The following is a 143,940-nucleotide window of genomic DNA, read 5'->3' as shown; positions in this document are numbered from 1 at the left end:
CAGGCCATAACAGCCCTATAAATTGGATAAAAGAACCTGTGACATTCACCAACAAAGGTGCCAGCCCCATTATCAGTGGTAGCGGTCAGGAACCTTCCTGGAAAACCATTTTAGTGTTGTCTTGCACATCAATTGTAAGCAATTTGGGACAGGGACTGTCTTTCCATCCTGTACACAGCACTTAGCACAGCTCTATCCGGGTCCACAACTAGTACTTTTGAGTCTCTACAATAATATGGATAATAAAACTGGACAAAAGAAATTAATAACTTTTTTTTTCCATTTCCTGGAAAAAGTGTTTTACTTCTCATTGAAAGGTCTCCTGATGTACCACCGCCACAGAAACTCGTCATGCACCCTGAGGGGACTTAGCATGGGACGGGAAAAGCCGTGAGCCCTTGCAGTTGAATGGTGCAGAAGACCCACAAAGGGACAGCTTTCAGTGATATTTCCAAAACTTGGGATTTTTTCAATTAAAATATTTAATTTTTATTTTTTTAATGGAAACAATCAAGTTTTCCATGGGAAAAAAGTGTCACGCTAAGTCATGAACAAGATATACTGCCCTTGCGCTAGTTGTTTTTGTAAAGTGATGTACACATGGACTAAAGCTGCTTGCTGTAGTTATTGATTCCGGTTGTCACAAGCCTACATCTCATGGAATTGATCTTTTTCTCACTTACATGTAAGTGAGAACATAGATCAGGAGCAACACAGCAGGTTCACTGCTAGAGCTGCAGTGGATGTAGGAATCCATACAAAATTGCAGTCCTTAACTGTGAACCAGTGTCATCTAATACAGAAGGGGAAAATTCATGAACACTTACTTAGTTCTGGGACCACAATGACAAAAACAGAACAGTAAGTACCAAGATCCTTCCAGAAGAAGCATAAGAGCACCCGAGCAGTGTTACAGGAGATCAGTAAGCCTCCTCAAATGACAAGTTGTCACCAGGAGCCATCAAGATGTAAATCCATGGCAAAGCGAGCAGATGCTGGTTTAATTTAATTCAAAGATGCCAAAGGTGCAGCATTGAGCAAATAGACACAAGTGAGTACTATTTTAACATAAGTGTGCTGCAATCTGGTGGAACTTAATGTCTTGGATACCAAGGAGGACAAAATTATCAATAGGCTCCTGGGGGGATTACCAAATCGCTGGAGGATAGCTCTACCACTGGCAATGAAATTTGATGTTTGGGCTGTCATCTCTGGCACGGGAGCTCTAGCCTGCTAATTGCTGCAAGCCTGGAGGGTGCAGCAGGGGATGGGCCACTGTACTTGTCATCTTTCTTCCACTGTTTATCTAATCATTCCCTCCTTGCTTCTTGGGGACAGGGTACTGTGGTAGATGGACCTTGGGATGACCAAGTTTTGACATCATTTTCTCCCTGACCCTTTCTTTGGTGCTAGCCAAGAATTTCTCAGGTGTAGTGAGTGCTTTTTTCACATCAGGTCAGTGTCTGTTTGCTTTTTGTCCTTGTTACAACCTCCCCCGGACACTGAGTTATTCCTTCCACTTCTCCCCAAAACTTTGATGTAAAGCCAAGTGTCCTGAGCCTGCTGAAACCCCTGTCCTCTTCTATAGCATTTCAGTTTTCCAGAGCCAGCACTGCTCCTTGAATGAAAAAGCAAGGCCACATGAAATCCTGTGGTACCTGCGTGGAAGTCCACTTACACATGAAATTCTGGACTCCTCAACAAGGAAAGAATCACTCCAAGTGCCTTCTCCTGCCTAAGACCCAGTGCTCAGAAATATCAAATGCAGCTGACTGCACTAATAACACTAGCATGGGCACCTACTCCAGCTAAATAGGACACTTAATTCCCATTAATGCTGAACTAATTAAAGCATGATGAACAACAAAAGAGAAAACACAATCTTTGTATCTGTGTAAAACTGTTCATGATCTTCCATACAAAATATAGGCCATCCTTTCCTTCCTCAAGCTCAAAAGAGGGTGTATATTCATTGACTAGAACAACCAGCAGCAATCCTCAAGATTTCATCTTTCATCTTTTGTTCAGGGATAAATTTATCTACAAAGAAAAATCTGTAGATATTCATGAAAGCAGGCAAAGACAGTCACATTAGTCAAAAAGCCTGCATTGCTAAATACAGTATGTGCACTGAGAGTGACCTAAATATCGGTAAAACTACCCTGTCTAATTTCAAGCAAGAAAAAGCTACCCAGAATTACTTTAATTAGCTTAAAAGGATGCTGTCAGCCACTTTCTCGAAGCAGATTTAATGTTCTATGTTATTCGTTGTACACATAGAATCCTATGGTAGGAAAACAAAACACTTGTCTACTCATCACTGTTAATATTACCATTATTTGTTCTTATCCAGCGCTCCTTAGGAAATGCAGTTTGTGCTCCATGGTGTGCTCCATCTGTTTGGCCCCCAATGTGTTTCAAAGCCACTTGTCAATTCTAAGAAACTGGAGGAGAGCTAGCACTGATTAAATTCCACATTATCTTCCAGAAAAGTCTGGATCCTCTTGACTGCTTAGCACCATGGTGGATTAGACCTCAGCATACCAAGATGTGTTCACTGGAAGCAAGAATCCATGGGCAAAGTTTGGGGTGACTTTCCCAGCATCATTGAGGAAAGCTATGGCAGAGGTAGGGGCAGAATATGCCTCTCCAGCTGAAGAGCTGGTGCTTTACATGTGTTCACAATGTGACGGGGGAAATTCAGGGAAAAAAAATGCGTTGCGGGATATTAAACATAAAGAGCCCTAGGGTTCAGGAAGACCCTAAACAAGTTGTTAGAGGCTGGGAGAGTATCTGGGGAAGCATCACTACCACCTTCCTGTATTTTCACTATTATCCACTGGCAGAGAACGGGCAAAGTGACATTTTAGTCCAGGACAAATGACCATTTTTACGTACTTATTTTCAAACAGTTCCTTTTTCATGTATTAATAACATTGCACTAGGCTAGACCTGGACCTCATTGGGACACCAACCATTTTAGCAAGATGGGCGCCTGGGATCAAATCCAGCATCTCTTCCTCAGAGAAATCCCTCAAGGAGGTGGAAGGTGTTTCAACAGCTCCCAGCCTGTGGTCTGCAGCCACAGCGATCGTGAAGCTCAGTCTTGATAGCTGTGGGCAAACAGGGGGAACCTCAGTACCCAGCTGTGAGGTGTCATCTCTAGTTCAAGGGTGCAACAGCTTAATTAGAAATCTCTTCATTTTTGAGTTCTGGAAGGGATGACATGTCCTGCTTTCCCCTCTGGCTAAGGCAAGGATCAGAGAAATTCCTGAAGTCCATTTGGTGGGGGAGAAGGGATGTCACACTGATCAACAGCAAACTGGAAAAGGCTGGAAAAACAAACCAGCTTCAAAGAGAAACGTAACCTTCAGCACTCCGGAGATTTGGAGCATCCTTCCTATCTTGGGTCTGTTTCCTCAAGTGCAGCAGGGTGACGAAGGCAGGGAAACTGGACTTGGAGCACACGAGGCGGCGGAGAGGCTGAGGAGGTGCAGACGCTGCTGAAAACAACAGAAGTAATCTAGCCAGAACCTCCCTCTTTGTCACCGGAGATGCATTTCAGCCGAGAGAACAAGAGAAACCCAGACCACAGTCTCCACCAACCCGGACAGCCCAGCAGGACGCGGCGGGGGAAGGAGAACTTCATCTTGTTAATCACTCCCAACTGTGACAGACAGGCTAAGGGCAGGCACCTCGCCAAGGCATAGCCGGGTTTCCCAACCTGATCCTCTTCTCCCTGCTCTTTGCTCTCTGCCACCTCCCTCCCGCCTCAGGTTCAGACACAACGATGCCCAAGGTCAGACCTTGTGAATAGGGGCAGATTTTGACCCTCAGGAAAAATCCAAACCAGAGGCTATCCTGGTCAGGACTTGAGATAACATGTCCTTCAAGCTTTCTGAAGATGCTCCCTCGCAATTTAACCTGCCCCAGAGCTGATGTTAGGGGTACACAACCCAGTGAGTGCTGGGGACTCCCAGTCAGGGTGAGGAGATGGAAGTGTGGCTCTAAGTTCACCATGCAATGCACAGATGGGAGAGAAAGAGCCACATGCCTCAATCCTGCCATAAATAAATGAAATACCAGGTTGGCCTGCCCTGTCTGGGAGGGTGAGGGTCTCACATCTCTGAGGGCATTCCAGACTGCTGATTTCCTAGCATAGTTTAGGGACTGGAGTGCAGTTAAATGGGAAATAATCAACTTATGTGGCTAAGGACAATGCTGTAATGCAGAGTGAACTTAAACATTGCATATCCCCATCACCTGTTGAGCCCTGGAGCTGGCTCGGTTCCTCTCCCATTCCCAAAATTTGGCTAATGGCTCAGAAAATGAGAGAGAAGCTGTGAAATGCAAGCAGGACCAGAGCCTCCCCACACCCACAACACCCCTTCACTTCAGGAGTAAACCTGATAAGGGTTCCTTTCAGCAAAATAAGATTAATAAGTAAAAACCCACACTTGCAAACCAAGGCCCCTCACTCACCAAGACCGACATGTGTTTTCCCTCTCACACCTGAGCCCCCAAGCATCCCTTTGACTTTGCAGGAGCATCCGGCAGAGCTGGCACACGAAATGGGTCTGGAGTATTTCACCCCCCTTGTGAAATTGAGTTTGCCATAACTCAGGCACAATGCCTCTCTGAGGAGGGTTTTGGGGAACGACTCAATCCACTGCCAGTACCCCTCACCCTTCGCTTTCCTTGCGATGCTTCCTGCTCCCTCCAGAATTAGGAAACCTTCCCAATGGAAAAGTAAGGAATGTAAATTGATGTCTTCTCTCCACCATGAATTATCTGACTCCTGCGGCTGTCTCTCCAAGATTATTTGAGCTGAACTTGACTGTTGCAATAATTAATTTTCAATCAAGCAAATTTGCGTAAATCTTTCCTTTAGAAATCTGCCTTAAATCAAGGGTTTAGGCACCACATTCCAGCTTGGTTTCATTAAAAATAGATTGCTATTGAAAGCTGCCAGCACTGTAAATACAGGCACCACGCCACCCTGCAGGATGGCTTAGATACACACTTTCCACATAATGAAATCCTGCCTTAAAAGCCATGTCCACAGCAAATGTCCCCTGTAACTGGGGGTTGCTGGGTTCCTATCAGCAGCCCTGACAGTTTTCTCTTGTTGACATATCTAGTCTTACCAGGATGACTTTGAAACAACCAGGATAAGTGGGACGGGGGCTCCAGGAGAAGGAGACAAGGTCTTGCCAACTTGAGAAATCTTCTCAGAGATATTTCTGTGCAACCCACAAGCAGAAGAGCAGTCTCTGCTGCTCTAGAGAAGAAGAGGAATCATAGAATCATAGAATCATTTCGGTTGGAAGGGACCTTTAAAGGTCATCTTGTCCAACCCCCCTGCAATGAAGCAGGGACATCTTCAACTGGATCAGGTTGCTCAGAGCCCCGTCCAGCCTGGCCTTGAATGTTTCCAGGGATGGGGCATCCACCACCTCTCTGGGCAACCTGAGCCAGTGTTTCACACCCTCATTGTAAAAAATTTCTTCCTTATATCTAGTCTGAATCTCCCCTCTTTTAGTTTGAAAAAAAAACATTACCCCTTGTCCTATCGCTACAGGCCCTACTAAAACGTCCGTCCCCCTCTGTAGGACATGAACGGCATCGTGGAGGCCAAGCGATTAAATACATTGCAAGCAATGACAGAGGCTGAGAGAGGAGAGACAGAACAGTAAAGCTACAGCCCTCCAAAGCAGTGTGATTTGCAGAGGGTAAGGAGTCATGGCTGCCCAGCGTTGGGACGAAACGGGTGGAAACCACCGCTCCTGGGACCTATGTTGAGCTTGCAGCAGCCTCCATCTCAAGAGGGTGCAGGTGGGGAATGCCATGCCCTTGGAAAGGGATGGGTGGAAGCTTTCTCTTTCCTCCCCATGCCTTACCCTTCCTGTCCCAAATGCCCAGCTTTACCTCTATGTCTTTCTCTTGCAAGAAGTAACTCCACAGAGGGGAAGGTGCCACTGATGAGCTCTGGTGCTTTTAAAGGACTGTGGCATTCATGTGACATAAAACTGTCCTAGCAATGTGAAGAGTCCATCTTAGCCATCTCTGGAGACTGAGGCTTGACTCATTAAAAGATCAATCACGTGATGCCAAGCAAGTCAAGCTCCTTTTAGGAGTGCTGAACCCTTCATAGGACCAGGCTGTGTTACACAGAAATTCGTTCTCTTATTGCTGTCCAAGTCTTCACCCAAGTTTTAGAGATGAGGTCTTCTCCTTCACGCAAGTGCTCCAGCCAACACTGAGGTCTTCATCTCTGATTTGTGTCCAACCAGCTCTGAAGTCCTTAGGGGGGTTGTTGTCTCTGACTGGTGGTGGTGCTTTTTCAAAGGAAGAGATTGCTGCAGGAAAGGAGCAGGAAGATTTGGAGCTGGGCAGAAGAATATCTAGTAATTCTGATTTCCAACTTCCTCAGCCACCAAAACCGCAGGGAGGAATGAAAACTTGACAGTACAAGCCTGCCCGGTGGTTGAAGCATGCAGTGTATTCTGGGCCTGTGAATGAATGAGAAATCTCCCAGAGAAACTGGTGTCTCAACATGCTGTTCTGAGACCTACCACCGGTGTTTTGTTAAGGGAAAGAATCTGTCATCTTTTATCAGCAGCAGGATACAGGAGAGGAACTAGCTTGTTTCTGGCGGGGCCTTTTTTTCTTCTTTTTTTTTTTTTTGAGATCTTATGCACAGCTTTTCTTTTACTACTTTTTTTTTTTTTTTATGAATCATTCGGTTGCTTCTGTTTTAAAAAAAGGGAAAAAATAAATCAGATATGCCTGTTCTGCACCCCTTGCTCACCACAGTCTCCCACCCTTCTCAGACCCCCAGAGGCAGGAGACAAAAAGGCAACTCCTTTCTGCTGTTGTGAGATGCTGATTTCAGCAATGGGTCAAGACACTGAATATATTCCAAATGCATTGGGCTTTGGGGCCAGTATTGCTTCAGTGCCCCAAACGAAACACTCAGAGGAGTCTTATTCAGTGGATAGCCGGAAGATTTTATGAAAAGTTCTTGTATTTCCCTTCGCTAATGCTCTACAGTGAGTATGTGTATAATCCAGAATCCACCACTTCAGGCTGCCGGTTTGCTGATCAATATCTTGGATAAAGACTAAGTACTAAGATCAGTATCTTGGATAAGGACCAAGTACATGCCTTCCAGTGTGTTTATGGTCTCCCACTTAGTCCAGAATAAAGCCTAAGGATCTGACTGATGCTGGTATACTCATCCACAGCACAGAGGGTGCTAGGATCAGACTTCAGTCCACCTCCGCTGTGAGTCCAGAGATGCTCCCTGATGTTCCCAGGGCCTGAGAGGAGACAGATGCTCATTTTATCTCTGCCTTTCTCCAGCTCTCTCCTCCTCCTCCACCCCCAGACCAGGACAGAGGTGGTACCTACAAACCAAGACTGATCCTACTCCCCTACAGCCTTGTGCAGGTGGTTCCCTCTTCCGCTCCTGCACTGCCATCAGCTGATGGTGTGAACTGGTTCCTGATGGAGGAAAGCAGGTCACCCCTTCTTCAGACTAGGTGTCTGTGAGAGCTTTCAGCTATGTCTAATGCCTTCGTATTCATCACAGCCTGAAATTGGGCAGACAGAGGAGATGATAGATAGTACTTCAGCTGAACTGAGTCTTAGTGGGAGACATTGAAGCCTTTTATCTCTAAAGTGTATTTACCATTGACAAAAGCTGTTGTCTTGAGAAGCATGGCAGAACCACTGTGGGGCAATTGCAATGTCACCTCAGTCTGTTATGACCCCACATACCATGGTGGGAGGCAGCAAACCCAGTGAGGAACAGCATCTCTGGATGTGGGATACTGAAGCCATACGTAGCTTCCTTGCCCAAAGAAATGACACAGAGAGGTGTCACTTGATCAAGGAGAAACAGAACAGCAGTGGCAGAGCAGAGGACAGAGCCCAGCTCCCCTGACTCTTTGTTCAGCAAGGTCTGGTAGAGATGTTCCTCTTCTCCATTGCAATTGAGGCATGAAGACCTCACCTGGGGAGAAGTCTGGGCAAGCATGGACTGATTGCACACCAGGCAAGGGCTAAGTTATGGAGCTGTGAAGTTATGTTTTGCCCTGTCACAGAGAGGACAGTTTATGCTCTCCATTCACCACAGCATTTCTGCTCAGGCTGCTGAGAGAGGGGAATGGAGGAGAAGCCAGGGAGAAAGCATCAGGAAAGCAAAGGGGGCCCTGGGGAGTTCGTTTTCCCAAAACCATTCACCACAATCAACACTTCCCCTGAAGCAGCATTGCTCCTAAGAGCTATTTAAATCACTGCACTGAGAACTGGGACTTCTCCTCTGCCATGTGCTGCTCTAAACCCACTGTCAATAAATAATGGAGATGTATACTGAAGACATTCCTGCACTAGCAAACCCACATCCCCAGTAAGTGCATTGATAGCACATCTACAATCCAATTTCTGTTTCAAGATACTTTAAAAAAATCAAACTATAAGGTTTCCTATTTTTCTGGCTTCTGCCTGACTGGCTGGGTTAGGGGATGCTTAAGAGACCACTGCAAAATTACTTTCCTCAGCCACTGTTCAGTTGGTCTCAGAATCTATTTTCCAGACTCCAAAGCAAAATTACAGTCATGCAATATTAAAGTATTTGTGGAGCGCCATTAAGCAGGGGTGCTGCTGTATTATTTACCATGGCAACTCAGGATGCTAATTTATCTATTCCCTAAATGTGGAAGAGCCAAGACATTTGGAAATACTCTGTCCTTAATGTGACAAAATGCATTTGTGTTGCATAAAGCATTTTACCTAACCAGAGAAGCCTCCCTGTCACGCTGGGACAGGCAGAGCTGGGGATGGAAAGGGTGTTTGTCCACTGATTAGATGACACAGGATTGCCTGAAGGAATCAGGCCATTTCGTTCATTATCTTACCTCTAGGACTGGATGGAGAGGCCTCCAGGAGGATCTGGTTATCTTCTGCAGACTAACATGGGTCTCTTCTGCAGGGAACTTCTCCCTGGATTTTGCTTCAAACTGGGTCATTCTGAGTATTTTGCAGTGGGTGTTTTCATACCCATGATGTTTTTATGAGTTCTCCTCAGCTCGGGTATGTCCTGAAACAACATGCTCCAATGACTAAATTTCCTTTCATTTGATTTAGCTCTGCCGCCTTTCAATTGCATCAAGTGATCCGTTTCTTTCCATGACTGCTGTCATCACTTGTGGTGCACAGCAGTACTTGTACACATAGAAATGCTGACAGTCTTGCTGAAGGAGGCTGTAATGTCCCTGTTCTACTGAGGTGACACAATGTGAAATGATTTATTAAAGTTTGCTTGAGGAAATGGTTGCAGATCCTCTGAGTCCCAGCCTGGTGGGCGAACCAGCCTTGTGTTGTCTAAATATTATTTACCAGTGGCCCATGCATTGTTTTGGACCCAACAAGCTTCCCATTACTTCTTCATCCTAATCAGTCTTAGTATCTCCAGCATCTTCCCATGATGTGCTTTTCCCTACTCTTGTCATTCTGGCTGTCTATGTTACAGGACAGGAGCATGTCCCAGCCATGTCCCAGGCGTCCTTTAGGGTCCTTCCCCTAACAAACCCCACTGGAGGATGAACTGCAGTGCACTGCATCTCATTCCATACCCACACACCAAGATCTCCCTTAGAAACTCATCTGGACAAGGCCCTGTTTTGTGACACAGAGTCAAAGCATGTACTGAGGAGCCTGGGGACTTTCGTGGACCACTGCTGCACCGTAGAGTCAATTCAGTTTCTGTTCACCCCTCCCAAGGAAGGAGGTCGGGACAGCCTGTTCTGTGGGAAAGAAACACATTTTGCAAAAGTGGCATGATAATATGTGATTATTAGCAGAGGACCTGTCCACTCTAAATATTTGGTGTGGTTTGTGTAGTGTTCTCCTTCCCTTGGCCACTGGTGTCTGTGGATTAGGCTGACATGCTATTCTTAGCCTAATTCAACATTTACTTTGGATTTACTTTGTTTGTTCAATGCATAGAGAGACACGTGTCCACAGCCCAACAGTTCATGGCACTGAACCTTGCATATTCCTCTGACAAAGCCTGTGCCCATTTCTCAGCCCTCCCTTGCTGGTTCAGCCCAACATTTTCTGCTGCACTATGATCCAACCACCGCCACCATCTTGCAGCCTTCTGACCAGAAGCAAGACACACAGGAGCTGTCAAATCACATCAACTTCCTCAAATCTTGGACTTTCTCTTCAGCCAGGGCCAGCCACAGACCCCTGACTGAAACGTGGTCCTTTGCCACTCATGCAAAGTCAGTGGAGCTCCCTGTGGCCATGAATACCCTGGGCTCATTACACAACCTTGTGAAACTCATCACCTCTTGTCCATCAACATAAAGCTCAATCTCCTAGGAGTTATTCAACTGGTTCCCTATTACCTGTCATCCAGCATTAACCCAAACACCTTATTCCTTCCCCAATGTCTTCAAAATTCTGAGGTGTGAAAAAAAGGACCCTGGGGTTTACTTGTTCTGGACACACACACGGGGTCTGGAGGGTGGGTGAGGTATGGGTTTGGGCAGGAAAGTGCCAAGCAATTCAAGAGTCCATTGGCATTCTCCTGGCTTTGGAGAAAATCTTCAGGAGAGGGAAAAAGTAGGATTGGTGTGGTAGGAAGGCCTGCTATGCACCAGAGCAACTGCTGTAGGGCCAAGCAGAAAGGACAACCCCTGCCCCAAGGGCGCAGGACTGCTCTCTCCAGCTCTGCAGGAGAGAGAGTATGGAGGCACCATGTCCACTGCATTTCTGCAACATTCAACCCATCCCTTCTCCATATACCCCGTCCCATGCCAGTCATGTCAAAGGCACACCCTTCCCCAGCTCCCTCCTTTTCCCACTTTCCCTTACCACCTCCTGCAACAAACAGCCCTGCCTGTTCCTCATCACTTCTCCTCCAGTCTCCACATTCATCTCTCATCCAGCCTCTCTCCTCTTCTCTGAGGGCCTTTGCCTCATATCCCTTCACCTGCCTCTCTTCTCTTCACTATAACATCTGTCACTTTGATGCCACAGCCTCTCTCAAACCCTTCTCCTCTCGCCCCTCCTCTCATACTCTCTGGATTCTGACTCAGCTCTTCTCACTCGTTCCTCTTCATTTAATAAGCAGCTCTCCTTCTACTCTGCCTTTCACCATTTCACTCAAGAGCTCATCTCCTCTTCCTCTTCAGCCATCTCCATCAGTCCCTCTTGGTCACACCTGGGCACATTAACGACATCTCCCCCACCACACACCTGAGTCCTTGGCTCCTTTGATGTCCTCAAGCATCACAATCCTCTGTTCAACCAGCCCTGGCTCATACTCCGTATCCATCTCTCTGCTATTGCCATCATTCCACCCATATGGCCTTAATCCTGCCACCAGGATGGCTTTCTTCTCAGCAAATCCATCATCTTTCCTCCAGCTCTTCCACCTTCCTCACTAGACTGCTCCACATTCAAAATCTCTTTTTCACAAGTCACACCCCAGCCCCACACTTCTTCTCCAGCCTAAATAGCAACCACCTTTGCTCCTTCTCTGCTGCCTCGTCTGTACTGCGCAGCCACCTCGTCCATGCCCTTTTCAGTCTCAGCTGGAGCGTTCCTGCTGACAAGCAACACAAAGCCCTTTTACATCACTCCATGTGGTGGCCAGGAGGGACTTGCTTGGGAGAAAGGCAACAAAGTCATTCTTTATGGGATCTGCATACACATGGCCCTCACAGCACTGCCAAGCGAGTGATCTGAATGGAGATGCCCCTTGCTGAATTACAACGGCACTACCAACCCCAACCCACAATGTGCAATGTAGTATAAATGTAATCATCTCTGCAGAATGAAAGGCACATTGCCAGGCCGCACACGGCTTGGCCCAGGACAATAAAGACATAATTATGGCTTCAGTGGGTTTGCTTTGCTTTGAGGTTTCCACCAGTGGTGAAATGTTGTTCTATCCTAACCTTAGGGAAGCAGATGATCTCACAAGCTGAAACTGCACAGGCCACGCTTACCAGAGAGCCTATCGAAATGGGAGAGCTGGTAGCTCCAGTCCCCTTCCAGTGGGCTGGAGGAAGGCAGTCTGTGATATGCCTTGACCTCTGGAGGATCCTGCTTAGGCCTGGATTTATTTGCTAAGGTGCAGACTTCTGGCTGTGGTATTTGATTTTCCCCTAACCTGGCAGGTCATGAAAGTCAACTCCCACTCTGCACAGGAGTAAAACCAGTGGACGGTTGCTGTTCACTAGTAGTGTCATTGCAAGATACTGCTTCATCCCTGTGTGCATCCCCATAACATTGGTCCCTTGAGCATGACACCACTGTGTTCCCATCAAACGATGTCTCCATTAAGCAGCAGGTCCATGCTCACGCTGGGCTCAGCACCCAGTTCTTGTCTGTGGTTGCCCAATACAGCTCCCTTCGGGTTTCTGTGCCGAGGTTTCCCTTCTGCAAAATTCAGCACAGAAGGAAAGAAAATACACTCAGGACGCACCAGGACCCAATCTTCAATTTTCACCTCGAATCCTCTGCTCAGCGCTGGGCCCCTCACCCCAAGGAGGCCATGGAGGGGCTGGAGCGTGGCCAGAGCAGGGCAGCGAGGCTGGGGCAGGGGCTGGAGCACAAGGCTGGGGAGGAGCGGCTGGGGGAGCTGGGGGGGCTCAGCCTGGAGAAGAGGAGGCTGAGGGGAGCCCTCATCGCTCTCTGCAACTGCCTGAAAGGAGGCTGGAGCCGGGGGGGGGTCGGTCTCTTCTCCCCAGGAACAAGCAATGGGACGGGAGGAAACAGCCTCAAGCTGCGCCAGGGCAGGTTTGGGTTGGATATTGGGAAAAACTTCTTCCCCGAAAGGGTGGTCAAGCACTGGAACAGGCTGCCCAGGGAAGGGGATGAGTCTCCATCCCTGGAGGTATTTAAAAGACAAGTAGACACGGTGCTTAGGGGCATGGTTTAGTGGTGGACTTGGCAGTGCTGGGTTAACGGTTGGACTCGATGATCTTAAGGGTTTTTTCCAGCCTTAACGATTCTATGGTTCTGTGATTCATCTCCCAGGTTAAACAAAGACTTGCTGCTCAAAATCAAACCCTGCTGACAAGTGTAGGGTGAGGAGCAACACTGCAAAGCTTTTCCCTTTGGAGGGAGCAGGGGAAAACCAGGCGGTAGCCCGGCTGGCATGCATACCTGTGTCCACTTGAGCTCTTTCCAGCCTCCACTCAGATCAGCAGCGTATTCACCACCTCATGGTTGTGGTGTTAAAAAGCCACCTTCTAAACCTCATCCAAAATTTATTCTTCCACAGTTCATACCACAAGTGTTTGTGCAGACAGTCTGTTATCCTCCATAACTCTTCTTCCCTGTTATTCACACCAATCTTACCCTCTCAGTTCAACCAAGCTCTATAAAAACAACATGTTAGGCAGGGCAAAATGTTGATTAGCAAATTAAACGGGGCCAAGGCCTCTTCTCTGGCCCTGAAGACAAGTGGAGCAGCATGGCTTGTGATCACAGTCTTCCCCTTTACTGCAAAATAGGATAGTTTTTTTCCATATTTCCTACCGATGAGAGCCCCTGACTCTTGCTGTCCCCTGCAATGTTTCCAGGCTTTGTTAGGGAGAGCACTAGTTGGCACAGATCAGACCAAAACCTACTGGGGAGATGAAACCATTTGGATGATCATTTGACAGTTTTTTAACCCATTCTCCATCCTATTTTATTATGCCATTATGTCTGCTTAGTGGCACAGCGCACCTTGTAGACCAGCCAGCTGCTGGGATCTCTCTCATGGCTTTCTGTTGGCCAGCAAAGACTCTCGTCTTTTTATTATGTTTTTTGGGGGGTTTGTTTGTTTGTTTAGAATAGGGTCCCTTTAATATCATCCCATTACTTCCTTTCTGTGCCTCTTTCCATTTCAGTTCATCTTCCTTGAATACGGAGAGAAGGAAGAAAAAGGAAGAAACCAAAGTTGATGATGGATCTGTCTAGATGGAATTTCTCCAGGGCCTTGCCAACTACCTGGCTTGGCCTGGTCAGCTATCATTATCACTTATTTGCTGGTAATTATGATGAATTACTACTCTCTGCAGACCTACCAATGTTTCAGTGAGTCTTAACCTTTTTTCCCTGTGCCTCCCCTTAGGTTTGCAAAGGGAGAAGATATGAACCGATGGCTTGGAGAGCTGTGGATTATGCTGTCTGTCTCTGTCATAGCCCAGGCTAAGTTTTGCATTGTCTCAACATGCCATGGGATTCAGCTGAGCTTGACTTCACCATATCACAGACACATTCTGCTTTCTGTCTGCAGCTTCTGTGACCTGCCTGCAGTGGCCTCTTGCTATCCCTGCAGGGAAAATTGGATAAATTAGTTGGATTACACTGCCTGATCTCTACAGTATTGCATGGAGCTGGGGTTTTGAGTCCAGTTTCCTCTGCTGTGTAAGGATCTTGAAAAGCAGGATGGTGAGACATGCTGCATGACAAAAGTCATGGTTTTGTAACCCAGTCCAGGCAACTCCAGTTTGTTTCTACACTCTACATTCATTTTCAACTCTGCCCTAAAAGACATGTTTTGTTGTAAAGCTTTTTTTCTTTATATGACATTCAGGGATTTTAAGACACTACAATTAAACCCAGCTTTTACCAACAACAAACTATTTCCAACAGCACGTTCATATACTCCAGCAAACATTCCCCAGCTCCAGTCCTCCTCTCTGGCTGCTTAAATTTACTCTGAAAACAATGTATTTGTCATGGTAAACCATTCCCAAGCTCTTCCCTTTCCACAGATTTGCGTACTCAAAAAAACCCAAAATAACAGCATTAAAACCCCCAAACACAAAGTGGGCTGAACAGAACATTTTAAGACCATCAGTCTAATGAGTACATTTCATAACAAGAAAATACTTTTTTTTTTTTTTTTCACAAACCCAAACTTCACATCTAAACTACCTAGGTTGGTGAGGAAGAAACCATGGTAACTGCACAATTTAACTGGATGTTTGTTGGCTAGAGAGAATGGGAAAGATTGCATAATTGGTGCTTGGGAGTCTACATAAACGTGACATGGTTTGGAGAGTCAAAGGACTCTGCTGAAGGGGAATGTGATATAGCACATCTGGCACCGGGATGTATCTACTTTATGTAACACAAAATCAGAGGGTGTCAGGAGCTCCATACAGCTCCTGCAAAATAACACTATGCCTGATGAGTCAGCCATCCCTCACCGCTCCATCAGCGGCCAGAACGTGGGACCAGCCTGGGAAACAAAAAGCAGTGGCTTCTCCCAGGTCCTCCCCTCTCCTCTGAGCCCTTCTCACTTCCCAGCAAGGAGGAACTGCACTGGGCAGCCCCAGAACTCAAAGCACAGCTGCTTGGGAGTTGGATCTGAGTGTGGCCAACAGACCTCAAATTTCCCACCTGTGCAAAATGAACCGACAAACTTTGGGCTGGCTTAGTGCTCTGCCCTTGCTTCCTCTAAATTTCTTCTTTTCCCTCTGTTTCCTTCTGTTCAAAATACAGGCTTCAGCCCCTATTTCTCATATCTCCCCACTGAATAATGTCATATTGCCCACTTGGCCAAAATATAGCATTTACCCATCACTGTAACACTTCTGCTACAATTCTTCAGCTTTTTGTACACCACCATCTCATTTGCAGCTCACACCAACAAACAGGGCATTGCCTTCAGCTTGGTCTTCACCTCTAAGTTGTGTCTAAACCTTGTAGATGAACTCTGCATAAAAGATCTTCAAGATTATGACTGCAGTGCTGGTTGGGCCAGAAGTCCCAATGCACTTACTGAGAAGCTGGTAGCTGTCTGTACCACTGCTGGAGTTCTGCACAGAAGACCTCCCAGTCTAAAAGGGCATCTGGGACTTATTTGGGCAGTGAGCAGGGGAAGCCAAGCAATAACAGCTCCTATTACTCATCATCTGGATGCTGTGTCCCTTCTTCCCATAGCTGATAACAAACCCACAAGGAGGAATGAGAGTGCTTCCAAGCAGGGATCTGCTGCTGGAAAAAGCAGCACAGCACGAGTGGCTTTGGCACACCACTCCAAATAACATACAGCAGGAGATGGCAGCATGTGCAGCTTGTAATGGATGAATGTGCTCCATCCAAGCTGACCCTAGATATCCACGTAGATCTCAGAGCTACAGCCTTTCATCTCCACCTTTGCAACTTGAACTGCCATTTGGGCTCTCAGGCTCTTTACTACAACATTTAGGTTGGACAAAAGCAACCTAGTGTTGCCGATAGGCCCAGAAAAGCTAGAGAGAAGGCCAAAATGAAACAAGGGTTACACGAGTCAACAGACATCTCCAGAATCATGAGTGGAACTGAGAAAGGGGAGCTCATCATGCCAAGAAGATGAGCCACAGCACACCCCTGACCTTGACACAAGAGTCAAGCCCGTTCTTGTTGCAGGATATCTCGCAGGTGCTCAACCACCCTTTAACCCACTTGTGACTCTCCCGCAGCGCTTGCTGTGCTCAAGGAGCCATCAGAAACGAGCTGGCGTGCTCATAGCCAAGCCTTGCATGTTTGGGGAGTGAGCAAACCCTGCTAAGTGGAATCTGGCTGTGCTGTTTGTGTTGCTAAAGAGCAGCACATGGGCATGGATTTGCTCGGCTCCACCAGTTGGTGAGGAAAGGCTGGAACCCAGCTGCATTTCGAAACACGAGACGTAAACAATGATTTGCCAACAAGAGTAAAAGTAACTGCCTCTCAGCAGACGCTATAAACAGTTTTTCACATTGTATCCAGAACCGTAGGGCCATTAGCCTTGCTATCGATACCCCAATAATGTGAACTGGGGAGAAATCACTGCCAAATTGCTCTCCTCCATGGCTGTCCTTGTACGTCCTCCTCTTGTAAAGGCTGCTCTTCTCTTCCTTGCCATTGGCATAAACTGCCTTTTTCTGCTTTCTCTGGTGCCTGAGACTGGCTTCTCCAATGCAGTTAAAAACTTATTGCAAGGTCTTATTACATATAAACTGAATCTGAACCAAGCAGAGGCACCCAATATCTGTGTCGGTGGAGGATCTGTCCTATATTGGAGGGGAGAGGGCCAAACCATTCCACAGTACAGCAGATTTTAAGACAAATCCTAGCCTTGCAAGCATGGCCAGGTGTCTCCTGGCTTTCCTGCAGCTCTCGGACTTGAATCCCCACACTGCAGCCTTATTTATTCTTGCACTTGGCTGTACAGGACAGATGGGCTTCCCAAGACTCATCAGTCTGTCCATGAGGGAGACAGCGCAGGAGGGGGTTTCACAATCAGGCATTTGCCTCCCTGCCAAGCCCACGTGCTGGAACTGAGGATGACCCTGGGCTACGGGAGTTGCTGACCAGCCCTGATTCCTGACAGCTCCCCTTTTGTTGGCCTCTCCTCCTCTGTTGAACCCTAGATCTTCCCATCCAAGTGCGGAAGCGTTCTCCCTGCTCCTCACCTCTGCCTCCATGTCAGTCTTTCTGCCTCATTTCATTACTTATCCTTGGCGTCTGGCCCCGTGCTTCAAGGCAGGGTGGGGAGCAAAGAGGCAAGGGCTGCTGACAGGGAAATGTTTGGCTGATGGGAGACCACCAGCATGGTGCACCTCAAGGGATGCTGCTGTCCATCTCCCGCTCAGTCTTCAGCAGGTTCTCCATCAGAGCTGATGCGTTTCCAAGCCTGGCAGAGAGCACACGAAAGCGAGTCCTGCAGATGCATTTAGGAGACAGAGGAGTAAAGACCAAATTTCTAGTAAAGCAACTCAGTACAGAAAGACACACATCAGTAAATCCCAGATCCCTCTGAGCAGCTCTGAAAGGGGTGGGTAAAGCTTGCACAGATTTTCTTATGAGCAAGTATATCCCTTCTTCAGAAAAGTTTGCTTTTAATTCTTTACAGCAGGGCTTCAATTAAAGAAGAAAAAAAAATAAAAAACAAACCAGAAATTGCTGAGGATTATCATTCGAGAAGAGGGAGACCTGCACAAATGTTTCCCATCATTGCAAGATGTAAGGCTCTCTTTTACCTAGCTTAGAGGGCAAAACAGATCACAGAGAAAAGCCACCTGTTTCCCATGAGAGTAAGGTACTTACCACTTGCTGAAATCCCATGGGTTTTGGTTGTCTCCATCCCCTTGTGGCTCCTTTAAAGTCCTGTTTAGCAACAAGACGTTAATGTTGCATCAAGTCTGAAAGCATGGGCTGTGCATTTCTTGGAATTTGTAACTGCAGATGAAGCTAATACAACCATTGCACTCACAACTGATACCCCAGGGAGATGTGGTCTGCCTCTGCATGGATGAAAAGAGTGACCTTGAAGGCTGTTTGTGTGATGAAGATACTTTCTGTCTACATTACCCAGTCTATCCTACAGACCTGACTTGAAACAGCCACATCAGTCCCAGAAAGCTCTTGGGATGCCTGTGGAAGGTGCAGAGAAGTCTGACAGTGAGGGCCACATATATGAGTGGCCTACAGAAATGGTTCTTCACATCTGAGCTTTGTATCTCCTTGCCACAGGATCATGCGGATGCTGGCAGCTTATGTGGGCTCACAGGAAGACCAGACAAATTAACAGAGGAGAAATTAACTGAGTATTGCTAAATGCACAGAGGTGACATTCAGCTCAGCAAGTGTCTGAGACAACATGCCTGGGGGCTGGGAGGATCTTGCTCGGACATGAAGGAGCAGGCTTTGCTCTTCCACCCTTCTCTAGGATCCTGCTTTTGGCCATGGTCAGACACAAGGCATGGGGTTAGATGGATGTCCTGTCTGACCCAGCACTGCCTCTCTTATGCTCCTGTGTTATGTATCATGGAATCATAGAATACCAGGTTGGAAGGGACCTCCAGGATCATCTGGTCCAACCTTTCTAGCACAATCTAGACGAGATGGCCCAGCACCATGTCCAGCTGAGTCTTAAACATGTTCAGCATAACGGAGTCAACCACTTCACTGGGGAGATTATTCCAATGATTGACTGTTCTCATTGTGAAAAATTTACCTGTCGTGTCCAATCGGAATTTCCCTGGGAGTAACTTGTACCCGTTACCCCTTGTCCTCACCATGGGACTCCTTGTAAAAAGGGAGTCACCATCTTCTTTGTAGCTCCCCTTTAAGTACTGGTACATGGTGATGAGATCACCTCTAAGCCTCCTTTTCTCAAGGCTGAACAAAGCCAGCTCTCTCAGCCTATCCTCATCCTATGTAGTCCTGCCCCTGTACAGATGGCTCAGGCAGGATACATGACAGTACAGATCTGCCTGGGCTTTGCTTCTACAAAGGCCTTCAGAGATTATAATGTATATAACGAATAGCAAGACAGACAGAGGGCTTGGAACTGCATTTAGCCAGTAACACAAACACAGCCCCTGGGATTACGGTACTGAGAGGCCTCAGAGACAAAAGGTAATTGCAAACGATCAGTCTTAGGCTGCTAGTCAGGAAGCAATGCATTTGTCAACTCAGTGAAGGCAGGAGCGGGCTCAGGGCAGAGCACTCTTTACCTGACAGATGGTTTGCAGTTAGCAGCAGCTGGGTCCAGGGAAAAGGGTAAAGCAAGAGGTTGCTTTGGAAAACGTTGCAGGCTGCCATCAGAATCCACACCCAAAGAGAATTCAATTCGTTTGTAGGGTTACCTCTGTATCCGCATCACAGGGCACCTCTTGTCTACTCCCTTGCCCAGATCCACGCCTTGCCTCTGCTCTCCCAGCTGTTGTCTCCCAGCAGAGCCACGGTCCTGACTTCGGGCAGTGGGTCTTGGTCTGCAGATCAGGAGGAGAAGCCTTTAAAAAAAATGACAGTGTATCTGAAAATTGCATTTTCAGATCTCCACTTCTTGAAGTGAGGATGACTTAAGTGGCCCTAGGTCACCAACCTGATCCCACTTTCCTACCTCAGCTGCCCCAACTTGCACAAAGCCTTGCCAGCTTTTTTGGTCATAGCATCACATTGGGTACTGGGACTTAACAGGTCAACGCCCAAATCCTTTTCAGTCACTGCTTCCCAGGCAGCATTCCCCACTATACAAGCCTGGCTTACCTGATGTTTTCCTAGATGTCCAACATCACAACTGATGGTGCAGAAATTAACACATTTTGACCATAAGTTTGTGTTTCAGCGGCTTTTCTGAGTTCTCTGAGACCAATCTTCTGCACAAAGTCATGTGCTGCTTTGTAGGACACCAAACTCTTTGTTGAAGAAACTTGTTTCACTCTCTTTGTAGCACGCACCTTCCCAGGCTGGCACAGGAACCTGTTGGGAATAGTAGGACCACTACACAAATGCTATGGAAGTCCAAAATGTCTCATGATTATTATATATTTCTTCTGATTCTTTCCTTCTGGGGTAGAACTGAAGGAGAGGAAACAAGATAGAGATATGCTCTTCAAATGGAAGGATTCGATTAATTAAGGGCTGGTTTAAAAAAAAAAAAAAAACAAAACAAAAAACCCCACACAAATAGCAATTGCTACTTTTATAACTGAGCTCAGATTATCCTCCACACATATAAAGCACGTGCCCATATTTCCTTCCCCTTCCATGTGTTTTCGCGTTGCTCATCCCTTAGCAGATGTACCTCCTGCTCAGCAAGGGACAAGTGAAGGATTTTCAGTCCCCAAAACATGCAGCCAGAAAGAGATTTCCCCAAAACCACGTCTGTTCACAGCAAAGCCCCGTGTCTCTCACTGACAACGGGCTTCTATTGCCAGGCCCTGGGAGATGCTGCCCATTTTCAATGAAACCCACCCTGACCCTTGGGCTGAGCTCATTTCAGTACCCCAGAAGAGTAAAAGGATTGTGCAAGGAATGAGGATCGGGGAAAATCCATTCATTTATTTCTCCATTTGAAGTATTCAAACGCCTGTGGCAGCCAGGGTTGCAGGACCTCACAGGAAAGGGAGAACTTCAAGTTCTACTTGCTGCTGTTCACAGAAAAAAAACGAAAATAAAAAAAATTATTTTCTTGCCAGTGCTCAGCCTGAATAATTGCAACTCTGGTGTATGCACAAGCCTGTCTGTCCTGAGTGGAGGCCATGGGGGCATCTTGCCCTGGATTTTCTTTTTTTTTCATTAGAAATATCCATTGCTTTGTGATATCTGGGAGTAGCAAAAGTGCTCGCCCTGGTGGGGGGTACAGACCCTGGGGACCGCTTGCTCTGCAGCACGGATGTCGCAGAAACTGTCTGTCCTCCACCTCCCGTTGACAGCAGGCGCCCAGGAGAGCACTAACACCCTGCCGACAGTGGCACAAATTCATCAGCGGTCTGTTAATTAACTGACAACCGGCCAAATTCATTCCCTTATCTCACAGCACACAAATGAGGCTGGTGAGGCAATTCTGCCTGGGAGTGGGCTTTGTTAATGCAACGCTGAGAAGCCAGCCCCGGAAGGAAAGCATCCAAGGAAAAAGAAAATATAAATTCTTACCTTGGTGTCTGTATCCTTTCCACCTAGGGTGACAAAATACACCTCAGCCTGTGTCTGAAAGATTTTATACTCAAGAGATTATAGATTTAGGAAAGTTCCTTTGTCCTGGGGACCCTCATAAACATGTCAGCATGGAGAAAATGCCAATTAAAGAAAATTCAGTGCTCTGAAAAATTTAGCAAGTCTTCCCTAACTCTCGTCTCACCTTTAGCAAGGGCTTTCTGACCCTATAAATTGGTTCATTCCCCAGTGAACATTTTACCTGCATTTGTCACACACACATTCAATATTTTCTTCTCTTCCTGGGGCTACAGAGCCTTGTGGAAAAGTTTATCTATCTGGGGCCTTAGTGTAAAAGTCTAGAATTGCAGTGGAAAGACAGAGGCAACATGCAGCTACAAACATTGAAATGCTGTGGGGATGCAGAAAAACATAAAACTACAGTGTACATTTTGTAGCCATTATGCTCATTTATAATGGGCATCAATAAAACCTGCAAGGTTTTTAACTCCCTCATTTGGAGGAGAGACTGGATGAAGAATCTGAAGAATTGGATGATGCAATTAATTCTCCTAACCAATAAAATGGGAATTAGTTCATGTGAAAAAATGCCAAGGTTACAGAGAAGGCTGAATTCGGATAAGGATAGTGACAGTGGATGGGCTGGGCTATGAATTTCTCTGCCTGTAACCTCACAATATTCTTATCTTCGGCTCTTTCAGTTCTACATTTTATTTATTGAGCCCCCAACTTGGGCAAACCAGCCACGGAGTCAACCCTGTGGGCTTGTGTATACCTTACAAGCTGCAGATGCATTGTGCTGGCCACCTCCCATCTCATGTCCTGCCAATACGTAATGACTCGCTGGTCCTTGCACAGTTTGGGGGTTGGGTTTTTTTTTGAGTTATTAAGTCATCTTTAAAATGTTCACATGCCAGGATATTTGCCAAGACTTAGCCCTGAGCAGTTCTTCCCAGCAGCTGCAGCTTTAGTGCTTATGGTGTAGGGGATAGCTTAATCTCTGGCATCGCATCAATAAAATCAGCAAGTGATGCAGTGGGTCCAGACCTGGGCCCTCAAAAACTTTGCTCGTGGTAAGATCTCTGAAAAGACAGATATCCTGCAGCTTGTTGTCAGGTCTGCTGAGGAGGAAGGTAGTTTCTACAAGGGGCTGAGAGATTCACAAGCTAATCACAAGATTAAAGTTTATCATGACATTTCTTCTTTGCATACGGCTCATCAGACCTGCTGCTGCTCACCAGTACCTGCTCTTCCTCCTGAGCACAAGGGATTTGAGGTGGCTATGTTGGATCTTACATCCTCACCGTAGACATCAAAAACCAGGCAGGATGAACCCCAGCTGTGGTAGGAAATCAGTTGTTCACAACAAGCACATGTTACCTGACATCAGGGGCTGCCATGGTATAGGAACACCTCCTTTCCTAATTTGTTGCCAAAAAACAGTGTTTTCCTAGAAAAGTGAAATATGAGCAGTCTTCTGTCAGAGACCGTTACTGATCTATTTGCTGATATTACACCTGGCATCTTATTTATTCAGTAATGTCCTGAAAAAGAGGATTTTTTTGGAATCTGTGAAGATGAATAAGCACCAAGCTGAGGACAGAGTGTAGACATCACCAGGTTTTGATGGGAGAGGAACTAATGGATGGGAATAAAGTTTCTAATGGAGCTGAAAGGTGAGACATTGGGCTCCTTTTTAAAAAAATATATTTTCAGTAATAGTTTTGACTAAAGGAAGAGCAGGGAACTGATGGTTGCTGTGGGTACAGAGAAAAAGACTCTGCAGAGGGAAGAATTGGAAATTATTATAAAAGACAAAATGCCTGAGCATGAGAGCTAAAAAGGGTAGAATTTAATAAGGTATGAGAGTGTGTATTGAGGGGATCAAACAGAAAGTTTGACTAAAAGGGAAAAATTACAGTTTGGAATTAATGGAAGAGGAGAAAATGTGGAGATATGGGATATTTATAACCTCAGTAATTGAGACATCCATGGAAAAACATCATCCTAGGATGTACTGGGCAAGGAGTTTAAATGCTGGTATGGAAACCTTAATGTCATTGTATCAGACACTTGTGAGACCACAACTGAAGCATCCCAAATAGTTCTGATCATACTTATTTTAAAAGGCTGAACCCAAACTGTCATGCTTGGAAGAAAGAGATGCTGGAGTGGTACTGGAGCGAGCAGGAAAAGCTAGGGGACTTGGAGGAGCCTAAACATGTCCTCCCTCCATCCCAGGGTGTCGGGCATCCAGGTACTTGCTGCTGGAAGAGAAGTGAAGTGTACTGACTGGGACAGGCTGCAAAGCTTCAGGCCAGGCTCCCGGCCTGGGTGACCACAGGTCATCCCAAGCCTCCCAAACAAAGACCCAGAAAGGACTGGTTTTTGTCAAAAACCATTCAGGGAAGCAGTTCTGTGTCCGCTAGGGTGAAGGCTTGTTTAGGTGGGGAAGGCAGGAGTGCAGTATGCTAGCAAGATGGGAATCTGCTCAAGGGTAGAATATAGGCAGGAATTTAATTGGCCGGAATTTAATTGGCAGGAATTTAATTGGCAGGAATTTAATTAGGATCTTACACTGAGAGGAGTGAGGATCCTTAGCTGCCTTCCAAGCTCAGTGACTGTGGCATGACCTGAGTTGCTTTCAGCTATGGTATGATCATAGAATCATAGAATGGTTTGGGCTGAAGGGACCTTAAAGATCATCTGGTTCCAACCTCCTGCCATGGGCAGGGACACCTTCCACCAGACCAGGCTGCTCCAAGCCCCATCCAACCTGGCCTTGAACACTGCCAGGGATGGGGCATCCACAGCTTCTCAGGGCAACCTGGTCCAGTGCCTCACCACCCTCATAGTAAAGAACTTCTTCCTAATATCTAATCTAAATCTACCTTCTTTCAGTAGGTAAGATGATGCCTTTAAGTTTTTCCAGCCCATTTATCTATGACAGCAGGGTCTCATCCAGACCTACATAATCCAGTGGTTCCTGTGCCAGGGCACGGATATGGGATTGCTCCCTGCTGCCTTGAATTGCAAAGCTGTAACAGTGGCTTGTCACTGCACCCATTACCTGCCTTGGTCACAGCTCTTCAGGCCAGTAACAGCTTCTTTCCAGGACTTACCTACTCTGCAGATGGTTTTGTGGGGATAGCTCCTGTAACGAGCCTTTGCAATGATGCGTTGCAGAGACCTAGCCTCATTCCCATACAAACAGCACTGTTTCTAGCTGCGTCTGTCTCCACCACCATAAGGCTTTTTCCTCTGTCCCATAAGGGTATAATTTTTGCAAACCAACAAACTGGAACTGCAGCCCACGCCTCGGTGCCTGAACAAGGCACCTATAACAAAGGTTAAGCATTACCAGACTCTGTGGTTTACGGTCCTGGCAGGGCTTTTTTCCAGCACAGGTGTGATCTGCTGAAGAGGATACGTTCCGGGAGAAAGACATCTCGGAGCACGTAACAGCTGCTGAAGGGTCAGCAAGAAGACAGACTGTTGAGAAAGTGGTAATGCTGCACAAGCTGAGCTTTTGCAGGAGAGGAGCTGCCAGATCATCCCAACTCACAAAACAGATAGAAATTGCAGATCAGGATTTTCCCTCGTGAAAGACAAATGCGCAAAAGGGGAACCCTGTAAAAAACCCTGAGAGGAACTGGTCAAAGCTCAAATAATCTGTTTGGGTAGCAGTTCCCACAGGCAGAACCAGAGCAGAGGACTCCACAGGAAAGGCAACAAGATAGTTCCCTAGGAGTGGCAGGCAAGGGAGATTACAGATATTTCCTCTGTTTGTTACTCAAACAATATAAAGAGACTTAGTTTCACCCCTAACAGCAATGCACAACTGCCCTCTATTTATGTGCGATGTGCACCCTGCTGTCCTCAAGTCCCTGGCTGTCCCACGGGGACAACACCGAGCAGGGATGAAGATAACTGTAGTGGTTGCAGGGTGACTTATTGCTGATTCAGCAGAGAGGGACACAGCCCTCTGGTGACAACAGCTACCCCTCAGGCACCAGCACTTGTGGGCTAAGCATCCTACAGCAAAGCTGTCTACGTCTGTCAGACCTGCAGGAGCTGTAAAAAAAAAACACTCAAGGGAGGTAGGAAAACTCCTCACCTCCTACAGGGGAGAGCTCGCCAGTTGGCTTCCCAGCTTCTCCCATAACTTCCAGCCAAGTAAAACATGTCTGTGCTGCTTCCTCCTACCTTTTTTTCACCCAATCTGTAGTGCCAAAAACCCTCTGACCCTCGCGGCCCACATTCCCTGCACAAGCAGGTAGAAACTATCACAGGTTGGAGCAGATCAGAAATCCCTCAAATAATTTTTGTCAGAAAACCTCAACTTGTCCAAAAAAAATTAGCTGAGAAAGTGTGGTGCTGAGTGGAAAGGTGGTCCGGCTGTGGGAGCGTTTCTGATCCGTGCCAAACGCCAACCCTCCCTCTCCCAACTCAACCCGTGACCACCTCTGATGGCTGGAGCAGTCCCTGGACACCAAGGTTCAAGTCCCACCTCCAGAGCAGAGCAGAAGTCCAGGTCCACCTTAGCAAACACACACTTAAATTACAGTTTCAAGACAGTATCTACCTTTTTATGCTGTTTTAGACATTTTCCACAGCTATGTCCCTATAAGGATGGGGTCCTGCTTGTCACCTTAGGGACTGCATGCAAGGTTTGGAGATCCACTGGTGTACCTAATTCAGGAATACCCTTAGAGTCTCCATTCATTTGCTTGCCCATGGGGGATGATGCTGCTTCGTACATAAATTGCTCTTGTTTTTATCGCTGACTATGTTTAAATTAAACTGGGAATTTTTTGGAGTAGGAATTGTCCTCTTTGAGTGTTTAGAAAGCTCATGCTCCATAGCAGGAACTGCAATTCCTATGAGCCAGCAATTAAACACGGATGAAGATTTGGACCAAATCACACCTGACTTGTTTCTTTGTCCATAAAATGGGCAGAAAACAGATTGTCCTGTCCATCTCCTGGGGCTCTGCAGAGGAGCTGCATGTACCTCACTGCAAACGGAGTTTCCCCGTTGGCTGCAGGTTTATCAGGACTGCAGCTGCTCAGGAAAATGAAGTTTGGGTAAGACTGAAATTTTCTCTTGGCAATCAGTCAATTTGCCAGAAAAAAATAAAAGGGGGGCGGGGGGGAAATCACCTAATGGTCTGTCTGGGAAAACGGCTGGGTGCTAACTTCATCTAGGATTTCTCCTGCCTGCCTGCCAGTCCGGCTCCATAGGTTTGTGCTTTTGTTTTAGCCTGCGATCAGTTTTCCACAATATTGAAAGCAGCTACTGCTCTAATGAAACATCTTATCTGCTTGACTGAGGTGTGTCTTGCTGCTGGAAGGGAATTATTTGACATTTTGAATTAGATGGTAAAAGAAGCTGTTTCACTCAATACTAATTACAGTAGCAGCTGGTTTGGGGGGGGGTTTAATAGAACACTAAGAGTAAATCAAAAGAAAAAGAGAGGATGCTCTCTCTTAGAGACAGTTTTCTAAATAGCTGAGAAAGAGGATTTCTGAACTTTTATTTCAGGATTCCTGTTTTCCTAAGAGTCGGTAATTCTGAATCACTGTTTTCCAGAGAATTGGACTTTCCAGCAAAAAGGAATTTCTGAGTTTTGCTTGGTGGTAATTGTAATGCATGGGCACTGCTATTAATTTTCATGTACTCCAGGGATCCTACAGATTACAATGGGGTTTAATGGGTCCGTGGAGATCCATGAAGAATAAGAGTTATGATTACAGTGCTGCTTGTTACACCAGCAACAATAATTAGCCCAATGAAAATAGTCCTGGAGTGTGTATATTGGATCCCTAGCTGATGCCAGCTGGAATCAGTCTATTGCCTATAAGCATGAAGTACACATGTAGTCCTTCTGAAGGGACCAAAACCTCTGGAAAAACTAAGCAGCATCCATGGATCCCCATAAACCCTGTATGACCCAAGAGGAAAAGAACAAGGCACTACAATAAACTGAACCTTATTGTCTGCATGAACAGTAAAAGCACCCCTCTGCTCAGCTTGTTGGCCAGGAGTTCTCTGTCCCAGATCTCCTGGATGCTGATGGGACCATCAGGAGAACATTACTTTGGACACATCTCAGTCCTACACCTCCGTCCCACAATGTCAGCAGTGTGTGTGCTGTCCTCGGTCACCAAACCAGGAGAGGAGCAAGTCTCTGGTTTCAGAGCAAACAACATCCCCAAAACTGCTGAGCAGAACCAGCCAGCCATGGCCTTTGCTCTTCTGCTTTGCCCAGATATAGCACCAGCAAACCACTCGCTGCTAAGAAATTACTCTATTTTCTTGCTCTGTTCCCCAAGAGGGTTTGACTGAGATGATGTTTACATTGAACGTCCCATACTACAGACTGTATCTTTGCCTTATTGCTCTACAACAGAGACAAGACATTTTATTACCCACCTACTCCAGATGGAAGTGAATTTTTGAGCCAAAACAGCCAGTCTGTTTGTGGCGGTGTATCACCCACGCAGATGAAGCCAGCTTGTCTTCTCCCTTCCTACACCTCTCCAATAGATGGCATCCAAGGTCCCTTTTCTGTTATTTTGGGACCACCAGGACACGAAGGAAACTGTAAGTCAACATCACAGTCCAAGCACAGCCAATGCCGGCCGTGTTGACTGTCAAGCTCCTGAGGAAGGTGAACCTCTCCTCGTAACTCTTGGAGAAAGGCTGGCTACTTGTCTCAGAGCTTTATCCTGCCTGGAGGTTGTGCCAGGGACTGGAAGCTGTCCATTTTTTTTGCAAAGTCACCTCTGAGCCCAATCAAGACCTAAAATCCTGGCTTGCTGGTTTTCAAGCACAATCATGCATTAAAAGATTGTTTATTTTCTCCCTCCCTTTCAATCTGCAAGGATAGATCATTTGTTCTTCCCACACACTCCATCCTTGCAAAGCAGGGACAAGTAGAAATAAACAGCAGCAGCACATTTCTGGGAGTGCATCTCTTGTAACAGCCTGCCCTGTCTGCTCTGACTCAGACATGACCCACGGCAGATAATGAAGGAGACAAGAACCAGTGCAAGACCAGAAGACGTGACACAGTGACCATTGCTAGGGCAAGCTGGGAGGTGTATTTATCATTACACACCTGGTGGCATCGTGTGGTCTCTTCTGCTGACAGATTTGCTGGTGGTGGTATGAGCAGTGTTGTTTTGCAGACTGTCACAGCCCAACACCATGTCTGGAAACCTGCTGTGGGGTCCACATGGACCCCATGGACTCTCTACCTTTGGCTGGCAAACAGACCTCAAGGACTCGGAGGTTTGGTCCATAATTTTCCCCACCTTTTACCCGAGACTCACGTTTGGAAATTTTCCCAACACTGAGAGGCTTGCTAGATACCCAGAACATCTCTTATCATTTGGGATACTGTGCAATCATGAAGTCTTTCATGGTGCACCAGTTCCTGACTGGGACCTGCAACCAGAGATGAAGGACAGTCACTATCCCTGGCAGACCTGCAGGCAACCTTAGCACGTCCCTGTGCATCAGCTGAGCCACGAGGACTTTTCACATCACCAGGCAAACGACCACAGCCAAAAACAACCTTACTGCTGCGTGCATTACCAGACTCTCGGGAAATCCCATGGATCATCATGTGCGCTGTACGGTAAGACATACGACAGGGTAGCAAAGCATGGAAATGCACCAGGGACCGCATATGCTCTAATCCTTGGCTGCGCTTCCCCGCTACTCCAGCCTCTTCTAAACAAAAAAGTCACTTAAATTGTTCCTTCACTTTGTCTGCAGCAGCTTGACAGCTTCGGAATGACAATACCAGGCCAGCTCAGTGATGTCAATTAAATACTTGTCCAAGCTTCAAAGATTTTAGTGTCAAATTGGTGCCAGGAGGTGGGCTTCAAAGGGGGACGGCTCTTTGCAGTGTTATTAGGAGCTCATCAAACACATCATTGTCGTTGGGAGATGCCAGCACCGTGAGTTCAGAAAGGCGAATGTGCCCAGACTCTGCAGGATATTTTGTGCTTTTGATCAAAAAAAAAAAAAAAAAAAGAAAAAAAAAAAGAGTTGACTCATTTCTGGTTCAAGTACTCACCTGAAAGAAATAACAAAACAAAACAAAACAAAGAAAAGGAAACTATGACGGAAGGGAACTGTCAAAAGCTCTGTGTTCTTCCTCAGTCTGAAAAATAACTATTCATTAAGAGAAAGCACTTGAAAAAGGTCGTCAAAGACAGTGATGCATAAGATGAAGCAACTTGGTGACAGACGTGTCTGATGCATTATTTCCCATATTATTTCCCATATTGTTCCTTAAAACACACCTTTGCACCACAGCAGCTCCAGCTCCCTGCTGCAGATGGGTGAGCTTTACCAAACAGGAGAGATCAGGGCCCCACATGCCGAGTGGTCAAAGGCACAGGCAGAGAGGGAGCTCACAAGCCCGTGTCCCTGCAAGCATGCAGCGAGAGTGGCTGAAAAACATGGGCATTTTCACCGGTGCTCCTCGTTTAATTAGGAGACACCAAGTCTCTGTGGTTTATCTTACAGCCTCAAATGAGAAAGCAGGAATCCCAGTTTTCAATTTCTTTTTTCCCACCTCCTAATCTCTTATTTTCATGAATACTGTAAAAAACCCTTTAAAATACAGTGTTAGAGAGACCTCTAAATCAGAAGACGTGCTGAAGCATCACCTGTTTGTCTCCTTTTTTGTTTGTTTTTTAAATCTCGTGCTTTCAAAGGCCACCCCAGAAGGCAAATCCTTCCCCACTGGGATAGCTGTAAACTTCTTAGACATGAGCAGCATCACTTAGACACTAACCCCAACCCAGGCAGTGTTGTACAAATGGAACAAGGCGGCCCTGACCCACAAAGTGCACATTTTGGCTGATGGCTTTTGAATCAAGTGGATGGATGGGTAACCGGTGGCTGTCCCTTGTAGCCTGGAAAATGGCAGATTCCAAACAAATCAGGGGGTTTTAGCAGCAAGAACAACACGGTGCTAGTTTCTGAGTGGTTGGGGTGAACTCAGCCCCTCCTGGATGCTTTGATTTGAGTTGGGGGTCCCTCCTGAAAGACATATTACCATTCAAACACACCTCACTGCTGGATTCAAAACCATCTGTGGATTTCCCTGCCTGCTCTGGGCTTAGGATCTGCCAGGCTAGGAAGACTGCTGGCTTCAAAGCCAACCCAGACCTACATTAGGTGAAGGTGCTTGTCTGGAAGATTTTAAAATACTGCCTTTGCTTTATTTCCATGTATTCCTCCCCTCTTTCCAGGGAAATAAGCTGGAAAAGCGGCTCACTGCCAATATCCGAAGAGTGAGCAATTCTCTCTTGTCTCTTAAATTCTGGATTCCTGCTGAGTGCTTTATAAAAAAAAAACCCAAAAAAATAACCCAAAAACCAGCTCCCAGCTTTCGAGCCAAGAGACTCCCTGAGTCTGGAAGGCTTCACAAGTAAAATAAAAGATTACAATGAAAATTACTTTCTCAACCACACTCTGTATGAGAAGGCTGCAGAACTGCTGCCACGATCCGTACGCCTTAGTCAGGAGCCCATGGCCAGTCCCTCTTGGAGGCACCACGCTGGATTCCAGTCCTGCAAATCCCAAGTTGCTCGTGTCTCTGCAGAGATGAAGCAAACAGCATGAGACCAGCCCCAGTTTGAAGACAGATACTTGTCTGTCTGAAATTTCTCCTTGCTCTGCAGTATTAGCAATGCCATGGCTTAGGGATGGGTATGGCCTGGGGGCTGCATCCTACCCAACAGGGCAGTTTTATCTGCTCTCCACCATGCCATGCAACCAAGGTGGGGACAGTACAACTGTATCTATCTTGATCTGATCTGCAAACACCCACCTGCAGCTACAACTGAATATAGAAATTGGCCCTTTCTGCCATACATGGATAATTAGGATCAAATCTGTAGCAGCCTTAGTTGGTGTGGGCAGTTTTTCTTACATAGCTGGAGCCTACATCCCTCCCACTCGGCATTTCAAAGCAATCCCTCCCCTGCCCACCCACAGAGCCCACCAGCACAGGGTTACTGCCACAGCCTCTCAGCTGGGCTCATCTGATGCAAATTTGCCTTCATTGCACATGCAAAATACCTCTCTGCAAGAGTATTTTTAGCTCCTTGCCTTGGTTGGGTCAACTCTTTCTGCATCCTGATTCTCTTTGCACTGTTTCCCCCTGTAGAAGGAGGGAACAAGTGATTTGTCTTTGTTATCTAAAGCCTCTATGCCCCCTCCTGTCTCACCTCCGATCCCAACCCCATCTCGAGGCTCACCTGGTTCATCCTCTACTAGCTGCTGTATCTCCAAGCAAGCAATCTTGTGCTATTTTCCTTGTCTGTCTTCATGCTGAGAAAAGCCTCCAAATACAATCACAGCAACGCCTCATCCCTCTGCTTCAAACCCTCCCTACAAGCTTGCCTTTTCCTGCAGCACTGCAAAAACCCTTTGCCTCCGTTAGACGGTCAATAGAGCTGCCCAGCCACGGCGACTCATATCAGCTCATCACTTTTTGGTGAATCCCTTGGTCTGTCCGGCGTGGGCTTTTTCCTTCTATTTCAATTGCAAAAGCTGTAGTTCACCCTTCAGACACCATCTAACAAAAGAGTCCCACAGCAAGGACAGTGACAACTTGCTGCGTATCAGAGACTAAAGTTCAACCTCACCTTAGTTGTCTCATTGGTGAGCATAGATGAGCCAAATCTGTGTCTGTAGCCAGTGGAAGGATGTGGCCAGCACCCAGGTGAGATATCACTGATTTCCCAGCCTAAAGAACCGGGGTCCCATTGACAGTGGGTGCCACCATGGGCAGACTGCTGTCCATAGGTCTGCCCAGAGGCTTGAACTCGTACCTTGACTCCAAAACTGCATTAGCCAGGGGTGTGTAATGCCTTACAGAACTTTCTGCAGTGTTTCAGTAGGTTTCTGGATTGGGTAGAGACCAGTTCAGGGTCACTAATTGCAAAACAGACCCATTAATGGCCACACGTAACTGGAAACATCTTCGAGCTGTGGGATCTTGTGCTCTCTCCCCAAAGACCCAAGACGTTCCTTTGCCAGCCTCCTGCTGCCAAAACCCACGCGCTGTGAAAATTTCATTTTGAAACCATTTTCTGCGAATTAAGGTCTCGTTGCTGGGACCCAAATGACATGTTGTGCTCTCCAGCAGCCAGGTGTGGTGTCCGCTGCATCCAAAACAGAGCCAGCCCCACACCGAGAGGGGAGCTGGGGAGAACCTGCAGCACCGGGAGTTTCCAAGCCCCAGGTAAAGGGAGCGAGCCTGGGGGGGCTAAGATCTGGGGGGAGTTTAAATGAAATGTTTCTCCTCTTTTCCAAAATAATCTTTTTCTCCTTTTTTTCCTTTCCTCACTTTCAGCCAAAAACTGGGAAAAATTCTTCCAAAAATACATTTCCATTCAGTTGGCAAATATTTTTCCTCCCTAATTATTTCCTGTCTGTTTGATGAAGAAAATTTTCAATGTTTGGAGACAGTTAGGATGACTGAACAGAAACAAGGGATATGATGCCACTTAGTGGAACATAGTTAGATAATAATAAAGAACAACATTCCAACATCCATGTTTCAAATTTTTGGTCACCTCTATGAGACTGTTCTTAATCCTGATGTGCACTGGGGACTTCCCACGGTACCAAGCTAAAGACAAAAACAAAGCAGCCTGTGCTGTGCAAAGCCAGAAAAAAAAGTTCCCCTTCCAATCCTGCAGATGCAGCCCTATGGCACAGGGAATTTTGCAGAAGAGTGGGAAAATCAGGGAGGCAGTAAGTTCAGGGCAGATGCAGATGGTTGCAAAGGTGTTGTGTATTGCTCCATGAGCATCTCACAAGACGTAAATTCTTTCCAAGCAGTGCTAACGAGCAGAAGTGGAGAGAGGACAACCCCCACCAGCTCGCTGGATAACTCTGCTATGGGCATTCCCCAGATCCCTAGCAGGGCAAAGCCAGGATGGTGAAATTCAAAGCACTATAAGAACGCAGTGAAAGGAGACCAGAAAATAAAAAAAAGGCAGGAGCAACCCTGCAGAAACACCCACAGAGACAGGCTGCACTACCTCCCGCAGGCAGCTGCCCTCCCCAGGCAGGGGGGACAGACACGAGCCAGCCGGGCAGAGCCAGCCACTGCTGCCCTGCCAAAGCCTGGCCGCTGATAAGGGAAAGCCTCTTATCTCGCCCCTATCCCTCCTGTAAATACACACTAGCCCCTACGCTCTGTAGAAGTGCCAGACCTGCAGAGGCTTTGGTTGGCAGCAATGTTAGCATGTTTGCCAGCAGCACTTCACAGTATTTTTAGCTCTCCTGACATTAGCAAGGTGCAAAAAAAAAAAAAAAAACAAAACACAAACTGATGGTCCTGATCTGGCACATGTATAAAAGGGATGGAGGGCCCCGAGAGTTGCCTGCCTTTTGCAAACGGTGGGGAGCCACGGCTGTGTCGCGAGCAGGGTGAGTAGGAACAACCCTCTTTTTCAAAGGCTTTGCTGGCTCTGCCATTAGCCCCCGCGCACCCACTGCTCTGGGTCTCTCCAGGGACATCTGCCACTGCACAGATCCACTGGAGATCATTTCCCAGAGTTTTGTCACCCTTCTGCATTTATTCCCTCAGCTCCATCCATTTCCTTGCCTGTACTATAGGAGGACAAAGTGCCACATCCCCACATGGGGTGGCTAGCGTCCAGCGTGGCTCTGCTTTGGTGGCTTCTTTATGACCCCCCCATCTCCTGACCACCTTCCTCACCCCAAACCCTCCACACCCCAACAGCTCTTTTGCACACTCAGTGTTCCCCACAACCTTTCCCTTCCCCTCTCCACCCCCTGCCAGGCTCTTTACCATGGGAGGGATGCTGCAGAGATGTCAGACAGTCTCTCTCTGCTCCTCTTGCAGAGGTTTTCCATTTGACCCATTACACCTCTAAGCTGCCGCTGTTAACACCTCACGGAGGCAAAGCAATTCCCTAGTCCCAACACTGAAACTGCACAGAGCTGCCGGTGATAATGTTGCCTGGGGTACTTTAAAATTGCATTTATTTGCTCTGAGCGTGGTCAGGGCAGACCAAAATGCCTGCCTGGGAATGCGAGTCAAGAGCTGATAGCACAGCCATCCCTGGGAAGGCATGGGGTGCTTCTCCCATTCAAACCCCAGCAGCAGCTAGCCCTTCTCCCACCTCTCCCTGAGCCCTCTGCAACAGCCTCACTGGGCTGAAAAGTCCCCTCTGGAGCTGGTGTTTTGTGGATTAACATGTTATCACCTCCAGGGCACTACAGGACATGGGGAAGGGTCTGGCCACCCTGCGGGTGCAAGCGGAGGTTGCACAGCACTCTCTGAGATCAGTGCTCTCAAAGACCCCTCCTCTCCAACCACAGATGAAATTTGTTGGCGAAAGTTAGAAAGCAGCAGCTCCCCGTTACCTCTTCTCCGAGTGATTTATGGACTTGTGAGCTAGGGGTTGCGTATGAAGCATCATGTTTAAGGCACGGGGAGAGGAAACTGTTTAGACTAATGTCAAAGTGGTGCTTTTGCTTAAATTTCTTTGCCATAAATAGAGAAGTGACATGAAATTGAAATAAAACATTTGATTTGAACCCAAGAAAAAGTGCTCAGATTGAAAAATAAAACTGGGCAAGTGAGGATTTTCACATTTTCAGTCATCTGGAGACAACCTGGTTGTTCCAGTATTTCTGAGATTGTGGCTAAGCATTTTCCACCCCAGTCCCAAGCTACTCACCTCCCAAATGCCATGTGGGAAGGCAGCAGAGACTTGTGCTCAGAAAGTACAGCTGCGGAAAAATTGGACTTAGAGCCCCCCAATCCCTCTGACATGGGCTACACTTCACAGGAACAAGCTCTGCCAAAGCAAGAGGAGAAAGGCTGATGTTCTTGGCATCTGCTGGGATTTTTTTTTTTTTTTTTGTTACCATGCCCCGGTTCATGTCAGGTAACGACCATGAAGGATTCAGAAGCGGCCTCTTGTTGCTCACTTAGAAAGTGGCAGGCAAAATCCCTCTCTGCCTGTGACAGCGGGTGTCTGTGCCTGGGGACAGGAGAACAGCCCAGCAACAACCACAGCTCACACACACAAGGACAAGTCGAATGTGTCAACAGCTGGGCACAAACAATTCGTCTCTTTGGGCTCAGATGTGGTCCGGGAGTAAATAGAGAACGTATGGCCTCAGTGGGCTGTGCAAAAACCCCACGGCAGTGGGGAGATCTGGGCTCCAGTATGGCTGTCCTGCAAAGAAAAACATTGCATGCACTCAGGACCTATCTAGGGGACATTGTCCTGTTGGGGCATCCTCTGGTTATTTGATCACCCAGTGCTGGATTAACTCATTTGTGCTGTTTGCATCCTCTCAATGTTTGCATGTGCATGTATGTGTTAATAAGAAAAAGAATTTGGCAAGCCTGGAGTGGTCACGATCTCTTATCCCTTGTGGACAAGGCTGTCCTACCTCTACAAGCCTCAACCCCAAGCAGGGAGAGAAAAACCAGGGTAGCAGAGAGAAGGATGAGTGACATCCCACTTTCCTGGAAAAGCGAGGCCAGTGTCCCAGTGCAGTTGTTGAAAACCCAGTCTGCCTCCACATGGGAGAGGCTGGATGAATATGGAGAGTGACATTTCTGGGCTACGCTAAGTGGCTCACAGCAGGCTCTGCTATTTGCATTGCACAAATAGTCATTTTATGATTAAAAACAACAACAGCAAATAGAAGCTAAACCAAGATAAAACTAGTGAGCGCTGTGCAGATGTTGAGGGTATGCAAGAGCTGGCTCTGCCCACAGCTTTAACCCAAAAACCTCATCAATCCTGGATTTCACCTTTCCTTCCACTTTTTCACTTATTTTCTCCTGCAAACTTCCCACTCAACACACCTACATTTCAAGTGCAAAGCAATAATACAAAGAATGACATTTTTCTGCAGAACCTGAATGGCAGAAGTAAATCTGAGAAAAACAAAAACATAGTGGGTGGGAGGTGAGAGTCCTCCTAAAGGAAAAATTTTCTGGCAGATGTACCTCTCCGGAGCACCAAAACACTAATTATATTAATTCTTTGTTTTCCTTGATTCCTGGCTCTGGGGGCAAGGAGAAATGCTACGTGATTAGTCCTAGTTTCATGTAGGGAAACTGAGGCACCCACCCATTCCCTGTACCTACTTGCAGACACTTCCAATGCACATTAATATCTCCTTACCATTTCTCTGAGAAAGGAATAATCCCGATTTTTCCATTCCCTTCCAGTGCAGAGATGTAACTGTTAATAACCCACCACTGAATCCCCAACTATCAAAAAAAAATGTATTTGCACTTGGAAACAGGCCAAGGGCTTCTCTGTGGCATTGCCATCCCACCTTACTTCTGGAATTAGGAAAAAAAAATCAGTACTTTTGGCTAAACCCAGCCAACCAAATCCTGATTTGCTGTAATTAACCATACAGACAGGCAGGCTCTGAAATAATCAGTGCAGAGTACATTCTTCTTTTGAAAAAAAAAATCATGTCTTTCCATCCACAGACCTCCGTGGTTTCTTCACCCCCTTACCCACTGCACAGATGAAGACCAGCTATGACAGAGGCAAGTCATCCAAATCCCAGACTATCAAAGCAAATGAGCCGATTCCCTCTCATCGCTCCAGGAATGGCAACCACCATGAAAAACAAACCACCCAAAGCTCATCGAGATGGGCCCATCCCAGGAACCACGGAGAAAACATGATGCCATCCCAGGCAGAAACCATCTTGCCTGGCCGGAGGGAAGCTCAGATGTCAGATGTCTGTAATGGCAACTTTCCCCTGGGACACATTTCTGAAAAAATCAGCTGCAAGACCTCAAAGAAACTCCCACACCGAGTCACCAGTGTGAACAGGAACAAGGAAGGGGTGCTAAAGAAAGTCTCAACTACACAAAAAGTAAGAGATGAGCCTGAGGATTCCCCCTCCAAGGCAGTTTTCATGTTTTGGGCAAAGAAAGTTAACAGCAGCAGCGAAAGGACTACCTCCCAAAAGCCATTGCAGAAGTCATCTGTGACTGTGGGAAGCTGCTCTCCAGTCCTCCTTCCCAAGGAAGGGCTTAGCAGCTTGGAAGAAGAGAAGCAAGCTAAAAATCCCCAGAGAAAGACCAGGAGAGATCTCTTCTCTGACTCGAAGGTTTTCAGCCACATAGACACCCACGTCCTACACGTGAGCCAGCAGGTAGGTCCTGGTGTCCTTCAGCAGGAACACAGATGGTGCCACCAGCAGATCCACATCCTAACATTCAACTTTTCACCATATGCTCTGCTGACAGCATAGAATCATAGAGTCGTTTAGGTTGGAAAAGACCTTTAAGATCATCAAGTCCAACCATTAACCCAGCACTGCCGAGGCCACCACTAAACGATGTCCCTAAGCACCACATCTACACATCTTTTAAATGCCTCCAGGGATGGGGACTCAACAACTTCCCTGGGCAGCCTGTGCCAGTGCTCAACAACCCTTTCAGTGAAGAAATTTTTCCTAATATCCAACCTAAACCTCCCTTGGCACAACTTGAGGCCATTTCCTCTTGTCCTGAAAGAGTGACAAGGTGGTGCTTTACAGCAAAACTAGAGGACCTCACAAGGCCCTGGGCTGTGAATTTGTCCTAACCACAGCCAAAGATCACTGCGCTACCTCTAAAGAGCTGCTGCCCACCCAGGACCCACTGCTGCCTGTTTCCAGCCAGCACCAGTGCGTAGCTGCAATATGCAGCGCTTGCTGCAGCTCATCATGCAAAACTGGGAAGATGGGCTGGTTTCATCATGGGACAGGATTTTTTCAGGGTCCCAAACAGGATTGCAGTGGGGTAGAGGGATCTTGGAAACCCTTCTAGGAATGTTGCAAGGGGGAGAGGAAGGGACTCAGCCCACAGGATGCTCCAAGGCAGAGCAGGCTGTGTTTAGTTAGCCTGGGAGCTGGTTGTGTTCTCATTTCAGGCTGTCTGCTGTTATACGATGCTCCCACTTTCTGGATGCTCGGGAGCCCAGAAGGAGAGTGCTGAATTTTGTAATTCCTTCCTGTTACCTGAACCACGTGCTGCTGGTGTCATTTCTCCCCCAGGGTCAGCATAATTTGCCTAAGCAGCGAATGCTGAACCAATGCAGTGTTTGCAGCTTACACGTCAACTTGTTAGTGAGAGCGAAGAGGCACAAGGAATAATCGTGCTCTCAGTTATTGTTGAAACCTGTCATTTGTACCTAGCCTGAGGCTAACCTCCCTTGGGAATAAGGATGCTTGAGGATTTCAGAGTCTACCTACTCTATTAAAAAGAGAAGAGAGGGGGAGGGAGCTGGAAGATAGGAAAAAGAGGGTAATAAACAACCAAAAATACCTCCAAGGCAGTGGGGAGTCATGGGCACAACTTGTTTCCCTGTTTATTCAAAGCGCTAGCTGCACTAAAACCTGGTGCACTTCATCTTTTCCTCTTAGCTGTGAATTACTGGTGCCAAGAGCAGCAGTAGAGCAGTTTACTGACCACCTACGAGTAGGGTATTGCACCTCTGGTGATGGCTGCTGCTCGGCCAATGGTGCTGTGGGGATACAGGATTGTCCCCTCTCCCCATGCACCAAACCCTGCTGCCAGTCCCCAGGGAGAAGGTGGTTGATGGGGGAGCCCCAGGCAGTGCAGGTACAAAGCTGAACCTGTTTCCTGGCCATTTAGGAGCAGCCTGGGGACTGCTTGCATGCATCTACCTTAATCACATGAAAAAGTCTTGGCAGGATCATTGCCTGGGTGGTTTTGGAGAAAACGGTTCCATCCTTCAACTCCAAACACTCTGGTGGAGCCAGCAGCCACTGCAACACAAGATGCTCTGACCCATTTCTTCAGGGTCCTCAGGCATAGTCGGGACCATGATTACTTGGGAACATTGCGACTCTCCACCTAGGACCTACTTTTTACCATCTCTGACTGAAACAAAGAATAGGATGGACTTGGGCTGAATTTGCAAGATGAACAGGGAAGCAGCTAGCTAGATATTTAATGACTGTTATTTTTTTTTTTCTTGGGAATAATTCATGTTATTTGTTTGCTTAGCAGCTGCACACTCAAAACAACCTCATGACAGAAATGCAAGGGACCAGAAAGAGCACCATCATTTTCAAATAGGTGTTCTCCTGGCTGCATTGTCGTTTTTAAACCTGCATCCCAAGGAAAATCTTTGTCCATTACAAATGCAACATTCCCCACAAGCAAAAAGAAAGAAATTTCCATCTGTGTGAAACTATCTTACAGATGGCTGGGGCAGGAAAGTCATTAAGGAATGAAATAGCAGGGGCAGGAGTTTGGAGAAACGAGTTGGGCTAAATTTAACTCAGTGAAAGAAAAGCCTGCTGCTAAAAATGCTTGTGCTATCACAAAGCAGGGAAGAGCCCAGAAACGTGAATGTGTGAATGGGAGGAAAGGGGCAGAAAGGCTTTTTTTGGGGTCAGGTATGGATTAAAAAGTTAGTGAAATTTGAGTGGTAGGGGCAAAAAAAAATCTTTTTTCCGCCCATTTTGGTGCATGGGTTTGAATGAGGTTTCACAGCCTCAAGAACAGCATCTGAGCCACAAGTCTGCTCCTCTTCTGCATGTATACACTGAGATGTTAACCGGTGCGGGGCTGGCAACCCGCTGTCCCTAGTTAAGTGTTGCAGAGTAGCACCACTGGAGAGACCCACTTCTAGGACAAGACCTTCTGGGCCAGAGGACACGTTGCACTGGACAGAGAGGGCACCAGAGCAATGACACTGTATGTCCCAACCAGATGCTCCAAAGGAATGGGAAATGCCACCTTCATTTCCTCCAGCTTGCAACTCCAGCCCTCAGGCTTTTATAATACCATGCCTAGGAAAATGGGGAAACACCCTGTTCTACCACAAACAGTATTTTTTGCATTTTAAATTCGGGGGGGGGGGGGGGGGGGGCGGAAATGCAGCTTTGGGTTTTTTGTGGTGTACATTTTCTTTCCAGCGAGCCCACCACGTGGAGCAGTCACCCACCCACGCAGCGGTGACACCCAGATTCCCTTTAACTCACCCATCCTCTCCTTTGCAGATGAAATCCATGCACACAGAGCTGTCCATCCAAACCATCGTTCCCCTGATCACTACCAAATCCCAGAGCAAACTGGAGACGGTGCGGGCAATATGGTTCTGGCTCTGCCACAACATTGGTAAGTCTGGTCTCACTGTTTTGCAGAGATGTGAAAAGCCCTTTCTTCATCTGCCACCTCCTGGATTTAGGCTCTTCATGCCCTGCAGAAGAGACTCCATAGTATTCGTATTGCAGTCATGAATTGAAATGCCCCCCTCTTGAATTCAGGAAAGTGCCTGAGGTAGGAACTTGTTCCCACCATGGGACCCTCCATCCTGGAAATGACACCAGCTTCACTTGCACTCAGGTGCCAGACCCCCAGAGACACCGGTAAAGCCCACCTGCCTCCGGTGAACTCATCTTCAATGCATCGGAGGCTGTTTCCCTGATAATACAAATTCGATGAGGCTGAGCTACGCCTGGTAGCAGTCGTCTGGGGACACAGGAATCTCAGCACAATGCAGCCGCTTCGTGCCACTTTACCCTACCACATCCATGCGTGCGAGACAATATGATTGTCACTGTACCTCTCTTGAATGGCGCAACGGCTGTTTACATGCACTGGGAACACAATGCCCTCAAGGCTTTGGCAAGTCTTTGCTCATATGGGGAATTGTCAAACTCTTGAATAATGATAGATAGAAGAGCTGTCATGGCTTCCAGAGTGGGTAGGCAGAGAAATAGGGGTGGGCACGAGAAGAAACGGGATCATTTTGGAAATAACAAGCCCTTATGTTGGCCTGAAATTGCATGGTATTCTCCCTTTCCTAGAATATGACGTGGATGGCTTCTTGGGGCTTTCTCAGAAGATCCACATGCCAGAGCAAGTCCTGCAAACAGGAAGAGCTGTGTGTTCTGGTTATGCCCATTTATGCCAGGAAATGTGCAGGTAAAACTCACCTTGGGCTTTCTTCTCCTGTTCCCTTGAAGATCTGAGGTTGAGACATATATCTGGCATGGGGCTGGCCACACAACCAGCATCATTTACCCACCACATCCCCGGGCACAGCAATTACCCCCCTCCCACTCGACTTGGATGGAGGAGTATATATGGCTTTGACAGATTAACCAGAACCAGAGATATGAGGGATGAGGGCTGGGAGTAGCTGTGGGGAAAGCAGGGGGCTGGATGAAAGCTGAATTTGGCCAACAGCTTGCATGAGTGGGGTCCTGGCTTTAAGAAGGAGGTTGTACTAACCATGCAGGTTGGGTTGCTCTCAAGAAAGCAAGCACAAAGCAGTGTTTGGTCTGCGGTTATCTCCTTTGCTGGTTCTCCCTGGACAGGGAGGCAGGTTTGAGCTGCGTGGAGGTCCCAGGGTTTGGCCGCAGTCTGGGCTCCCGCAGAGGCCAGTGGTGCCAGCAGCAGAAGAGCAGCCACATGTGGAACGCAGTGGAGCTGGAAGGACAGTGGTGCCTCCTGGACGCTTGCTGGGGCGCAGGGACTGTGGATACAGAGAACAGGTTGTTCGTGCCCAGGTGAGACACCCTTTCCCCTGCCATCACTGGAGACATGGTCCCCCACACAAATGGACAAGGCTCGGCCTGGCTTTGGAGACACCCCAGAATGGCCATCCCAACCCTTCCAGTAGAACCCTTAAAGTCTGGGTTCACTAGGCCTTGAGCCCCTATTTCAGGTACAACCCCCCAGAAGCTACGTGCAGAAGGTCCAGAGAGCTATTCTGCTCATCCTCAACTACAGTAGGTGCTCAGGGACATCATGCAAATGTGGACCCACTGTATGTAAACACCTACATTAAGTGCCTTATTCCCTGAGCTGGGGCAGTAGCTTTTCAGATGATAACTTCCCCCTGCAACTTGTTTTTCATCTGCAGCGAGTGTCACTTATGAAGTAACAAATCCTCATTTTCACAGCAACTTTGCTCTTATGTGGTTCCATATGTAATTACTTGAGATTTCTCAGCCCATGCTAAGCAAATAATGACTCTCATGAAAGTTATTTGTACAATTTTATAATTTCCATTAACTGTATTATGGGATTGCATTTTTTTTTCTCTAATAACGCATAATGAAATAATTGTAGAATTTCTAATAGGTAATTATCTTGCCGAGAATACTTTAAAACACCAGTGAGTGTGGGTTGTTTTTAGCTGAGCATAGGGAAAAGAGAAGAAGGAGAATGAAACATCACCTAGAGCAACAGGCAAAGATAACAGCTTCTTGTGGGTCCAACACAGTGGCCTCAAAACCTTCAGGTCAACAGATGCAACAGGGCTTCACAGGATGAATGGTGGGCTTCAATTCTCTTGCAGCCCAGAAGGCCAACTGTATCCTGGGCTGCATCAAAAGAAGTGTGGCCAGCAGGTCAAGGGAGGGGATTCTGCCCCCCTGCCTCACTCTGGGGAGACCCCCCTGGAGCCCTGCATCCAGCTTGGGGGTCCTCAGCAAGGGAAGGACATGGAGCTCTTGGAGCGGGGCCAGAGGAGGCCACAGAAATGATCCGAGGGCTGGAGCACCTCTGCTGTGAGGACAGGCTGAGAGCTGGGGGTGTTCAGCCTGGAGAGGAGGAGGCTGCGGGGAGACCTGATCGTGGCCTTCCAGTACTTAAAGGGGGCCTATAAGAAAGATGGGGACAAACTTTTTAGCAGGGCCAATAGCGACAGGACAAGGGGGAATGGTTTTAAACTAAAAGAGGGTAGATTCAGACTAGATATAAGGAAGAAATTTTTTACAATGAGGGTGGTGAAACCCTGGCCCAGGTTGCCCAGCGAGGCGGTAGATGCCTCATCCCTGGAAACATTCAAGGCCAGGCTGGACGGGGCTCTGAGCAACCTGATCTGGTTGTAGATGTCCCCGCCAATTGCAGGGGGGATGGACTGGGTGGCCTGGAAAGGTCCTTTCAATCCCACAGCATTCTGTGATTATATGATTCTACGATGACCCCAGCACAAGGCTGAGCACACATCTGCAGGTTGACCCACTCAGCAAACACCTAAGCAGGGGTGATGTTTGGAAAGCCAGGCTAGGCACATCCAAATTGAAACCAAGATGCATTTTTTTTTTTTTTTAAATCATACGTAAAATCTTGGAAGAGCTTTAAACCAAGATCAGACGTCATATTGAAATATATTCTCAAGTAACAGGCCTTGGTAGAGGAACCACTCAGTAAAATTATCATCTCCTCTGCAGCTCATAGGGTCATCTTAACTGGTTGCTGGAAGAGGTCTGTTCCAGGGCTGGGAACTGCAGTTTCAGCTCTGGGCATCTCAGTCCAGCAGAGAGACAATAAGGGCAACAAAAAATGAAATGCCAAATGAGAACTTGGCCCTCCCTTATTGAAGCTGGTGCAGCTCTGATGGGGTAGAGGAGCCTCCTTTCCCTTACAGCAGTGCATAGTGACCACTCAGGATGCTAAGGGTTTTCTTGCTCCTTCCATGCTGTCTTCTCCTCTCACCTTGCAGGCATGACGATTTTTTCTTCCTTACTGACCCTGAGCACTTCATTGAGACCCACTGGCCAGAGGACCCCCAATGGCAGCTTCTGCAGCCCCCCATATCGCAGGAAGACTTTGAGCAGAGAGTTTTTAAAACTTCAGAGTTTTTCAGACTTCAGCTCTCCCTCCTTTCTCCAGACACTTCCCTCCTCAAAACAGGTAAATGCAAAGCAAGGGCTAAATCCTAATAATCTAAGAGCTCTCTTGCTTTTAAGAAATAAGTTTGGGTTGAGCAAAACATTTCTCCTTCAAAAATGGCCCATCTGTCTATTTTTAAGCACATGTTTAACATCTAGTAGAGCAGAGGCACATATTTAAGCAATTTCTGGAATCAAGGCCATTGTGTGATACTGTGATTAGTAAACTGGGAATTAGGATTCATAAATTATAGTTAATTGAGCCAAATCACTTAAGCCCTTTTGTGCCTGGCTTTTCCCAACTAAATTCACCAACAGTAGCAAAATAGCTTCAATGTACCTGAGACACAATCCTCATTGTGTTCATAAGCCGGGGAGGGAGACTCCCAGATAAAACATGACCTGAAATGTTCATGTCCTATTTTTTGAAAATGAAGGGAAGAGACTGGAGTTGTTTTTCCTTGATTGTAGTTTTATGACAATTTTTCAGGTTGGGTACAACATGATCTTCTTTTTACCTGGACACTCTTTGTACATCTGTTCCCCCAGATGGTCCCAACAGTATACGGATTTTTCCTGCAATTTATTTTATCAAGACAGCAAACTAGGAGATAAAGCCAGATTGAGAGAAGCTGTCAGGCTTACAGAAAATGAATGTACGACAGACAAGGCACACTGTAAAGCTTTTGACCGAGAGGTTATTACTCACCCAGAAATCGAACTGCTCCAGTATTTCCAGGATGCTGGGGCTTTGCCGAGATGGGCTATCACGCACCTTTTGAGCAGTGAGTGGCCTGTGCAAATCAAATTAAATGGGGAATAGCTGAAAGGTCAGTGCTGCCTTTTATGCAAAGCTCTCCTGGTGCTTCTCCACTGCAGAACCTCAGATCAGGTAGACCTTGTCTACCTCTACCCAGGGTCACACAGCACCTACGTGGCAAATGCAGTAACGGAGACTTGGAGAAAGCCCTTTCAGGTCCAGGTCACCAGGGAAGCTCCAAGGCATAAAACCAAACAACACAATGTCTGCATTCTCAGAGGAAAAACAGATCAATAGTCCAACCAGTCCCTTGATCTGGAAGCCAAAGTGATAAATTGCAAAACATAGGCTCTCACCAATTATCATTAGTGGTGGTACAAAAGCCCAAAGGGAAGAATGAGGAAAAATAAGTATTTCATTATTCTCTCCCCTCCCTCCCCCAGTCTTTGATAGCCAAAAGACATAGGGATGGAGCCCAGAAGCAGCTCAGGGCTTTGGGTCTTCACTGGCCACTAGCTGCCATGAGCCAAAATGGACCTGGGGAGAGATGTTAGGGAAGGAAACCTGCCTGGCACATCCCAGCTACATCACCCCTTTGCAGCCCCTCGGCTGGAGGAACTCCTGTCCCTCAACCACAAAATTCACTGGGTGACCTGGGCTACAGGCATAGTTTTCTTTTTTCTTCCAAAACTGAGATGAAAGGAGATTTTCCCATTAGAACAGGAAAAAAAATGCTAATTTTTTTTTCCCCTTGTGAATTTTTCATCTTGTGGAGGGAATAACTGTATTCCTGGACGTAACCTGAACAGTTTAACCACTGCAATTAAGCCTCAACAGCCAGCCCCGTATCAGAAGTGTGCTTAAAACACCAAATTGCAAACCCAGTTTGTAAACCAAACCAGATGTCTGCTTTTGTCGATGCAAAATTATGGTTATATTGATCTAGGCTGATGGAAGTAAGCCATCACCTTACAGGGTACACTTAAGCATCTAAGGCAATCTCAGTGCAAAATCACTCGAGATCTTCAGTGCAAAATCAGCTTATCTTCCCTCTTTGGTTACTGTGCATCAATTCCTGCTCTATTATATTTGAGCAGCTCTTAGCTGCTTAAAATGCTTAAAAGCTTTCAGCCAAGATTCCTCCCACAAATCACTATCTGATGGGACCTGAAGGTGGGACACCTTGCAAAGGGACCTGATTTTCAGGAAATACCTGGCACCCATCCTCTGAAAACCCAGCCCTTTTAATTGCTAACGTTGCCCGGGCATTAGGGTTGGTAACCGCAGTGACGAAGGGCATTCAGTCCTATGGAATCAAGACTTTATAAGATATTTTTCTTTTTTATAGAAAGGCAGTCATTGGTGGCATACTGTAGATACAATAGCTAGGGCGGCAGAGGGGAAGGGAAGCCTTTTAAACAAGGCTTTGAAGAATTAGAAACATGCCTGTACTTTAATGGTGGGTTTTCCCCCCCCAAACAATTAATGCAACATACGTGGACCTCCTGCAGCACTGGGCGTGCTGACATGGGAACACATCCCCAGCTTCACCTGGCCTCCCTGGAAACCAGGAATCTCTAGCGCATGGCTTGAATTAACTCAATAAAACAAACAAATGTTTGTTTTAAACGTAGCCATTAATTATCTCCTTGGGTCTTCTTCCCAAAGCTAAATGCATTGCTGGCTTCCCTATCTCGTCATCGCTGGCTCCGCTGCATACAATGTTCTGTTCTTTTCTTTCTTCCTAAAGATCCTAATACGATGCAGCCGGCCAGGCCAGCAGCTTCGGAAACTAGCATAGAGCGAATTTAATAACAAGAAAACCTGCAGTTAATAAAGTCTGTCATCAGTAATGTCTCCACTGAACACTTGCCAGGAGAGAATTGTTTGCACTTACTGTGTGAGCCAAGTCACAACTTTAACAGGCAAGGCACAAATAAAACCCAGCCTTCCCATTCTTTTCACATCTCTGTTTCAACCTACCAACAAAAACTGTGGGGTAAACAATGAAAAAATCCAGATTCAAACAGAAAAAAAAAAAAAATGTTGTCCCCCCATTATTCATTAGATTATGAAACACGTTTCATAATCTAATAATTAGCAAGGGACAATTTTTTCAGCATGAATCTGGAGTCTTTTGTCATCTTGTGTTAGCACCCAAAACAAATGAACATTGTGCACAGCGCGGGTGCTGATACCAGCCGTGAGCTCCCGCAGTGCCATTGCTTGGTACTCCCCTCTCTCCAGCAAAAACGTGGTAAGGATGGGATGATGCAGAGCAGCCGCACTCTGGACGTGAGACAAGCCATCCCTAGGCACTTAGGGACCTTGGGTAACGAAGAGCAGGCTTAATTTTCACAGCCCTTGAGGATGGTGGGTTTAAGTACACATCTCAGTATGTCTATGTGCCGGTGCCAGGCTCTGTGAAGCACTCTGGGATCCTTCAAGGGCAAAAGGACTCAAAGTCTTGTTCTTTGTGGCCGTTTTTCTCGTGCTTTCATCTATACCTGGAGAAAAAAAGGTGTAAAATACCATTAAACCAGGGTTTTCTACCCAGGCTGCCCCAGTATCTGTGGCTTCACATGGAATGATGTAGCTCACCACGTGCTGAAAGCAGCCTGCTGTCTGCTGGTTAGACGGTCCCGTCTTCTTCAGGGCCAAGACTTCAGGGTTTGCGAAACCTTGCCTTGTCCCCATTGCAAAATCAACCAACCGCCCCTTCTGCCCTGGAGCAGATGGAGATCCCTTGGGAGGGCTTGCTGCACCGGGAAGTGCCCTCTCTTACTGCGGTATGGGTTTACAAGCAGCAAGACGTGGCACATGGAGGGTGGGGTGAAACCAAGGCCACCGCGACTCTTCTCCTCCGTGGTGACCTCCCTTGGAGGTGCCTCATGTCTGGGTGTGAAGGTGGGCTCAGGTTGGCTTTAAAGCTGCCTGCTGCAGCCTGCCTGGGGGAGCAGGTTGGTTTGCTGCTGGGGAGGTGTTGGGTGGTATGTGGTAGCCCTGAGGAGGAGACTACTTATGTCCACCAAAGAGCAAAAGTCATTGGGAAAGAGCCCCAGCACTTATCCACCAAGCATGATACCACCACCAGCTACCTGTACCAACGCACCTCTCCTTTGGACCTCCTGCTCCCCTCCTCCCCAGTTAGTGCACACTCCAAGCCAGACGCTTGTGGATTTTTGTGATTTGGTGAAGCCAAAATTTAGAAAGAAAATGTTAATAATAATATGGAAAATTAAATTCATTTCTAAAATGTGCCAGTGATGTGGGATCTCCTAGCAGCCAGGCTGGCATATTTTCATCCTCCCAGCTGCTTTGCTGGTTTGACACCACAGTATAGGACCTGCAGCTTAGAGGAATGACTCCAGATCTGGAAGTCACGCAAGAATTACCTCCTTATGGGACATCATTAGCTTAGTTTTGGGTGTCTCAGGGCCCAAAGGATAACTATTTGTACCTGTTCCCTTCATCCCCAGATCTAGTGATATCATCATTTCTCTTTCAGCAAGGAGAGAAAAATGGTAAAAGGTGAGGAAGGGTCTTGCTAAGGCCCTTCAGTAGGTAGAGGCAAAAAGAGAAGGAGAATTAGGCCTTTGCCTCATGCAGATGATTTGGGTCAACATTGCAGAAGTGAATGTGTTACGCTGGTGATGAAAGGGTTATAAAAGGTGTTTTGTTTACCCTTCTGCAGCCCATGGGGAGGTGTCAGTGATGCTGGGGAGTACCCACCCAACAGAGTTCACCTACCAGCTCTCCAGAGTCCAGGGCACCACAACCAGAGACGATGTAGGCGCAGTTCACGGAATGATGACAGTGTCCGAGAACAGCATGACCATCAAGGTGACTCCCCCAACCAAGGGCCTGTTCGACCTCATGATCTTCGCACGCCATGCCGACTGTCAGGACCCATACAACTGGGTGTGCTCCTATCAGATCCAATGTCTGGAGCCACACAGTGGAGAGAAACTGCCTGAAAACCCATTTAATTTCTGGGGCCTTCACCAAAAGGTGAGAGATTTTGGCATCAAGGAGAGCAGCCACAAAGGGGAGCTGCTTGTTGCTCCACAGGGAACTTTGCTCTTGACTCTCCAGACATCCCGACCCTTGCTTGCTACGTACGAGCTGGTTAATAAAGATTTAGATGCTGCTCTAAGCAAGAAATGCTTGGCTGCTCAAGCTGAGGAGGAGAAATTGAGTTGCCACGTGCTCTGCCCTTTCCAGGGTTACTACTGGTTCTCCGTGTTTGTGAAAGATTTAGGAGGCAGCACCTTCAGGAATGCAGCCAATTTCCTCATTCATTGTTTGAGGCCCATCAACCAGAATGAACTCTTCCCCTCGGGGCTGAGCATGAACTGTGGGAGCGGGATCAGCTCCAGTTGCCATGGCCTCTCCAACCCCAGCCACTCTGCTCCCATCATCACCACCAAACTAGGGAAGTGCAACATCACCTTCCACACACCCACCAACATCGAGGTGACTGCCAGCTTGAGTAAGGACAAAGTCACCAGTGCCAAGTACCCCCTGGAGAGGTATGTCCTGGTCACCCACCTGAGGACTAAAGTCAGCGTGTGTGTTGTGCTACCTGAGTCGGGCGTCTACAAAGTGGGGCTTTTTGGGAGAAGCAAGGACCACAAGGACTTTGTCCATATTTGTGACTACGTTATACGCTGCTTCTCCGATCCCAGCTGGCCTCCCTTCCCCAGGGTGTACAGCCCGTGGAGGAGAGGGTGCGTGTTGCTAGAGCCGCGCACGGGGGTGCTCCAAGAGCAGAGCTGGGTCCGGTTCAGGGTCAAGGTGCCGAAAGCCTACCACGCTGTCGTCCTCGGGCAAGAGAAGACGGTGCTGCAGCAGACCCCGAACGCGGTCTGGGAAGGGGACGTGTTCACCGGGGCTGCAGGGATGCAGGTCAAACTGGCAGCCAAGTTCAGCCAGCACTGCTCCTCCCTGGAGGTCATCCTGGTGTTTGAGGTGGAGGGTGGCTCACCTGCCTCCCTGGGGTGTTCGGGGTAAGCCACAGAAGTGCTGGGAACGATTAAAAAAGCCAGGGAAGGAAGCAAACGCTCTCAAAACTGGAGGATGTTGAGGAGACATGGAGAAAACTCCCAGAACTTTATGGCATGTCAGGGGGAGTCTGGGTGTTACCCGCAGAGCTTTTCTTCCCGCAGGATATCCAGATACTTGCTGGGGCCTCCTATCCCACTCAGAGATGTTGCCGCCGTTAAAATCAGCACCAACATATGGAAGGCTCCTAATATTTTGCTTCTGTCAGAGGAAACCATTGTTCAGCTTCTCTACAGGAAGGATGTCTCACTGCTTATTACCAGCTTGAATAATTGTTTGGAATGTTTTATTTGACATTTATTCAAGAACTTGGAAACCCACATAGCTTCTTTCTCTTGAGAGGATAACAACAACAAAAACAAAAAAAAAAAAAAAAAAAAAAGAAAAAAGCCCAAACTGGAGCCAACGACTTCAGATGGTAGCAAGATTTTTAAAATGTAAATATATAGTAAAGCAAGTAAGACCTCCTTGCAGAGAGACTCTGTGCTTGGGCAGAGGAAAGGGGAAAGGAATTAAAGATGCTGTATTTTATCATCTCTGTCTTTAAAATATCTTCCGGGTCTTTATTATCAAGGATGACATGTAGATGCATACTTAAGAGCTCTGAGGGCTTGAAATGAAGAGAGGGAACAGGCAAGGAAGAAGCTCCATAGCCAAAGCATCTAACCGCTGAGCAGAAGGTGCAAGCAGCTCTGCTCTTTCTTAGACTCTGACACATGCTGCAAGGCACCACAAACATCGACTTACTGAAAGCAAACTCGATGTTCATACTTAGGTGGGCTAGAAGATACACAGTGGAAATACTTCTCCATGCCTGCACCGGACTGATGCTTGAAAGGGGGATCCTGGTTGCAATAATGAAGAACAAGAATCATGGGTTATTTTTGGATGCTGCTGGTAGTGGGGGAACACTGTCTGCTTTCTTCAGGTTTGGCAATTTAAATTTGACTTGTAGCAAAAGTTCAAGTAGATTTGAGCTTTTTCTGGGCCTGAAAAATCAGTTCCTGCAGCTAACGTATCAGGATCCACATTTCACACCAAACTTGCTGAACTGTGTTAGAAGATTCCCCTGAAGAACAAAATACAAAGACTACTTTGAACTAAGGGAAGCACTTGCAATGGTAGACATGAGCTAGACTCTTGCCTGTGCTGCTAGGAACAATTTAAGCAGCACAGATCCCTAGATCTTTCTCTTCTGGCTACTCCATATAGGCCATCCACTTGGACACATAAAAGAAAGAGAAGCACAATGTGACTCGGCTCCCTTATGTGTCTTGCAGAATAACCATAGACAATAAAAAAAAATCTGCTCCCTGTGAGGCTGAGCAGACAATCCAGTGCCAGCCTGGAAAGTCAGAGCCCGTAAAGCTGCTGGCAGCCGGTGTTTTTCTGTGGACTCCCCCCATCAGATGAGTACCTTTGCACGCACCTTCCATGACCAACGGTCTTCTGGCCACGCTGCGCTCCCTGAGCAATGGGGATGCTGCTGTGCAACAGACCTCCTCAGTGCTTCCCAACCTGTGCATTGTCCACAGCACCAGGAGTAAAATTATATCTGCAGACCCAGCAGGCTCCCAAAGAGTGCATTTTTGCTTGTGTTTTGTGGAAGCAGTTTGGCTTCCAAAAATGACTGACAAGTGAAATGACTCTCGGTTCCCACTGCCGCCTTCCTCTCCATGTCCTTTTCCTTTCCAGTCCGTTTTGCCGTTAACTTTTCTGACCTGTGCCCCTCTGACCCTGTTGAGCTGCTCTACGTATCTGTGTGTACACACACGTTGTTAGCTGAAACTGTCTCATCTTTGCCCAAACTTAAGCAGGCAGGTCATGATCACATGCCTCCAGAGAAAATCCAGCTTCCAGCTCAGTGATTAATTCCTCTTTATCCATAGTAATGAGGTCCAGATTAGAGTTACCTTGAGTTGGGATCCAAACAACTTGTGTCAGAATATAATTACCTGGAGGTGCTGAGAACTTTAATGATACTTCCACAGGGGATTTTTTACTTCAAGGATCTGAAGTCAGTCTACTCATATTTCCTCTCTGTGCACACTTGGGTATAGCATGTAACCTATTTTAAATGTCATTCTTATTTAGATTTACATACCTCAAAGCCTGCACCCAGAGCTCTAAGAGCCTTCGCAATAAACACGAGCACCAACTCTCCAAAAATAACAGCCCTGGGGCAAGCGTCACTCATGAAAAAATAATTATAGGCAAAAGAACAAACCCATATGTCTCTCCTTCTCTCACCCCCTCTGCCCAGCAGGATTAAATTAGGTAAAGATAGATTACAACACATACCTGCAGCTGTACAACACACCTAGTTCTGAGCAAACTTGGTTCAAAAAGTCATTAGGAGGCCTCCAGGCATGCATGGAGCTGTGGACGGCCAAAAACCAAACAGGAGTCTGGTGGCTTGACCCTGGCTGGGCGCCATGCGTCCACCAAAGCTGCTCTGCCACTGCCCTCCTCAGCTGGACAGGGGAGAGAAAATATAACGAAAGGCTCGTGGGTCGAGAGAAGGGCAGGGAGAGATCACTCGCCAATTACCGTCATGGGCAAAACAGACTTGACTTGGGGAACTTAGTTTAGTTTATTTCCCATCAAATCAGAGCAGGATAATGAGAAATAAAACTAAATCTTAAAACCCCTTCCCCCACCCCTCCCTTCTTCCTGGGCCCAACTTCACTCCCAATTTTCTCTCCTTCCCAGCGGCGCAGGGGGACGGGGATTGGGGGCTGCGGTCAGTTCATCACACGCTGTCTCTGCCTCCTCAGGGGAGGACTCCTCACACTCTGCCCCTGCTCCAGCCTGGGTCCCTCCCACAGCAGACAGTCCTCCGTGAACTGCTCCAGCGTGAGTCCTTCCCGCGGGCTGCAGTTCTTCATGAACTGCTCCAGCGTGGGGCCCTTCCACAGGGTGGAGTCCTTCAGGAGCAGCCTGCTCCAGCGTGGGTCCTCCACGGGGTTACAAGTCCTGCCAGCAAACCTGCTCCAGCCTGGGCTCCTCTCTCCATGGGTCCACAGGCCCTGCCAGGAGCCTGCTCCAGCATGGGCTTCCCATGGGGTCACAGCCTCCTTTGGGCATCCGCCTCCTCTGGTGTGGGGTCCTCCATGGGCTGCAGGAGGAGATCTGCTCCACTGTGGACCTCCCTGGGCTGCAGGGCACAGCCTGCCTCACTGTGGTCTCCACCCCGTGCTGCAGGGGAATCTCTGCTCCAGCACCTGGAGCACCTCTTCCTCTTCCTTCTTCACCGACCTGGGTGTCTGCAGCATCGTTCCTCTCACATATTCTCAATCCTCTCTCTGGCTGAAGCTGCCATTGTGCAGTTTTGTTTCCCCTTCTGAAATACGTTATCCCAAAGGTGCTACCACCATTGCTGATGGGCTCGGCCTTGGCCAGCAGCGGGTCCATCTTGGAGCCGCTGGCATTGGCTCTATCAGACATAGGACAAGTTTCTAGCAGCTTCTCAGAGAAGCCACCCCTGTAGCTCCTCCTGCTACCAAAACCTTGCCATGCAAACCCAATACAAAGAGCCTGCACCCAGCTCTATGAGCCATCTTGGTTGAGAGACTCCCTCACAACCAAAGTCAAAGCAGGTAAGACCTGCAAACCAGGAAGGGTTGAACCAGAAACCTGCATACGAAAAATGCCGGCCTTTCCTAAGTACGGTAAGACAGCAGTCACCAACTGGACTGAGCTTTTATCCTCCTCTATGGACGCATATGTGATGTCCACCAACTGTTGTGCCCAGACTCCTTGGCTTTACACATCTCCCTGTGCTGTGTCTGTGTTTATCTTGTCGTTAGTGTAAATTATGTTAACGCTTGTTTAGATTGAATTTATCCAGTGAGGCTGTACGATTGAGGTGTCTGTAGAAATTGTGTTTTCTTCCATCTTCTTGTGCTTCTTCACCTCAGTGCTATTAAAACCTGAGATAGCCATCCTTTCCAACCTGTATTTAGACTTCACAAAGTGTGGGTGGGAAGTGAGGGTGCTGGAGTTTGCAGAAGCAAACGGAGATGTGTAGTTCGCTGTCAGACTGCAGCAAATAAACAGCAGGACAGTAGGACGTGAGTTAGTCTTGCTGTTGGGATGAATTGTATGTTCAGAGTACAGTCCTGTCCATATGTGTCCACAGGTTTTCTACACCAGGAGGTCATGCCAAGGCTGCAGTACTGCAAGTCGGTCATGAACCAACCTGGTTCAGCTCCAGCGCAAACGTCTTTTTGCATCCCGTGCTGCTCTTACAGCTTAGGTATCGAGGGTATCCCCATCTGTGGGGATGTCTGCACTGGGGTAGGATTCACTGGCTTTGAAAGGCCAGACCAGACTGAATGCCTGCACGTGATCAAATAAATCCCACAATAAGTATGAGAACAGCACAAAAATTGCTGTACTTCAGTCAATCAGGTCAGAGAATATGCCAGGAAAAACAGTCCTTACATTGCCTAAATGTCTTCAAAAATAAGGAAAGATGACAAAAATAATCTACTTCAAGTAAAAAAATCAAGTAGATTTCAAAGTTTTCCTCCTTGGCCTGACAACTGGGATTGCATGGCAAAGATGCAAGAAAGAAATGGGCATAGACAAGAAGAATACAGGTAAGAAGTGTATTTCTCAAAGCAGAGCTAAGCGCTTTCATACAGTCACAGGAGACGGGTAAGTGAGAACAATCTTGTTCAGCAAGTCCCCGGGGATCTGGCTGGGAAGACGAGTGGGAGGGAGGAAGGGTTAAAAATATTTTTTCAGAGAAAGCTTGGCTGCAGCTTGTGTCTCTGCAGGCTGGCATACAAGAGAGACGGGATAAACAGACTTCTGCTGGAGGTACCGTTCCTCCTCTCCAGACTGTCAACATAATGTTGATAATGCAGAGAAGATGAATCTGGAAAATCCCTGAAGAGGAGTACGAGGATATAGCACAAGTGACTCTGGTCGTGGAAGTCTCATTTTCCATAGAAAAAGGGAGGAACTGATGAGCAGGCTTTTCTGCACACAGCAGGAGAGAGACCTTCCAGAGCCAAAGGCTGGTGGGAAAGCCGCAAAGGGCATTTCTATAACAACAGAACCAAGAGATTAGCTCCTGGGCAGGCTAGGCACCGGGCAAACATATCTCCCAAATCCCACATTATTAAGGATTTAAGCTACAAACCCATTTTACGAAGCTATCCGACCATGGACACCTCGTTAGCATTTTCATGACTGCAGCCAAAGATGTTTCATCTCTGGGAGCTGCAAAAACAAATCTCCACGGGACATAAGTTGGGCAAGAACAAAAGAGAGAAGGAACAACTTCCCCTTGTATCAAAGAGCCGACCTCCTTAGGAGAGACTCGCCAAGAGCACTGGAGTGATGAGAAAACTGTCACATCACGTTTACAACATTTTGCTTGCTTTACCAAAGTCTTCCTTGCCCTGGCTCTGCTGTTTTCCATCTGTGGGTACACTGCGTACTCAGTACATACATAAGAAAAGGACTTTTGCTATCAGCCATTGTTTACCACGAATAAAAGCATGGTAACCAAGGCTACTTGGGTTTTGCTCCTGTGATTCTTGTTGCCAGAAAAAGCAATACTCACTCCTTTTGATGGTGCGCTGACAGCAACTCCTCAGATGAAACAGGGCTCCATTGTACTAAACCATGTGTGCAGGAAGATGGGCCCCCCCAGACCTTGCAGCCAAGAAATAAGCAGGTACTCTGGGGTGAGATGCTCCAGGGGCTGGCCGCCTTCACATGGTGACCGTGGAGGCCACTGCCTCCTGGGTAGTTACCTCCAGGACAAGCTAAGCTGTCCCAGTTGTCCCCCAGACCCTGCTGCAACATCTCCAGGAACGGTGTCACAGCCCTGGGAAAGTCCTCTCAACTCGTCCCAGGATCTGCATTTGCAAAGGACACCTGGGCTGTTACAGCCATATTGCCAATTAGCTTTTTGTCTTGGGGGGTTTTGATGCAATAGGTGTCTTGGGTCAGACCAAGGGTTCACCAAGGCCAGGCAGGAGCCAGAACCAGTGCTAGGGGAAAGACTGCAGCCGTACCGTGATGGTCACCTTGCCTTACCCTTCTAGTTTCCAGCCATCTGCTGTCCCCAACCTGGCAGACACCATGTTTAGCTCCCTGTTACTCTGCTTACTGGCTCTCGATGGAACATTTCTTCTACAAATCAGGCTTTCTGGACCTAGTTATACTTTTGGCTTTGCCTCCAGGAAAACATAGCAAACAGTTCCTGAGCTGAACTGCAGATTGCACAAAGGAGAGCCCAAAGAGGATCCTGGTAGCCAAACCCAGCCCTGCTGGGAAATCCTGCATTGCTTCTGCAGGTCAACTGCAGTGAGGTCTTCTGATCTTGAGGCAGTTCCGGCTGCAAGGAATGGTAAGAACTGACGTAGCCCTTGCAGGTAATGATGGATTAATGGCAGTGATGACTATCTGGCTGGAAGAGAGTATGTTGCGTTCTCGTTACTCCGCAGGACAATGAGCTGGGCTAGTAATGGTGCTCGGCTCCGCAGAGCTGAGTACCATCTAGCCAGTAAGGACCAAGCACCTGTGAACCTCATGGGAAGAGGCTGGCAGATCTCAAGCAGCAACAAGGCAGCCAGTGGTGAACAAACCAGGCTGTTTAACCCTGATGGACCCTTCCTAACCTTAAATTCCAAGGACAACCAAGCATATCTCTGGTTTCCCATTTCCAAGATATGAGAGAGGACATGAGGGAACATCCAGCTTCTGCACACAAAGCTTTTATTCACCTCTGCATTATAAACACAGCAGAAAGGATTTTTTTTTTTTTTATCATTGTTGTTAGGCTTTTCTTCTCCTGAAATACTCCTTTCCCTGGAGAACTTGGTCCCCTGTGGTCAAGGTGACATGACAAGGTGGGACAGCCAGGCTTGGGGTCCATTTTCAGGTCATATTATCACAGTCCCAGCTCCTGTGTAATATATAAGTTCAGTTTTTATTTCAGTATCTCTTTGCTAGAAATGTGCTTAATCTGTTCTTTTTTTTTTCCCCTTAAGCCTTCCCCAAAGACAGTCTGAATTGAACATTTCAAGTTTCTGAAAATGGGAACAAAACATAGCTCAGATCCCAAAAATAGCTGCCATCGAAGAGGCAACACAGAAGCCAGGAAACAGCTGTGCACTTTGTTTTCTTTCTCCTACCTTCTTTTTATCTTCGCCTGGGAGGAGAACAGAGTAACCTCTGCTCCCGGCCTTGTAATAGCCTGCTAATTTGGGGGAAGGGCTCCATGCAGGGATCTGCAGCCCCACATGACTTCAGACACATGCTAGGGTCTCTCGAGTGCTTTGAGCTGGATTTATCACGCTGAATCAAGGCTATCCTCCCCCTTACATCATCTGTAGGGTCAACTAGAAAGCAGGAAAGCAGAGGTTTGGTGCTCAGAGTCTTCTTTAGCTGAGCTTTTGCTTCCAAGCCAGAGAGGAGATTCATTTAACATCTTTTTCCCCATTAGTTTGCTTTCTTTCCTGCTTTCCTCCTATGGTCACAGCTCTACAACAGTATTCAGGCTAAGAGCATGTTATTTCTAACACAGCAGAAGTGATCAAAGACATCTCCATGCGGCACGGCTGTCTGAACACATCCACGGAAAGAAGGATGAGTCTTCACGTGCACTGTGGATGGGGGAAAGCAGCGAGGGAAGGATGAAGCCAAAAGGGTGGCAGAGCCATGCGAGCTACGGGTAGCCTTCAGCAGCCCTGGTGCTACCAGGCAAGCCGAGCAAAGCAGGCATGAAACAGCTGGTCGTGAAGCAAACGTGCAAACAACTCAGCATCAGGGTTGTACTTTGAATCAGCAACCATCACTTCCCTGAACCCCAGCCGCTTTTCTTTCTGAACAGGGTTCACCAGCTCCCTTTTCTTCCATTGGAAATGAAAGAGGAAATCTGGCTGCATATGATACCTAATTGAAAGACTCTGACTTACAGAGACAAAAGAAAAAAAAAGATTAAAGAAAGCACATTCAATTAAGTTACAAAAATTAATCATCTGTGGTGTGATGCCCTAGTTGACAGGTTGAGACCAACTTTCTGTGAGTTTAAGTCTTGTACAGCTATCAGTTAACTCTCCAAGAGCTGACTGACAGCCTCAAGCCTTGCTGCAGCGCATTAAGGGATGCCTTCCCCAGGTAAAGCTAAGAGCATCCTTCACGTTTACTGAGCTTCCCCTTCGCCTTCAAGGACGGCGGCTTCCAGCACCCCCATGCTTCATGGCAGGGGACTTTGGGGACAACGGTTAGGAAGGAGAACATGGGTAGAGACAGCATTGCATGGACAACTACACACCCAGAGCAGAAAAACAGGGAATTAAACAATTACAAACCCTCTCAAACGTCCAGATCACAAAAAAAATACTGATTTGCGCCTCACTATCCTGTAAGTAGGATATGAGTGTAGATTGCTAGCCTGGACAGCAAAGGGACAGCTGCCAGGAGAAGACCCAGGCAGAAGACCGTGAGCCCCACAACCAGTGGCTTCATGGCTCAGCCTTTGAAGGCTGTCTGCAACAGTGCACAAATTGTGCTTGAAATGTCAGATAGGCATGACTACTGAAGGCAGAAAAGGGATAAGAGCACCTCCGTGGCAACCAAGAGACACTCGGCCACGGCGGACTTGCTGCAGACAATCAGAAATGTTCACTTACAACAAAGAGGTTGAGCCAGGACAGGGGGAAAATGCCTTCCTGGCCCACTCCAGCCACTGTCTTCCCCCGCGGCAGGCTGTGCCAAAGGAATCCTCCAGGCTGCTTTTTGCACACATTAAACTTTGATTGAAAACGATCGTTATTTTCCTACCCTCACCGGCTGCCAAGAAAGCGGCAGATGGGTGAACTCAGTGCTGTCTGCAAGCCAGCTGAATCAGAAGCTCTCCGAGAAGTGAACTCCTCCGTGCGTCCCAGAGGGACCAGCGAGTTCAGGACAGAGTTTAACGCGTCCTAGATGACGCTGGTGTGTCCATCCTCTGTTACCACGTCCCACAGCATCGGGTAGTGGGCTGCCATGTAGATCTGTAAGGAAGGAAACTTGCAGTTTGAGTCTGGTTGAAGCGGGGAGAAAGAAACCCCATGGCTCTAGCCACATGAAAAACCATTCACCCTGCTTCCCAGTGCCATAATCCCCTCCTAGATATCAACACCCTGGGCTCGCAACGTTTCTGGTTTCCCTTCCTCCTACTGAAGATGAACTCTGCCCTTCACCGCTGCTTTGGGACGTCATGTCCACCCCAACAAGGCACCGCCAAGGGAGGCTCCCACCAGGGTGATGCCACACCATGAAAACACTGGTCCCCCATATCTCACATTACTCCAATGAATCCCAGCAATACCTGACCCACCATGGCCAATCTGCCCCTCTTCACTCCAGGGATGCTGCTCTCAGCTTCTGTCCACTTTTGGCAGACCTGCACCAACCAGGTTCTCACATCTGGAGCGTATTTCCAGTTCGTTACTGAATCAAACAATAGTTTGCTTGTTCGTGCTGAAGTCGGTGGAAAGCAAGAGCATGGTGCTCCTCAGGGTCCCCAGCAAGGACAGCAAAACCTGGCAGACGGCCCCATCACCAGGGGCTCAGATGGATCACACCACCCTTCCCCAACCTACACAGGCGATATTGCCCCAGGGCTGATCTACGGGTGTTTTTCAAGGAGTGGCACGGAGGGTTTGTTATTAGTTCGCAGGAGCTGTGCTGCTGCGTGCGGTGGGAACTCAGAATCAAACTGCTGGGCTGCACCAAAAGACTCCCCTCCTCCTGGGGTCCCCATTCAGCTCTACCATTCGAGGTGAGTCAGACACCAAGAAAAGCCTTTTACAGGGAGGAATAAGCCAATACTCAGTTCAGGTGGAAAAAACTCCACGGCTGGATGTCCTGAGGAGCAGCAGTGACCTTCTCTTGGGGCAATGGGGATAAACAAGATGACTTTTCATAGGTCTTCCCATCCTTCTCTTCATCCCTTCTCCTCTCACTTACATTGCTTTAAACCCTTTGATGACCACTTAGTTGGGAGAAGAGGCTGAAAGGACTCAAGAGCCAAAGCAATGCCCATTGCTGCCTGCAAGATGGGTAAGACGACAGACCGCACAGGGACGGTGGGAAGGAGCGCACCACACCTCTTTACGTGCCCACCCCATCCTCCCATGTTCCCCACAGCGCCCCATCCCAGGACTGGTGCTGCTTTGTTCCTTTGCTTTGACCTCTGCAAGCCATCATGTTCCCAGGAGAGTCTATTATTCGAGCTTGCACCCACCTAACCTAACCAAACAAACAGCGGCTAGCGGAAGGGACACCCTTCCCAAACCAAGCCAAACCTACAAACATTGTGTTTCATTTGCTTTGCAGCTGCAATTTTAATCTGCAGCAGAGACCAAGCAAGCGCAGTCGTCCCTTCCCTGCTTCTCTCTCCCATTTTAGGGAAGGGATTTTACTTATTTCTCCAGTCTTGCAGCCAGAGAGAGAGAAGGCGGCTGTAGGCCTTTGCTTTGAGAAGATAAATCTCTTCTCAGCCCCACTCTGCCATGACCCCATCCCACTGCCAAGGAGGAGGTCCTTGGGCAGGGGGACAACATGGCCTTTTAGCAGATTTATTTTAGGGGGGAAAAAAACAAAAAAAGGCATAATTCAAGGAGCTTTTTAACCCCATCTCGTGAAGGAACAAAGCTGCAGGAAATCACAGAATGGTTTGGGTTGGAAGGGACCTTTAAAGATCATCCAGTCCAACCCCCTGCCATGAGCAGGGACATCTTCAACAAGATCAGGTTGCTCAGAGCCCCGTCCAGCCTGGCCTTGAATGTTTCCAGGGATGGGGCATCCATCACCTCTCTGGGCAACCTGTGCCAGGGTTTCACCACCCTCATTGTAAAAAATTTCTTCCTTAAAGAAAGGGAGGGGTTTGTAGTTTTGCCACTCTCCATTAACACCTTCTGAGCTCCTGGCCACCCTGAACTGGGTCTGAAGGAAGGGCTCAGGGCTCACATAGCTAAGCCGTTTCTGCAGAGGAAAGAGATCTGAGCTGTGCCCAACACTGGGGATGCGTTGCCAAACAGCAGAAAGCTGAAGCCAGCCACCCTTGCATCCCTGCCCCAGGCTGGACCAGCAGCTGAGAGGCGTGGGAGGATGCCAAGATGCTTTGCTGTGAGCAGGGTGGCTGCTGCCTCCTCTTTCTGCTGTATTCAGGACCAGCCAAGTCCAGGAACAGCAAGCAATTTCTTCATTTTTCTTCCTAAAATTTAAAGCAGAAGTATTCTGTTCTCTCTAAGGCAACTTCTAATAGCATCTGTAGTCACTAGTGCATGTGAAGATGTGTGTTAGGTAGATGCGTGTCATCCTGGTGGTCCGTTCAGGATGGAGTATGCTGAATAGGGGCAGGGCACCTCTGACAGCACAAGGCATCTAAGAGGCACCGTAATTTGTAATTCTGTCTTTGTGTTCTTCTTCGTGCCAACAAAGGGAGAAGGGATGTGTCTGCTATACAGGATGAACTTCAGCCCTTATCTCAAGAGGTTCCACAGGGAAATACAACAAAATTCTCTATTGTTGCACAGGAAACACATCTTTCAACAGTCTTCAGCATCAAACCTGCCTCTGGGACCTTCCCCGTCTGCTGGTGACATCCCTTCTGACCCCGAGCAAAGCGCTTCCTCCCCGTGGCGAAGCCTGCAAATAACCTCAGAGCGCCGGGAGGGCAGCGATCCCCAACCCGGCACCACGGCCGGGAGGGTGCGTGAAGCCTCCGCGTCCTACGCTGGGTTTCAGGAAGGAGGAGACTGATGCTCGTTCAGTCCAAGCTCCAGCAGCAGGACACCGCGCACATCCTGCATGCTTGCAACCCTTTGACTTCAGAGACAACCTGGACAAACCCACCCAACTTCTGATTTGATGCACACAAGCCACCTTAGATGTTTCTGCATCTCTCTCCAGAAGATCCTGCAGCTCATCCTTACCTTAGGTCCCCTATAGCCTCCCCTCTTTGCCAGCTCCTCAGTTATTCCTTCTCCAGGGCTTCACAAAGCAAGCAGAGGCACAAGGAAAGCCTGCGGACAAAACCAGCTCTTAGGCTGACAAGATAAAGAGTTAAAGCAGGCAAAGCAAAAGCTTCGGAAGAAAAACGGTTGTGTAATAAATCAGATATTAGAAGGCAGGAAGGTGCGCTATATAGAGGAATCAAAGTCCGGAACAGGATGTATATAAAGCAAATATTGAACTAACTTTGATAACACAGAAAAATAGAAGATTTTTGGTGGGGTTAACCGAAGGCTCAATATTAACTATTACAAATTTCCTGTTTTACTCGTGTCGGGTGGTTTTACAGTGATCTATACAATACATTGTGTGCCTAATGATTTCCTAGCCATGAATGGGTCACTCAGATTTTACTTTCCATGCTTTTTTTTTGTCTGTCCTGGAGCAATAAAGCTATTGAAATCCTACAGGCCTTGCCCATTGGGTGTTTTCTTTCCTACCAAGACATCAAACTACCCTGAAGGTTTATTTTAAGCAAATTCAATAGGAGGGATCACACAAGCACCTTGTTGAAAGTGTACAATAGGAACCGAACCCAGGGCTATTCAATTAACAAGCGCTCCATTTTCATGCAATTCCTGTTGTGAATTCATTACTTTAATTAGGCTAGCAATTTATGAAGCTAACAAGGTACCATTTGTCTGCGGACACGTAGGCAAAGAAATTCCAGATCAGTTCATGTTGGAAGGCAGAGGAGCTCATGAAAAGCTAAGCAGAACTGGAAACCTCTGCAGTTACTACCAGACTCACCAAAATGAGAGAATTGAGAGCAAGGAACAGGACTAAAACCCCGACTCAAGGGATATGTTTGGATTTATCTAGGAAAAACTAACCCATCTCTTTTAGGAAATGAAACTCATATAGTAGGCATCCCCTTTAGCTATTCCCTTTCAAAGCGGTTTAAGCTTTGCATTAGTTGAGGGTTTTGCTCTTCTCCTACTCCTATTAGTACGGGAGCATGATGCTCCCACCGGTCATTTGAGACCTTCCTCCCAGCATCTACTCTGCATTTATCCTTGGCCATTGCATGCCCCCTTTGCTGCCAGGCCAAAGCAAGGCTCATTTCTAGTGTCCCTGGATGAGACAGGATCTCCATCCACCCTGGTCACTCTTCCTTACACATCTTTAGAGTATTTATTTTTCTGAGCACAAGTGACCAGAAAAGCACAAGTTATCCCAGTGATCAACGAGTGTCGAGGTCACCCCCTACCACACTGGAAATATCGGCACCATTCAGATCCCAGAACCTATTTGCATTTTTCAGAGATGCTTTTGCACCAGCCTCACATTCAGCTTTTCTTCCTCGGTTCTTTGAGTGATGTGAGCTCAAATCCCTCTATCAATATCTTCATTATTTGATTTTCAGTGGTACCCTGAGGTCCTCCACTTCGTGCTCCACCATTTCTTGACTCTCCTCTGTCTATAAAAGTCCCCTCTACTTTACATCCTTAGTAAGTTTACTGTATAAAAACCCTTGTGACTAAGATAATTTTCATAGAAGTATTTACTGCGCGTGTTCCTCATGAGCTCTACCACATAACCTTCCCGCAGCCCAATTCTCCTTGCAACACTGACCACTCTCATCGAACCTTCAGCCAATTTCTGACTGACCTTGTCACTCTTCCACCAACCCCCTTGGTCTCCAAATTAGCAGCTTCCCATCTTGAAAACATACCACATATAATGCCCAAGTCCAGGTAGATGAGATATTCCATGTTTGCTTTGCCTGGAAAAGGAGTTATTGAAGGAGAAACTCAAGTTCACAGGGAGCAGACTGAATGATCATAGAATCATAGAATCATTTAGGTTGGAAAAGACCCTTAAGATCATCAAGTCCAGCCAGTAACCCAGCACTGCCAAGGCCACCACTAAACCATGTCCCGAAGCGCCACATCTCCCCGGCTTTTAAATCCCTCCAGGGATGGGGACTCAGCCCCTGCCCTGGGCAGCCTGGGCCAGGGCCTGACAGCCCTTTCGGGGAAGAAAGGTGGTAAGGGGGACAAAACATGGAGGTTGGCCTCACGAGGCTCTTCCCAATCAAGATTTTGCAAGCTCCTAGGACACCCACCCGCGCATCTTTAGCGGTGGACTTGGCAGTGATAGGTTAATGGTTGGACTCTATGATCCTAAGGGCCTTTTCCGACCTTAACGATTCCATGATTCTATCCCTTCCATCCATGCCTGTAGGCTGTAAGAAGTTATTTTGGACTAGGAAAAAAAACAAACTAAATTTTAAGATTTTTAAGGCAGAAAAGATCTTGAGTCTCAGCTTGATCTTGCCTGACCTGCCACAAGAGAGATTTTACCTGTTATGTTCCCCGTGTGAGCACTGAAATGGGGGTGTAAGACACATTAGGTAAACAAACATCCCTCAGCTGGCCAAATCTGGAAGCAGCTGAAGCCCAGGAACCTGGCTGCCAGGTAACCCAAGCTCCACCTTAGCTCTGCCTGCAGATCCCACCAGTTGAGATGACCCATCTGAAAGGGAGAAGGAAAGGAGAGAGGTTGAAGCAGGGAGGTGCACAGCTACGGCCCGAGATCCTCCTCTGACGGGAAGGGGAGGAAAGAAGAAAGTCCTCAAGGTGAGGGGGACTGGAACAAGGATTTGGGGAGGAATGGGACCCATACCTTTGAACGTACACGGCAGTGTGAGAAGAGCAAATATTCATTAGCTGGACCTCTATATTTCGTTCTTTAAAAAAAGGAGACTGCAAAAACTACAAGCCCACGAAAGGGCTCACAGTATTTTAAACCTGTTGCACGCTCCCCCTCTGAAGTTTTGGCTGCTAAAAATAAATCAACATTTCAACAGCCTCAGCCTGAGCTGTAGATTAGGGCCCAATGCGAGAGCAATGGGCAGAGTGGAAACTGCAGCGGGTGAGATACAGCAGTGGGTCGGCACCGCCAGCTTACCCAGAGGATGGCCAAGGGTTTTAAAAATGGGAGCAGATAAAATAATCACACCTTGTGTACTCTCCTGCTCCAAGCTTTTATTGCTCTTTATTTTTTGCTGACGCACAAATGCAAGGATCTTTCCTCTGATCCTGTAACACAGGAATTTTCCCCAAACACTTTTCTTGTAAGATTTGTTGATGTAACTTCATACTTTCACAGACACCTTAAATCCCTTGGGGTTGCAGGAGCTATGTTAGTAAATGTTCGCAAAACCAAGGCCACCAGGAGCAGAATCAAACTTGAGTCTCCACAGAGAAAGCACTGCTGGCCCATCGGGCGATTCAAAGCTTATTCATTATGAGCACCACTTTCGGGAAGTTTTAAGCTAAATATTCTTGGGATGGAGGGAAAAAAAAGATTTTCTCTTATTTTTGCCACGGAAAAATAATCCGATCGGCTGGAGCCCCCCAGGATTACCACGCAGGGGCAAAAGCTGCAGGTAGAAGGGCCCATCTCTGTCACATGGAAGAGTCATAGGAAGAGGAGAAGCGGGGGGATCGGTAGCTAGCAGAGCACGTAAAGAGGCAACACAGCGCTTGCTTTAAAAGCTTCCCCACAACAAATCTTACGGTACGTTACAAGTGTATACGACTAATAAAACTGTAAAGACAAAAACTGGTATCTGCAAAGAAAAAAAAATAAAAATCAACTTACCCTGTATTTGTAGGTGATGTTTCCTCCTTTTAAGCGCTCCAGACAACTCCGTTGCAATGTGCCTTCGTCAAGCCCGGGGCTGATGTCTGCAACACGTGCGTGGAGAGAGGCACGAAAGCGACAGACACGAGCTCTCACCGTGGTTAAGCACCCAGCACAGCTGACGGCTCCTCTAGGGTGCAACCCACAGCGTGCCTAGCGTCACATCGACACAAGAAAGCTGTAATTCATGGTTTGGGGGAGGAGAGCATCCCGAATTCAGCCCATAACGATTGCTTAATACCCGGAGGGGACCAGCCAGTGGTCTCCACCACCAGATGTTCCAGCAAGTCTGGTAAGGGACCTGCCTCTCATCTTGAAAAAAAATCCCAGTACTTCAGTATTGGGATAATTTCTAGAAATTCCCAAATCCCAAATAGCTCATCCCTTGTCACAGAGTTTTTCTCTTTACTCTCAGGCCAGAAGGGCTCCAGGGACGTGCTCCTCCCGGCCAGAGCTCCAAAGAGCGACGCCTACTGAGCCGACAGCCTGATTTCCGTAGCCTTCCTGAAAAAGCATTTCTTTGCAAAGAACATCTCTTGCAACCCTAGTAAGATGAAGGCTTTTACATTTTAATAATCAACCACGAACCGATCTCAGGTTAAATCTTGAAAATCCAAAGTGAATGGAAGATGCAGAAGCCAGGGCAGAAAGGCAGCGAGCAGAGTTACGCACCAAAGAGCAAAATTCTCACTTGAAAGATAATCAAGGCAGGCTGAAAAAAAAAAAAAAAAAAAGATAAAGTTGCTTTTCTTTCATTGACCTTCAGCAACTTAGCTGCATTTGGAGAGCATCTTAAGAATAACGGCATGGTAAGATGGGAATAAAGCCATGGGTCAAGACTCTAGATTTCCCTACTCAAGCACCCAAGGGATGGTGGAAACCCTCCTCGTTACTTGGCCAGCGCTAAGATGGAGCCCAAAGGCTCGTACTGAGAATGCGTGCCCACACCTTAGTGGTAACAGGATCCAAACACTCTTGGCAAAGCTGACATGTGAACGATTTTATGGCTTCTGTAGTCTAACGCTGAAGCGGTAACTGGCTGTTTCTCTCAGACAGTCACGATATGACGACACGAAGCCGTTCGCTGCTGTGCTGACAGCACGTACCACGACGTCGAAGGAAGCTGCACGTACTCAGCAGTTCAAAAGCAGTGGATGCAGCCCAAGTGCATTTACAGGTGGAAGAGTCCACGTTTTCCAAAACTAGCTGCGTAGCAAGGGAAAATTCCTGGATTTCAGTCAAAAGTCCACGCATCAGAAGCTGCTATTTCTTGCGTGCATACCCGGAGTACGCAAAACAGGCTGAATTTTAAACATGCTGGTTTTACATAAACAGTTCATAAAAAACAATCAAGCGCAAAACCTTCCTACGAAAAAAAATATGCAAAAGCATTGTGAAACTGAGGCAGAAATCATTTGCAGATTCAGTTTAATCAGCAAACGGATCTGCCTCCTGCACAGCCTCCCACTCCGCGGCCGAAGCAGAAAAAGGAGGGTAAGGCGGGATTGCCCTCTCAACAGCAGCCTGATCGGCGTTCAGGCGAAGCTGATCTTCAAACTGCATCCTCATTTCTATGAGTAGGAGGAGTCGGATTTAGCTCCTGCATTTGTGTACATGCAACTACCAACTTACGGTTAAGTACAGCTGCTGGAGACAGAGGTGGCAGGTAGAAGACGATTAAAGTCCTTCATCCTACACCTGGTTTTAAGTTTTACTCAATCAGAAGCCCAAGCAAGAAGGTCTAAACCTAAAATAGCAGCTTAAAAAAACCTCAACAATTTCCTTAAATCTTTACCTTTTAGTTTGCAGATAAACTAGGCACCTTTCTGCCAGTTTAGAAAACCAACGGATTTTAAAAGAAAACTTCTTAATGCTTAAACACCCAAGTTTAAGAAACAGTGAGTTTATTAAAGAAGTCAAAGACAGACAGCAGATGGATACTGTTTATTGGTTCTTTCCATCACATCTGAGTTACGGGTGTAAAAGTCACACGAACTGCAGGTATAAACATGTAAAACAATACAAAAATAAATGGAAAGGTAATTTTATATTTACTGAATCAAGTTGTGTAATAAATACAACAGGCTAAAAGCTTCAATCACACAATTCAGTTTAACTGAAGTTACAGTAGTGTTTGTAAATACAAGTTTTTAACTTAAAGTTGCAAATATTAAAGCATTGAGAACTAGTATAAAAGTGAATTTTGGCACATGGTCAAGTGAGAAGTGTTACGTTAGTATCCGACCATCGTGTAAAAATGAAGCAATTTCTCACTAGCTTTCTGAGGTACGTTTTTAAACAATCTAAAATTAGATCAACAATGCGGTTCTAACAACTCACAGTTTACAATTCACTATACTAGTTACAATTTTTCCCTTTTAAGAATACAAAAGTATTCCAGAGCTTAAATCTGTGCAAATTCAGAAAAGTTTCAATTAAAAAATAACAATAAAAAACTTACTAGGGAACTTTTACGTGCAACTTAAATCCTCCCTGCAATCAGTTTTGTTAATTGCAAAGTGTAAAACAGGACTAATACCAAATTGCACAGCTTAATATAAAATACTCCAAGACTGCAGCGCAGTTCAAGTTGCAAAGGTTCCTCTCCTAAGTTTATCACATTTTTCTCCCTATAACTTCAGTAACTTCTGATCACACTCATTCTCGGTGAGGAAAAAAAAAAAAAACACCACCACAAGCTGCTAACATGAAGGTCAGCAAAGCACGTAAACCCCTTGAGGACTCTCAGCACTTCTTCGCAATATCAGAAATGCCTGGACACAAAGTTACTGTTACCAATTTTCAAAATACAGTAAAAGATAAAGGAACAGTGTAATGGCACTTTTTCTGTATCCAAACATTTGTGGTTTAGAAATGGTGCTTTTTTTTTTTTTTTAGTTTTACAGTAGCTAAAAAAATTTTCAAAACTAGATCCTTAGAAGTATCTCAATCCTCACCTCGACTTCAAAAGAGTGAGGAAACCAGATTACCCTACAGACGGGGTTTGATACAGTATAAACATCTCTGACCAGAGTACAAAAGTTACGCTCTTCTCCTAAAAAAAAGTGCTGCTGATTGTTAGAAGTAACTCCAAAATAATCAGCAACTGCTATTAAACTATCAGCAGCATCAGGCATTTACACATTTTAGTCCTCAAAGAGTTTTCTTTTAAACAGTTTAACCATTTGTGCTAATATTCTTCACTAGGTTAATTTTAAGTCCTTTCACCAAAACCGTTTTTCCTTTAAAAAAAAAAGAGGGTGCAAGCAATACAACCCATGACATCCATTTATTTTATGCTTTGTGAATAAATGGTGTCATCTGCAAGGCACTACTAAGTTTAAAGGATACCATTGTCACAGTTTCACTATTTCGGTATTTTTTCTGTTTTAAAGTCACAGTTAAAAACTAAAAAAAATAAAAAAAAAATTGAGGTAATCAAATTATTTCAATACCAAAATATATTAATTGAAATAGTACCAGTATGGTGAAAGGTCTTTATAATACACAGCTATTACCATATAGCATGCAGTACAGTATATAAGTATACTAGGCCTTTGTTCTGAGCTCTTCTGCTTCAGTTTTTAAGGAACAGCTCCATTTGCCCAGCAGCACGCCAATTCTGAACACTTCTTTCCTTTTTGTTCACAGGGCATCTCACTTGTAATTGCAACTCGCTACGCCAACCCCAGCTGAATTGGCCCCGTCAACATTTATTTTTCGAGAGCTGCACAAATTGGAGTTCTTAAAAATGAGTTCAGCAGAGCAAAATAAACTACAGTATCTTCATCTATCGTTCAATCAATTGCACTTAAACCTACTCTGTTACTGACTTGCAAGTTGAGACGAAGCATCAATGAAGTGCCTGCTGTCCCAACCCCTGGTATTTCTTCTGACAGTACACAGTCATACCACTATTCTAGAAATATGGCTTTGCAGATTAGATAACTCGTACTGAAAAGGAGCGCGCCGGGTTTACACTAAGTTTATTGGCAAAGAACTATTCATTTGTTAAGAATTTCCTAATGCCCCTTTTTATTGCAGTGTTACGACCAGAATTTTGTACTCTAATAATCCTGGTCTGATAAATAGTTTCATGCAACCAGCTGTACTTAGTTTGTAAACACCCGCTAGCCCCCCGAATCCACTGCTAGCTACCTTTACTCTACCAGGCACTACAGTATATTAAGACTAAAGTATAGCCATGCATAGATAAACTCACGAGCCTTATCATGATGCTCTATACCTGTAATACGGGTTACCCCAGAAAGCCTAGAAACACAAACTAATCGCTGGCTTTTATTGTACTTCAACAGGATACAAGTAGTTTATAAAGTCTCGTGGTGTGCAAAAAAAAAAAAAAAAATTCTTAAATTCAGACAGCTTTTTAAATCTAGTAGGAAAGCTAGTAACGAAACCTTATCAACGGCTAGATCCCGATCTGCAGCACCTGGAATTCCGCCTCTGCACTGCATAACCCCCACAGCACAGGCACCCAGCCAGGTAGTAGCAACGGGTTCTGAAAGTCTACCTAAAAGGTGTTTCAGTTTTTGACAGGCTTATTGAATTTTCAGCTATTTCAGATTCCAAAGGTAAAAAACCGCATTTCTTAAGGCATGAAACCGTATGTAGCCTTCGGTTCGATGGCAGGAGTTAAATCTCATTTTCCTGCCACGAGGAGAGACTGCGTGGACATGTTAGAAGTAAGTGTACTGTGGGAGATTATTCATTCGATTTCTTACTGCTTTACATACATCTGACCAAAAAGAAAAGCTGCAGTTGTATTAAAAGATTGAGCTGTTCCTAAGGCAAAGGAATATGAAAATAAAGAATTCCTCCCGGACTGTTTTCACTTGACTAAATTCTGAACGCACAGCACGCTGCAATAATCTGCTTATTCAAATACGCTTCAATAATTACCTTTAAGTAGCTGCTGGGGTACCTTATAATCCTTCAGTCAGTGATCTATGAAGCCTCACTTAAAATTGTACTAAATTAAGTTAAAGGACAAGTTGCCAGAATTCCTGTTATGATATCGTTTAGTAACTATAAAGGTTTTGTTGCAAGTACTTAAAACCAGTTTAGTGAAATGTTACGGCGTGCAAATTCTTCTGAAAGCTTCACAAACAAGTTAATTCATATTTCAAGTATATCTTTTGATATTTTTTACCTTTGGAAATAAGTAATTTTCATGAAAAGAAATTCTTTAGCTAAAGGATCTCCCTCTTCTGCTTTGCTTAGTTTTTAGTACTGAAATAAGAAATCCTTCAGAAATAAGCTTTTAAGCAACAGCAAGTTGCAGATGACCGCCATTCATGTCATATTTTCTAGAACACCAATAACAGCACTGGGAAGAAAGCAAGATATCTCCACTTATCTCGTTTCACCCTGAAATGTATAAACATCTTTTCTAAGGAAAAGTCAAAATTTCAACTGCAGATTCAAACTGTGCAAAGGTTATGAGACATGCTGTCCCCTCAGAAAAAAGCAGATGCTTAAGTGTTCCCCATTTCTCGCTTTGGGAACACCCTAACAGCAGTAGCATCAGGTACTCCTCAAGTTTTTTAACTGTTCCCCCATTTCTCGCTTTGGGAACCCCCTAACAGCTGTGGGATTAGGTACTACTCCAAGTTTTTTAATTGTTCCCCCATTTCTCGCTTTGGGAACCCCCTAACAGCTGTGGGATTAGGTACTACTCCAAGTTTTTTAAATTGTTCCCCCATTTCTCGCTTTGGGAACACCCTTGGGATTAGGTACTCCTCAGAGTTTTTTAATTGTTCCCCCATTTCTCGCTTTGGGAACCCCCTAACAGCTGTGGGATTAGGTACTACTCCAAGTTTTTTAAATTGTTCCCCCATTTCTCGCTTTGGGAACACCCTTGGGATTAGGTACTCCTCAGAGTTTTTTAATTGTTCCCCCATTTCTCGGCTTTGGGAACCCCCTAACAGCTGTGGGATTAGGTACTCAGAGTTTTTTAAATGTTCCCCCATTGCTCGCTTTGGGAACACCCTAACAGCTGTGGGATCAGGTACTCCTCCGAGTTTTTTAATCGTTCCCTCATTTCTCGCTTTGGGAACACCCTAACAGCTGTGGGATTAGGTAGTCTTTGGAGATTTTTAAAATGTTCCCCCATTTCTCGCTTTAGGAACACCCCCCAATCCCACAGACTGAAGTACAGCACTGCTCATCAATGCTCCTGTGCCACACGTTTCAAGGGACATCCAGAGATTGAAGTGGTTTGATTATCTGCACAACAGACCAATTCCATGATTACATTCTGACCTACTAGAAAATATAGTTTTGCTTCTTTTCTTCTTCTTTTAAATAAGTTTCCACTACTAGCCAGAGATTCCAGGTGATGCTTTTTACAGTCTGGAATTAAGGTGAAGTGGAAGCAAACCTGACAGTACAAACAGCTAAGCAGTTACCATATTAAAATGCCAACCTTACAGGAATGATCTTTAGTTTTAAAAGGAGTGCTGAAAACTGACATTACTTCACTTAATTTTCTAGTTAACCAGCAAGGACGAGAGCATTTTTGGTTACTGACAGTAGGTGGTTCAGAAATGCACAGAACGCATGTGCTTATGTCTTCTGCTCAAAGAGATCGTGATACTCTTGTTCTTCTAGTTCTCTGTTGTACTTTTCTATTTCCCTGTTGGCTTCTTCCAAGTAATCGTTCATGAATTGGTCCATTACTGATTTTGAAAAACTAAGGAAAACACATTTGTGCAAATAGCGTTCACTAGAAAAGAAAATACAGGTTTGAAGGATATGCCAGTTCAGGGACGCGTACTGAGAGCAGAAAGTCAATATATTACCTTCCGGGAGTCCCGCAGTCAGGCCTAACCACAACTACTCTGTATTACGGGGAAATAAAGAAGTTGCACAATAGACATTTCCCAATCACGAGGAAGAATATAAGAACAGCAAAGCTACAGCAGGTTTGCAGATGTTGACAGCTATTTTGGTTAAGTGGAAGTCTAAAAAGCTCTGCCCAAAATTCAAATCATCCAGAAGTGGTTAACCAGTGCCTGTATCTTTTATTGCCAAACACCAAGATGGTGGTGGTGTAAAGGTCCAGTGAATACTGAAGTCCAAGTTTGCTGTCAGGCTATTTTCTGCCAGTATACGATAACTAGGAGTTTACCCTGCAGACAGAAGTCTGCTGGTTTAAAATTTTAAAGTTGTCCCATAGGGCACAGAAAATAACTGTTCTTATTCCAAAACAGAATCACTTGGATTTTTGTAAAGTTTGTCAAAGTTAAAGTGAAAAGTAAACTGGGAATATAAAACCAAATTTGAAATTTCAGTAATAAAACAAAGACAAAAACAATAGAAAGTTATGGAAACAAGAAAGAAGAACAGGAATACACTGGAACATTAGTATTACTCTAGTGTTTCTCCCAAAGACAAAAATATGATCAGGTTTAAATTAAAGAAAAAAAAATGAAAATAGTTTCTGGAAAGAAGTCCAGCGGACCCTACTTCAGCTGTAGTTCATGTTCTGTAACCGATACCAAACAAGACCAGCAAGGACAGCGCATTTACAGACGTGTATATGCCACAATTTGGTAAGTAAATCACACTGCTTGCTAAGCTGAAGTAGTTTTTACAATAAGGTTTAACTTGCTTAAGTGAGTTTAAAAAGTGATTACAAAAAATGCACCTCCACACCTAATTCTGAACACCCTGTTCATATTACTGCATTGCATCCAGTAAGTTTTTTCTCATACCGAGTTATAAAAAGAGAGCAATCATTTAACGCCAGCTTCACCACAAAGATATGTGGCAGAAAAAAGGATACTGTAGTAAAACCTAAAACAACTCTGTTTTTACTTCAGTGTGTGCATGCATGTGCGTGCACGCAAAATTACATTCATTTGGAAGTTCTATCAGTCATGACCAGGCATTAAGCAATAATACAGCACTATTTGGTTTGAAAAATATTTCTTGGACAAGCTGCGGTCCATAAATTACTCTCTGCGTGAGCTCATGTACAGTTTTGGGATTGTTTTGTTGGTTCTAGTCTGCTGCTTAGATCATAACTCTGAAAAAGTATTTTAATAGTAAGCTTTAAATGGCAAGTAGCCATGCATGGATTTAAGGAACGAAACTTTTCACTTCATATTACTACCTGCGAATCAAAGTGGCTCTTCACCGTGTCATCTGCTTTGACAGTCTGCATTTCAGATGTGCGTAGCCTGTTGCCTACCTAAAACCTTCACCAAAACCCCCGCATTTTAAAGGATACATGGATGGTAATCCATTTTGTCACCAAAGAAATTCACAAATTGAGTCCCGTTGTAAAAATAACCAGCTGGAAGTGGATCCAAGTGGCGTTTCACCTACATCAAGAAAGAACGTACTGTACATTAAACATTTAAAACTCAAAACTTAGAGACAATCCTAACAAACTTCAATAGATAAAAGAAAAATTCCTTCCGCTGAACTTGGCAGCCAGGGAGGACGGTATGGCTCCTGGTTATAAAGGAGCGCTCTGAAAAGATGGTATGACAAATGACATCCGTCTAGACTAGGAGAGTTAGGTACAGCAGCACTGATCATAGCCATGCCAAACTTTTAGGAACCCAACTCCAAAGGCAGCCCTTACAACCTAAAGGTAGTTCATGAGGGCAGGATTAGGCATTTGGGATCCTAATTTGCAAGTGACAACCTGCACAGGACAGAGCAGGGAGGAAAGACAACTACAGTAACCGAAAGCGCACGCCTGTCCAACATCTCACGCTTCCCCCTGCTTTTCAGAGCTCACTTGAATCCCTGAGATAACACCAAGATTTATATCTCAAATCCCTCCTGGACAGTCTCAGTTGTGTTTCGAGTATATAAAAGACTAAGTGCCGCAATAATTTAGCACTCAGCCCACTCGTTATGGCAAGTAGGGGAGGTGCTCTATCATACAAATGGATATTTAAGAAAATCGGCCAGAAGAAGGACTTGCTATTAATTGTTTCTACTTACGTGAATGTTCTTTATTTCCTGAAGGGTTAGCATTCCTCTGGTTTTCAGAGCTTTCCGCTGAGGTTTCTGTATGAAGAATTAGACCCCAGTTATATACCTACTGAGTGACAATGTGGTATTACAGTTCAGTTACATTAAGAAAAGAAACACAGAGAAAAGTAGGTTCTTTCTTGAACACTTGGGGAAAGGCAATGAAATCTACAATCACATGCTAGCTATCATGCTCAAGCCCAGCACAGAAATACTCCTTTTAGAAGCATGTATTTTAAAAATTAATTCTAGACAGAATTATTCAATTATATTAAGGCACTCACAACTACGTTCTCAAAACAAAAGCAAAAATTAAGTGATCTTACATAAGGCATTTCCATTAGAGATGACAAATCTAAAAGGATTTTAAACAATACAATTTTATACAGCTCCACAGCAAGAAAAGAAGAAAAAACTGGCACATGAACAGAAAAACAATCTAGCTTTTAGCCTGAAAAATTTAATAATTCATTTCTTTCATGCAGCATGCAGTAACTCTCAGAACTATCCGAAACCCTTAATTAGCCATGACTAGTGAGACCGTACCAAGACTATTTGTAGCCTTGAACTGCTCGAGGAGGAAGCACTTCACACCTGAGATAGCATTTAAGTTCCAAGTTTTCATAAAATTAAAATAGTATTCCATGGAGTGCTTTCTTACATATCAAAAACATTCGTCTCCATATATTACCCATGTGATATATACATGAGAGATCATCACAGAAAATATATACTTCCCTGAAGTAACACAACCTGCTAGGAGAACAGGGGTGAGAACCTGAAGATCCTTAGAAACAGCTCCAACAACGGTCTGCGGAAAACTTTTCTTTCCTACACAACTTTTTAGAAATCCTATGCAAATCCTAAGCCATAAAGAAGTAACGACGAGTATTTTTAATGAAAAAATGTTCCAAAATGGGCATCACGAAAGGGCACGGTTGGAACTATAGGCTCAGGTTCCAAATAGATATGCAATTTGTATGGTTGAACAGTTTCTGTCCAAGTATATTTTTGTGAACCAAACCTCAAGACTCACTTCCTAAGACCTTAATGTGCAGCCTGGCAAAAGTAATACCTGCTGGTATTACTTAGCTGTGTAGCAGCGAACCATCTTGTCCTGTGCTCCTGGTTAGGTCATGCCAGTCACTGCGTGAAGTTAGCAAGGCACCACAACTGCAAAGCGTGCCTTCTAGGCTCCTTACGATGTGCGTATCCCCTCTTCCCTGCTCCACCTTCTGTTGCATAGGTACGTTAGCCATGCAGACATACATGAAGTCTTACATATCTGCACGCTTGACAAATTAAGCAAGACAAAATGAAAAAAACCGATACCCTCCATTTCAGTGGATTACTTCCAAGGAGGTTTAATTTTGTGAATCAAAACAAGTTTTCAAATTTGCAGTGTTCAGGTACTTGAAGATGATTTATTTCATACTACACTTCAGCTTTTGGCAATCATGTCTCAACTAAATCATCTTGTGTTTACTCTGGACATACTCCATTTGCTCAAGCGTTCAAGAGCAGACCAATCCATGAATATGCTGTAGCAGATACTAAAACAATACACAAATTACAGTACACATTTGCAAACTGTTAGTCCTCTGTCTGAAATAGATTTACACCCTGGAACGCTAACACCTTGGTAGAAGAGAAAGGAGATTAAAAAGAAAGGTTTCAAGACACTCGGATTTCTCCTTTTGTTATTAAGAAACGCCAAAACAGATCACACTGAACAGAAGTAAACATGCCCACGAACCTGTTTTGCAGTTTCTCTGAGCCAGTCTTTTATATCCTCTTCCTTAAGAGAGCAGCCAACGAACACAAGGAAGCACTCCTGTTGACTGCCGCAATCTCTGTTATCGCTTCTTGAATCAGGAGTTGGCCCCTCCTGAACAGGCACGAGGCTTAGTGAATTAGATGATGTGTTGTGACAGACTTCAATTACTTTATCAGAATCTTACAAGGAGAAGACAGAAGAAAGAAATGTCTTGATAAATTGCTAATCTAATTTAACATCAACACATCGGCATAGACAGAATACAGCACATAAAAAAGTTTTCAAATATATATACACGCAGTGCAATCGCAGGACAACACACAAGTAGTAATTTGCCCTTACCTGAAAACTTAACTTTGCCCATGATGTGATAAATGTTTCCAGAAAAAGGACTTGGCTTGAGCAATGACTTAATTGCTGTTTGAAATAGAAGACAAACAGATTATCTCACTTATTTTTCTTCTGCTTGGCGTAGCTTCTGGTCAGACCTATGCTACAGGTCTCTAATCCACATCCTAATGCTTCAGGGGAAAAAGCTGCAGTGTCCCCCGGAGCCCACTACATAACACTTCTAGATGTTCTCATTTCTCTGCTATGGGGTAGGTGGGAAATAACATGTGTTTGGCATAATGAACGCTTACAGTGTGTGTGGAAAGTAAAATGGTGCTCCTTAACACTGTTTTGCTAAGGAAAGAAGGAAAGGCATGATTATATATCTGCTCTAGTAGCCTAACACAGATTTGAGCCTATTTTCTGAGGCTATTTTCTAGTAACTACAAGGAATTATTCGGCATAAAAAGTAGAAGCTGATGCTCACTTATAAACTGTATTTCAACACTACTAAATAAAATTAAACATAAAATAAAAAGCAAACATATAAACATAAGTGTCTCGGCCTCCAGAAACAAAAAATGAAATTAAATTTTCATCTGAACAAAATCATGGGCCAGTTTTCCAGAGCAGACACTAAAGAAGATAGTTTACTGCACTTCAAGGAAGGAAAGCTGAATTTTCAATTAAAAGTTTACTTCAGCAGTAATTAAATAACTGTGCTACGTCAGTGCCTTCCTTCCCCTCTATTCCTCAGTATTTCAAACTTGGATTTAAATCAAGTCAGTCAAAGTTCATTTGTACCTTTACATTTGGTCACAAATCGTGTTTTTTCTAGAGGACGATTAAACCATACACAGATCTGAACCATCGGAGGGAAGACAGACCCAGCTCCATATTTACCTTCATACCTTAAGACAAAAACAAACACGCACCTTCAACATACAGAAGACACACACACTTGGTGCTTTTCATCTAACAAGCTTCTTAAATGGAACATCTATTATTTTACCACAGGTAAGCCTTGCTCATTGGAAGAAAAATACTAAGCTTTCTCCTCTAAGACATCCATGAAAATGTGCTATTAACAGTATTAGGTTGTTCAAAGCGCTCAGGTCTCCTTTTGATGGTCTTCCTGCTGCAAATTTTTTTTTTCTTACCTACTATCTACATACTGTTCTTGCATACGATCATCAAATAGATTAACAGTTGTCCAAAAGCTTTAAATATTTTTCTTTTCCTGCTTTCTCTCTCCCCCTTTGGCTCCATGCAATCCACAAGCAGCTCTGACATCCCAAGCTTTGTACTGGTTTACTTTAGGAGCCCCACTTGCATCCAATTTAGAGCAAGAATTATGAATAAAAGGATATACATACATATAGGACTGGCAAGCTATAGTAAATAAATTATGCTTCCAGCACTATAAACCTAACTAGAAAGCAGTCAGCCAGGAGTTAGAGTGGCTGACAGGTTTACATTTTCTGCCAAATAGGTGCAGCACAGATAACTGCAACAAGATGTGTAAAGAGCCCTGAACCATGAAAAATATCCCTCAGTACTAAATGGAAAGCTTGATACCATGTATTATTGTGCCCTTAGCCTCTGCCAAGACTGTCAATAAGGTTGCTGGTTTTTTATGAATAATTGTTCTGCTAATAGCTAGACTGACATAGCAAGTTCATTCCAGTACGGCTGAATAGCTGTCAAAATGAAATTACTCTAGTCATTATTGACCTCACCCATCCCAATCCTTCCCAGCTTATTCCCAGAGGGTTCGTTTCTATTCTTCTGAAAAGCAACAGCAATCTTGCCATTGATTTAAATGGTGTCCAGAAAGGATCCTTTTCCCCATAAAAGGACAGCAATCGTGTATCTACCAAGAATACTCATCAGCTCTCTTTTAAATGATTTACAAAGCTATTGCCTGTTCCAAATGAGTAGTTTTGAAAAAAAATATAAATTAAAGTTAGCGAGACTTTTTAATCTTCAAGTTAATTAGAAAAATAGTTTTAATATTTCTCAGTCTAGATACTTGCCAGCCAGGATACATTAAATATCGAGCTCTCATCATCTGAGGATTTGAAAAACTGCTTTCTGAGAGAATTAATTCAATGTCCTCATTCCTATAAAGAGATAAAGATGAAGATTTTTAATTTTTAAAGTTCAATAAAATGGCCACTATCTGTATGCTACTTACATAACACAGAATGTGTTAAGTCACAGTAAAATTAAGAGTATTTTTCCCTTAGTATGGCAGTAACAGTAACATAAGTCATACTCTGCAAACAAAACCATACATTTCCTAATCGCTATATTCATATGACCATAAATGTAAAGGGAAGATGCCTTTTGCATGAGAAGCAATTAAGAAAAATCTCCTTTGTATAAGTTACCAGAGTAAAACAAGAGAACACAAGTTTCTAAGTGCATGCGTCTCATCTGCCTGAAGTGACAAACACTGGACAGTGATCAACATTACCTAGTTACAACTCCATTTTCTGCCAAGATGAACGCAACAGCAGGATTTGCCGCTCGGATAAGGCTCTGCAGTTGCATAAGGAGTGGATGCTTCTGCTCTGTAGCATGACTTGTGAAAATCACGTTACTCACTAGTCCTGTGTAAGGAAATCAGAAGATGGTTTACAGAAGTCAGGTATGCAACAGTGACTAATAAACAATTAAGTAATATAACAGCTGGTCTTCTCTTATTTTCCTTCCATCTCACTACATTAACATTATTAAGAGAAAAAAAAAAACAACAAAACCAAACAAGCAAGGAACCTTTTATCTCTTGCCTGCCCACCAAAAACCCAGAAGCCCATCTAACTTCACACACGAATACTGTGGAATAACCAAGCACAGAATTATCGTTAACTATTTATTTTGCAACTGAGGAAGAGGGCAGCCAGCTCAGAAGCCCATGCTGTCACAACCCGGAGACACGCAGGAATGGTACCTCCTGAAGGAGACAACCCTTTTCAGTCACTGGAATGACTCAAGGGGAAAGAGGCAGGGATGTTGTAATCTGTGGGTTCTTACGATTCAGTGAAAACAATCTTACCAAAAAAAAAAAAAATTAAAAACATGAGCCTACCAGTACAGCACCAGTCGCTGAAGATGACTTGACTGGTAAGGGCAGCCTGCTTTGCCAAAACACAGCTATACCAGGTCAAGACATTTTTCTTACAATTAGACAGTCAGTGTAACAGAAGCAATTTAGACTCAATTAATCAAAATAATTAATTAAAAAAATAAATTCATATGAGACTCAATTTGAGAAGGACTAGTTTAATAAAAAACACTAACATTTAAAGCCTCTTGGCAAATTCAATGTGTAGAAATATAGGCTAAACAGCTAAAAATCAGTATTTTGGACTGTGACAGCTGCCACTTCCAAACACAAGAGAAGGGTTTGGTTGGGTTTTTTTTTTTTGTCTCTATTTTTAAAGACAGACCCCGAAACAGTATTCAGACAGCAAGTGTGAACCCACAAGGCATCAAAAAAGATAACAGAGAAAAACAATAGGATAACTATTTGTCCCCAGCCCCAATTTCCCAAAAAAACTCAGCTGTGTCACCAGAAAAGCAATTCCTTTTTCAGCCTTAGCAGTATCCCTTCACCTTGCACCTAGTGCCACCGATTTCACTGAAGAAACAGTTACTTTTCTTAAGCAAAAACTTGCCAAGATTTGAAGATGGCAGCACAGTCTTCATTTATACCTGCTGTCTTGCCAGGTATAAGACAAATTTCATGTTAAATGAGAAGCAACTGCTGCTACTGCAGATGCCTCTGAAGGCAATCAGAAATAACACACCAACGATCACAGCTGTCAAGCCTTGGGCACAGGAAGGGATCTCATTAAGGAAAAAATGCAAGATGTCATATCGCACATCATCCGACCGATTTCAGTGTTATAGGATCTCTGCTTTCCAATTATAGCAAGGCGGCGTTACATCAGAACGAATTTCAGCCCAGTTCCTCAAGGAGATTGCAGTGCCAACTCTTTGGGACTCCCTAGGATGTCAATATTGTCCAGAACGTGTAAGGAATGCTATTTCTTTATTTCTCAAGATGTACAGCTCATTTCAGACACTTTCCTGTAACTACTGGTACAGTGTAAGACGGAACAGTAAACTCCTGACTATCCACGAATGATTGAACCAGGATGCATCTCCCCTGCTCCCAACTCATCACTACTTAAAGCAGAATATGTAATGAAGGTCACACCGTGAACTGCTGCCCACAGTTATTCCCGATCTTTACAGAAGTCTTTAAAGTACATTAATCCTTGCAGAGGCTTCCTTACGCAGACATTGCTATACCAAATGTTTCTGGGCTACTTACATGATACCATATGCTCCCAGTCACTGTTACTTGCATCACTGACCCTTTCAAGTCAGAATTTTTATAATAGCCCAAGCAAATTTCCATCATTGGTATTTCTCTTTCTTTTAATCCCCCACAGAAGTTTCCACTCCAATTTCAGAAACATCTAAGTTTTCTCCAACACACAGTTGTTCTTGATAGAGACGAGGGGGCGGGAAGAACAGCAAGCACGCTTCGAAATTTAAGTCACACGCATGCTTGAAATTATTATGTAGATCACGCCATTAAGACGAACAGTATGAATAAGCTAATCAACAACCACCACATTATTGTGCTACGCGCAGTGGGTTTTTTTTCTTTAATATCCCCAAACTTGATATTGATTTAAAAGTCAAGTTTAATTAAAAACATGGTTATACTTTCTGTGAAGCTGGCACAGAACAATAAAAAGGCTGTATAACATAAACACTACAAAGCATATATTACAGTTAGAAGCACTATGCCTTGGAGAGAGTAGGTAATTGTCGAGACCTAAGCTGGCAATGCTTAAAGTTAAGAAGAAAAAGATTTAAGGCATAAAATACCTAGCAAATCAGAAGCCTATGCATCTTGTCTCACCCATACTCTTTCCCCATCACTTCATTTGCGCTTGTCTACGGGGAACGGCTCTCGGGCACTAGCTGTCATTCTTGCTTGCCAACTCCCACGCAACCTTGGAAGTGGCAGAAGACTGCTCAGAGGCTGGGGAACCTGCAAGCTGTGGCTCTGCCCACACCTATGCATAAATCTTGTAGGTGCCGCTATCCCATAAAAATTGGCCCTGGGTTAGCAGGCAACAGTCCATGATACCGAACTGGCCGACAGGTAGTGTAACTCGGAAGAAAAAATAGCTTGCTGAGAACTGGAAAGTGCCTGCGTAGCTTAAGTAACAAACAATTTTGACCTTTTCTGTTTAAATTGTCACTACCATCTCTATTTTTACTGCATTTTGAAGACCACCCAGTTTTGTTTAATTCCTTATTTATACACTCATCTAAAGAAAAAAAAAAATCTTTGCAGCCTGGGGAATAGCATGTTCAATAGAAGCAGTAAAGAAACAGGAGGGATAGATTAAAAATATGCATGCTTGACAAAAAAAAAAGGATCCTCTTTGCTCCCAAGCGTACAATGGGCATAATTAACAATGGTGATGTCTTCATCTGTAAAACAACCTCATATACAACACAAGAGATACCAATGGGCCTTTAGACTAGTGAGGTGTCATCTTACAGCTTCTGTGCAAGAAATAAAAATAAAAAAGAAAAAGGCATATTTGGAAGGAGTGAGACAAAAGGAAATTACAGCACACAGAGTGGCAAGATTTTTATTTTTTTTTTTAAAGATTAAATGAGCATGCAAGGGAGAGACAAAACAAAACTGCTAATGTTGCTCACTCTGCTCAAGGCTTTATCAGTTCTCCCTGATCTTCATCTTTTCGTTAGTCTTGTGGCTTTCCAAGCAGAAAAGTGTCATGTCATGTTGTCAAATGATGTCATGTTGCTAATACGCATAGGTACCCTTTCAGAAAGCCACAGAACAGAAGGAACCTGGAAAGCAGCAGCAAAAGGCTAACCCTACTCACTCCCAAAATTCACAAGATAGTTAAGTGGACAAGGTAACCACCCAGAAGTCTAATTAATTCCTACTTGCCTATACCCATACTTGTCTTGTGTTACACCTGCATTGCGAGTTTCTGGTTTCAGATTTGTACAATGCCCAGTACGACACTGTCTTGGCCCACTGATGCCACGGTAACACAAACAATAATATCGGGGTGCATGACACAAAAAAAAGTAGAACAAATATCTCTCAAAGCCAATGTCTCATGAGATATTGCTATTGTTGCACCAGAAATGAATTCTCAATTATGCAGAAGTAAATTATCTACTATACATGCGATACAATTCTGCATTTGTCTGGAAAGTTTAAGAGTGTACCACATCTCAGACCAAAGCATACTTTTTCTCCTAAAACTTTTTACACAAAAAATGCCCCTATTCATGGGAAACAATTTGCTTTACACGAATAGACCTCTAGGCTATCTAATGTCACATTTTGTGTCTGAAAACTAAATGACAAAACCTTGCAACACACAGAAGTAATTCACTGCCAGAAGAACATTCTTCTAACCTCCGGTATTTTTCCTTCTTTCAGTGTTTGGACCACAGGCAAATTAGCTATACATGTCCTAAGCATTTTCTAGTTCCTCCTTGAACAATGACAAATTCTCACCCAGTCAGGTCTGTACAACTGCATTTTAAAAAAAGATAGAAGATAGCGTTGAGTATTTTTTTTTATTCTGTCATAAAGCAAGAAGGCATGCTTGCACTCTTAACTTCTCAGTAGTTATTGATACTTCATTATATTCTTAACTGTTGACATTCTCCTGCTCTCTTCAATTTCACTCATGGCTATAATCATGATATTTATCTACTGGTCAGTCCCCCAATTTGTAGCAGCAACATTTTTCTCCAAGTAAGAATAAAATACTGATTTATATAATAGCACCTATATACTTTCCAGCTTGTTCTGCATTTCATTCTCTTGAGTTCTTTTGGTTTTCATTCATTTGGGCTCCCTTCACACAGGAATAGGAGGTGGCACAATTCTGGCAGCAAAACAGAGCCCTACAGAGTCTAAATAGCCACAAGAAGAGCGCAGCATCCTACTCTGACAACTGCATTTAAATACAAACACAAAAATTACAGTCCTGCAGTTCACTTGGGAAGACATGAGCGTAAGATCAGAAAATCACGCTGCAGTAACTGCAGTCCAACAACGACTTAAAAAAAAAATCTCAACTGTCATTGGTCTACCCAATTTCAGGTTGAGCTTATAGTCTGCCTAAAATAAAGATTATGAGAACAGATCTCTCCAGTCAGATATATACACGCACCACGTGTACTCGTCTTCACGTTGTGAGTCAGCTATACAACTGTTAAAAACAACGGTAAAGGTGCTATAGCCGAATTTGCTTCTGTGCTCTTGAAAATTAAAGAGCTTTTTGATGGTAGGTCAGGAAGGATGGTATCCCATTTACACCAACAGCTGCTCTAAGTTCCAAGCCTGACAAGGAGGACGATGCATTTCAGAGTCAGGATATAAAACTGACCATACAGGTAAGAAACAATTCTTTTGCAAGTGAGCTTTTTTGCTGCAATGTCAAATGAACCCTGCAAGGATCCTCCACGCTGCATTAAGAGGAGGATATGGGGAACAAGGTAACCAGCTCATTTTTCCCTTTCTAAAACAGCAGAAAGGAGAGCTTCATTTCCTCACGCCTCCCCAAAAGAGGACAGAACTCAAATCCAATCCATTTTGCTCCTAGATTAACACCACAGCACGAGTTACAGTTCAAGGTAAGCAGCTGAACTCATGGTCTTAGGAAACCCATCCTCCAGACGAGGACAACCAGAATGCATCATACTCCATATTCTTACATCTTCTCCAGTGTTTAATTATGTAGGCCGAGAGAGATTGTCTGTTCTGCACAGATGGTTCTTACCTCCAAGAATTTATCATGATCCTTTGACTACATGCATTTACAGTGTATTTATTTGGCCATATGGCTCAGCTACTTGTTCTGTATAGCACAAAGTCAAGAAAAGTGACACATACCTTGTGAACACTGGTCCAGGAACTTGGGAAAAAGAAGCCTAAAAAAAAACAGAAGTTTGTATATCAAGAATGGATATTATTACTTAAGTAAAGCATTTACATTCAGTTGGACACTGACAGCTAGAGTCTTACTATCCAACCCATTTTCATGTTTCCTTTCCTCAATCCATATAACGAACATCCCCACGGGTTATGTCTTTTGGGAGTTCTTCCCCAAAAATTAGGTTTGTAGATGGTTTTAATTCTTTAAGGGATTTAAGAGCTAATTCCAACCATGCAAACTATTCTGTATTCTAGGAAGTCAGAAAGGCTTCAACATTACTTTAATTCCTATTTAAACAATAGGAATTTTAAGCTTGCCCTAACGAATTGTGCCTTCCAAACATGGTAGGAACTCTTCATGGAAAGACTATGTACATAATGCTTTCTGTACACATCGTACCCATTTCTGGTACTGTGTCAGACAAGCGACAATTATTTTTATGAGCTTTATCATGCACACAAAAGCTCCAGAGAGAGTACTTTATCTGTCCCCCTTCAACTACCTCTCCCCTGCCCTGGCTTGCTATTCAACATGGGGAAGAGCTTCATCCTAGGCTCACGAAAGAGCTAGATCTCTACGGTAATGAACTTTCTGAGATAAGAAATGGTTTTGATTTTCTTGATTGCAAAAGTTTCAAGTCAGACATTAAAATCACTCTTCTCCAGTCTCACAGTGAAATCACCAAAGCTTCCCAACTGAAAGATTTGGCACTGGTAGCACGTGGTTACTTGGTAAGTTCTTATCAGAAGAAACTTCAAAGCGAGACACAAATAGTCTACAGCATAGGCTAAGCCTCTTCCTTCAATTGCTACTGCACGTCAGGAGACAAACAATGTTAGTCAAAGACTGCAGGCGACTGCTGCTATAAATACTACTCAGTACCATGACCAGTAACATGTTAGTAAGTTAAAAAAGAAAACCTAGGAATGGATCTTGTCTTTCCTATAATTATGGAAAGAACAAGTTGAAACAGCGCTTCAGCATCAATTCAACAATAGTTTATGTCTTTATATTGCCTTTATTATTTATTTAAAATCTTTGTCACAGAGACAAAAGAAGCACTAAGGTAACGTCTCTTTACTGACTAGCGTAAAGCACAAGCAGCATGTTGGTTAGTGTTTTAAAAATAGCTAGGAAGTTTAAGGAATGCACTTTTATAAAACGATTGGACAGTTCACCTCTAAGCTATGATGCACAGAGTTTTATCACAAATAGCAGCAATGCTAAGAACTCTGAAAATGGTAACTGCTTTAACTTACTTCGATCAAATCAGCTGCAAGGCATAACTGCATAATTGCAAAATTTAAGTATAATTTTACAGATAGGTCGATGAAATTAGTTGCATGTTTGTTGAAGTCTGGAGCACATACATCTACTATGAAACAGCAACCATACCGCGCTATTTTAAAATGTCAGTGACTTGGCTTTGCTACCGTTTCCTCCCCACCCTGCCCCTGCAGTAACCCAGGATATCAGATTTTAATACTTGCAATGCTTTTGCTTCCGTGCTTTGTCATTCTCTTCCACTAAATTTGGGACTGCTGCCCATAAGTTCCATATTTTAAATCTATAAAGTCTTCATTTAATATCCAAAAGTATTGACACAATCAATAATCCAAACTGAGATGCACATCTCAATTTTTAGTCATGCTTACAAAAAGATCGTAAGAAAAAGAATGATGTGGATAGGCCAGATTTTACAAAGTCCTCAGCCAGAGTATACGTATTTAAGCAGTATGCTAATGACAATCTTTGTTTATTCTTCCACAAGCTGAAGTTTCATTAATATTACATATAATTATATACTTAGTGGAAACCAAGTATCATCCTTATAAACTAAACAGTACTTCAAAGTTCATCCAAGATGGACTACCTAGCAGCTTTACGAGATTTAAGACAGTTCAATAGCCTTTAACCATCATATATCTCTAATTATTACAAAAGTGATCTCAAACTTACATATCTATTTTCAAACTAGTAAAAATGTTTTAAAAGTATACCTATGTTCCATATAGCAACTCAGTGGCTCTACACAAGTATTAACTGCTCCAATGATGAAAGACGACTTCACATCTGGGTCAGGATGAGTTTGCAGCGCCTGTACAACATCAATCACATCAGTATATCTGTAAGAAAACAAAATGAAATATGGTTTCAGAGAAACAGAATGACACATTTCAACACCTAGTAAGAAATCAATTGCTTGCAAGAAGGTTAGATTTCTAGAGAAGCCTACCAAAACAGTTATAAAGCAGTTCAAAACTTGGCAAATCCAGACAAATTACGCAGACTGCAATTAACGTTAGAAATAAATTACTGACCACTACAGAGAAAAGCAGTATAAACTTTGCGCTGAACAACTGAAAAGTCTGGCTTTCAGGGAGCACAAAAGGCAGAATGTGAACGCAAGCATGTTGTGCCTACTGTGAAGCATATTAAGCACTAAGTATGATTCAAGTAAAACATGAAATTAAAAAGCAACACCTCTCACTTCTCAGCATTCCAGTTTAAACTAGCTTCTATAATTAACAGGTCCATCATTTATCACTACTCCAGACACTGCTGTATTACACTTCTGTACGATAGCAAAGTTTAGGTGAACCTGAGTTTTAATCCCAGATGTTTATTTCTTCTCAGCCAGTCACTACCTTCTCTCAGAACTGTATTGTCAGTTATCGGATTATTTAGAGAACTCCAGCTTCTTTAAAGCTGTCTATACCAACACTCAACTACTCCGAAAAGAATGGAAAACCTATAATTAACCATTCTTGAAGGCAGTGCTGCTACCAGAATATCAGTTACTTCATCACTAGACTTTATACCACTCCTACTAACTTTAAGAAAAAAAAAAAATCTCACTCTAACACGGAAATAATTATGCTTTTTAGTGCTTTTTAGCACTATCAGAATGGACCATAATGAAGAAAATGCTAAGCTCCGTATGTATGGCCTTAGTGAAAGAAATGAACACTCGGTAGCCTGGGAACCAAAAGCACTCCAGCCAGATTAGGGTAGTACTTCCCTCAAGCTAGTCTGCGTTACTGCTAATGACCCAAACACAGTGGGCAAACTTACTGGAGACGATGCTAGTTCAAGTGCTACACGTGAGATGGAAATGTCAAACAGATGGCTCAGAGTCTTCACCTTTATACCACAAACAAAGTGGCATTTATCCGAAACATGTTAATCAGTCTTATTTCAATATCTCCTGCTGGAACGAGCGAATAGTGTATTTTTGACAGCCTGCTTTCTGCCAGTAGTTTAAGAGGTCATAATCCTTACAGAGCCGTTCATTCTGAAGTACAGAGGCCCAAAACATACCAAATGAGAAGTGCTGTGCAAAAATTGCACAAACATTTACTTGGATAACAACTCGGATGCAATACCGCCTCTCTTTCTTCATATCTTTCATCAACTGGAACTTTGAAAGTTTGTGTCACATTTTTTTTAGCTAATACTGCCGAAGAATCAAAGCAAGGACTACCAGAAATGCAAAGACAAAGCATCGATGACAAAGATGCTAAATACTTGGAAAAAAGCAAAGATTGATTCTTACGCTTACTGTAGCGCACTCATGCTCTGTTTAAAAAAATTCAGTAAGAGTCACAGTAGCTTAGGCTTTTAAGTTTCTATTTGGAGCAAAAAATATTGCAGACTGAATGGACCATTTCATTCTGCAAACTATGAATTTATTTATTAAGGATTCTCTAGCAGTCACTGATCTTGCAAAAGTTTAAGGTACTGTAAGCACTTGAGAGATATTAATTATAATTTTTATGTCATACCATATCACACTTCCTAAAATTAATTTATATTCTGAAGCAACTCAAATTAAAATTTACCAAAACGCGCTCAGTCACCTAGTGCCTTAAAGACAACAGATTTTCCTCTGAAAGAAATAGGGAGGTGCTCCACCCCCAGTTTTCATCAAAACAATGTCAGCGTTTTAGCAAACCTTCAAAGAAAATCATACATGAAAGGCAGGGCGAGAACTCAGCTAACAGTTTTCTGCACTCTGTAAAAAGTTGAGTGTTTATTCCATGGTTTTTTGTTTGGTTATCAATCAGCAAAATACAGGTCTGTTGGGAAAAAGGAGTAATAATTGATTTGTGTACTAACAGGGACTACAACACACAACACTCCCTCTAAATATTAAGACAACACTATAGGAGGTAATATTTGGTACTATTCAGCTGCAGCTCTGGCGTCCAACTTGCAAAAGAGTCTCAAGCTATTTCTGCTTTATTGCTCTCATCCAAATCTATGGCTTTAAAGACAGACAACCAGTACCCCAGCAGTCTTTAAAGACAGCTAACCAGCATGAAGAACTCTCACCAGCCTCTGAAGGGCAAATATCTCTCTATCTAGGCCCTCTGGGGAGGGCAAAAAACCAAAAACCAAAAACCAAAACCAAACCACACTCAGCTGCACCAATATGTAAAGTGCCATTTAATCACAGTCTAAGATGCAGCTGGAAAGGGCAAGAAAACTTCCTTTGAGAAGCCAAAAACCACAGTCAATCTCCTAAATAGGGAAGAACCACCAAATGCAGTCCTTCCTTCCTTATGATTGAAGGAAGACTACGAACGCCTTTTTTCCAATGGAGTAACAAGCAATAAAATTAACAGGTGGCACAGAAAGGCTGAGTTTAGTACATACATAAAACAGAATTCATGGAGTACCACACTTCAGCACAGAAATCTGCCTGCTTCAAAATGATGGGAAAGTTTAAAAATGCCTTGGAAGTGGAAGGGAACAGAAAATCCCTTATTTTGTGCAACAGTTGAAACAGTTTCAAACATTTACCCTTGCAAGACCACTAAGAGACGCTTGTTCTTTTTAGCATAAGTGGACTGACGGACGCTGTGGTTTTGCTGAGCCTCCAGGACACTGGAGAGGTAACGCTGGAAGTGGGTGGCACTGAAACATTCTGGACTATCCATAATTTGCCGATAAACTATCCACCTAAACAACAGAAAACAAGGAAAGAAGTTAACATTCTATGATATAATATTTCTGTTTTCTTTTTATTTTGAACCAACAGACCAAAAATAAATTTGACAAGCTCTAAGATTCCACATCTCTCATACCACATGGGAAAGAGGAATTTACTTGGCTTTCTATCATTTCCAGCATAAGCACATTCTTTACATTACTGCCAAAAGGTTTTGTGTTTTTTTGTTGTTGTTTTTTAACAAAACAATGTTCAACAGCTTCTTCAAAGCAGCACATCATATGATTAATTCTGATCTTTGTTAGTGATGCAGTAAACAAAAGTTACATGGATCCAATTCAAAAGACTCTGGGCATGAAAATATTTCACTGCAAAAATAAAAAATAATGATGACATTTGCAGGAAAACGTGACGAAACGTATTATCACAGAACACGCAAAAGTCACCTTACATGTTTGCCCTAAAAACAGAACCACAAAACTGTTCTGAATCAACTTGCTAATATCAAGACACTGAGTTAAAGGTAACACAAAAAAAAGTCCAGAACACCACTAAGATTAAATGCTAAGGTGTTTGGCTGTAAGATTTAAAAGGATAAGAATTTCTTTTTTTGATTTGCCAGAAGCTATATCAACACACAGAATGGCAAATTCCTATTAAGATTTATCTTATTGCCATACAATAGATGTCCTGAATATATCTCCTGCTATTGTGGAATAGAAACCAGGTCAGATTAAAAACAATGCTGTAGTAAGGACTGTTGGTATAGTCTTTTCTCCAAGAAAAATGCATTTGACTCGCTGCCACAGGTCAATAAATGGAAGCTCTTCACCCGTTTCCTCCAAATTGTGACGACTTCCATACTTGCTTAAGGCCGGATTCATTTGGCCCTTCTGAGATTATTCTTAACCGTCTGTAGCATCAGTGATAGTTCCAGACACACATCATGGATCTACAGTGATACCTGCGCTGTTCTTCATATGGAATATCAACAAAGAAATCTCCTCTGCTATTTTTCTCGTCTGAACGTCTAAAATCTAAGGGCAAATCTACCTGGCATAACACAGTTAAATGAGATACCTGAAGTAATATACCCTACCCTACAGTGTGCTATGTAGAACTAGTTAAGGTACCTCATAATAGTTACTGAATTTATTCTTATAACACATCTGCTTACAGATTAGAAACTGGGATATATAAAAAAATAAAATAAATTAAGTGAAACATTGATAGTTTCATTTCCTTCATGCTGAGCAGTTCTTTGGTCATTAGTATGACCACTGCTTTAGACCGTAAAACCAGAACTGTACAAACCTGCCATGCTCCTTGTTAAAAGTTACAAGGAAAGCGCACAGATCACTGCAACGACATCCTGGAAGACCAGTTATAATGGTGATAACCACCTGAAACACAGGGAACGGATAAGAAGGGGGGCAACTTGAAGACTAGAAATGAGCTACAACAATTGCACACACGTAAGGCTCTCTATCTTAATAGAATCTTAAGTCTAAACACACAAAATTACGTGACACTAACCACAGAAACAGCAAGATAGTGTAGAACTAAAATTGTGTTTACGCAATTACTCAGATATGCATGATTTTAGAAAGATGCGTTTTCTCTTGGTTTTCACACCTTAAATGCAGTGAAAGGACAATTAACAAATACAGCAAGCCGTATTATCAAAACCTTTACATTAAAATCTAGTCTGCAGTCTAAGTATTAATGCAAATGTCAGACAAAACACTGCAAGAGGCACCAGACAGGTTATGTATCCTATGATGAAAAGGGTACATTCAAATACATAGAACAGTATTTGAGCAAAATGGGTCAAAAAGTGATGGTGTATGTCAGTCCTGTCAAACACAGAGAGCAACTGTAGGTTTCTGATACTGAACCGAGCGTGCTATACACAAAATTTATTCCAGCAAAGCTGCATTTTGAGTAGGATGGGTAAGAGGCTGCACAATAACAGCTCTAACATACCAACAGCTTTTCTGCATAAAGCACCTCTGTTTCCATTACGTGTATTTCTTGTGGTATTTAGAGAGGGATCATAGCAAAGAGACACTGATAAGAAGTCAGAGAATATCCCCAAAGTATATAGATATAGTTCTACACCATATACTGGACTGGGCTACAGAAGTAAGCAAACGAGTTCTGCAGAAAACACGACTAAAACAGCTCTGTGCTGCAGTGAACTTCAGAAATTATGTCGCTGGTAATCAGCCATCACACTGCATATCATCCTGTTATTAACCGACAGATTACCTCTTCCAGTTTCTACGGGCTATTTGAAGACAGCTGTCTGCAGACTATTTGTATCCTATCCTCAAAACCACTTTTGGATGCTCACAGAAAGCGAGTATTCATGATAAGAGATATAGAGAAGTGACTCAGAAAAATCAGAGGTACTAAGTTCGCGTGTTTCATAGAATTTGGTATGAACATTATAAGAAGATTTTTCTTTTTTTTTTTAAACATACACAAAACCACTTAAACTAACCTTAAAATCAGATTTTAAAACATGAATAAATGTCTATTAATTAATACTTAATTTAAGCATCAGTATGGTCTCTGAACTAGACCCCAGGACATAAGGCTGCCACCATACTGCAATATTCAAAGAGAAAGACTCTATTCCTGCTGCTTTGACCTTCTGGCTTACAGCAGATTTCAAATGCTGGAAAGTTACAAGGAACTATTTTCTCTGAAAATGCTCTTTAAAGCACTCCTTAAGTTTGACAATTGTTACTGCCCCTATAGAGAACTGAGTGTTCTACAGATAATATCAGCAAATGTTAAATATCATGTGCTACCTCTATGCTATTTAAAGGACTTTTATGTTCCAGAGAACAATTCAGTTAAATTATTCAGCAATTCATAAAAACAAGCTACTGCTTTAGGGCTAACTCTCTCTGGACATGAGAGAAAACTGTTCACTTGAAGATCTACGCCTCATTTTCTGCCTCTATTTTATCAGGCTGAAGGGCCATAAGCACTTCCAAAGGATTGTTTAAATGAAAAATAAAATTAAGTAATGTAATCAGGAAAACAGAGCAGAGCAATTTATTCTAAGAAACAGACTTGAAGCAAGTCCAGCGTGAACTGGTGGTATCGGAGAAGGAGGAAGAGAGCATGGTTAAACACACATCAGTACTTTACTGCATTGCCTGCAACAGAACTAATGACAGACTGAATATTTGCTAAATATTCTGTACTGGGGTAGGAACTATTGTTGGGTTGCTTCCTTACCTTATCACTTTCTGCTTTGCTATCAGGAATGACTTCTGACTGTTGCAATAAAATAGGAAGATGCGCTCTCATTATTGGCTCATGACTCACGCTGCTGACAGTAAAATGTTGCACAAACCTTTCAAAAAAAATAAAAGTTTTATTTTCTTACAATCAAGACCAAAAGACTTCATTCATATAAATAGTTGGGAAATTACTAAAATAAGATTGTTAAAAGGTCGAACAGAGGCTTCCTAGAGAGGAAATAATTCATCTCAGAATAAAAATATCTAGCGCGAAGACAGAGTTATTAAATAAGCAATTTTTAGACAAGTATTACATATACCAGAATACTGTTGTATTATTTCTGACAAAACTGATCCCTTGAAAACACAAACAATTTCTCACCTCTCTAATTCTGGAAGGGCAGCAGATATTTTAAGCTCCCTGCATCTTTCCCCAGAAGGAAACGACAAGGCATTAAACAGCTTCTGAACACCGGAATGCCTAAAACAAACAAAATCAATTAATTGATTAGTTAAAAAAGAAACCTAGAAATTTATCTTCTTTAAACCAGACTGCTACATATTAACTAGTACAAAAAGATTAAGCGAGTGTTGCACTAAGAACGCAACAATTCCTTTTTGAACCACTATCAACATCTTCAATGAGTGACAGCATTTTTTTGATTGTAGCACACAGTTAATGCAGAATTAAACTGGAGTAAGCGGCATGAACTTACAGTCTCTTTTGTTCCACAGACAGAAATTCTTCCTGGACAACCCTTAACGATAATCCTGAGTGTGTCTGGTTTTGCCACGCAGAGAAAACCTGGAACAAACCAGACCTATGCATAAGCATCATTATTTTGCAAAATTTGTTTTGAATTTGTTTAGGAATTGTTTTTGTTCACCTAAAAAAATACATGCATTTTAGCTAGCCATTAAATGTTTCACAATACTGGTTTTGCTGCAAGAATTCAAAATATGGAAGAAGTCTCCACAAACCAGATTTTGTAAGCTTCTCTTTGGCTAGACTGGAACTGCTTTAAGAAGTAACTTTACTGAAATGGTCTCGTTTTCCCCAATCTTCACAGCTGGGGAAAAAATCCTAGGAAAAAAATTTACCCACCAAAGTAACAGTAACATTCACATGTATCTTTTAGTTATAGTATACGCTAGGTATTTATAGTTCAACAGCAGTACAGCAGGAACTGAATTAATGTGTCTCCTTTAAGTAGTATTGTAATTTTCATGAGGTAAGATTGCAGCAATCATTTCTAGAAATTTAAGAAAAGCCCTGTTCCTTCGCAAAAGAAAAGGGAGCCCTTCGTTTCCCTAGGGAACAGTGTTTTGGCTCGCATTCTATTGCTCTAGCCAAGTCACATTAATATGAATGGCACTCCGAACCTAGAAATCAGATTCAGATGAATCACACAGTCATTTAAGCGTTCAGTATTTCCCTTCTTTTAATAAGTAAAGGCAACAGCCATTGTCATTTTTCACAATGATTTGCTGCAAGACAAAACAACTTGGGGGGGGACGGGGGGACGACGACTGCTTTCCATTAACAAATCGGCATCCTAAACACAAGGGTACTGAGATAAATAAACATCAAATAAACTAAACTTTTGATATTAACAAAGACAATATTGCTTGTGTAGAAGGATCCATGCAACCAAACAAATAACCACTTCAAAACATGTATAAGAGACTAAGGAAAATGCCTACAAGGGATGAAAAGAAGAACTGGTCAACAGAAAATTGTATCCTTTAGAAGATAAAGGGCTAGGGATAAAGTGAAAATGCAGGTCAGTCTGAGATAGAACTCAAAGGAAATAAAACGGTCCTTTTTGTATAACTTAACGAACATTTTAAAAAAGAGCTGCTATGGCATTAGAGAAGGTGAAGAAAACCAGGGAAATCAATACATCCCAAAGCCTAACCAAATTTTCCTCCACTACCAATTAGAGCGAGGACATGAAAGGTACTGTCCTGTCTTTGCAGGATCTGCAAACCAGATTCCAGTTCTGTGTGCTCAAAATCTTGCAACCATCTCAGTTACAAGGAATTTAATACACTCACATCTGAAGGAACGGGTAATTGCCATTCCCTGTTTCAAGGAGGCTTGGAATAACTAAAGCATAGATCCAGTAAGCGAGGTATCAAGCCATTTGATGGTAGAAGAGTAAAACTAGTACCTACATTTTAGTGAACCTTTGTAACTACAGGTCTGTAGAATGACCACTATGTCTGTGCGACTTCAATGGCATGCAGACTTTTTGAAAAAAATTTGGAGGAAATCAATAAATACCTGAAGGTAAACAATAACAAAATACAATAATATGTTTCCATGGTTTACACAATCAGGTACACTTGATCTTATGAACAGCTCTTCATGAGATAACATCTTGAAGACAAAAGACATGTTTCATCTACTTGAACTTGAGCAAAGCAACTGGTTTGGTGCCAGAGGAGAAACTGTTAAACTGCAGAAACTGAAACTCAGTATAGAACTGTTTGGCAAAAAGCTAACTCAAAGGAGGACCGGAATAAATAGCACCAAAAACAAGCAGCAGAAAGCTGGGGACATTCACCGGCGGAGTTGCTTAGGGAACGCCCCACGACACCCTTTGCAATGAATTCGGCAGAGACTGAAGTGAATTGACAGCATTTTGGGGAACTAAGTTGGGAGACAGTTTACACAGCACTGAGATGCTTCATAGCAAAATGGATTTAACTGTAAGGATGGAAGAAACAGAAAGAAAAATAGGAGGAAGGTAAGTATGAAAGCAAGAATGAGCACACAAACACTTCTAGAATCAGCTGGAGTGTCAGCGGGTAGCAAAAGAGAAAGGACCTGAAGGAGTTTCTCAAAAGATGAGCACAATCTATTAATTCAAGGCAGCAGTGAAAAGTAAAGGCAAACCAAAGGTACCCCTGAACATTTTCAGAAGAGAGCACTATTATTGCCTCTGTACAAGAAACAAATACCCTCATCTCAACTACTACACACAGTCCAGAAATCTAGAGCCAAAAAACAGATCAAAAGAAAAGTATTACAATGATCAGAGGAAAAGAGAACTTTTTATAAGCATGGATTAAAAAGGATCTGGTTTTATTTTATCAGGCCAAAGAAGCCAGAAATTTCTGAATACCTCAAGGATGTCTGCTGGTAGAGCAAAAGAAAAAAAAAAAAAAAAAAAACAGATATAAAAGTAGACCTAGTAAAATAGGCTGAAAATTCCAAACCAAACAAACAAAATATTCCCAACCACTCACACAGTGGAACAGTGGAAGGAATCGAAACACTTAAGAAAAAAGGAGGAGAAATTTTATGGTAACATTAACACTACCAGTGGGGACTGTACTCACTGAGCTAGGTGGTCTTTTCCAATCCAGTGTTATGATCGCATACTAAAACCCTTGTGAAGTCCTAAAATCTCCAGGCTCATTTCCTCAAAAGTGCTATTGTTACAAAGTTTTGTTTATTAAAAGCCTCTGCATTATAACGCATGAAGCCAATCTACTTAGAGAATAATACAATACCATACGGGATACTTAAAGACTTTAGCAAAACTTCCCTAAGGATCACGATCCAAATGTGTCTAACCACAAAAAAACACAATAGAACCTCTGCCACTACACACAATTGCTGTAGCCAATTATACACCAGTGCTACATTTAAAATGCAACTACTAGAAAACAAGCTTTTAGAGCACTCACTGGCTTCAGAAGACAAAATGAAAGCACATGGTGGGCATTAAACTTAACGAGCAACACAATCACTAGAAATGCATACATAAGTTAAAGTTTCTCACACATGCAAGGTCCTAAGATCAGGAGCAATCACACTCCTGGGAAGGGCTAGGAAGGTCTACATGGCAGGGCAGTCTGCGACAATCTCAAGTCTGCAAGGTTGATGCCATCGGTCACAGAGAAAAATCAGAGTTTCTGGTTGGAAGAGAGCCTCTGGAGGTCTCCAGACCCACCTCCTGCTCCAAGCAGGACTACTGCTGGCAGTACAGATCGGCTCAGCCATCACTTCATCCAGCCAAGTTTTCAAAAATCTTCAAAGGGGGAGATTCGCTGTCTGGGTGACCTGTTCCACTCACTGCACCAACCTCCTCCTAACATTCAGTCTGAATCTTCAAAGCTGCGATCTATGGTTACTGCCCCTTGTATGTTATCTGTAACAGTCCTTCCTACTGCAACATCCTGATTTTATATAAAAGGTAAGCAGCCTCAAAATCACATCAGCCATCTCTCAATACCCTGCACGAATCCCATCCAGCTTCACAGAGAAGGTTTTCAATGTATTTCCTAACTTGTTGCTCCCTCAGTATTAACTGCCCCATCTCTCTAAACTGTGCTTGTTCACTGAGATATACGAAAAGGTTTTGCTTGTGAAGACTGATGCAAGAAAGACCTTGAACTTTTCCTTTCCTGCATTTACTTACCAGGTGACAAGCTTTAGTGCCTCAACTAACATGAAAAATAAACCCCTTCTTCTTTCCAAATTTAGTTAAGACAGACATCAACAAATTCACCCTTGCCTCTCATCTGAAACACAAAGAATAGTTGTGTGGTTTTCCCCCCACCCAAACCAATCTTTTTTTACTTTACCTGTGAATAAAAAGCTTTATAAATCTTTGTTTTGGGGAAAAGTGCAATCATCAAAAAGTTGTCTTGGCTATGGAATTCAATTGGTAGATGAGCAAGCAAGGAACTTTTGACATCTATGAAGAGAGCAGCAACAATACAGGTTGAATCCTAGAAAAGGAAGAAACAGGACAAATAATGATTAACAGTTATTGAAGGTGGAAAAAAAAAAGGCTTAATACATTAAACAGCAGAGATCAGAAGAGAACTACTACAGTCCTAGCTAGGCATGCATAAAGATCTGAACATTCATTAGGGTGTACAGCACAGGTACGGAGCAAAAGATCAACTGCAGCCACTTAGAGTACTCCTCAGTTTCTGCTTTGCAGCTATTGGAGATGATATAAGCTTCAAAGAAAACATCTGAGATTGTTCTAAGCACCTAAGCTTTGTCTTATCTTGAAAAGAAAAGCTTGCATTTTAATATCTACTCTTTTCCCTCCATCAAAAACTAGACCTTTAGCCCTTTCCTCTGCTGATGCTTCACAACAAAGCCACCTTCGTCTATACCCACACATCTCCCCTGACGCAGATAGCCTGGAAGAATGAATTAAATGTCAGCTAAAAAGATTAGAAGGATGGCATAGTGCTATTGCAATCTTTTTTTTTATACCATGCTCTTGAGTTTCTGACCTGAAAGGCACCACGCTGCAACGAGACACAACTATCAGGCCTGCAATTTAAAGCGTAAGTCGCTTGCATCTTGCAAGTGTCCTGTGCTTGTTAAAGAATCCGAGAGAAACAAGTTCTACTAAATCTATTGCTTCTTCACCTGAATTGTGTCTTCACCAACAGGAAGCTGAAGCCCTCAAGACTGGTCTCCCTCAGAAGCACTGAACTCAGGTTGTCCAATTTTTGTTCTAATAAAAGAACCTTTGGTTTTCTGGACTTCAAGATAGGCGTTTATGTACAACGTTGCAGGATGCTGAAGTGTTTATGCTCAAGCTTTGACTTGTAACTCTTTTCACACCAAAGTATTAGAAAAACAGTACAATTCAGCAGCATGAAATATCCCTGGAAAACAGGGATTCCATTACTTCGGGTTCAAATCAGAAACTGAGTAGCATCCATCTCCCTTTCAACAGAAGAAGTGGGCAAAGAGCTCTACTTACTAATTTTCGAGAAGAAAAAGCTCAAGTTGGGGAACACTTACGTAAGAATCGGTATCAATTCAGAGACATTTGCAAACAGAATCTCTACCCTTTGCTGACTGAGGGATTAATTATAAAAGTAATCCTCTCAAAGTCATTGAGGTTACCGAAGAACACACAAAAATGTTCTCCTAAGAAAGAACAACGTCTCTTAAGAGAAAATGGCTTTTGGAACATGGTCCACAGATCCTGGATTCTGCAGGATAGCTTACAGAATTCATGAGAAGTGACTAAAAGGCCAACTCATACAGGCTGCAGACTGCATGTGAAGTGTCCAACAGAATGTGCTCCTCCTCCTGGAAAATGTTTAGGGTTCCACAAATTGAGAAAAGCTGAAAAGAAGCAGCAATAATTCCCACGGGCATTAGGTTAGAAGAATCCATTTCAAAGTTTTACAAGGTGTTAACGTCGTAGTGAAATCTAAGTATTACTTAGTAATATTTGCTCACTTGATTAATGGCCAAAATGAATGCTGGATTCAGGTACTTACAAGCTGAAATACTTGGTCTTAAATAAGACCTGAAAACATAGCACATAGCACCTTAAGCTCTATACAGTAAAGATACCTTGATACAGTTCACTGAGACACTGAACAGCTACAGAAGAAAAAGAAAGAAACCTGGGAGTTTGGAGACTGGGTGGCAGTGTAGCCTGTCGGGTTTTCATTTACTCCCAGGATGGCGGGTACTAAGCTAGAATGCTGCTGCCTTACGAGATGGGAGATCTGTGTTTGATTCTGCTAAGATTGGGATGGTTTCTGCTTTAGACCGTCATGGTACAGTGTTGTGAGGAATCTACCCTGTCCTCCAAGCACTCGATGTCTATGAGCCTCAAGGACTTCAGGAGCTTGGGTGGCAGCTAGGTGGCCGGCTTCTCGGAACAGAGAAACCTGCAGCACGTGTTGGAAGCAGAAGTGCAGACATTTTCAAGTTAAAGAGAGAAGCATCTAGCAGGCATGGTGATAGAGCTGCGAAGAAACCGTACTTTGCATCACAAAAGTCTTTGTATCTTTTATTTTAATCCTAGCATTAAACTATCCTTTCTTTTCCATCAATATTGTTGTTGCAATAACTGTCGGAAAAAGCATACTAACAATTACCCTTCTTCTCCTGTCACTTCTTAACAGTCTAAGCTCTCCACCCTTGCACTATGCCAAGTCAGTCGAACAATAAAATGCTCTCTGTCAAGGTTTAGCTTTACACAAAAATCTGGCATCAGTTCAAGAATTATAGCCAGGTCCCATAAATAGCTAGTTTTATGAAAGTGAGTGTCTTGAATCAAACAATAGAAGGAAGGTCAGTGTTAAAATAGCTTCTTAAACTACCAAGAGGCAATCAATATGATACACAAGAAAAGGCAGCTAAGGTAAGATTCTCTTCACTGTTGTGTTTTCATCTCAATTGAATCACATACTTTTATTGTACTTTACTGGTTTCCTCCATTATATGATGAAATCATAGCAACACAATGCTTTCTGGAGGTCACTAAACAAATGTCTAATACTGTACCTGAAGAAAATAGAAACCACAGGAAACACAGATTTTTATTTTTTTCTCCAGTGCTTAGGAAACAATAACCAACCAAAATAATCTCTTTTCCATTCTGAAAAAGTGATAGTTAACCCAGCGTGTCTGCCTTGAAGAGGTATATATAAAAAAAAAGCTGAGTTGCCATCACTAACCTAACTCTCAATTCCCACTAAGCCAGGAGACCAAACTATGAGCATGGCAAGTTGGCCAAGTGAAGTGATGTAGGTTGATCACAGGAATAGCTAAAGTCTATGCCTAACATTGTGTCTTTTACTGTAATTACTCAGAATATGTGTAATTACGTGCAACATGCCTTTCCTTCTCACTCCTCAGCTTGGGAAACAGTCATTCATAGAATCATAGAAATGTCAAGGTTGGAAAAGAGCCTTAAGATCATCGAGTCCAACCGTTAATCTAACACTGCCAAGTCCATCTATACCATGTCCTCGAGCACCACATCTATCCGCTCTTTAAATACCTCCAGGGATGGAGACTCAACCACTTCCCTGGGCAGCCTGTTCCAATGCTTGACCACCCTTTCGGTGAAGAAGTTTTTCCTAATATCCAACCCAAACCTGCCCTGGCGCAGCTTGAGGCCGTTTCCTCTCGTCCTATCACTCGTTACTAGGAAGAAGAGACCGACCCCCACCTCCCTTCAACCTGTCAGTTACACAACGCTCTACGACAGTAGACAGACACTGCTCGTGACCTCTCCAGAGATAAGTAGTACACTGCCACAAACAATCGACTGAAGGTTAAATACATTTTGAATAGAAGGCAGCATTTCACCTTCTAATACACCGTATGACTTCACAGTGCCTTGAACTTTCCTCTATCCATCACTTAAAACTCCTAGATGTTTTACAAATGCTATGTTCTGTAATTTTTCTTTTAATAAAAAGCAGTTTTCCACACTATTAAGACCACATTGATAACTCAGTCTAATACAAAATTCTCTCCTCCCTACAGTTTAGCTAATCAGTAGTTGGTTAAGCTAACCAATACCAGAAGTGTAGAGACTTGCATCAGTTATTAATTTTACACACACGCTTGTAAAACTGCAACTGAAATCAAAACTTTGTACTAGTACCCTACAGAAGTACTGTTAAAAATCGATAAAAAGTTTATGACCGTAGGAACAAACAAAATACTCACCCCATCATAGAGAGAAATGGAACTCATGTGGTTCTTTGAAATGGAAATGCTGCCATGGTGGGGATCAGAAAAGAGAATGCCATCTGAAAAGAAGTACAATTTGCCTAGAATTTGAAAGAAAAAAAAATTGTATTAGGTATAGGTCAGTATTTCAGCATCATGTGACAAATGCCTCTTCTTTCTGAGGAAGAAATCTATGTTCTTGCAGAATTTTGTCCTATTTAACATGCAGTGCAGTACATCTGAGTAAAGATTTGGGGTAGTATCTAGACAGAATTCAGAGAGCACAACCATTCGATCTTTACTGGATCTCACTATCAAGGGCAGGAATCATGAGTATGACTGCATTTGACTTAATCTTATCCCCTGGAGCCCACTTATTGTAAATATTCTGTGGCTTTTTTTCTTTTAAAGCCAAAAAGTTTCAGAGCAAGTAGAATGGAGACAAAGTCACACATAATTACATAGATGTGGAGGTTTAATAGTTTACATCGACAATATGTTCATTGCTGATGCTTCCAGCGCTCACAAAAGCCAAACCACAGGACAGATATGTGCCTTCTATTGAGTGGCTGAGGAAAAAAAAAAATTGCAAAATACAACACTTCAATTACACTTCTGTCAAATCTCACAGAATATCACACTTCACAGAGAATGCGTCAATGGGGAAAGAAAGGAAATCAAAGATGTTAATTCTTTCGTAACAGAAAAACAAGCCAAAAAGAGTATTAATCCAAACTAAACTGGCTTCTGTTAACATGGAAGTCAGTGAATTATATCAAGAACAATTTGATACACTACTTGTATATTTTCCACAAGTAATTAATCACAGAAAGAGTTTAATTAGCAAGACTGATTGACTCGGGTAAGTTCATCCTACAAAAATCCATAACACAGCGCCTGTATTAGCATGCTAAGGAAAAGGCTGAATTTTTTTGATGCATTTTAGTCATGAATGCATACCTTATTTCAGTAAGAGATAAGTGACAGAGGGGGAAGAACGAGCACCTATGTGACAGCACCGTTTTTAATCTAATCTTGCCAGACTACATAGCTGCAACCTCAGCAGAGCCCAAATTAGAGTGCAGCAAACTGTCTTGCGGCGTACGTGAAAGGGAACGAGATCAAGTTCATTTTCACTTGACACCTAAGGAAATATCTCGCTCGTTGAAGTGTTACATAATAGTCCTTATACCACCTACTTAAAACTCTCCATCCCAAGAGTTACTAAAACATTCAACTTTACTTTTTCCCTTTTTTGGGGAGATTTGTGAATTGCCCCGTTGGGGCAGACACAGCCAGTTTTCACAAAGCCAAAAAAAAAAAAAAAATTCACCATTCTTTTCCTTAGTTATTTACTGAGTGAACCTGTGCCCACAGCACTGTATTGCAAAATAGCTAAATATGTTATTCTGCATTAACCTTCTTTCTTTAAAATCTGTTCAATTAGAGCAAAAGCAAATTCGGCTACATGAAAGTCACTAGTTAATTGCCCTGTACATCATTATTTATCCTCAATATTCTCTTTGCATAGCTACAAAACCAATAAAGCTAAAGATTTCCCCCTAAAGATCGTCAGCTTATACTAACCACTTAGATGTCAGATGTTAGTTCTCGTGTTGTACATCCATACTGTGACAACAGTACCTTGGCTGGACAGCAGAACATAAATATTGTGCCTTAAGAAATATGTTTTGATTCAACAACTTCTGTTTATTTTTGAGAGTTTTCTCAAGGCAAAGCAAGGCACATTAACGCAAGGCTGTGGAGTGAGGGAAACCCCTTCCAACAGTCCTCCCAAATTGTCTTTAGTTGTATTATTGGGATATTCATGTTACTTAAGTTCTCGAAGAAAAAGGCACCAAAAGAAGAGGAATTGTCTAAGATTGTTGCTAGTAATCTTGTGTCAGAAAGCAGTAACTTGATTGAATCTGAAGAGGACCAAGATCGAGCACCTTTCTGTCATACAATGAGCACCTGTGCTAATAAACACTGAAGTTCCTGAGTGAAAATGACAATGGAAAAAAACTGGAACAGCATCTCAGCTCCAGAAGGAGCCTCCAGTAGGAGCAAAGAACACAAGGCTGTAAATAAATTTAGAAGCAAATGATTCCAGTCCCCTCCTACATCACAGACAGCATATCACGTTGCCCAAAAGGTACATATTTGCCTTCACTTCTTGAGCTGAGAGCCCATGGCATACTGTCACTACTGTAATTCCCAATCTTTCCAACCTAATGTTCATATAGGTACAGAAAAAGCAGAAAATATGGCACACCATCCGGTAAGGATAGAAGCAGCCGTTTTGTGCATGCTTTTGAACTTCAACTATGGGAGAAAGCCATCTTCCAGGTCTTCAAAGACTCGCTCTCAATCACGTGAGGTGAGTTTTGTGTGCCTCAAAAGCAACCCCATGGCTCTGACAGGAATCCCTCTTCTAGGACTAGAAGTTTCGAGCAGAGGTTAGGGACAAAAAAGTAAAACATGGAGTTTAACAAGAGAAAGCTGCAAAGGCAAATGGAAAGAAACCTTAAGACGATGGCATAAGTATGCTCACCAGATGTTTAAATCCCAGAAACTGTGCAACAATCTGTTTAAAAAAAAGTGGACCAAGTCTAAGTAACTGAAAAAACACATCTCACCTTCTGCAGGTATGGCCTGTGGATTGCTAGAATAAATATACGCTCCATCACCTCCAGCGAGTAAAGTGCCCAGAAAAGATTTGTCTTCCTGAACAGGAAAAACAAACGGTAATATCACAGACTGCATCAAGGACTCTGATCCAGGCAAGAATATTTTCTCATGCTTTTGCTTCAAGAAAAAAAGGTTTTTTTAAACAGCATCTGTCAGAACTTGTACAAGAGTTATAAACTGCACTGACACAGAAGAACTAGTGAAAGACAGCATGTCAAGAGTGTAATTTTTAAAAGCACTTCCCCCCACTTTTGCCAGCAGCTATTAAGTTACAAGTTATTGTCACAACCACAAGGCATAGCTTTTTGTTTTTAGATTGTCAATCTACTGAACTAAAAGTATACTACAGGAAAATAAATCTATTTGTAATGAAGATTTCTGGTAACCACAAATTAAACCACAAATGTGAAACTCATGTGGTTTGAGATGTTCCCATATCCCAAATTCTTTTCTTTTTCGTAGTGCTTAAAGTGTTTTCCTTTAGACATGTAACATGCTAATTAAGTTAGAAGAAAGTTGCATGTAGAGTTGCATTGAGTTTTGGGGGTTTTTTTGAAACACATGAGCTCCGTGGGTAATACTTAGTGAGACTTCCACGAAATCATAGCTTTATTAGAACTCTCTTTTTGCTCTTGGGTTTTGTCATTCTTTGAAATAAAGAAAACCTCAAATTTTTACACACAATGTTTTTTTTTTGTAGGTCAAAGTTTGAAAGAGACAGGGTAGAACAGGCAAGTCTTTTGTAGAAGAGAAATAACAACCGTCATAAAAGCCAGTTTTACTAGCAGCTAAGAGTTTTTGAAAGTGTAACTTACATAGTTTAATAAAAATGTTTAATTTTACCTTCAAAATATGCTGTGCCTTTTCAGACAGTTTCACATCACTATCTTCAACCTGTAGCCAGAAACAGTTTCCGTTTGTACTGTTAGTAGATAAAGCAAGTCTAACATTAAATAAAAAGCATTAAAGAAGATTCAAGGCAAACCAGAACCTTAGGGACCACAGACAGACACAGCCCGGAGACCACAGTGCTTCAAAGACAGCTTTGTGCTCTTCAATATGGTATTACCACAGGACTTAAATAGTTGAAACATATTCAAGGGGACACTCCCCATTAAATTGTTTTATAGACTAAAATGATACTGTATAGTCACAAAGCAGCATATCCCATTCAGTCTTATTTTTTATTACTGTTAAAGTCTTTAAGAAGTATGGATTGCCAAAGGGCATAACGTTGCCCAACTTCACAACATTCATTGGAACTACACCTCTACCACAGTGTAGCACATCAGAGGTCTGGAAGCAGGTGTGTGTTTCTGTTGGGGCAGACATTGAAGTCATCTTAAGTGCCCCACAATCACCAGAATTTTCAAAAGTCACACTGTGTACTTGAAAAACACCCAAGCCTTCACGCAGCTAAAAACTGAAGTGGTGAAAATGAAATAATTGAAAACTTGTGCTAGGAACGGAACCATCAGCCTGTTTCCACTTATTAGTTTTTTCACTTCATGTCCAAATTCAAAAATCAGCACAGTATTAATACATTAATATTCTGTTTCAATGCCCAAGTTCCATACTTTTTCCCCAACATCCATACTTTTATAACAAGTTTTCATTTACGAATCTGTAAGTATAGAAAAAACTCAAATAAGTTTTTGTGTACTAACCAGCCAAGAAGCATATCTTGGGATAGCTGCAGTCAGTATTATGTGGCTGGTTTCTGAACTAATGCTGCCACCTGCAGGGAAGTAAATGGAAAGCAAAGTAGTATAATACCATCCATATACTTCAGACTGTTCAGTAAGTTACTTTTATGACTTGAAATTTCTTTAGGAAATATGAAAATGTCCTCATTATTTTAAGGACTCATTAGAGTTTAAGTGAAGCTTTCACAGCAGGCTAGCTCCCAGCCTTCTTGTGCTGTAACATACACAGAGCTGCTGTACAATACCAAACAAACCCTGCTTTTATTCTGGTCTTAGTATACGGCTTCTTCCTTTGCTCTCCTCCCCACCAAAAGGGTTCCAACTCCCATGGTTAAAAACCCACAGCCTGTCTGGATACAAGAGTTCATTAATATCGTTCAGACAACCTGAATAACTACTTATCTTTGTCACATGTAAATATGCGGTTATCTAAAGTTATGGAAATTACTCAGCATCCTGTATTTTAAATGCAAGACTGTTCCAAAAACAAGCTTTCTAAAAATTATATCCTTTTTTAGTTTTCTTTCATCTCTTCCAAACAAAGAGCAACTGAAATTAAAACATATTGTATAAAATGAGTGTTACAAAAGCAATGGAAGAGAGCTGTTTAAGCTTCCTATACAACAGAAAACATTCACCAAGATTGAAGAAAATTTAGGAAGGGTACTATTATACTTGCATTTTTTTATACCTCAGCCCTGCTGTATCACAAGGCAGCCATAAACCCCAAAGTCCTTTCAGTGAGATTAGAGAAACCTGACACTTAAGATATTCATTACTAGCAAGCTAAAACATTTAGGTCTTTTAATTAACCCAAGGGCTTTAAACCATAATGGTAATAGTAATAACATCCATTGGAAGCCCTTTTGCTCTTCCATCACACCAAAGCTAACAGAACGGCAACATTGGTGTCAGAATTTAAAATAGTTACCTTTTTCTTTTACTTGTATCTGTGATGTTAGAAAAGACTCTGAAAAGACAACAGATCCCAAGCATCCTCTTCCTGTGAGCAAGTCTGGAATGTCAAATACCATCATAGACGCCTACAGCAATCCAAGAGTCGGACAGAAAGGAAGAGAAAGCAAAATTTGAAACACTTCAATTGAAGCACCAAAATCCATATGTTTTAAACCGCCTAAGACACTGCTGCTATATTGTAGTGGAAAGTCTGAGATCATAACTCTGTGTTAATGTTTTATTCCAAATTCCACTGTCTGACTTCATGTTAAAACTCAATCTTACCTCGGCTTCAAGCATCTGGAATCTCCCTCATCTCTCCCCCGTTACATTCGTATTCACACAGATAAAAATCTCAGCATGCCCCATAAAAAAGGCCACTCGAGCTCTATTTTCTAATAAAATGTATACTCAGAATACTGAACAGCTTACTTACCGTTTTAATCAAACTCAGGCTATCCTCATTATCTAATGGAGTAATTCTGGAACAATAATGATAATTAAATATTTAAAGGTTACATCATTCTGAGTGACTTCATAGCAGCCAAAAAAGCTATTTAATTTTAAAATAACATCTTATTTGTGTCAGCCATTTCAGTCAGTTAGACAGCGTGAGGATTAAAAAAAGCACAAGCTTGTCATATCAGCGAACTTAAAAGCACGGTTTTAAAAGGAAACTCTTACTGGGCTCATGCTGCTTCTACTGATTAACAGTTAATAAAACTGATCTGCCCAGTTGTTTTAGATGTTTTTAAATGTTTTTAGGATTCCACAGAATTACAGATATGAAATCATTAAACTGTCTCATACACAAAAGCATTTAGTACATCTTGTACGAAATAATCAAATGCAGTGTTTTCTCAGAAGTTTCAAGACAAGAAAAATAAACTTATTACTGTATTAAAAACACTAATTAATAACAAGAAGCATAAGACAGTGATACAAACCTTCCATGATTATTCACAGCCTGAATTTGAAAAGCGATTTTGGAGCTGTAGAACAGAAATTGTACTGGTGAAAAATGTGTTTTATCCTTCTTCTACATGTAAAAAACAAGCAATAACAGATTTAAAGCAAAAGAACTGCTGAAGTGATTAAAAAAGCATGAAAAGAAAAATGGAATAATTATAATGACTGTAAAAGTCTGAATGCATTATGAAGTCTTGGAATCTGGCAGTCATGCAAGTTCAGTTTTAAATTAACATTTGATATATTTTTTCCCCAAAAGAAGCTAATACATTGACACAATACATCAATAAGTATTTGAAAACACATACCATAATGCAGTTTTAAGTTGTGTTAAATGAAGGGTATCTAACACAGACATGAGCATCTGCTCTGCTACCTCCTTTGCCTGAAAAAAGGAAATTGAGAATAAAATATCTTTTCCCATACTTTCAAATCCCAGCAGCTACAGGAGCACCCATAAGATAAACAAGAGACCATACACTAGACAATAACACTGATGCACCAGGCTAAAATTTGTTCTTTCACCATCTGATTTTCCTTACTATAAGGTTAGGAAAATTCATGAAAGATGGAAAAACAATTGTAGATGGATACGATTAGATATACTCTGAAATTTCTTTTTTTAAAGAGAATTCAGAGAGACTGGTTTGAGGCCACGGAATTAACTTCATTACTGTTATGCAGTTGACGGAAACTATTTTTTTTATTTTGGTTTGCATGTAATCTTATATTGCAAGCAATCCAAATCAACAATTACAGTGTACAGAATCGGTGCTTCATTTACCTTGGATTCAGTGGAAGTTTTAGCATAGCACTCAATGCCAGCAAGCACAGCCTCTACAACAGCAGTATATATTTGCGACAACAGCGTACTGAAGAGAAATACAAACACAACATTTACTAGACAGATAGAGTTTTCGTCCTCCTCTGTTTAAAGGAGCAATTTTTCCTCTCATAACACAACTGCCTTATACGGATGGGGTCCTTGTGCAAATAAGCGTAGAAATAGCTTTATGCTTAACCTTTCAGTTTAAAAAAATAAATTAGAGCAAGTAAATTGCTCAAATTACAGAATATCTTGGGAAAAAACACCTCTTGGTACAAATGTATCCCTGCTCTCATCAGTCAAGAAAAAAAAAATGGTTTATTGTTGACTTTCGCTGCAGTTGTGTTGAGGATCACATCCTAAATATTCCAACACGAATAGAATGGTAGCCCCACGTTCGGCAGAACTGGAAAACAGAGTGAACCGACTTCAGAGACTGACTTGGTCTGGAGCATGTCAAGCAAAAAAGATACCAAAACAAACCCGTCACCACAACCGTTTGAGCACTTCTACATCACAGCTTAGGCCGATTCCCTTCTTAAAAGGAATTGAAAAAATGGTACAGAAATAAAGGTTAGGTGAAGCCAGAATGGACTTACAGCTACTGAGGTATTTATAGCTCCAGAACTATCGCAAAAACCACCTGTGCCCAACTAAGAAACATCGGCCTCTGTCTTCCAGCTAAATTGGAACAAACCCATAAGGAGATGACAAACCAGTCCTACTTCCCCAAACTTTAACTCCTCTCATTACTCCTCTGCAACTGCGGGACGTTGAGGGAAGGAAGAGGGGGGAGGAAAGAGAAGGATACAGCATTTAAGCCATATGCAAAGCATTCCTGAAGGATGGAAAAAAGCATCTGAAGCTCCCAAACACGGCCCAACATGGAGGAACCTCAAAATGCACCAACGCTTGTCTTTGAACTTCAGCCCCAATAGCAGGGAGAGATTGTAAAACCAAACCTTCTTACTGCTTTTTGAGGTTTCTTCTATGTAATTTCATGTACCAACACATGCACTTATGTTTTCAGTACACACTCGTCACAGGAGATGCATGTAATTCTTCCTAACTCTGTAACCATTCCTATTTTCACTCAAATTCATATATGCATTTGCAAGAAAACACCTAACAGTGGGCTGTGCTTCACATTAATATGCTATAGTTACCTTACTCTTCATCCCATTTTAAAATTTTAACACTAACAATGCAAAACAGGAAATGGTATTTTCTTAAAAGAAAAAAAAAAAAAAAAAGCAAAGTTTACCCCAGGGATACTTAAAGTCACACAGTCAGTTTTTATGCACTCCAGCCAATTTGCACTGTAGGTTGCAGTTCTGCTTCCTAAATACAGCCAAATTTGGACTGAATAGTGCTTGTGAAATATTTTTTCACTTTTTATTTCATTGGAAAACATTGACAACTCTAAGAACCAGTTACAGAACTCAACTGCAAACTAATTCCAGAATCATGAGTTCAGATTTGCCAGAAAATCTAGTTCTGCTGCTGTTGTTGAAACTAGATTATTTGATCCAACACAGGGATGCTTCCGAGAAAAAGATATTCTCATAAAAAATACTGCCTCTATCAACTGACCCCTGCTTTGCTTAGAACTTCTCTAGCCATCTTGGTTACAACTGTATTTAGTACAAAGTCTTTTAGAAGTAGGACAAGAAATATTCTATATATCTGAGCAGAACATATATAAGCAAAATTACCTGTTGAAGTTAACATTACTATAAAAAAAAACCCTGCTGCTCAGTCTAGTAACTTTACTTTTACATCTTTGAGAACCATATCACAATTACCAAAAGTGAACAGTATTTAGCATGAAAGGTCACCGCTGCCGGCTCCCTCTGACACATCTTTAATATCTCGCTACCATGTCACGCGGGCTTGCAAACCGCTCTGCTACAGAAGCAAGAACAGGCTCCTAAAATTATCCTAACTAGCAAAGAGGACAAAATCTCTAAGGAAAGGTCTGGTTTATCAAGATTGAGAGTGGTACCAAAGCAAATTATCTACCATGTTCTTAAAGCTTGACAGGTATCTACAACATGCAGAGAAGTGGACATCAACATGGATAAACAAAGTCTTATTTTGTGAAGGTCAAAACGTGCGGAAGCTTACTAAAGAATTCAGAATTTAACTTTTATCCGTCCTTTACCATAGTGAAATTTCTGTGCAAGTTTGAGTGTTCCCTGTTGGCATTTTCACTAACCGTTCTAAATCTTACACATTATTTAGCTTAATAAAACTAGTCTAAAAATTACTTTTATTTCTATCTGTGGAACATGCTCCCATTCAGTTATAGCTACTTTCCCCCTCAGTGTATATGAAGTGCATTTTAAAGCAATGTTTTTTTGTTAAGACAAAAAAATTTATTAAAATCTAAGCAAAATTTCCTAATATTTCCTTTCATACTTTGCTGTGCAGCAGAAGGGATGTCACGCTAGCAAGTCCTACTTGGCTCACCAAAACCCTCAATGAGCAATTTGCCTTTGAAACCCTCTCACATTCACATTATTCTAAATAAAAATGTAGCTCGGCAAATGCCAACAGCCACTGCTGACTAAAAGTGGTTTTGACCTACTGCCACAAGGTAGAAAGAGTGAATAGTTAAGGAATAATAAGAAATTGGCAGCTTACACTTGTTCAGCTTGCTTGTGCACCTCATTGTCGTCTCCTGTATTAAAAACGAAAATGTTTGGTTTAAGCACTTTCAGGAGCATTTATACAGAACTTCTTGGGCATAACACTTTTGCTGCATATCTTAGATGACATTTATCCAGTATTTTATATAACTTCAGTTTGTTTGCAGATTTGAAAAAGAGCAAAGCACAGGTTAAGTTGTATCAGTGCAGCCAGTACGTAGTACGGCCAGGATTAAGACCTGCATCCCCTAAAACCAGCTGCACGGGGTCAGAACAAAGATCCCCCTGGCGCTGTAGCCTCTCCCCCGAAGCGGCCGTTCTGGATGCCCAGGAAAAAGCACAACCGGAGTAAAGGTATGCTATAGCTCCTTCCATTTTGCAAGCCTCCAATCATCTTCTCTTCAGATACTTTCTGAGCTGGATATGGTTTCATGATATATAGTAACCCTAAGGAGATCGACTTTATCTATGGACTCAGGCAGCCATTTAAAATGGGTAAGAAAATGGGTTTTAAAAATTTCACATGGCTTGTTTTTATTAGGGATGACAGCTATTATAACACCCTATATTGGACACAAACCAGAGGATAAAAATCAAAGAATTTTCTCTATCCTTTTAAAAATCCTCAATTATTTTGTTTTTTTTTTTTAAAAAAAAAAAAAAAAAAAAAAAGAGAGGGAAAAAAAGCAGGCTTTATGTGACAACTACCACTTTGAATTACTGTATTTTTGGGGACTGTTTTTCTATCAATCTGTATGGAACATGTACTTAACATTTATCTAGTACTTGCAAAAGGCCTGCATGCTCAGGTGCTCTCTAGCTTCACGCTGCATTCTGATGCAAACACAAATACGCTTCTTGACCTTTGAATCGTTCTTTGCGAATACCTGACAGATTTTCACACACGAAGGCGGGATGTGCAACACGCTCTGCTAGGATCTCATGCACTGGCTACACAGTACCTACCACTCCGTGGCCTAATGCTCATAAAGGAATCAAAGCCGTCTTTTAATCGCTACAAATTTTAAATAATCAGAATAACCGCATTAAATTACTGCTTGGTATTTTTAATATACTTACCTAGGAAAGGAATGTGAGTGGTTCCAAAAAAATAGGTCCTTGAACAAGCCAGAGGTCCCTTTGGAGATACACACTGCACTACCTAGTTGTCAGTATTAATGAGATACAAAAAGCCCTTAGTAAAAAAAAATTGGTGCAATAATTAACAATAAGCTAAGTTCCCCTTAAGTCTTCTAACCACTGACATGCTACAGGAAGTGTACAACACAGACTGAACTGGATTTTAAAAAAGCAACTTACGTTTTCAAAGGTATATTTCACTTTTGACTTGACCTGAAAGGTTGAAAGACTTTGGAAAGGAGATGAGCTCTGACTTCCATAAGTGTTAAGCGTGTGTTTTCAATTTCCTATGTCAACTGCTCTTTTCATGAAGAGGAAAGTGTGTCAGGTTCCCACAACTATGCTTGCACTTGGTCTTATTTACTATTTTCATGACACCCTATTAAAACAGTATCACCTGTACCTGTAAATAAACCACCTTTTTAAGCACAATGTCAGAATCTGAGGACAACAGATGGAGCAAGTACATCAGAATAAAATTGTACTTGCATTTTGAAAGAAATCAAATGGTCTTAATGGGAATATTAACAAGGGGAGGAAAAAAAATTGGAAGTGTTTTTACAAAAATAGGGCTAGACAGAGCAGCAAATGGAGAATGAGATTTCACTGGGATGCTAAAGCAATCCTTTCTCAGGCTTTTGACACATGCAATGTGTCCAGAATACCCACGTCCATCCATCCCTAAGGCAACTATGCAAGAAATGTTGTCATGACAAGATCATAAACTCATTCCCTCAATCATACGTTCACTCCACGATGACCTGTACTCAACCACATCCATCTCCTCAGCAGCACAGACTCTGGACTCGCACAACTGACGGACACTCCCAGAGCCCACGGCAATCGGCTAGCAGGGAGAACTACACAACACAATCTGCACGCTACCTCTCCTCCTTCGCTGCGAGTTACCTTCTTGATGCACCCAGCCCAGCCAGCCAGAGGATCTGAATTCCCTGGGGTCGCTTCCCCAGTTACGTCCCCTGCGCGGCGGTGCAACAAGCCATCGACCTCATCATATGTTTTAAAACTAAGCTTTTACTTGAAAATGGAAACAAGTTAATCTTACAACTTGATGTTAACATTCTTTGAACACCAGAAAGATTTTCAGAGTTTCATGAACTGATCAGTTGCTGAAGCATACACTGACATTTGGATACGCATAAGTATCCTGTGTCTGTTCACAAAGTCATTATCAAAAAAAGCGTCTTTCCATTTCTGTTTAAGAAATGGCTAAACAATTCTGATTAAAATACAATCTGTGTGTCAGAGTTAAGTACATCATATGCTACCATCAGGAAGATTTTCCCTTTATGGCTAGGACAAACGTCCTCACGAACAGCATTTCCCTCTCCCCCACCCCACACATTTACAGCACCACAAGTGTTTAAAAAGTTGTCTCTTTACAGGGGAAAAAATATTTTAACTCATTCAGCAGTCCCTGATTAAACTTCAGTATAGTTTGACTTGGAAAGAGAAAGAAAAAGGAAATTTGCTCCTTAAACTGACTGATTGTTAAGGTAACATATGTTTTTATATGTTAAGAAGAACTAGGTACTTAACTCACAGAAGGTAAGCATTTTAAGGGCACAAAAAGTATACGAAGAAAAAGAAAATATACACTGCTTCAGAATACCAGATAACTACTTAAAAGCCTTACCATATGCTTAGCAGTGCTTCCACCAAGGCCAGTGTTGCGAACAAGATGTCCTTCTGATGGAAAATTAAAGTTACCAGAGTTCAAGTTTTCCTTAGTTGAGTGGCTACCAAACAGAACAAAGGGCTGCCGGCTAGGGCTAAGGAGAAAAGAGGGTATCACCACCAAAATACTTGAAGAAAACTTACAAACCACAAATGAAATCAAAGCTTTCAAGTCTGATGGACCAACTATTGAATTTCTCACTAAAAGAGTGGGATAAAAAGAAAATTTACTACAGCTGCAGAAAAAGCTTCCCATTGAAAAGACCAGGTTCTAAGGAAAAAAACCTACTCGAATGAACAAGACTATAATTTCTTTCATATACAAGAACATATATCAAGGCTGTTTCCCAAATGCTATTAGAAAGGTTTATTTCCTCTTTTTTAAAGTAAATTGCCTTGAAAAGCTGACTAGTTTAACATTTTCCACCTTGAAAAACTCTGAAATTACTATATTGGAATTAAACAGAACTATTTTGGTTTTAGTTCTGGCTTTGGGCCCAAGACTGAACTGGAGAGGTCAAAGTTTTTCTTTTCATTAAATGTAAACAACATAGGATGCTGAAAACAATAAAGGACATTGAACTCCGCTGTTTAATTCCAAATAAAGAAGAATCTACAGAGACATTCAAGTAGCTAAGCAACCTTTATTTAGCTCAAAACAGCAGAACGCTTGGTTTTGCAACATACGACAAACCACCTTCCTCTCTCAGTTCAAGCTCTATGCTGAAATAAAATACAGCTGACCTGTATTTCCCAGCTTATACTGGCTAAGATCTGGGTTTTAAGCTGCCCTGTTTTAAGCATTGGTCTCGTGCATGTTGTGACTCACAAAAGTATACTGACTTCTTCAACCTTCATGTTTTAACTGGTTTTGAGTATGGTATAAATAGAGCCAACATTTTCACACATAGCTGTCCTGTGTAATAAGTTCATGAGTTTGTTTAGCTATCTGACCATGAAGAAATTTATCATATTAGAATGCACAAGGTGATGGTTTCAAACATATTGGCATTGTATATGTAATAACTACAGCATTAAATCCCATGAAAATTCAGCTTATCCTTCCCAGAAGTGCCTTTGCACGTTGTTTTTTTTTTTAAATATGCAAAGATGAGATGTGATACACTGAGATGGTCCCAAAAGGAATTATAAGCATTATGGCATCAGAGATATGGAAATAATGTATCGAGGTACTAGTGACACCACAATTTCACAGGAAATAATGAGTAATACCTGTTATCTGTTATATGGCTTGAGATCATTCCGTGACTAAAGTAACTTCGGAAAGGCTGTGAAGAATTTAAAAAAAAAATATTAACAAGTAAATGAACAGAAAGTGTGATATATCCTCATTATGATTAAGAATAAACCTGAATTATCCTTCTCGGAGAAAACTCTCAAAAACTACTTCCAACCTCCATAAACAAACCGAAACACCATTAAGTCTCACCTATGCTTAAAAAGCAACAGCAACTACCAAAAAGTACCGTGCTATTTTCACCCATGCTGTACGTTACCATCAGTTATGTTTGAGATTTGACACATGCAACCTCAACTTGTTAGGAAGTGCACATACCAGAGCTGCCAACAAAATGAAAGTCAAGCTACCTACAAACAGGGATCTGTTGTGCAGACTTAAATCAACTAATTTCAGTTATCAGTGAACAAACACTCAACTGATTTACCCTAGGCAGTCCTAAGCCATCCTGCCATGGATAGGTAAAGTGGGTGGTGAACTTAAAAAAACCAACAGGTTTCTACTCTTCAAACGTGAAAGGTGAGGTGGGGTGGGGAGGGAAAAAAGGAAAACAAAAAACATCTAACGCTGAATACTTCTCACTTCTGCACGGATGACACTAGCATTTCAAAGGATTACTGAAGCAGGCATACCTCCCCTGCCTGAGATTCCGATAGCTCCAGAATGAAGGGAATTTCAGTATCAAAATTCGCAAAAAAGTTGGTCCACTGGTGTTCAAAAATCATTAAATCCTAGAAGAAAAATATTCAACATTACTTAGTAAGGCAAGTGTTATACCAGAGAAAGGAAGTCACAGATTGTACCGAACGAATCCCAATTACTTTCGAACAACACAGATTACATTTCACTATGCAGTATGCTATTGCAGCCTGCCCAATGAAACAATTAAGTACAGGAAAATAAACATTTTTTAAAAGATAAGGACTTTCTGCTAGGTTTTATGGGGTCTTTTTTGGGTGGGGGGCTTTTTGTTTGTTTAGGGTTGAGGGTTTTTTTTGGAGAGAGAAGAGAACGAGAGCCCTATCTATCTATCACTATCTGCTTTTAACCTCAGGAAGCACACTGTTTGGAGATCACTCATAACTCGGACCTCACGATTCCCATAGGACTTCCAAAATGAACATTTGGACAGATTTAATTTTCAATTTTTAAATCTGCATATGGTTCTGCAGGAATTTGTATCTGACATTAAGTAAGCTTATGGCCAGAAAATGAGGAACAGGGTGGGGAATTTGGGAAGCTCATGATATGCAAGTGGCAGACAGTCATTTCTTTATCTACGTTTGTAAAAAAAATTGGTAAGTGGAAAAGGAAATATCAGTAACACCTCACTGAAGCAGAATAAAAAAAGGAAGATGGCTACAGGTAAGTGTTGCATTCAAATTAATTTTAAAAAATCAAAGAATCAATAAAAAGAAAAGAGCGCGTCACGCTGATGAAGCAGGAACCTTACAGAACTAGGCAATTTTAAAATGCTCTCAAGATTACTTTCAGTTACTTGTCACATACTAACTTGGAAGATGAGAGCCATTCTGATTTTAGAAAACATAGTTTTTCAGACATATAACAGGCAAAATTAGAATTATGATTTTAGCAGTGGTATGAGTATTATACAGGATTTGACTTCAGCCACTTCATTAATGCAGTAATGAATGACATTTATAGAGTGAATGTTGACGAACTCTTACAAGCCTTCCAAAATACTAATAAAGCTTATATTAGAGGTTTAAAATGAAGGTTTACATTTAAGGGGAGAAACTATCATTGGAGAATATTCCAGTCTCAAATAAGCTTTTCATAGAAGCTAAGAACTACAAAGTACTTTTGTGAGCTTATTTGGAACGTGCCAATATTGTAGAGAATATTCTTTTAAATTCCAAGTAGAGTTAAAATCAGAACTTCTTGAAATCAAAGCTGTGTTAACAAAAAAAAAAAAAAAAGAACATATACCAACTTCTAATGCTCTTTAGCTGCACCTAGCTTCATCCTCATGGAGAAAATGAATCCTTTTTAAAATCCCCAATTTCTATGAAACCAGAGTTGTTTGAAACCCCCATTCATTAATTTCCCCTCCCCCCCAAAAAAAATGAAGTCAATTTAACAACAACTTTCAGGCTCAAAACTTCAAAATAGGATAAATAAGTCTGTTTCAGGGTAGACTTACCAGGTACAAGAAAACAGTCCCAAACACTTATCTCACTTCCACAGGAAGGGGAAAGTGAAGTATCACAGAGTGACTGTTTAGACTGACAGCCTTGTCAACTCTTCGACGACATTTTAATTTTCATTACAGCAGCTGATTAAACAACCAAATTGGTGTGAACCACCAATATTTTATTAATAAAGGATACTTACTGCTGAACTTGCTACATATTAAAAGCCTACTTTGCTGCCAAGCTAGAAACCGATGAAAAAATTAACAACAAAATAATACATACTAATAGTCATATATTGCTGTCTTCTCTAGCCCTGAGATCGGACCACCGCTTTAAAATGAGGAAACACTTTACACGGTGTTTGTATTTCACAAAGCATCAGGGCAGCCACTGTGTGTCACTGTTATCCACTTAAAGCAGTTACAAAGCAATCGTGAAAGTGTTTTTTCCTTGGAAGAATGGCTGTATGCTACAGTAGATTTCCCCCCCCGCCCTTGCTGTGAAAGGAGTATTAACACACACAAACATACCGACTTTTTGTACTTTGTACACAGTCCTATGACCTGAAGAATCGTCACACCATTTAGAGAAACTTTTAGGAGAATTTCAGGCAAATTAAGAAATTGAAGGAATTCAAGACAAGCGATTTTAAAGTTTTGCAGACTTTGTGGCAGATTTGAAGAAAGGAAAGAGACCCTGCCCACAACAGTATGCAAAGCCAGCAGATTAAGTACATAAGCACTATTAAAAACAAACAAAATAACAACAATTTTGCTCTGCAGCTACACTAACAGACTAGAAGTCGATTCAGAATATTTCACCCACGTTACCTCAAAGAGCAAGTCCTCCAAGGAAACAGGATCCATTTTGCTGTATGTCTTCCACAAATCAACACTGACATCCATTAACTGAAAAATATTTTAAACACACTTCTGTGAAAAACGCCATGAAGAATACCAGAGATTCAGGTTTAAGACACACTGAAACGGACTTGCGGCATGCTGCCCAGTCTAACGGTCCTGCTTAACTCTGAATTCATAAATATTTTTACGTTACTGGTTACAAAGGAATTAACCAGAGCTAAGTGTTCTTCAGAGACTCACCTCCTCAAGTGAAGGTTTAAAGTACATGCAAAGTTTTGCTTTCAAACAAATCATTTCACAAAGTTTTTCAAAACTGAGTTAATAGCAATGAACAGTAGAAGCTTGTGCAAACAAAAGGGAAAGATCAGTTTTCTGAGACAAGACAGACAAGAAGCAGATTCCAAGGTTACTCGTCCTACGCACCAGCCGATTTTTGCTGTAAGCACAATGTAAATTTAGGCGAAGCTCGTTTAACTTAGCAATTAGCAATACCTTCTTCCACCACCCACTTAATTAAGGATGCAACACTGACTGGAATTTTCTTAAACCACTGCTTTACAGTTATTCTAGTTACTCGTAGTACTAGATATGGCAATAATGCTTTCCCAGACATCACTTCCATTCGCCTGTTCTCTGGATTACAGCATCTTGAGCAACTCTGACTTCTGTACTAGGAGAGCAACTGCCCTTAAAACACTGAAAAAATTAATAAGTTAGCATCATTAGATTACATTCAAATCTAACAGCACAGAACACACAGCAGAGGGAAAGCCAGTTTGAGGAGCTAAAAATGCACCGACAACACCCTCTTTCTATAACAGCAGAAGTATTCGTTTCTAGATCATTCACTTAGATCATTTCCTCCCATAGATTGGTTTTTCCTCCCCATCTGTGACATACAGCAGCTGCCTAACAGATAACCATCCATAAACAGTTACGTAAAAAGTGAAGAATTCCACTTCCCACTTGAAATCCCCTTATGACTTTAAGAAGGAAGAAAGCAAGAACTCAAGCTGGAACTGGCTGAACCGCCAGAGCTAACACACTCTTAAAAAGAGATACCGAGAATTTGCATTTCTCCTTTTTACGTCTGCAAAAGTGCCGTACAGACAGTATCAACTCCCACCGTGAAATAGGAGAGGCTTCGTCTTTACAAAGTCATTGCCATACTGGGTCTACACGTTTTCTCAAGGTCTCTACGGATTCATGAAAAGAATTGGCAAGGGTCATTCAAGACCCAAACAACTCCGGAATTCACAGTCAAATCTTCACTGACTAATTTCAGACGTCAGGAAGGGCTGTTGATATTTAGGCAGACCTCCGCAAGGATGCTCACCTAATTGCACTTTGTATTTAACGATTTTGACAGGTTCACACAACAAGATGATTACAGTACCAGTGACAGAATGAAGAAAAAAAAAAGCATGAAGAAAAATATCAGTGGAAAGAGTACAGTGCTCAGAGAAAGGCACACTTGAACTCACATAATAGATTTTTGAGCAAGCGTGTACAGTACTACATGTGATGAGACTTTAACAATGGTACCATTAATTCCTTGGGTTTTTTCCAGTTGTCAGAAGTCAGACAAAGAACATTCTGGCTGTAAAAATGGAGGAGTGATAAGAAAAATAGGACATCTGCATTTCTGTGGCAGAGGTCCAAGAAAATGAAATAAAAGAAGCTTCAAACAAGTACACAAATACAAAGCTGGCCTCTGAAGAGGCTGTTAGAGTATATTTAACAAATAGGGAAATCAAATGACAAGTTGCTCAGAGAGGAACAGCAAATCATTATTAAAACTAGGAACATCATCCAAAATCTTGACTGTTGCCATATTCAGCAGGCTATGATGACCCAAAAATATATGTTGATGAGAAAAGTAGATGCATCTCTTATGTCAAAACTAATGACCCAAGAAATACAGTCACTTCTGATTTTCTCAATTCATTTAAAGGAATTTGTCACTAACTAGCTTCTCTTGCACTGCTCTTGAAGATCTATACCCATCTAGCAGAGTTTAAAAAAGTGTTTTCTGGTTTTGGTAGAAGAGACATTAGAAAAGAAGGAAAAAAGTTCTAAATCCCCACAGGGGGGCTGGGGACACACCAACAATCATGGTTCATGCAGGACAGAGCGCTGTGTAGCTCCTAACAGTCTCTCAGCAAGACCGTGGAGTCTCCATCTTCGCACATTCAAAACTCAGCTTCGTAAGATCCTGAAAAAACTTCACCCAGCTTAGAAGCTGGCCTCCTTTGAGCGGTGAGTCAGGACTAGATGATCTCAAATGGTACTTTCCAACTGAAATTATTGCATGATTCAATTTCTCCTTCAGAATGGAAATGGAAGAAAATGAAAAATGTAACTACTTACTTCGTATTTCATTGTAAAGAAGCCATCACCCCCAATTCCTTCCAGTGCAAAAGCCTGCACTATTGGCCACTTTTCAACAATGAACATATCAAATATCTGTAGATGACCTGCAAAAGAAATGTTTCACAGAAACATTCTCTCACAAATACTGGCAGTTTAACTTTTTGTGAAATCTTAAGAGTTGTTCTGAGATTCTAATAAAGGATCTCAATTATCCTGTCTTTGTACAGCTTAAAATCTGTAATTGAAAAATGGGGTTTGTGAAGATGGTAGCTTTTAGAAATTCCTTTCTTTACACCTCAAATTTTGTCCCTTTTTTCCAGCTATCACTCTGGTAAAAGATACTATGTCCCCTCGCAAATTTCGTTCAAAGACCATTAGCAAAACTGTGCCATTAAAATTCAAAATATTTAACAGGGAGCTTTGCTTACTCCAATTTCTTTAAATATGTGGCCTTAAGTCAAATACTGTCAACATCATCCCCATGTTAATCAGAATTTTAAGTTGAGGGAGAGGAAAACTCTTCAGCCTGGTACTCATCCATGAAGCTGTAAGCCATCTGAAGTGGAGTGTGATTACCATCCTTAAGCTACACACCTTCTTTAGATACTTCTTAACAAAGAACTGCCATTCTCCCCCATGCCCTGACCCATTAACGGTTCTTCAGGCAGTCAGAGCATATCACCCTTTCCTCAAGAGAAGCAATGAAGAGTTAAGAATAAAAAAAAAAAAAAAAAAAAAAATCCCCCAAACTGAATTAGCTTGGTTTGAACTTACATGGTTCAAAAACAGAAAGCAATTTTCTTTTTTTTTGTTTGCCTCTCACGTGCTGTATCATGGACCAAAAACCCCACGCGCTCACACTGCACAAGTGAAGGACATGCACTGCGTTGATTTTGCATTATTCACTGTTGGGGACACTGCAAAGCACACTTTCCTGAACGATGTAAGATTGCACTGTTCAGGCTGCAAGGCTGGCTACAGATCATAACAGGAAGCCATTCAGTCCAGTTTTTTCGCTGCTAAAAAAGGAAACTTGCATAACGAAATGTTTATTCTTTCCTTACATAAAGAAGTATTTATCTGGAGCTCCCATCTGAACAGAGAACTTCTGTAGCAGCAGAACAGACTTCTCTGAATGCAAATTATTTCTTTGCCTCACGCTGTGAGCATTCACTCTTCAGATGAAGTCTAGGGGCTTACATTTTTCAGAAAGAAACCCAGCTCTTACTTAAGAGGCTAAAAAAAGGAAACTATTGACATATTCATCCTCATTTCTTACCAAAGGCAAGGAAATCTTCAGTTCCTGAACTGCATGACTTGCATGCTGCAAAACACTTACACTATAAGCATAAAACAAGCTAACCTACCTTGGCAGCTGTACGGAATGCCAATGCGACTGCAATCTCGAACCATGTCTACAAAGCTGGAAATTTTGAATTCCTCTGCAGCTTCTTCATCTTCATACTGAAAGAAGTCATTTAAAATGAAAGTTGATTAGGCATGCCTAATTTGATTGTTAGTTTTGCACTATAAAGAACATGTATTGTACTGTTTTAATTCCATAGCAAATGTCATGTAATCCACTAAAATATTATCTATAGCTTCCAGAAGCTAAAGAACCTCTTTAGTCTCTTTATTTTGAAAACCTCCATCGTGGCAGGGGTGTATTCAAGCCAATGGAAGTTGTTTTTTAAAATCAAACTTCAGAGCAAGGTTTTCAATAAGGTTATACAAAGGCATAAATATATACTTTATTTTCAGCTTTCAGTGAAATCTTTCAACATCATCTACTAGATTCTGGGCAATTTGTAAACAATGAAAGATATTGTGTGAATATTAACTGATCTGCCACAAAAAAAAAAAAAAACTTACCATTGAGGGGAAAAAAAATTACCAGTTTAGCAAACACTAAACCAGGCAAGCCAACTGACAAGATATGCCTCAGGTCGCAGGACAAGCGATAAGAACCAACTGCTGTCTGAGGGAGAGGTATGTGTAGGAAAAAAGACGAGGAAAGAAGAGGAGACCCCACCATGCACCACTGTCTTGCTGTTTCACGCCAGCAGCAGCGTGAAGTCATCTGAAGACTTCAGCAGACTGAAGAGCAGGAGTGAAGAACAAATATCATACTTACGGCTCAGAAAAGCATAACAACTGGACTGACAAGACAAATCACACAAAAATCACTTTTATAACAGAACAAAAAATTAGAAATGCTCTCCGATTTTTACCTGAAAAGGCACAGTTTAGTAGCAAGTCTGAAACCAACAGGCCTAGCGCTGCTGGGCATTTCAAGAGTCACTCGCTTTCTGGAGCAAGATCAGAAGGAGGTGACGTTTTTGTCTATTTTTTTTTTATGTACAGTGCTCTGAACTTAATATCAAGGTAAGTTACACGATTATGAACTTTTTGTATATAGCTCTTGTGAGCTTCAGGGTACACCCAACACATTTATTTTAAGAACAAGTTCTTTTAAGACGAGCCTGAATTTAAGATGCAGCCCGAATTCCTCCATGATGTGCTCTTTCTTCAATCCCAGGAAACCAGATCAAAGTGTCAGTTCAAAGCCAAGCCCCAAACAACTGCCAGTTTCTCAAGACTTAAAATGCCATTAGAATAAGAACTTGGGTTTTGGCAGGGTGCTAAAGGCTTGCTCACTATCTGCTGCTGCAGGTATAAATACAGCTCGTTCCACACACGGTACAGTCATGACACCCAGAAAGCTTACACAGTACGCATCAAATTTCAGTACTTTATCTTATTTGCCCATTTTGAAAATGGCCATTCTTTAATAATATGTTTTCTCTTCCGATAACTAGGATATTCACTTCAATTCCTACAGTCTAGTTAAAGGCAAGTAGGAAGGAAGAAAGGAAGGAGAGGCCATAGGTTTGCCAGATTCATTAAGAGCTGCACAGAGCCAGGTATGGCATTGCTTGCTTTATTTCTAAAGCTCTTGAGCTTTTCAGGTTTCATTTTTATAAAAGCAAGCAAAAGTTGCTTTATCACTGAAGAAAAAAAATAAAAAATGCATGAAAGCCATTAGAGGTAACCCTCCTGTAAACAGGATGCACTTAAAGCCTGACACAGCAGCGTTTTTTGGTTTCTCTTTCAGAAGTAATCTAGGAAACTGGCAATTCTTACACATTAGAAATGTGACTGGAAGTGCATCGCTCAGCTCATTCACGTGAAACAGCAATGAAGTAAACCTTCTGTTTTCAACTTCAGAAATCAAAGTTTTCCACACATTTCTACAAATAGCAAGGCATACGGTTTACCTTTCTAGTTACACCATTATTTCAAGCCAGTATTGTGTGATTAAGGTTACTACTTACCACGATAAATCATATAAAAGCCCATAAGCAGATGCAGCTTAAAACTCAAGAGCTGAGATTGCAGTTGTGCTAGCAATAGTGCGTTAAGAACTACCGCAATCTTGACTCCAAAATGCGTGTGTTTTACCACCCTCAGGTATGCTTCAAGATTTGCCCTTTCTGTAGGGATTTTGGCAACAGAAAAACCTTATGAAGCCAGGCTTTAGATTTTGCTACAGCATGCTTCAACCTGTAGCTCAGCTGTTTACACCTTAACAAGAAGTAGTTATCCCCCTCGGTGCAGCACTCGTGGGACTGTATCTAGAACACCGCATCCAGTTTTGGGACCCACGTACAAGAAAGACATCGACAAACTGGAGCAAGTTCAGTGGAGGGCCACCACGACGATCAGTGGGTCGGAGCACTTGTCCTACAAGGAGAGACCCAGGCTCGTTCAGCCTAGAGAAGGCAATGGCTGGACCTCATAGCTGCCTTCCAACACCCACGAAAACATTACTGAGGTGGTGAAGCCAGGCTCTTCGCAGTGGTCTGCAGTCGCAGGATGCATGACAAAGGGCGGGATTTAAAACAAGGGAGGTTCAGATTGGATAAAAGAAAACGCTTTTTCACTATTAGGACAGTCAGGTCATGGAGCAGATAGCCAAGAGAAGTTCTGCAGTCATCATCCTTGGACGCTTTCAACATCCAACTGCGAAAAAACACGAGTGACCGGATCTGATCTCATCGCTAACCCTGCCCTTAAGCAGGAGGTTGGACAAGATGATCTCCATGGGTCCCTTCTAACCTGAATTATTTCATAATTCTGTGATCTAAACTATCAGCCACATAAAACCACAATCAACCTATCATAAACCCCATCGCTTTCAAGCTGGAAACTCAAGGGAACAGAAAGTTTCTCTCCCTGACCTCCCCATTCACCCCAGCTTCACCCATTGACATTGCGGGCTCCTAACCCACTCCCTTCAGATTTCAGTGTAGTTCTAATTTAGAAAAGGATCTACACAGAACTGAACAGGGGGGGAAGCTTACCATGATGGCATTTAGGGAGAAGCATTTCCAGTCTCAACTGGAATAAAAAGGTTCTTATTCTACACCTAGACAAACAGTATTTTCATTTTTTATTCCTCTAGGAGTACTTCGCTATGATAAACATAGCTTTTCTAAGAATACCTTGACTTTTAAATGCAAGGTGAAACTCATATCACTCACATGGTCCAATGAAAGCAAGGTTAATAGCTCTCGAAAGGAAGGGCTGAAAGTTAAAATGAAAATATATAATAAAGTTTCTTGATTTTAAATGGCTTACTAAGCCAATCTTTTCTAATATTCTAAAACTATTGGCAAACAACGCATTAAGCCCCTCCTTTCACAGCAAATAAGGCTATCATTGGAAATCTCAGTGCCGACTGTGGTACTCCATTCAGATTCTGCATTTCTCACAACCCACGTTTCTCCTCATTAAAAGATCATTGACTCATGTCAAAACAATAGTAATTAGTGGGAGAGGGGAGCAATTTGTCTTCATGCACCAACAAACAAAGTATAAAAAACATTCTTCTTGCACACATTAGGAAAATGATTAATACTCATATATATATGCAGATCACTCCCCTGCTGAGTATGAAAAAGAAAAAAGACTTCTGGAAGGAATGTTAAAAAAAGTTCCACTTTGAGTATCAGTTCATTAGCACGGTCATTAGGAATTCTCATCTGCATTCATCTGCCACTTACCTCATTTTCAGTTAGACAGTGAAAATGCAAGTTCCTCCAGTATGCCACATATGGCAAAAGATGATTATAATTCACAGGGTTACAGTACAGATGGACACTGTCAGGTTTTATTAATATGATTATATCTGCAACAAGCAGAACAAATATTATTCCAGCATCAAGACTCCACACACAGAAGAATTACATAGGCACAACAAACCCCCCACAGAAGCTGAACAGAAAACTCTTTTCCTATAAAGTACCTCATTAAAAGAAAATGGTTTAACTATTTGAACACACAACCATTCCCCACTTCTTTTAAAAAAACCCCAAAAAAACAGTTGGCAGCCATATACAGTTCCAAGTACAATAGCACTTCTTACTGTTCAGAACAATTGTGGGTTTATTTTGAAGTCTTGCACAGAACTTGCATCAGCCTGTCCTTTGAAAAGCCACGAGTGTCAGTGACGAGTCCTTACAGAGCACTTACAAAACTGTAAACTATAGTCGCTCTTGCCTGATATCACATCAGAAGGTTGCTCCAACTAAAAACTAGCACTACAGCATACGGGGTAGATATTCAAAGTTTCATGCAAATAAGGGAATAATAATCTATGATCATGGCGATTGGCCACCGTTCAAATATTACAGAAGTGAGTTAATATGTTAAAGTAAAAAAGAGCTCCAGTATTTTAGAACTCCGGAGGTGTGATCACACAATAACTGGTAACGCATGTACGGACATACCACGACGGAACTAGGACTTCTCACAATGGGCTGTATTTGCCTAGGTTTAGAACACCTGGGGGAATGTACGGAGGGGGGACGTGTTTCAAAACAAGAGTTCTTCAGCAGCATTTTTAAGAACAGTTTTTCAGGTGTATATACACAATTAGAGATTTACTGACAACTTTTTTTTTTAGGTATGCCCCTTTTTCTGCTCACTCTCCCTCCAGAAAGACTGAAGAATAGTTAAAAATGCCGAGTATATCACTCACCATCAAGAACTTCTTCAGGAAACCCAGTTCTTTCAAAGTCGTTGTTATTCTGGTTATACAAGCCAAAAAGCAGATAGTTTGCCAGTTCCCTGCAACCTTCATTGTATCGACTATCTATTCCTGCAAAAGCAAAACCATATGTGAAGTGTTGTGTGTCCTAACATTGTACACTGGAAAAGTTTGTTTTCTTTCCTAATAAGAAAAAACAGCAGCATTAACTCAACTCCCTCACATCATCAGTGGGCACTTATGCCCGTTGAACATACTGGGAAAACAGGGTAAGGAAAGAGGAGTTTTTGCAAGCTCATTGCCACATGCTGGCATTCCACTCTTGACCTAAATCCACAGGCGTTGCTTAAAAAACCCTAAATAAGTCCAGTTTTCTACAGAGCAGTGCATCAACAGAAGTTCAATTTTATCCAGTAATTCAAACTTAAACATCTCTCTGTATGCAGTATGCATTCAAATTAATATGTTCTTGATTGAAGCTTCCTAACAAACTAATCCTGTGACCTAAATCTCCTGCTTTAGAATACATGATTAAACATTATCTTATCAGTATTACAGCGCAATCCCTGAGTCACCAGAAAGCCAGTGCAGGCTTCTAGCAAATCATGAAAAGATATTCTGATAAAATATATGGTATACGAACAGCTTCCAAGGAAAACCTTTTCTGGTCCTTGAGAAAATAAAATTAAAACAATTGAAGATGGGGAACGTGAAGAGATTAGAAAATAAATACAAGAAGAAAGGAAACATGCCACAGATTTAGGAAGTATTTTCGTCTCTCTGGAAGACAGTCACAGTCATAATTCCTAATTCTACTCTAATAAATCACATTTTCTCCACAAGTGTAACTATGCATGAAGCAGCATCCTCGACATCCACACTTGACAGAGCTCACCAGTCTTGACCACTACAAAATTTCTCATCAACACTACCGTCAAGTTTCCTACCAAGTTATATTGGGATACAGTCGGATGGTTGCCAACAAATCAAGATTTGTTACCACTGTCCAAAGGAGAGATCAGTACACTGATAAAGTAATAACTCAGCCTGGATGTCTGGGTTTCAGGACTTGCAACGGAAACCAAACTACTCAAGAGTCACCTGAAGTTACCAGAAATTGGAACAAACCCTAGGTTCTCCTAATTATGTCCCTTTTCTTTATGGTATGCTTCAGCTTTAAAGTGCTAACCAGATGCCGTGTCTGCATCCAGCTACTGAATCCCACATCTTAATGAACTCCCTTGTTTGTGTAGTAATTGACCTTTGGATAGCTCACAAATATTCCAAGGTATTTGGTTTAAGCCTACAGAAGAGAAACAATCCCTTAAATTGTGCTGAAGCTCCGTAACACTGCTCCCTGCTCATGGCTTCATGGTTATCAGCACCAGTGACACCCTATAGCATCGCATTCCTTGAACTGTGTTGGGAGAGGTGGAACCTGCATCACACCTGCCCCGGCTTTCTCAGCCTCACAAGTTTTTCCAGGCACAATCTCTGAATCCTCATTCCTCTGCTATCTGGCTTCTAGCACTGATCCCCCATTCATATATACACGTCCTTGAAGCATGCTCTTTGTAAAAGAAGTCACAATTCTGTGTGTTAAGAGGCATCCCTTGACAAAGGGAGTATCAAGAGCCTTAGCAATCAATCTGTAACTCAGGTCGTGGCATCGATAAGACTCAGCTGCTCAGACCCAGTCTCTCATTTTCCCCCCCGCTGCAATGTTCTGCCTTTGCTGTGCCAATAATTTTCTTCATAACCAGACTGCCCTGCATCTGGGAACTCAGAGAGACAGAAGGTGCAAAAGAGGGAGGAGAGGGAGAAGACACTGTCTCTTTTTATTGCACTTACATTTCCAGCCCCATGAAAGCAGGCGTACCAATGTAATCTAGAATTCAATGGGACTCAACACACTGGTATTGGTGCCAAAGCCCCCGCCTTTAGGTGGGATTTTAGTTACAACCAAGTGCGGAGACTCCATTCTTCCAGGAAGCAACCGTCCCATTGTTCTAGGGAACTCCATTTAAACGTAATCAATCTCCTTCAAATCAGCTACAGCCTTAGAAAGCTAGCACACACAATGCCAGAAGATAACCTGTTTTACTGATCACTTGCCTAACCGAAGCAACTTCTGAAGACAATCAGGTGAGCAATAATCTGGCACAAAGGAGGAGTTAGGACAGTCCCTTTCAGCGGCAGCAAGCTGTTAGATCAGCTGCTCTGCAAGCAGCATTACTTCTGTTTCACAAGCAAACACCACCGATATCAAATGTTAATCCAGCGAGGCACCTTCCACTACAGGCCGAACAGCATGGATGAAAGCAGCCATGGCATTTGCACTTTTTCCCCATCAGGCTCATTGCTAGGGTTCCCAAAACCTGAACAGCCCAGCTGGTGCGCTCAGGGTCAGGCTAACAGAATAACATATAGCGAAACAGAAAAAACAGATTATTATAAAGTCTGGAAGATCAGAAGAAGAATGAGAAACTGTCCGCATTGAAAAAAAGTTAAGAGGTTGCCATCACTTGAGTTTGAGGTTTTATCTGGGTGCACCAGCTCTTCAGGCTTGAAGCAGAGATCTTCAAAGCTAAACACCAAAACTCTGCTTTTTCGGTTAATGACTGAAGGAGGGGAAGAGAAGACAAAAAAAAGATGCTAACAAGGGGGGCAGCTGATAAGCTTAGCTCTTATAATAGAGGACATGGGTGAATTTATTGCTTGCAGAGCACTGGCGGACTAGCAGGGAAGAAATTAGCTTACCATGAAAGAATTAACTCTGCAGAATAATTGTTTTTTGGGGTTTTGCTTTTGTTTTAAGTATCCAGCACAGACAGGAGCTTTCGTACTGAGGCTTTAATACTATCCTACAGAAACATATGGAGTTAAATGAACAGATATAGTTAGCGGAAAATAAACAGGAAATGAAACAATGACAAAGATAAGATACCTCCCCCGCAAGCGTATCAGAGTCCTCAACAGAACAATGGGGAACGCTATTAATTAGGAAACCCCCCACGCCTGCCTCCAACTGAGCTGGGAGTTCAGTAACTCCCAGACTGTTCCCAACTCACCGCAAGGGTGTAGTTAGGCAATGACTCAGTCCAACAGCTCACTGCTGCCATTCCTGCTCCTTCTCCTGCAGTCAGAGCTTATCTGACCTCTCAGCAAGCTGAGTCAGTTTGCTAAATTGGCAGAAAACTAGTCCAAATACAGGAGGAAAAAAAAAAAAAAATCATCTCCGTCTGCTTAGTAGGATGAACCGGGTGCAAGATATCAACCAGCACTGATGCAAAATGCATGTGGGGAGGAAAGGGAAGAGGAGCAGTCTAGGGGCAGGCTGAGGGTCCCCTTCTGTGCTGCAAAAAGCATTCAGCTCGGCCATCTCTCATATCTGCGATTTCACAGTTGCTAAGCTGACATAAACATAGCCTATAGGTAAAAAAAGTCCTGCTTTTTCTGTCCCAGCCATGCATTTCTGACACACCCTTGAGTACCGAAACAAAGAATAGTTGTTCCATAACACACTGAACAGCCACGGGAGCTCTAGGGACACCAGAGCGGTGGCAGGGAGGTGAGGCTGGAGAGCACGGACAGATCGCCTTTAGACAGCTGCCGAAAACCGACTCGCAGGTGTGGAACTGCCATCTAAGAGAAGCAGCACAACAATCATTAAAATAGTCTCCACTGGGAAAGGGAATGGGATGGACAATCACTCCAACGTACTAAACGCTGGTGAGGTTTCTCCCACGTCCTAAGAGCAAGAGGTCTGTGTAGGACAGATATAAAAACCAAGGTAAAATAAACTTGAAGATTTACTGGCACAGCCTCTGAAGTATTCCTAGCCTCTTCAGGGAAGATAAAAACCAAATATCAAGGTCTAAAAATTTAGCTTAGCTATGCCGAACTGTGAAACAGCTTGATCTACAATCAGAACAGCTACAACTACAATCAGATTTATAGATATAAACCTACTGAAACTAAATACACACCCTCAGAAATCAGATCAACTTAATCGTGAGCTGAAAATCTCCATTCAAAGGTAAGATGTGAGAAACACCACTGTTAAAAAAAAAAAATAGTTTAGAGTATAATTTAAGCAGTTTGATGTACTGTTTTCTTAGCAACTTTAAGAGCAACACACTCCAGCTGAGACATCACAGCTTTTTAAAGATGCCTGACATGCCAACCTCCAAATTCCTTTTTCCTGCCACTTGTGATGTCTTTTCTCCCCAGCAAAGAATGCAGGAATGCGACCATTCAACTACTTTAAAATAAGATGGCAGGATTCTTCTAAAAAATCAGCTGTAACTACATTTAAATAATTGTATCAATAATTGGTCGGTTCTCATCTCTTTGCAATCTCAGAATGCTGTTTTTAATGTCCGCATAAATATTAACCTACTTGAAGTGAAGCTATGCAAGTTTATATTGTTTTTATCTCACAGCCCAGTATGTAAAATTAAAGTTGGGGTGAGGGAAATGCATTAATTCTAGGTCGTTAAAGACAGCCAAGTGAAATATAACATGTACTGACTGTAAAAAAAAAAAAACATGAGAGTATCTGCTTTCCATGCAAGTCAACAGGACTCAAAATGTAAGACTACATATTTTTTTGCCACCCGAACCTTGTGTCTGAAGACAGATTTAATGCATTTATAACAGAGTGACATGCCTGCATAATCAGAAGTTATGTGAGAAATTCTGCAGGCCACATTAGACAGGTCAGATTAGACAACAACAGTCCCATTGTGGCTGCTGAAAGAGATTAGTGCAAAGCACAAGTCCCGTAACAAAACACACTTCCTATATTTCCATAACAGAAATACTTATTTATTAAGACATTATGGTCTTATGCATGGACTTAAATACTCCACATTACACTGAGGATTACACAAAGCAATTCCTTTTGCCTGTAAAGTTTTCCCTAAAGCCATACAATGTTTTGAGTGCCTATTCTTTGCTTAGGACTTACTGCAGCTTCAAAATTAAAAATAGCCAAGAAATACTACAGTGTCAGTGGCAAGAATTAAGAGATGGCCCAACTTGTCATATTTTATGAAATTAGACTAGCATCGAAGGCAAAAAACAAGTACTTTATCCTGTATGATTAAGTTTCATTGGAAGGTTGACACAGTCACCTTACAGACCTTTTAGCTGTAAAGCTCCTACTTAGCCAAGGACTTCTTAGGAAGTGCCATGTTATATGGTTAGCATCAACCAAAACAGAACCAGGTTATACACATTTACAACTTTTTTGTGGTTCAGTAAATGAGCTTCTTCAAGTTTTCTCGCTACCCCATGAAAAAAAAAAAAAAACCAACTAAAAAAACCCAGGCTGTTGTATCATTTCTTAATGCAAGCCCGTTACTACACATAGCTTTTTTAGGGGTACATTAGATCTCTCCATCTTTAACTGTAATACATTATTTAAACAATCACTCCTTAGCCCTATTCTCTAAGGAATTTCAATCATCATTCGTGAATTTTTCCTTTAATATCTTGATGCTGATTATATAATAAGAAAGAAGAGTCAGTGTTACATACAGAAATGATATTAAAGCAGGGCAAAAAACCTGTTACTCTCCTACAGCATACTCGCGCATGTAGCTTTATTTCCTATCACCCTTTTCTCCCAGGCCCAGAAGAAATAAAGGACTGAAACCACATGCTGTTTATATGCCATTTAACTTGCAACTGCTTCCCGGGTTTCTCATGCGATTCTTTAATTGCATTTTGAATTAATTCTCCTGAGGCAAGACCTCCCTCCCCCTAAATTCAGGTTTTATTAATTCTGTCACTTTTCTGACTATTCCCCCCGCTCCCCGCCAAGCCTGTTCTCAGACACCACCCTCCGTAGCTCTGCATATCACCATCCCTAACCTTGGTGCTCCTCTGCTCCTCTCCACCCCTTTAACCTCAGCACCTTCTAATCCCTTCCGCCTCCACAGGGAAACCAGCTGCAACGCGTGTGCCTTCAGCCTGGAGCTTTTATGCCAAGCACCAGCCAGAACGCAAACGCTGCCTAGACAGCTGTTTACTCCAAATAGATATGGATTACATTCTCTCCGTCTTTCCTTCAAATTTGGACATAAACAAAGATTCCCTCTTCCCTCCAGCCACTGAATTTCCATATGGCCTGCAAGAACGTTGGTATTATTACTATTGTAGCAAGTTTGCCTGAAATTAGTAAATAGGCTTAAGAATTATTTAGGGAGAAAAGAGTGTAACAATCAGCTGTCCGTTCACTGAGAAACAGGGCTGGGGCTTGGGGCAGGAAGGAGATGATAGTCATCATTCTGAAACTCATGGTATCTTTATCAGTACAGTGAGAACAAAACGGGGGAAAAAAAATAAAACTAACCTAAAATGCAAAGGATTCCATCAGGTTGAGATTTGCTGCTCTGTGTCAGGATACTCTGAATGTTTCGAAGGCGGCTGCAGCTGCAAAAGAAAGAGAATTCGTCCTTAAAGTCAGTGTTTTGAAATGCTCAAATTTGGTAGGCTAAAGAGTTGACCTTGCTTTTTTTCTTTATTATATAAACTAAGTAGACACACTTCAACTTGGGTATCTTTTATTTGAAATACATTTAGACCTCATATCAAACCATCCCCAGATTATTTATTTTTGCCCACTAAAAGATGACACACACAGCCCTGAGAGAAGACTAGAACCCGTAACTATCCCTTCCAACCAAGTGCCCTGTTAATCTCTAACCTCTAGCAAAAACTTCTGTTCAAGTTTCCTCTCACCAAGCCAGCAACACTCCTTTCTCTACCAACGAAGTAGAGAGCAGAGGAACATGGGGCAGGTGATGCCCAAGTCGGAAGCTGACAAGGGAAGGGACTGCAGTAGCTCCTACACCCCAAGAGGAGTTTGCAAAAGGTGAGTTTCAGCACCTCCAGCACCATCAGACCATTACCACCTTGTGTAACTACATAACACGGACACATCCCAGACCTCTTGCAAGATCAAAGCGAAAAGCACGATATTCGTGTGGGGGAGATGGGGGAAAGGCACAGAGAGCTCTGCCTCCACTCGCAAACCCGCAGGGTCTCACCCACGTCCTTGGTTAATAAAGCACCAGTGTCATGCTATCCGCAGTGTCCCAGTGATGCTTCTGCTTACCAGTATCACGAAGACTCAAATGGGTCACCCTGTCATTATTACAAGCACATACATAAGCAGAAATGTAGAACTGAAATTAGAACCGAAATTTCAGACAGAAAAGAGAAAGCAATTTCAATGTCCACTCTGAGATAGACACCTCCTGACCAGGGGATTTTATCTTATTATTATTTAAGTTTCAGGTGCTACAGTTCTTCCTTGCATCTTGCATTACTCTCTAGAATTTTATTTAGTCCATAATGGAAAAATATAAAGCCAATACTCTCATTTAACATCATAAAAGCTGAACTCCAGAAGAACGTAACTTTTTAAGAAAGATTTTTTTTCTGCAAGACAAATTAACAAGCTGAACTTACGCTGCTGGGTTTCTAGTCAGAACGTAAACTGCAGCTCAGAACAACTCTAAATGAATAATACTTAATGCGATCATAAAAGCAGGAACCTTTTCCCCTCTATACCCAAAGAAATATCTAGATCATATTCATAACATGCATGTTACTTCTCTCATGACTTCTGTATTAAAGCCATGAAATTTTTCTATAATGAAGTGTTAGGGAAAATTATAAGCCTAAAGTATAATCTTTGATAATCTACATGAAAAAGAAATGAAGCAATACCAAGTCTTGCCAAGATTTTCATCATCAAAATGAATTATTATATGAAGTTTAATTTCGTTGTCCAATATGCATCTTTAAACCAGGCAAAAAAATTCAGCTACGCTAGCCAAAGAGCAACACAATTTGTGCTTCTAGGCAACGTTTTGTGAGCTTGTTTTAATACAGATAGAAGGCAACAAATTTCACTGTTGATATTACTGAATGTTTTTTCTTGTTTACGGTCTTGTTTATATAAACTATGAGCTGTTCAGCTCTAGGAAACAAATGTCTCTTACAGAAACACTTAAACAGAGCTAAATTTATCATCAGCTCAAACAAACAAGAAAGTCATGTCAGGTATTCCTATTTTCATAGTTACTTAAGCCAACTAAAAAGCAAATAGATCTTTCCAGTAATACTACAATTACCATGCTCTACTTTCTCTGAAAGACAGAATGAACACGAAAGGTTTACATTACAGATAAACTCAGTGCAATTTGAACATCCACAGTAAAGGACAGGCAACATTTGAAGATACTTTCATAGGAATACAAAAATCAGTGCAAACCACTCCAGTTTTATTTTTTTTCCCCATTTTTAGGTTGCCTATTTGAGTTCTGAATCCCTCAATTATTCTTTTTGCCTGAAACTTCCCAATTCGCATTATACGCTGGACTGTATCACAGTCCACTGTATGAATGGATATTTTGATCCAGTCTTAGATACAAAAACAGAAACTAAAGCCACTGATGACAGTAAAAAGACACCTCATCAGGTACTATCAAATGTTGTTGCCCATGTAGGTGATGTTATGAAGTCCGCAAAAGAAACACTGAACTTTATACCGCACATTTTAGCAACTTCTAATGATTAGTTCTTTAAAACGTAACCTAAAACTGAATCTCACAGCTATCCAAACTTAAGGTTTTGTATCTTATTCTGGAAGATTTTCGTCCCATCATTAAACAGGACCCCAGACTAGCTTCGTGAGAGATGATCCACTGTGGCAAGCTATACAGCACTCGTATTTTTATACTTCCCATGGCACAAGATCAAGAGTAGAAAAAACTGGTAGACGCTTCACTGTGGGTACAAATAAATTTGACTTATTTCACTTCTTAGCATGCAAACAAGCCTACAGTTGTTTAAGGACTAGCCGCAGGCAAGTGGAATTGTTAGAGCCGCTGTAAAACACAAGAAAAATGGAAGCCATTTTATGTACAGACAAAGCCCACAGGAAAACAAAAATGCTTCTCAGCCTGTCTGCAAAGGACTGTTTCAGAGAAACCCATGCTTCCCGAGACTATCTGAAGGGCAGACTGAAAGGACTGCGAGAAAGCATGCCCAAGGACTTCTGCAGGCACACAAGCAGCAGCTGCCAGACTGGCTTTTATTAAAACATTTACCATATCAGAGGATGCATCTTCCTGCTCCTGCCCAGAGTGAGAAAAGAAACTGCCATCAGAAAAAATATTATGAATGCTTCCAATCTGAAGGCACAAGAGGCAGATTTTCATACAGCTCCTCTCAGAAACAAGATGCAAAAATCCCTCTACTACTTGCGTTCAACATTTACTCTCAAGGCAAATTTAAGTAATTTTCCAGCCCAAGACAGGTTTTTCTGGATTGTAAAGTATTTTTAAAACCTCTTATGCATTATAAACACAGCATGAATACATACCTTGATTTTGCCACCATTTTTCCCCCCTATACTTACCACTTTTAAAAGAAAGGAACGGTTAGAACTCAGTTTGTCAAAGAACACGCATGGAAACTCCTTTTAAGAAACTCGTGGGGAAAGATACTCCCATTTATTAAAAAACATTATTATACGATACAAGGTAAGTTATTCCTAAGATCTTTAAATTTTAATTTCACACTAACAGCTTCAACCAAAGGGAGACCTGATCAAATATGTTTATCATGTAAAAGAAAAAGTAGCATTATGAGCCTGTGCAACAAGACCAGAGCAGAGCAAAGCAAAATGCACAATGTTTTTGTCTTCTTCAGCTCTGTGAAAATATTTTCTGATCTGTTCAAGTAAACTGCGGTGGGGGAGAAAAGGGGAAGAGGAATTGGGGGAGGACAGTACTTGCATGTTTGGTCTGGGTTGGGTATTTCTTTCCCTCAAGTTTTGATTTAGGGTTAGGAATTTTACTCTCCCAGAATTACTTTCAGTGTCTTTCACAGAAATTATAACTTCGGTGCACCCCTTAAAAATATATAAAGTTCTCAGGTTAAGCTGCTAAGAAATGTCTGCCAAGTAAAGCTGAATGTCAGTGCTCCTTTTCCTTCAGGAGACAGTCCTGACAAAAAGGAAAAAGCGTAGGGCAAATTAGATGTTCGTTATTTTGTAATGAGATGTATGACCATAAAGGCGTTTATTTCAATCTTTAATATTAAACAGCCTTCAGCAGAATATTTTTCCTTGCCTCATTTAAAGAAGTGGTTTCTATGAAAGAAATCTTTGAAAAAGCTTCTTCACAGAAATATTTTCAACGTCATTTCAAGTGTGTATAAATCATTACATTCAAAGGCTGACATTAAAAACAGAAGACTTCTGTGTCTGAAGAAAGACGTTATTCAGAAATAGTGAAGAGAATAATTAGAATTCTTACTACATGCTTTTAAACAATACAGGCTAAACTGTGTACAAAGTCAGAGAAAAAAAATAGCATTTTCTTGCATTTCACATTAAACAGCCATCTGACAAAAACAAAGAAACTGTCCTGGGAACAAGATTCCATTACTTTTCCCGCCTCCAAAGCAAGCGCCCTAGCAAAGGTACTGACTTTTTACTCCTTTTCATTTTACCACAGTAACAGAATTTCAAAGAGAAACAACGAAGAACGACCTCCGCACAACGGCGTAACCCTCTGGGCTTTAGGATGCTTCCCTGGAAGATGCGGCTCTGGATCCACCCACATACATAACCACAACGACATTTTACGGTAGCTTGCTGCTGAAAAAATCAGCATTAGGTGTGTTCGAAAACAGAATGACATGAAGCCCTTCTAAGGAAGGCCCAAATTCCTGGACTTCAGGGAGACTTGGAGAAGACATGAGCTGCAAGCTACTTATCCAACGAGACAACCAGGCCGCTTTAGAAGTGGATAAGAAGTTGAAGCAGGTGAAGTGAGAATTTTTCCAGCATGCACTTTTGAACAGAAGACGTGACTTCTACATCATCTTAAACCAGTATAAAAGCCCATGGTGCTGCAAGGGACGGTCTCACCCTTCTCACTGCCTTTGTATCTGCACTAACAATCTTGAAGCCATGTGTCAAGTCAGATCCGCTTACGGATCCAAACAAACTCTAGTGCAGGAATTAAAAAAAAAAAAATAACACTGTCAAACCTCAGCAAGCTGATCTGACTGCTGATGACGGCGGGTCAGAAGGCAAAGCCACATTTTGGGGTGGCATCTGGCAATAAAGTGTGCTTGGGCCAATTAAGAAACTATACGTTGAGGCACTTGATATTCTGCTCATCTTGGACTAGATCCAAAAAAAAGGGGAAGATAATTGACAATCATTAAACTTCTAAGAACTAGTGCTCATCTGTTCACATGTCTTCATACTAATTATGCAAAGTACCTTGCTTTACAACAGTCTAGCCTGTCACAACTTAGTAACAGACACGGCGCTGCAAGCCACGTATGTTGGCAAATAAAGAGAATATTAACAACCGTGCCTTTCTCAATCAGAGAGAACAAATACATTTTTTAAATAATGCCACACAGCGTTTTAATTTTCATTTTATTTATATTTCCACAACGTGTTACTTTTTTCTGCATCCCTTCTTGCTAGCTGAATTTATTCTGTGCGCAAGCTTCCTTTTCTTGACGTCGTAATCCAGTGGTACTAATGCAGTGACGATATTAGCATTGATCCCTGATTGATTCCCGATTGATTCCCCCAGGCTGGCTTACCGTATGTCTGGGATGGCCGTAGCTGTGGTTAACGTGCAATTCAGCTGACAAAGGATGTGATTTCACTGTGTTGAGTAGGTTTTGCTTCATATTGGCAGATGTTACGCTCCTCCCCCACAAAGGCTAGGCAGTCTTAAAAACCCACACGTGGTAAAGCTTTGATAGATAGCAGCGAGCAAGGGGAAAAATCTGAGACACCCCTGGCAAGCTTGTGCAAATCCTCACATTAACAAGGTTCCTCTTGAGGGAATGGCTTGAACAGATTCATGCGGCCTACCTAAGGCAGACACTGCTTTTAACATTAAGCACTTGATTTAAAATAAACAAAGAAATAAATGAAACGGAAGGATACAACGGTTTATTTTTTTCCAAATCCCACTTCTTGTTAATTTGCTGCTACTACCATCTGTTTCCACTCTACCCCCAAAAAATCAAGTTTATTTTTCATGGGCCTTTTGTTGACCTCACAATTCCTACCAGAAACATTATTATTGTCTGCTTATAGTAGAGTACAGGATTTCCCTGGATTTCCCAGAGTCTGGCATTACCATCATCTTAACATATTTGTGAAAACAGAAACCAGAAGTCAGACTGAGTTAAAGACTCTCAGAATTTCATTAATTTCAAAAGCAGTTTATTTGAAATTTACTATCTAGCTTGAACACTAACATGCTTTCTCAGTTTTATTTTTTCTTCTTAGCTCACCAAAATAACTCTGTTTTACTGCTTGGCACTCACAAAAGACAATGGCATTCACCCACCTTAAAATACATGACAATTTTCCAGCTATTTTCAAAATTTCTCTACAATGAACAGAGGGAACTTGACTGTAAATAGGAGATCTAGCAACTTTAAAAACACTCAGCATGTTTAGCAACAGTAAGTAGCAAATATTAAAACTGGACGTAAAGGAAGAAATTTCAACTCTGTGTGCATTTTACGGGACCAAATTCCTTGCTTCTCGACTTTAAATGGACAGTAATATTCAATTCCGTAATTGAGAGACCTCAAGGCACGTAGGAACAAGCATGAATCTCTCCTTGCTAAACGTCTGGGACTACCTGATGCCGTTTGCAAACTACAAGCTTGTTCAGGATCTTTGGCACTTCAGCACACCCAAACAGTAGCACTGTTTATTAAGAATGCACACCAATATTCATGCTGGCATTTTCTATAACCACGCTGCATAGGGCAGCCCTTTGGCATACTTGTTTACTGTGCGTAACTCACAGGTAGGACCTCAACATCAGCTAATGGGCTGGAAACGAAGTGAAATTCTTTCACGGGTGCAATCAAATGGTAGGTTGCCCATCACTACACACGCGTACGTGCCAGTTAGACCTGCAGCCTTCACACATTCTCTCTTTAACAGGCTGATGTACAAACATCAGCTCTGCATTTTCACTTTCTTAAATTGCAGCGTGTTACCGAGGGCACCAACTATTTCCCCCAAAAAGCATTATCACCTGAGAAAATGACTATATTTGAAGAAGCAGGAAAGACTAGCAGCTGCAGTGTAGTTACTCTGCCATCAGTCAGCCTCTGATCAGAAAGACAAGGCAAGAGGCTAGCACTTCAGCAGAAATCAGAAGTTAAGCTACAGTGCCTTAAGACTAAATTTACTTTCAGAGCCCGGTACTGGACCGCAACCACTGCGGCCACAAAGCATGAAGCCAGATGCTTTGCCATCAGTTCAAGCTGAATGATCGCAAAGGGGTAACTTGGGCTGAAGCTCCACAGGCGGCCAAGTTAATGCAATAGCTCTGCTCCTCTCCTTGGCAACTTTTCCTTCCCAAGCACTTCTACCTTCCTATTCCTATCAACCATACAGCCCCACATCCCTCTTAACTTTGGCCGCAGCCTAGCACCCGGTAGACCCTAAGCCATCTTACTTCCCTAACATGGTAGAAAACCACCCATATTCAAGGAATAGGGTTTGTTTCCTTTTTTTTTCTCCCCTCCAGTACTTCAGCAAGTTAAATTAGCGCTCTCTTTGCATAGCTAAAATACAGTACATTCCCTAAAAAAAAATTTGGTGAAACGGTGCTATTACAAAATCCTGAACCTCGGCATAATTACATAAGGAACACATGGCTACGAACTGTTAATCTTTCAACACAGATATGTCCCCTGCTAAAACGAGTTGGGAAACCACAGCTATTTTGTCCCTGCACCACCATGCTCCCAAACACCCCACTGACTGCTCCTCTGAAGCCGTAGGAAAAACGCCACATACTTAACTGCTATGTGATTAAAACCAGAATGGTTTAGAGGATGACAATATTAGGCATACGGGCAGAGACAACATAAAAATGAACCCAAGTGCTCATTTTGCATTTCCCCACACAGACACACAGGAAGAACTGCTCTGTATTATGTTACAAACATGGGTAATTAATAGGGAGGATTTGCCTACTCTATTTTACACAAAGGCAACGCAAAATTGGGTGTGTCCAAAGCCCTATCAAATAGACCAGTTTTAGGATTGATTTTAGATGGTGATACTTAACCAAAGCATTTAATAGAAATTTTGTTCAGAAATGCATGTATTCTTAAGGAAAACGCTCGTTCCCCGCTAAACACAGACACATGAAACATGACATCATCTTCTAAAAAGGCATACCCTTTTTTGGGCAATACTCATCTCTTAGTTAAGGGATTTTTTCTTTTTATTTACAAAACCACTCTTTACTTCCTTTTGCTGTTAGAAAGCCTAGGGTCGCTGTGGTAAACACCAGCTCCCAACACACCATACGGCAGACCAAAACTCTGAAGTATGTGGAAGAACTCCAAGAATTATCTCTGACCATTTCTCTATTCTTTATATAGTCCTAAGAATTTTTCCATTCCTGTTTGGGACTTGGGGGCGGGGGAGGAGGCTAACGGATTGTTTTGTTTTAAGTTATTTTTATTAACTGCCTGGTATCTGCTGACTGCTTGGGAAATTTATTGCAAACACTGGCCTCCCTGCCTCCATCTGGCCTGAAAAAAAAAAAAACAAAACTGTACAAGAACGAATGTTGAAGAGGGAAAAAAAAAATTAACAGATGACATGCCTCCTACAAACACGCCAAATTATAGATGCTGTCTGGATCTCCCAGTGGAGCTCAAAAGCTTGCAGATGTTCACAGAGAGCCTGAATGTTCTCATGACAACTCTAAAACAGGATCTCAGATTACAAAATCACTCATAAAGAGAAGGGTTTGAGTGGAAACCATTTTCTCTTTCAGCTTGGTTTTTTTTTTTTTTACCATCTTGGTATTTTGTTACTGATCATGAATTTTGAGATAGTTTCCAGCTATAAATAAATACTAAGCTCTTTCTAAACAAATAAGGTTAATTTATTCAGTGAAAAAATTATTTGAAAAGGTCACTTTTCCTTCCTTCTTATGACTAATTCAATTTCTAACTGCAGGCAGAGAGGGAACATAACCATCACGGAACAGCCATGTTCATGTATTTCAAGCAAACAGAACGACCTCCATTTCTTTCTCTCAGTGCAGAATGTCTCATTTCACAGGCATGCTGTCTGAAAAGTAAAAATGCTTTTCCTCCCTCCTTGAACAAAATATCAAAACCTTTTTTTTTTTTTAAAAAAAAAGGTAAAAGCTATGGCAAACATATAGCCACGTTAATACCCAGGTAGCTCAGCCAGCCGTTTGTTTGCAATTTACATGCAATTCTGCAATTTACATGCAATGTCCCAGTCACTCTATTATCTGCCTTCAGACTGGTGAACACTCCCATGTATTGTGCCCGAACTACTGAAAGCATCAAGCACTTCAGTTCCTGGGTTGTTCTTTGTGATATTCAGACACTTCAGATAATACACTGCAGCCTAATGCACACACATGGGTGCACCTTAAGTCTTTAAAAGGAAATAGAGCTCTAGCAACCTAAGGATACCTGAGCTGACACCTGAGCTCCCATAGAGCATACGCTATCATCTAACATGTCCTCACGCCCCACCTCTTGTCAAGCTCCATCCTCCATATTTCTGAAGCTCAGAGAATGTTTTTGCCTTCATGCCCTCAAGCAGTTCTCCACAAGCCCCCCAGCGGGTGCCCCCACAAATATACAACCTCCTTGCTCTCCATAATCCCTCAAACCCTCCCAAATCTCTGCTATCCCTACCTTAATTTGGCTTTCCTACCTTTCCCAAGCCCTTTTTCCCTACTTCCAAGGTAGCCCCACACCCATCCCCTCCCAAACCAGACCCAGGCTTAGCTCCCAGCACTAATGCTACCCCAAGCCCGCTCTCTCCAGACCAGCCCCTCTCCGAGGTCCCCAAACCTCTCTTTTTGTCCCCCAGTCCATCACAGCCTCCCACACACCCTCCTCCAGCCGGATTCAGGATTCGCCAATCCCTGCACCCACAAGGTCAAGCCAGGCCCCTGCCTGCCACCCTGTCAAGGCCATCAGCAGCTCTCTCCCAGTAGCCACCTGCAAAATCAGCCCCCCCCATGATGCCCCATGCCTTCCACCCGTAGCCCCAGCCCCTCAAATGCTGCTCCTAATGCTCCGGCCCCCCATAACCACCCCAACCTCCTTAACGGCTCCAAATCCCCCTGCAATACCCCCCACACCTCGTTCATGCCCCCTGCGCTCCACAAAACCTCTCCTCAACACCCCCAACCCCTCTGTTCCAGCCAACCTCAGCACCTCCATAGCCCTTAACCCCCACCCTTCCCACCAGCCCACCCCAGCGCCTGGAACACCCTGTTTTCTTCCCAGTCACCACCTTCAGTGCCCACCGCTCTCTGAACACCTCAGCCCCTCCCTCACCAAACCCCTCAACGCCCCCAACCCCTCCCCACCAGCTCCCCCAAAAGCTCCCCATCACCCCCCTCGGTGCTCCCAGCACCCCTCATACCCCAGCCCCGCTCCATGCACGCCCCCGGCCTCCTCCATGCCCCTGGCCCCCCTCAGTGCTCCCCAACACCCGGCCCGGCCCCACCCCGCAGCCCCCTCAGCGCAGCCCAAAGCCCGGCCCCTCCCTGTCAGCTCCTCGCTCCTTCCCCTCGCCCTCGCCCGGCGGCTCCCCCACCCCACCCCGGTCCCCCGTTACCTGACGAAGGCCTCGGCGGCCCGGGGACGGCGGGGCGAGGAGCGCGGGGCCGGCGGGAGGAGCGCGGAGCGGCCGCACAGCGCCATGGCGACGGCGATGCGGCCCGGGCGGGAGGGAGCCGGCAGCACTGCGGCCGCTGCGCCGCGCCCCGCCCCGCCCCGCCCCGCGCCGCACGCACCACCGCCCTCCGCGCCGCGGGGGGGAACGCAACAGCGGCAGGGCCGCGCCGCCGCCCGCGCTCTCCGCTTTGCCGAAGGCGCGGGATTCAGCCCGACTTTCTCCTCGCCTCACACGGAGCGGGGTCGGAAAGGCGTCTACCGCTGACAGCAGCTGGGCGCAAACACAGCGAGGGATAGGCGTGGCTCCCCCCTCGGCGAGGGATGGGCTCGTCCAG

General features: G+C 43.0%; 2 protein-coding genes across 2 annotated transcripts; one reads left to right on the top strand and one right to left on the bottom strand.

Moving 5' to 3' along the window:
* Positions 1-33,889: 33,889 nt before the first annotated feature.
* Positions 33,890-55,398, top strand: LOC148051322 (kyphoscoliosis peptidase-like). Its single transcript, XM_087736680.1, has 7 exons — positions 33,890-33,918; positions 36,986-37,662; positions 40,525-40,642; positions 41,335-41,452; positions 41,848-42,039; positions 43,983-44,173; positions 48,606-55,398. The coding sequence occupies exons 2-7, from the start codon at positions 37,024-37,026 to the stop codon at positions 49,922-49,924; spliced, it is 2,577 nt and encodes an 858-aa protein (XP_087592806.1). The 5' UTR covers positions 33,890-33,918; positions 36,986-37,023; the 3' UTR covers positions 49,925-55,398.
* Positions 55,399-67,582: 12,184 nt separating this feature from the next.
* Positions 67,583-143,683, bottom strand: DNAAF9 (dynein axonemal assembly factor 9). Its single transcript, XM_087736473.1, has 37 exons — positions 143,547-143,683; positions 133,188-133,267; positions 126,818-126,937; positions 125,841-125,965; positions 122,142-122,238; positions 120,772-120,878; positions 118,369-118,446; positions 116,015-116,113; positions 115,358-115,413; positions 114,084-114,219; positions 112,367-112,448; positions 111,282-111,318; positions 108,594-108,681; positions 108,118-108,194; positions 107,788-107,832; positions 107,277-107,322; positions 106,815-106,926; positions 105,845-105,915; positions 105,021-105,071; positions 104,126-104,213; positions 101,484-101,587; positions 97,613-97,759; positions 93,730-93,818; positions 93,396-93,494; positions 93,009-93,126; positions 91,068-91,156; positions 89,606-89,764; positions 86,800-86,925; positions 84,757-84,794; positions 79,252-79,387; positions 78,809-78,895; positions 77,577-77,683; positions 76,785-76,859; positions 76,422-76,621; positions 74,636-74,701; positions 73,908-74,001; positions 67,583-72,351 (listed from the first exon to the last, which is right to left on the bottom strand). The coding sequence occupies exons 1-37, from the start codon at positions 143,630-143,632 to the stop codon at positions 72,239-72,241; spliced, it is 3,528 nt and encodes a 1,175-aa protein (XP_087592599.1). The 5' UTR covers positions 143,633-143,683; the 3' UTR covers positions 67,583-72,238.
* Between the last annotated feature and the right edge of the window lie 257 nt (positions 143,684-143,940).

Source organism: Nipponia nippon, unplaced genomic scaffold (assembly GCF_047370975.1).
Source record: "Nipponia nippon isolate SJK-2023a ecotype South Korea unplaced genomic scaffold, ASM4737097v1 scaffold_6, whole genome shotgun sequence".
Lineage (NCBI taxonomy): Eukaryota > Metazoa > Chordata > Aves > Pelecaniformes > Threskiornithidae > Nipponia > Nipponia nippon.
The sequence above is the reverse complement of the archived record's forward strand: the minus strand, read 5'-3'. Positions and strand labels throughout refer to the sequence as shown.

Excerpts from the sequence above, each read along its gene's own strand:
- LOC148051322 (XM_087736680.1), top strand. The coding sequence starts at position 37,024 with ATGAAGACCAGCTATGACAGAGGCAAGTCATCCAAATCCCAGACTATC. Across the intron at positions 37,663-40,524 it reads TCCTACACGTGAGCCAGCAG|ATGAAATCCATGCACACAGA; the intron begins GTAGGTCCTGGT and ends TCTCCTTTGCAG. Across the intron at positions 42,040-43,982 it reads AACAGGTTGTTCGTGCCCAG|GCATGACGATTTTTTCTTCC; the intron begins GTGAGACACCCT and ends CTCACCTTGCAG.
- DNAAF9 (XM_087736473.1), bottom strand. The coding sequence starts at position 143,632 with ATGGCGCTGTGCGGCCGCTCCGCGCTCCTCCCGCCGGCCCCGCGCTCC. Across the intron at positions 112,449-114,083 it reads GAAGCACTGCTAAGCATATG|GTAGTGCAGTGTGTATCTCC; the intron begins GTAAGGCTTTTA and ends ACTGACAACTAG. Across the intron at positions 97,760-101,483 it reads CCATTTCTCTCTATGATGGG|GATTCAACCTGTATTGTTGC; the intron begins GTGAGTATTTTG and ends TTCCTTTTCTAG.